General features: G+C 39.4%; 3 protein-coding genes and 1 pseudogene across 4 annotated transcripts; 2 read left to right on the forward strand and 2 right to left on the reverse strand.

The window, feature by feature from the left end:
- Positions 1-952: 952 nt before the first annotated feature.
- ABHD17B (abhydrolase domain containing 17B, depalmitoylase) lies at positions 953-45489 on the reverse strand. Of its 2 annotated transcripts, none has more exons than XM_054727037.1 (5): positions 45420-45489; positions 8799-9268; positions 5386-5565; positions 2260-2467; positions 953-1458 (listed from the first exon to the last, which is right to left on the reverse strand). In XM_054727037.1, the coding sequence occupies exons 2-5, from the start codon at positions 9263-9265 to the stop codon at positions 1444-1446; spliced, it is 870 nt and encodes a 289-aa protein (XP_054583012.1). In that variant the 5' UTR covers positions 9266-9268; positions 45420-45489; the 3' UTR covers positions 953-1443. The 2 variants fall into 2 exon arrangements, with proteins under 2 accessions (XP_054583012.1, XP_054583013.1); XM_054727038.1 differs by lacking the exon at positions 45420-45489 and adding an exon at positions 44574-44593.
- LOC103286531 (PRELI domain-containing protein 1, mitochondrial-like) lies at positions 12097-12749 on the forward strand (annotated as a pseudogene).
- Positions 45490-46359: 870 nt separating the features above from the next.
- On the forward strand, positions 46360-91257 carry C15H9orf85 (chromosome 15 C9orf85 homolog). Its single transcript, XM_008142079.3, has 4 exons — positions 46360-46619; positions 74730-74836; positions 90052-90165; positions 90702-91257. The coding sequence occupies exons 1-4, from the start codon at positions 46518-46520 to the stop codon at positions 90853-90855; spliced, it is 477 nt and encodes a 158-aa protein (XP_008140301.1). The 5' UTR covers positions 46360-46517; the 3' UTR covers positions 90856-91257.
- A 38076-nt stretch (positions 91258-129333) lies between these two features.
- Positions 129334-136894, reverse strand: C15H9orf57 (chromosome 15 C9orf57 homolog). Its single transcript, XM_028146345.2, has 4 exons — positions 136858-136894; positions 135990-136048; positions 133990-134121; positions 129334-129773 (listed from the first exon to the last, which is right to left on the reverse strand). The coding sequence occupies exons 2-4, from the start codon at positions 136036-136038 to the stop codon at positions 129649-129651; spliced, it is 306 nt and encodes a 101-aa protein (XP_028002146.1). The 5' UTR covers positions 136039-136048; positions 136858-136894; the 3' UTR covers positions 129334-129648.
- Between the last annotated feature and the right edge of the window lie 7285 nt (positions 136895-144179).

Consider the following 144179-nt stretch of genomic DNA (forward strand, 5'->3'; position numbering starts at 1 on the left):
GATTGAGCCTGCAACCTGGGCATGTGCCCTGACCTGGAATTGAACCATGACCTCTTGATTCACAGGTCGACTCTCAACCACTGAGCCATACTGGCCAGGCCTATAATTATTTTTCATACTGAGCTCTAATCTGCCATTTTCACTTTGTTCTACTCTTGTCAAAAAGAATAAATCAGTTTCTGAAGTTGTCTTCCATATTATTTCTAGTTAAGCTAAAATCTCCAGATTCTGTCTGTGAACTTTTGACAAATGCAGTTTCATATTTCTATCAATGGCTTTCTATTGTTTCAAGGACAGTAATCAGGGTCCATGATACCACATATGACTGTGCCCCTAACTAGCTTGCCAGCCTCATGCCATCCTTTCCATTTGACCTCTGGCCAATCTTTAATTTCAAATACACCTTTCTTCTTCCAGGTTTCCACATACTATTCCCCTCAGCCAGTAATGTTTCACCTGGGCCATGTAGGTTCAGTCATTTTTTAAAGCTCAGTTGAAAAACTACTTCATGGGACTCTCCCTTGCCCTTCTCTACATCCTCCCCTTCCAAGAGTACCTTTTACCTATTATAATACCCTACTAATCTCCTTCAGCCTTTATCCAAATAGTAATACTTGTGTAATGAGGTATGGCTCCTCAGCTATACTGTGAAGTCTATGAGGACATGGCCAATGTCTATCTTTATCAGGCATAAAGTTTTGCAAGCTTTAAACATGCAATAAATATTCATTGCATGAATACGGAATTAACCAAAGAAAACACTCAGCTAAACTCTGGGGTGTATGTTGTACAAAGAAGGAATTGTATAGGCGCCAAGACAATCTTGAGAAAGAAAAACCTCTCCAAAGGAAAGAAGTAATAAAATTTAGAAAACTATAGATTAAATGAACAGTAACTTTTCTTCACCCTTTATAGGAGGTAGAGAATATGGAAAAAGGCAAACAAGCACAGCTGAGTGGTATATTTGTTGTTTTACTGTTAATTTGACACATCTGATCCAAAGCATTCACAATACTTGATATACTTTGAAGAGAATCATATACTATAGTCTTAGACATAACCGCAGAACAAGCAGAACAATTAAAACTACATAAGGCCTTAAAAATATCCACAGTGTGTATTATTTCAATATCATTCATTTACAAGTTAGACTACATACCATTAATTTATTTTTTATTTTTCTTTCATTTTTTAAATTCAGGAATGATTCATTCAAGGAAAGGCAACTTAGTTTTTGTTTGTGAGTTTTATTTTTTTACTACATAGGTTAATATAAAAGTTATGAATTAAATGTTTTCTGATCTCCTACGTCAGGAGTGAATCCATGAAATTCTCAGATAATAATCCAAACCAATAAATCCTTTTGTTAAAAATAGTCAAAGTGAAAAGGGACGAAAGCCAGTCTGTGGTCTTGAAGAACATCCAATAGACTTTCAGGTTGTCTTATAACGAAGAGTACTGCAAAATTTAAAACAACATTGCATACAAAAGTCATTCTTGAAGCTCTATATGCCTTTTAAATAACTAAAATAAAAATTTTAAGTAGTTGCCTCACAGTACCAAACTTATAAATCAAAACTAGTTAAAATTCAGTGCTACCATGACTTCTCATTTACAAGGTAACTAGTTGGTAAATTAACAGATGGCATAAAAATTAAGACTTAAATCATTTATTTTTTTATTTTTTAGAGGAGAAAATGTATGATAACCAGGGAATACAGAAAATCCAATGTACTTTACAATAGAATAACTGTTTACACCTCTATTCCTGTACAACAGGGTTTAGGTCATCTCTAGTGAATTTGTGTGTTTTTTTAGTACTTGAATTGTTTCAGATACACAGCTTTTTATTGAAAGAATATTACATTTGTATACCAGGATAAGATTTGGTACATTGAGATGTTTTAAAAATATTTATAAATTTGTTTCTCATATGCAAAAGCATTTGGCAATACTTTTACAGCATTTGATTTCATAGAATTAAAATTTCATACAGTACTTATATCTTGATGTTAAAAAAAATTCACAGAAAAAAATATAAATTACACAGCCTGACTGCATGATACTGTTATTTCCAGTTATAGTTCTGGTAATTAAAACCTTCATTAAGTCTGTTAACAAATCATTACCTGTACATTTATGAAGGCAACTGACATGATTTGCAAACAAAACCTTCAGGTTTTATGTTCTTTACCAAAGAGTGCAGTTCAGCAAAAGAAAACCCGGTATGCAAATTTACAGAATATTTTACAAATTTACCAATTCCTGTGACACAAACTGTTTCAACCTTTCAAGGTACTGTCCATAAAGTTCCACATCATTGTGACCTGCCCCTTCAACCCACAGAGGCTCCACAGGTCTTTGGCAACGTTCAAACAATGCAAGGCCATGTGAAAAGTCAATGACTTCATCTTCAGTCCCATGAATTATTAATACTGGAGAGGTTATTTTAGAGATTTTGTCAATACTGTAGAGAAAAAGGAGGGGGGAAAGTCAATGAATTAACTATGAAAAGGAATGTAAAACAAACTTTCTTGTGCTATATCAGAGAGATAACTCAAAAACCAGAATCTATCCAGAAGGAATTTAAAATATGATTCAAACCCTACAGCACCTTTACATACAATGTTAATGTCTTGCACAGAAAAACTAAGGTTGCAAGGAAACTAAGGACCATTTCAATATGTGTTAATTTCATACCTTTCTGCACTCATATACGGCAGGATTTTTGTTTGTTTTACGGTATTAACTCACAAAAATAGAGCAAATGTAATTAAACATAAAAAATGTTGGAGTTGAATAGTAGATAGGAGAAAACAATTTTTAAGAGGATAGAAGGTAAAGTGAAGAACCAACCCAATTTATGCCACGGAATACAGGAGAAAACTAGGAAATGACAGGGGGATGAAGGTGAGTGATTGAAATATTTACAATTTGTTCAAAGAAATAATTTAGGTCCCTCTCTGTCAGCATCTTTCCCCTACTTTTTGCAGCAGGGTAACTGCACTCCACCTAAAACTGTGGGGTTTGTAGACTAAGGGATTGCCAGACACAGTTTAGGTCAGAGGTATCAGAGGCCAAGCGAGCATATACATACTGGCTGCTGTGAACCCTTTCTCCCTACTGGGCTTCCAGAACTGGCATCCAGGACTTCATCCACCAAAGGGGAGTTTTAGAAAGTCTTCTTTGGAGACTATACCCACTTTAAAAGGAAAAATATATAAATATTGGTATGGGGGTTCAGGTGGGGATCCCCAATTAATTGGCTTGACCAGATCACTCTACAGTGAAGCTCACAGTCAATAAGTCTTAATCACCTGCTTCAGATCAGCACTTTAGTTCCTCTGCCTTACTATGAGCAGACAACCAAGAATTACCAGACATCAGAGGATTACACTAACATAAGACAGAGATCAAAACAATCAGAATTTAAAAGGCAATGCAAAGGAGACATAAATTACAGAGATTACACATAAAAACACACACCAACAACTTAAAAAATCTGGATAGAGAGGGAGAGGGAGGGAGACATGGGGGCACTGTAATCATAAAATGAGGATAGAATCATAAAAAGTAAAAACATTATCAATGAAATTATTCAAGGCTGCATTTGGTTAAGGAAAGAATGTTTGGGTATATTATTTGCTGTCAGATATTCAATACTAAAGGTCTTTTTATAACAGTTAACTGTTAGTGCTGTCCTCTCTGTTGATGCAATAATGAAAGAGGGAGGTAGACAAGAGATGTAAGTTTTATGGCAACAGCATTACCTCAAATACCTTCCTATCATCGCTATGATTCAGCTAAACAGAAGCAATGTAATGCACATACCTTCCAACCTACCAATATCTAAAACAAAAACCGAAAATAAAAATCAAATTTCCCTCCAATAGCTTGTTTTGGTGATAAGATCACATGTACCATAAGCATCCCTTCAAAAGTGACTCCTGACTTGCTAATGATGAAAAAAAAAAGTTTTTAAAATGACCCTTGATGTTCTTATAAAGAATCAAGTGATGCCCTAGCCCAGTGGTCGGCAAACCGCGGCTCGCGAGCCACATGCGGCTCTTTGGCCCCTTGAGTGTTCTAACACCACTTCTTCAAAATAGACTCGCCCAGGCCAAAAACCGACTTCTGCGCATGGGCCACGAAGTTTCAATCACACTGTATGTGCGCACCCGCACGTGGTATTTTGTGGAAGAGCCACACTCAAGGGGCCAAAGAGCCACATGTGGCTCGCGAGCCGTGGTTTGCTGACCACTGCCCTAGCCAGTTTGGCTCAGTGGATAGAGTGTCAGCCTGCGGACTGAAGGGTCCCAGGTTCGATTCCGGTCAAGGGCACATGCCCAGGTTGCAGGCTTGGTCCCCAGTAGGGGCCATGCAGGAGGCAGCCAATCAATGATTCTTATCACTTATGTGTTGTTGTTTTTTTTCTCTCTCTCCCTTCCTCTCTGAAATCAATAATAAATAAATAAAAATAAAAAAACTACCGTATTTTCCGGCGTATAAGACGACTTTTTAACCCAGGAAAATCTTCTATACGCCCAGTCATCTTATAGGCCGGAAAATACGGTAAGTGATGACTTGGTCTTTCATCATTGATGTTTCTCTCTCTCCCCCTCTCCCTCCCTCTCTAAAATCAATAAAAAACATTAAAAAAAAAAAAAAAAAGAACCAAGTGATGAGTTGGCCTTTGGTCCACCTATCATTCACAAATAATATCCTCTTTATTGTTGCCAATTAGGCAAAGAAAATAAAACTTAAATTTGCCAGCTTTTCACTTCTTGAGTTGGTAGGAACTACCCTCTTGTCTCAAGAAGCAGTAGAAGTAGCCCTTCTTTCAAGTTTGTCTAACACCTTTTGTTTGTAGACTTTGTGGCGGCAATACTTACCCTAGTTCATTTAAGACTCAACCTTTTTTGCAATTCACTACTTTTGTCAATTAGATACCAATACATATCATTCACTCATTTTTATGACATGTGTCTCATTTTCCCTCTACTTCCTTTCCTCCAATATTGTGTCTCTATGAATGGGACCACCACCCAGGGAATTATGTTCAAGTTCTTTTACTTATCCTATATCCAGCCTGACATTTAGTTCTATCAGTTTTGTTCTCAAAATCATTTTGTCTCTAATACTAATGCCATTGTCTGGTTAAAAGGCCCTCAGTACTTTGCACCTGGATCACTACTGCTCAAACATTTCAGTTTCCTGACTGGTGTCTATTACTACCTGCTTAAGTTAATTTTTCACAATTTCTGTAAGATATGAAAAATAGTAGCTCATGGATGAGTGATTTGTATCATGAATACCTTAAGTGATGGAATAAAATTCCCCTCAAAAGTTTCTTTGAATTCAAGTATTTTGAATATTGATACTTACTTTGGGAATGCATCAAAACAGTAGGTTTTCTTGGTATCAGGAAAAGCAACTCGCATTCCTGAGGTCAAAGGAGAATGAAGAATAACAGCAGCACTCTCGTACCGAGCAGCAAGATCCACAGATGGTACTGTCCCTATACTTTGGCCATATATAATCACATTTTCAGGGCGAATGCCATATCTACAAAGTTCAGAAATTGGAAGAAAAAAAAAAAAGAGTTGGACTGGTATGGAAATGTTCAATCATCCCTAACAACTTAACTTTGTAACCGAATGACTTAGACAATGTCAACAAAGTTATATCTAAACTTTAAGTTTCTTAGTCATCACTATTATATTTAATGCTATAGTAAAATCTATTGTCTTAGCTTATTTCATTTTTCAATTTCATCTTTTGGAAAAATTGCTGAGGTCTTTTTAAATTTTAATCTTAAAAATTTATTTATTAAACCATTTATATAATTCAACACATTATTGACTAAATTTGGGACATATTATTATCACTAATATTTTAATGATTGATATTTAATAGATAGTATTTATCTTCCATTAAATGTAAGAAACATTACTTCTCTAGACATCAAAAGTAGATCGTTTCCTTTTCTGAAGTTGGTCATATTGGTGAAAATGTGACATATAGTTACAGTATAGAATGAATGTACACATTATTTTAGCCAAGAGCAAATTACTATATTTCTTGAAATATGCCATTACTTACCATAGAAATGGATTAGTGATTGAAAAGATAAGATGAATGAAAATTCCAATGACATACAATTCAGTTAATTATGAATACACTTCATGCTAAAATCTCAAGAGTATTGCTTTACTCCCTTTAAAAAGGGTTTGGATTTAAATACGTAAACTCACTGAACTCAGTAATATTGGGCACACACTATGTTCCAGGCACTATTACCTGTCTACAATATAATTGTCCCAACTATAAACTACTGCAAGTGCAAGTGAGATGCTACAGGAGCTAATGAATGTGGGGTTAAGGGTTAAGTGACATCAAATATACCTTTCCACTTCAGTAATCACTTCTGGCTGCTAAGGGCCATTTGATCAACAGCTTCTAATCTTTTGAAAAGGTAATAGAGCTTTCCAAATTATCTGAGCATTCACCAGGAAAGAACAAGACAAGCCCTGTATGCTCCCTATGGCCCTTTCCAGGGGCACACACCTATTTGAACTATCCAGCTAATGACATCCCCTCCCATAGTTTCTTCCAATCAGTCCTACAACTCAAGCATTTGGATATTTCCAGAGTTTGGGTTCCATCTACTCCAGACTGACTCTAAATGTAAGTAAACGCAGAAAAGTTTTCTTTACAACAGACCTGGCTGTGCATACTTTATAGGAATGAAAATTGGGAAAATGAACATTTGCAGCATCAGCATAACTCTTAAGGCTGCACAGTTGCTGTTAGCTGAGTAGCAGCATTGTTGGTGGCAACTATGGGTTTTAGGCTAAAGTTAGTGATGGGCAAGGTTCCAGAGCAGCAGAGGCAGCTGCCAATGTCACATCAGAGGACTCCGAGCAATAACAGAATTTCAGAATAAAAGTTAGAAAAGACTTTAGAGACTATCTACTCTGGTTCAGCTGCTTACTGAGCAGATGTTCAAAGTCAGAGTAAGTTAGTGACAGACCTATAATTTGAACCCAGGAATCCTGACTCCCAGTCCAGTGTTTTTTCTATTACAACACAAAGATGATGATTTCAAAATTTGTAGGTGAAGGCTCCATAGTGAATATTAGTCCCTTATTTTCTCTTGATAGATCAGAAGTTCAGAAACTTAGGGTTATTATCAATTATCCTAAAAAGAAGACCAGACCATTCAAGTAATAACCACTTAAGTTCATTATTTACTTTTCCCTTCCTGATTACTTAAGAAGCACTAACAATAAAGGCTGTCTGCTTTAACTAAGCATATTTAAGAAACATACTAGTCCACTGGAGTTACCCTTTAAAATAGTGAATTATGGTATACAAATTATATCTCAAATCTGTTATTAAAGAATACATATTACTGCCCTGGCCGGTGTGGTTCAGTTGGTTGGGCATCATCCTGTGCAGTAGAGGTTACTGGTTCAATTCCCAGTCAGGGCACTCAATCCCTAGTGGGGGATATACAGAGGCAGCTGATCGATGTTGCCCTCTCACATCAATGTTTCTCTCTTCTCCCTTACACTCTCTCTAAAAAACAATTTTGTCATTTAAGGTGGTTTTTAACATTCTGTTCTTCTACCCAACCCTGAACTCCTTTCCTGCTACTTATATTACTTACCATCTATTTTTTTCTTATTCATCAAATACGTTTTCATATCATTTCAACTGATTTAAGAATCCCCTTTATATAGAACTTTGCTATGAGAGTTGAGTTTTATTATATATCTTGAAGGGGTAAATGGTTCTAAAGACATTTTCCAAAAAAGGCTATGCCTACTAACAAAATTGAAGTGGTTCTTAACTAACGGAAATCATTCCTATTTAAACATTAAATTAGAAACATTAAATTTTCTTTTTCTTTATATTCTGTTGATACTATTACAGATATCCCCATTAACCTCCTCCTCCCTACTGCCCTTGCCTACCTCTACTTAGTCCCCACCAGCTCCTTCCCTCTGGCCATCACCACACTGTTGGTCTGTGTCCATGGGTTATGCATATATGTTCTTTTTCTTTTCTTTATGTCCTTAGCTTCTAACTAAAATACTGTGGAAGTCAGGCAGCTTACCAATGTCTAATAGGAAGAATAACTTATACTAAGATATCTACTTACTGTATGCTAAATGATGAGATAATATACCGACGTTTTAAAAATTGCGTTATTTTTTAAAAAGATTTTTAAGTATCCTGGTGACTAGATAAGACTAACACAATTTCTAGTTTCCAAAAAAATGTAGTTATAAACAAAAAACTGACATAGTAACAGAAATTATGTAAATGATTTATCATAGCATTAACTTTTCTTCACTTGAGAGCCTCTCCAAATTTTGAGTCCAGAATGAAAGTAAAATCTGTTTTATAGAATGAAAACTTTAAAAATAGTTCCATTAAGATATCTTTAAGCCACATCTTCTAGGAAATAATTATATAAAATAATGCAAACCTGGGTTAAGGATTTTGACAAAAAACAATGCATCCTCTTATACTGTTAATGACAGGTCAAGTCAATGAGTAATTAGCTAAATCACATTTTCTCTCAATCTCGTGAAATGCTGCAATTTTGAAAATACATTTTTTATATTACACTTTAATAAGTTCAACTACAATCTAATTTTAACTCTTCATAGGTATATAATGATAAATATAGTCTCTATTTAGCACTTTAAAATGTGTTATAAAAAGTCTATATTCTAATACAAGACAATTTTCCCAAGTATGGAAAATAATTCTCAATCACCATTTACCTTGTCCTAAGAGCAAGCCAAGCAGCTTCTATGTCTGCATAGAGGTTCTTCTCCGATGGTTTCCCGGAACTTGCACCATATCCAGAATAATCATATGAGAATATATTACAGTTAATCCGTGATCCCAATCCTATGTAAAAGCTGCTCATCTGACCAAGATCAACAGCATTTCCATGTGAGAAGAGTAAGGTGTATTTGGCATTGGGTGAGCAACGCACAAACATGCAGGCAATTCTGTTGCCTTTACTGGTTCTAGTCATGAAACACTCCATAGCATCTTTTTCTCTAGAAGAGTACTGCCAGTCAGCTCGTTCTGATAGGTGTAAAGTCCAGCGGCTTCCACTTTCATCACACATTAGTGTGTAAGTTGGATCAGGTGGCAAAAATGCTAATTTTGAAGCAATTTTCCCTGGACAAGGTGGACAGCAGAAGAGGCAACATAGCTCACTAAATGAAAGATTATTCATCTTCTGAAAAAGAAAAGAAGATAGCAAATGTTTTAATTGCTGAACTGTGCATTCTGCATTCTCATACAATAGAAGGTTAAAACAAAGACACCAGAAGTCAGTGTCTACTACTATTATTTCAAGTATCTTCAACCAAAACAGATTTTGGGAATCTTTCTAGAAATACTGTAATTCCTGGATGAGGCAAATGTTCCTGATCAGGAGAGAGACTATATGTTTCAAATAGTAATGATTATATTTTAAAGTATTTACCCAAAATATGAAAAATACAAGAGTAGAAGTAATGTTTATTTCCCTACAAATATCAACTCAGTAAGTATAAAATCATATCTTTAGTATAGTTTGTAAGTTCTGTGAAAATTCTCAGAATCTCATGGAGAAGCTAGGGATTTAACATAATATAGTAAATATGTAATAGAGTTATGAAACATTTACTATTTGTTACTATTGTGCTAGGTGTTCTATGCATATTTCCATGTTTAATCCTCGAAACAACCTTGTATGTTGGTCTCTCACAACGTGAGGCAGTGGTGGAGTCAGGATTTGACACCTGGCTCAATCACTATATATCACTGGGCTACACTGTCAAGGGCTCTCGACACTATTATACCAGAATCTTATCATTTTAGCCGCAGTGCCAGAGGCCCAAATAATTTATAAAACTTTAAATGTATGCATGCACGTAATCACTGCCCATATTAAAAAGGCTGTAATATAAAGTCCATTATGGAAAAAGGTAAAATCCTGTAAGAGTAAAATTTCTTAAATGGTTAGGTGGGAAAGAACAAAAATATTTGTAGCCAGAGATGGGGGTGGAATCCCAACTCTACCACTTACTAGCTGTGGGTCTTTGGGCAAATTATTTACCTTTTTCACTCTCCTTGTTTTTATACGTGAGGCCAATACCTACACTGAACAGAGTGGTTGTGAAGAACAAGTACAATAATATAGTTTAGGCACACAATAGAATAATGGCCAGATAGTTGGCTCACTTAGGAATATTCTACTTTCTTCTGTCTTTTTTATTAATATTTTAAAAATATCCACCTCATATTAACTCAGGAACAAAAACAAATGCTTGTTTGCCCTACCAGCATTTCCTTCTATGTTGTCTTTTCTCAAATTCCTATGTTATTTTATCAATAAAAGACCTTTGCTTAGTTCCTGGTACCTGATTTTCACCAAAAAAATCTAAATACAAGGATAGGAAAAAATGTACATTATACCAAAAATGAGAAATTACCTCAGGAGTGACTAAAGAGGTGAAAATATTTGGAAAGAAAAGAATGCCCTTTTCACTTACTACTGAATTAAAATCTAGTTTGTATTGCTCAATACAAGTGTGTTTATTTCCTACTTTGAGCTAATTAGATGGAAAGAAGCAAAAACAGCACAGACAGAAACAAGAGTTGGAGCGACATAAAGGGCTTTAAAAGAAAGTGTATCTTGGATACTGGGAAACAATTTTACTTGTTATTTTACCTTTATTCCTCTTCAGCCTTCAAAGCGAATATAGCCTGAATATGTTAATGTTTTAGTCTGATTGGAACAAGAGCTAGAACAAAAATGACAACTGGGTATTGTCTCTAGTGGCAAACTCCCTGAAGTGTTATGTGCTAAATAGGATTCTGAGGGCATATCCAGGGCTTGGCAGGCAAAGAATGTGTGATAAATTAGCAATGTTTATGACAGAATTTGGCTACAAATTTATTATTCTGGTCAGGAGGATAAAAGACCTGGTGAAGAAAATGGAAGTAAAGGGAGGGGAGTTCAAAGGGTCAGTTCCAGAGAAAGGGATGACCTGGAAAAAAGTTGAGGTGGAAGGTACAATATAGCAATGCTGTGTTATTTCTTGCCCCTCCCCCCCGTCTTACCAGTATATGCCATCAACTGCTGACCCACAATAGCTTATTAAAAGCTTGATTAATAAGTAAAATGTACATAGCTAGACTATGTTTCTATAATTTACCTCTTGAACATGAATACTTTTATATACTCTAAGAAAGTAATTTTGAATTAAACATGGCTGGCTGAACATATACAATGCTTCAGAGATGCCTCTGGGGATGAACACCAAAGGTGAGCAGCACACAGGAAAGCTGCAGTGCTAGGGCCTGGTTTAATGAAGTCAACCTGACCTTCTTCAGGGTGGCAGAAGAAAGGATTCCCATCACCACTGCCTCAAATCCAGATAACTGATGTCCACTCAGTAACAAAAACTTGCAAATTAGCACCTTCCTAATAATAAGCCTGATATAGAACAGCAACATGGATTTGCTTAACCTTTTGCACTCAGATGTCGAGTGTGACTCGACGCGGTTAGCATTAGAATAAAGGAATCGAGAAAAAAGCAAGCGAGTGCAAAGGGTTAAAAGTTATTTTCTCCTTTTCTGTGTGAAAAATTTCACAACAGAAGTATAAATAAATCAAATAATCAGAGTTGAGTAGTTACTGAGGAAAAACATTTTATTCTTAATAAAAAAATTTAAGAATCATTAAAATATCTTGTCAAATTTAGATTATTTTAAGTCTTGTTTGTTTTATATAAAACACATTTGAATAAAAATGCCATTTACTAGTCATTTCATGGCAACAAAATCTTGAAGAGATATGGCAGTGAATAATCATAGGGGGAAAGTATTAGACAACTCAGAGTACACAAAAGCCATAAAGGGGGGCGGCCTGACAACTTCTCATGGTGGTTGTTGCTGGTGGGGTGCAGTGGGGCAGTGACTGGTGCCTGGCGGGTGTGCGCCCAGCCCCGGCCTGGCCTCCACGTGCCCCCCCCCCCCCCCCCCCGCCCAGGGCTCTGCACCCCTGATGCTGCTCAGGTGCCGACCCCACCCGGCCGGGACAATGGTGAAGTATTTCCTGGGCCACAGCGTGCTCCGGAGTTCCTGGGACCAGGTGTTCGCTGCCTTCTGGCAGCAGTACCCGAATCCCTATAGCAAACGACATAGTGCATCGGGAGGCGACCCCTGACCAGAAGCTCCGGTCCCGGAGACTCCTGACCAAGACCAACAGGATGCCCCCTGGGCCGAGCGACTATTTCCTGCCAATGTTGCTCACTCGGTGTACATCCTGGAGGTTTCTATTGTGGACCCACAGAACCAGACCATGACCATCTTCACTTGGAACATCAACCACACCTGGTTGATGGTGATGGAGTTACTGTGTGAACTCTGATAACAGCAGCTGGAGTGAAATCCACCGGGAAACTTGGGTCTCCTCTAGCTTATTTGGGGTCTCCAGAGCTGTCCAGGAATTTGGTCTCGCCCGGTTCAAAAGCAATGTGACCAAGTCCGTGAAGGGTTTTGAATGCACCTTGGCCAAGCTGCAAGGTGAGGCCCCTTCCAAAACCCTTGTTGAGACAGCCAAGGAAGCCGAGGAGAAGGCAAAGGAGACGGCACTGGCAGCTACAGAGAAGGCCAAGGACCTTGCCAGCCAGGCAGCCACCAAGAAGCAGCAGCAGCAGTTTGTGTAGCCAGCGCAGACCCTGGTGCAGCAGCACACCACACCGCCGGCTGCACTCCCTCTGCCCTCCCCCCTGGATTTTATTATTAAAGGTCAACTTCCAGCCTGATCTACTCCTTGGGTAGTGGGTTGGAGATATCTGTTTGGCATCTACAGTGCATCAGACATGTTATCCATGTCTGGGCCAGGCCTGCTTCTTTCTGCATTGGATAGCTGAGGAGAGATTTGCCCAGGGTCATGGACAGCATTCAGGCAAAGTGGTCATAAACACTAGACTGTAAGCTCCATGAGGGCAGGGACCTTTGTTTTCTTTCTCTGCTGTGTTCCAAGTATCTGGAACAATACCTAGCTCATAATAGACACTCAATAAATATTTGTTGAATTAAAAAAAAAAAGCCATAAAGGACAGACAATAAATTGAATGACTTATAGAATTTGGGAGCCAGACAAACAAGGATTTAAAATAAGCTATAACAAAGTTGTGTGTGTGTGTGTGTGTGTGTGTGTGTGAGAGAGAGAGAGAGAGAGAGAGAGAGAGAGAGAGAGAGAACGAAGTAAAAAAGTGTGCCAGAAAAATCCATCCAGCTGGAATCCCTGATATAACAAAACAAAAAAAATCAGTATCTGAAATTTAACAGATTGTTTGGGTATGAGAATTGATAATACTTGAACATATTAGTAGGTTATAAGATCAGGTTGAGGAATTCCCAAATATGCTATTTTTCAGGGGGAGAGGGATGAAAAGATAGAAAATATAAAAGAAAATTTAAGGAGGATAGAAATAGAAATAGCATTATCAATACTATAGAAGTTTCAGGAAAATAGGAGAAAAATAGAGATAAGCTAAGCTAAGAATTTCTCAGAATTGAAGTAAATTCAGATTGAAATAGCTCAGTGCCAAACAGATACTTAAGAACAGACAAACTACAAAGGAATAAGAATCAGATGAACACCTGACTTTTCAATAGTAACATCAGAAACCAGAAGACAGTGGAGGGAGAGTATTAAAGAAAAAAAAATGTCAAACTTAGAATTTGACCACTTTAGTGAGGATAAAATAAAAATATCTGCAGACATGTAGAAGCTTAGAAGGTTTACCAAACCAAGACACTCTTTAAAAATTCCAGCAAGGAGGAAAATAAATCTAAGAGACTCTATTTATTGTATATAAATGCTAACATATATAAATGCTCACAGCACTATAATTCATAATAGCCAAAATAACCATAAAATGTCCATGAACCAATGAATAAATATACAATGAAGTATTATTCAGCCATAAAAAGAGCAAGTATTGATGCATGCTCCAAACTGGATGAATCTTGAAAAAATTATGCTAAGTGAAAGAAGCTAGTCACAAAAGATAGTTTATTATATTATTTATTTGTATGCAATGTCTAGAATATGCAAATCTATGGCTATGGGAGATAGGAAAGTTGGAGAATAATGGCCAAAGAGTATGAGGTTTCTTCTGGGGATAAGAAAAATGTTCTAAAATTAATTTGGGTAGTGGTTGCACAACTCTATTAATAGTATATTAAAAACCAACCAACTGTGCATTTTAAATGAACAGATTGTAGAGTATCTGAATTATATCTTAATACAGCTGTTAGAAAAAAAGAAAAGGTGTTTGGAAAGCTAAGGTTACTTGCAAAGAAAGAGCAAAAATACCCATGCATTTGTTGGGTGGCTGGGAATTTTTCCTTTTATGTATTAAGGAAAAATGTTTTATTGTTTGTGGTATTTTTATTAAGACAGACTACACAAAAATAAAGTAATAAAGACAAATTGGTGCTGGCACAGAAACAAATAGACTTAATGATAACATTGTAATTAACTAGTTATTATTGGAAAGGAGCAAAGGGAAGGCCAGATATTGTAGGCATGTCATTTGGGCAGCTTCACCTGGAGGCTACAACTTTACACTCCCAGGGGCCCAGAGCAAAGAGAAGATAGACACATTTCCAGTAAAGTTGGTGGTGGGGACACACACACACACACACACACACACACACACACACACACACACACACACCTGGGGACAGGGACAGGTGAAGAATGGGTGAGGCCGTTGCATGGGCATGAAGAAGATTTGGGATACAAAACTCCATAAACAAAGTTCACTCTCTTGGGACCTGAGTGACTCTGGGCGTGTGGGGCTCTTTTGCTCCAGCTTCCCTGCATTTGCCCACATGGCACATGGCCATGTGAAACCCATACACAATGGACTAATGGACTGTAACTGACCCAGTTCCAACATGGAAAGGAAACTCTGGATACTGGCTTTGCTTTTAGCTTTACTGAAACCCCAGCTTATACTTCTTTTGGAAATGGGACTTGTAAACCCAGGGATGTAACTCCACGGAAATAAAGCTTTCTACCAATATCTCATCCTCCTGTGGGGTTCTCCAGAAATGCTTCTTCCAGCGGTTCCCCAAGAACCCCACTCCCATTAGCAATGGGGAAGACCAGGCATGGTTTTCTCCAATAACACCAGTAACAGAAGACATAGCTTATAAACAGAGCTGTGCATAAATGAGAATCTTCTATGACACAGCTGGTTTCTCAAAGGAATAGGAAAGGATGGATCCTGGAGATAGTTCTGGAAAAATTTACCAGATAGGCAAAAGTAGTAGTTGGATCCCTACCTCTCAGTATGTAGAACATAAACCACAGAGAGATTACAGGCCTAAAAGGAAAAACTAATATAACTTAAAAAAAAAAATTCCACAAACAATAAAACATTGGTTGATTCAGTTCCATTTAAATAAAGGCTTTTCATGCAGTGAAAAATGCTTTGGGAAAGATGATTTCTTCATCCCAAACTGTCAGAGGGTTAATATTAAAATATAAGGAACTTCATAATCAGACACTCATAAATGGAATCACTATTTGGCTCAGCGACTTAACCTGGAGTGGAGGCTCCCGCCTATCCCACGAGCCCAGAGCCTTCCAACATGGCAGCCTGGCTTCCAACATGGCAGCCTGGCCCTGGTTTCCCCCCTCCATTTGGGGAATCTCTAAACTTCTCTGGTGTTCTGGTCTTTCTCCCATCTCAGGCCTTTTCCACTTCTGTGTCAGTCACCCTTATCACTTCCGGTCATTCTTCTGGCACAAACCCTGGCCCCCAGAAACCCTCACTCAGGCCAGCCCCAGGCCCTGAGAAAGGGAGCAAAGGGATTCAAATCTGCTCTCCACCTTTCACTTTCATCTTAGAAGGCACTTCAAGGTCATGGCATCTCTGAGGTCTGATCCTTAAAATGAGGTCTAAGGAAAAGCTCATGACAATGGTCTTGGCAATAATTTCATGGATATGACACCAAAAGCACAGGTAATAAAAGCAAAAATAAACAAGTGGGACTACATCAAACTAAAAAGCTTCTGCAGCCCTGGCCGTGTGGCTCAGTTGGTTGGAGCATCATCCTGTACACCAAAAGGATGCAGGTTCGATCCTCAGTCAGGACACATACAGAAGAAAATAAAAAAAGGAACTTCTGCAAAAACTAGGGGAAAAAAACCCCACAAGTAACTCAAGAGAACAAATGGACAAAATATATGAATAGCGAATTTTCAGAGGGATAAACAAGGCTAACAAGTATATGAAGAAAGGTCACTCTCACCCAACTGTCAAAGAAATGTAAGAAATTTTGACACTATAAGAAAGATGAAAATTTAAAAACTAAGTAATATCAAGTACTGGTGAGAATGGGAAAAAAGAGGAACCTTTGTGAACTTCTTGGTAAGCCATTTTGTTTGCCTATGACCCAGAAACCCACTTTTAGGTTAAGTACTCCAAAGAAATACTTGCACAGGCCTTAAGGTAACATGTACAAAGGTGCTCACGGCAGCATTACTTGTATCAGGTGTAGGAAGCAACACAGATTCCATTACGGGGGAAATGAATATAAAAACGTTGGATACAGATTATGGAATATTTTGCAGAATAAGAAATACAGTATTTTGTTTTGATGGGTAGAAATTAAAAATATAGTACTAGGTGAAAAAAAGGAATGAACAGATCTATGCTATCATTAATGTAAATTAAAAATACTTAAATGTTATATATCTTCAAGGACAAATTATCTAAAGACATGCATACTTGAATGGATATTTATGGAGGGAGAAAGGAGGAGGTTGAAGGGGAAAAAATAAAAATTAAGTAAAACAAGAGCAGGACCCATGTTCATTGATGATGATAATGTGCCACACAGGGGGCAAAATCATATCTGCTTGTGTATCACTGGGCACCTAGTGCCAAGCAGAGTACCTGACAAATAATAGGGTTTCTAAAATTTTTTGAGCGAATGAGTTAGTAAATGAGTAAGATTAATTCAACACTCTGCATCTAAGAAACCCCCACAAAAGGAAAAAGTTTACCAAATCACATTAACAAAGAAAGCAAATATGTTTTGTGATAACTACTTACGTTTCTTGTATGGGGATAAAATAGAAGCAGTCAAATAAAAACTATGAACAGAAGTCTGGAGGGTGGGTGTATGTGGTGAAAAAATTGGTAGGCACTAAAATCATTCAGTGGGTTATGAAGCTCAGAATAGGATAGTCTTCCAGGGAGAAGGAAATGTTGCCTCTCTCAAAATCAATTCACAAAACGAAAGGTCAACTCAATGTTAAACAGATGGCCCATTGTGAAAATTAAAGTTTTTCTTTTGGCAGGGGACTCAGAGTTACTTCACTTACAGCAGGAAGAATTTCCTAAAACTGTGAATTAATTTAACTCCTGTTAACTTTTTCTGCTCAATGACACACACACACAAAGACAAACATCTGAATTCTTTCTCAGCAAAACAGGAAGACTAGCGCTAAAAAAAAAAGTCCCCAAATAGAATGACCTACTATATCTCCTTCCTCTCTTCTGATAGAAAAAATTACTGAAATGACTTCTGTCAATTCTTAAGGTAATAACAATTTACTGAAAAAAAAAAAAAAAATCTCCCATCAATCTCCTTTTGAAAAGTTTCTTGGTAATGTAGGTAGACTCAAATTACTACATCTACAAAGGACAACTGATTCTTTTAAGGTTCGAGATGTTGTTGTAATGACCTAGTACTCAATAGACTCTTAAAGAGGTTTCAGAGAAAACATTTTAAAATGCTTATATCTTTTCTTCATTTTGGTGATATTTTGACAACTAATGCTCTATCCAATCTGAAGTGTAGATAGTATGTGATAAGCCATTTAAATTGTAATATACTAAATTTCATGCTAAGAACTACATTCTAGCATATGAGCCTAACCAGTGGTTAAGGACAACAGGGGGGTGGGAGCATGTGTGGGGAGGGGTGTGGGCTGGGAATGGAGGGATGAGGACAAATATGTGATACCTTAATCAATAAAAAAATTAAAAAGAAAAGAAAAAAAGAAAGAACTACATTCTAAAGTCCAATGGAATTATTTTGAATTTGACTTCATTCATGAATAAATCTGGAAAAATAATTTTATATATTCTATTCTGTAGAATATCAGAGTTTATCATGTCACCTAGAGAATCTGCAACTACTTCCAGTTAGTTATAGGCCCATTTATTTAGAAATCAGACTTCTAGAGGTCCCAAATGATTCAGCAACATTTCCCGGACATTATCTTCTAAAGTTATAAATAAACAAGTCTCTGAGCATTTAAACACAAAAAATAATTGAAAATGGAAAGAGTGAATAAAAATGTGAAGACTGGTCCATTTGCTACCATGTTTCTCTCCTACATCGATCTTTCTCTCCTTCCTCTTTCTCTGGAAGCAATGAAAAATATGTCCTCGGGTGAGGATTAAAAATAAATAGATAGATAGACAGATAGATAGATAGATGGATAGATAGATAGATAGATAGATTTATAGCAGAGCCTCACACCAGAAATAGAAAAATGAGGTGGATGTTTGATTATTAACAGCAAGAGATAGCAAAGATCAGAATGGACTAAAGTCAGAAGTGACAGTAGAGAAGATACATATTCAACTATGAAAATGAAACAGATTTTAGGTGAGTTCTGCACAAGGGGGCCAGGAGCCTAACACATCCAATAGACTGACTCAAAGAAATCACCATAATATATTATATAAAGGTGGTCAATTATATAACAGCTCAGTAGCTTAAAGCAAGTACCAAAATGAATAAAATTAAACTAACTTCAGTATTTTTTGAGAGTTCCAAGCAAGTTAGACACTGCTGCCCTAAGATTCAGTATGTAATCTGTAGCAACATTTACCAAAGTATAGTGATTAAGTAGAAACCATGTTATAACATTAGAGCTTAGTGTATTCAGAGAAGCTGAATATTCACCTCATAATAAGTTTAATAATATGCTTTTTCAGTCAAGATGGAGCATCCAAAAGATTTAAAATGATCAAGTGTAACTTAGAAACTAGGTGTTTAGTACAATGGTTTTGTTTTTTTAACACATTTTCTATCTTATTTGTATATGCATTATATAGAAATACTAGAGGCCTAATGCATGAAATTCGTGCAAGGGGCTTGGCCCTCACAGCCCCAGCTTTGTCTGGAAGGTCATCCTGAAGGTCGTTTGACTGTCCGGTCTAATTAGCACATTATGCTTTTATTATTATAGATTATTATAGATAGCTTGTAAAACACTTAGGTCTCTTTGAGGTAGGCTGTATTTCTTTCCTTTTCTAGAATATTATAGGAATCAGCAGCAGAGGCACTCTGCTGTCTGAGAGATCAGAGGACATGACTGAGTGACTTTGCTAGAATTAAAATTCTAAAGACACACACCGCATTATCTGTGCTACATGGGAATTCCAACTTAAAAACTTAAGTTTTACATAGGTCAATGTAGCCATTTCTATACTTCTGTTTTCCCTCAGTTTCTTTTTTAAAATATGCTCTTGTTGATTTTTTAGAGATAGAGGAAGTGAGACGGAGAGAGAGACAAAAACATTGGTGAGAGAGAAACATTGATCAGCTGCCTCCTGCATGCCCCCTACTGGTGATAGCCCAAAACCTGGGCATGTGCTCTGACAGGGAATCGAATTGGCAAACCTCTTGGTGCATTGGATGACACTCAACCAACTGAACCACACTAGCTGGGCACCCTCAGTTTCTTTCTTTTTTTATTTTATTAATCCTCACCAGAGGATATTTGTTCCATCGATTTTTTTTTTAGAGTGGACGGGAGTGGGAGAGACAGAGAGAAACATTGATGTGAGAGACACATCATTCTGCAGGAACCCCAACCTGAGCTGGGGATGGAGCCTACAACTTGACGCGAATCGAACCCATGACCCTTCAGTCCATGACCGACAGTCTAATCACAGAGCCAAACCAGCTAGGGCCTACCTCAGTTTATTTATTCTCACTGCACTGTCCAATACAGGAGCCACTAACTATATAATGATATTTAAATTTAATGAATATTACATATTCCTCAGTCACCTAGCCACGTATGACTAGTGGATACCAAATTGCACAGTGCAGAATGAACATTTCCATCATTGTAGAAAGTCCTATTAGGCAGTGTTGAACTAGACCATTAAAACAGAGGCAACCCAGGACCAGAGCTTACATGTTTCAGATCCATACTACCTTGAAATGTTGGAGCTTTACTGATCTTCCCATCAAAATTCATGTAGGCAATTTTTATAGATCCTATTGAACATTGTAAACCACATAAAATGAAACGAGATACCCACACTATACTGTTTTAGAAGAATGTTACCTTGACAAAAATATTACAACAGTTAACCCAAATCTATCGTAAAAGCCATTTTTTTTTAAATGAGCAATTCAAATTAATTAGGCTATCTATACATTTTAATGCATAGTCATAGGATCCACATTCTTGAAAGGTCCCCTGTAAGCTAGAGTTGTAAGTAAACCATAAGAAAATATAAAAACATTTGAGACTATTAGCCAACTAATTTCTGAACATAGCCCATACAGTATTCTAAACACTTAACAATCCTGATGATCCACTTAACCAATGCTCTAACAAGTGAATCAAGTATTCCATATTAAGCAGGACAAGTTGTCAACTTTTGCATATGCTAATACCACAGATTCCTGTCAAGCTTTTGGTGCCTGGAAAGTGCAATTAGCTCATCATTCAAAGTCACACCTCTATATATGCCAAGCATAGCTAAACCATGGACACACATCCCACCCTCTTTCATCAGTTTTTGGCACCTCTATGGAAAGGCTTTCCAACACATGCTTATCCTCAAAGTTCACAGAAGAGCTACCACAGTACATTGGTAGAGACATTCCACAAATACACATTATTCCCTCCTCATCTATACTATATATATAAAAGGCTAAGTGACTGTCCAACCATCAGGTAGGTATGATGCGCACTGACCACCAGGGGGCAGACGCTCAACGCAGAAGCTGCCTGAGCTGGTGTGCTTTGGCAGTGGCAGTTCTTGGGTGACGCATCCCAGAACCAGAGAGGAGGGAGTTCTCGCACTCTGGCACCCCTCAGGGGATATTGGAGAGCTGGTTTCAGCCGGATCCCCGCAGGCCAGGCCGAGGGCCCCCATCTGCCAGAGGGACCCTGCTCACTCTGCAGACATCCTTTGAGCCACAGTGCCACCCCAGGTGTGGCTGGCCAGGAAGGGACCACAGGAGGTTGGCTCCAGGGTGTGCCCAGCCTGTCTCGCCCAGTCCCGCTCCTCTGGTCACCTTTTAATTAATTCCCTTTCAATGTGCATGAATCCATGCACTGGGTCACTAGTTTATAAGTAAATCTGTTTCTGGGAAGCTTTTCAGGTGAATACTTATTCAATACAGTCATCTCTTCATATCTGAGGGGGGATTGGTTCCAGTACCCCCAAGGACACCAAAATCTGCACACTCTCAAGTCTCTTATATAAAACTAGAGGCCAGGTCATTAAATTCGTGCACTGGGGGGTGAGGGGGAGGTCCTTCAGCCCAGCCTGCACTCTCTCCAATCTGGGACCCCTCGAACATCCCTCTCACAATCTGGGACTACTGGCTCCCAACCACTCGCCTGACTGCCTGCCTGCCTGCCTGCCTGATTGCCCCTAACCACCTCTGCCTGCCAGCCTGATCACCCCTTAACCACTCCCCTGCCAGCCTGATTGACGCCTAACTGCTCCCTGCCGGCCCGATTACCCCCAACTGCCCTCCCCTGCTGGCCTGATCGCCCCCAACTACCCTCCCCTGCAGGCCTGGTTGCCCCCAACTGCCCTCCCCTCAGGCCCGGTCCCCCCAACTGCCCTCCCCTCAGGCCCGGTCCCCCCAACTGCCCTCCCCTGCCGGCCTGGTCACTCCCAAATGCCCTCCCCTGCAGGCCTAGTCCCCTCAACTGCCCTCCCCTGCTGGCCTGATCACCCACAACTGCTCTCCCCTGCCAGCCATCTTGTGACCACATGGGGGCAGCCATCTTGTGTGACGGTATGATGGTCAATTTGCATATTACCACCTCATTATATAGGATAGCACCATATTTGCATACAACATGCATATCCTTTTGTATACTTTAAATTATCTCTACTTACTATATAGTACCAGATACAATATGAATGCCATCTAAATAGTTGTTATATTGTATTGTTAAGGAAATAATGACAGGGAAAACAAACTGTTCCATGTTCAGTACAGATGTAACCATTGTAGGCATAACTACATAGTGCACCTCAGCAACAATGTAACATTTCTGTGAATATTTTCAATTCCTGGTTGGTTGACTCCATGGACACAGAACCGGTCTATAGCACACTATAATTCAGTGATTTTAAATGATGTGCAGTGGCAATGGTGTGCCACAGGAATTTTAACCTTTTGCACTTGGATGTCCAGTGTGACTTGACACGGTTAGCATTAGAATAAAGGAATCGAGAAAAAAGCAAGCAAGTGCAAAGGGTTAAAAACATGCAATACCTGACTATTAGAGGGGCACTGACCTCTTTCCCCTTAGACTGTCAAATAAAAAAATATCAATAGCCAACACAACAACAGTCTGGAGTGAATGAATCAAAATGATACCTTTTTTTTTTTGTTTTGTTATATTGGCAAAATTTTTTTTTGGTGTGCTGCAGAATTTTAGTAATTATTTTATGTGTGCCATGAGATGAAAAAAGCTGGGGAAAGAAGTCACTGATATAATCTAATCAAAGTAGCCATAACTTTTTAAAGATTTAAGGATTATTATAAACTAGAGGCCCCAGGCACGAATTTCATGCGCAGGTATGGTTCCTAGGCCTGGCCTGTGTTCAGGGCCATCTTCCCCGGCTGCCTGCAGCTGGCCCCGCTCCCCGTCACCACCAACCCCCAGTTCCCCATTTGCCATTGGGTGATCAGTGCCCAATGGACAGGGGAAGGGACCGAGAGGTTGGCTGTTCCCGCCCACTCACTGGTCCTACCCCCGCCGCGGGTGACCATCAGGCTATCAGAGCCTGCCGGCTGGGGAAAAGGACCAAGAGGTGGTCAGTTCACCTCATAGTGACTGGTCCAGCGGTCATTCTGCCATTAGGGTCAATTTGCATATTACCCTTTTATTACATAGGATGATGATTTTTAAAAATAGGGCTCATATTTCTGGTATCCTGCTTTGACTTTCTATGAGTTATAAACAAGATTATAAAACCATGTACAGTCAACACTGCATATGAACAATTTTCCAATCAGCCATTCCTTAACAAGTAGTAAATAAAATAATCTGTTCCAATAAAATAAAAACTATCGAACAAAAGCTGCTTTTGTTCTCAGGCAATAAAAATTGCTGTAAGATAAACTGGAGCCAGTCAAAAGACAAATGTAAATGGTGATAACACTACTACATTCAAATAATTATTAAACAAGCTGCATTTTTAAGATTTTATATATATTAACTAGTGCCCCGGTGCACGGATTCATGCACATTGAAAGGCAATTAATTAGAAGAAATATTTTAATATCGCTATTCGCCCTTTATCTATATAGAAGTGTCAGAGATGAAAGAAAATTATTAAAATGTATATGAAAATAATATATAAATTGAATAATAAACAATAGCATGATATAACAACAAAGACATGATATAAAACAACAAAAACATGATATAAAAACAGCATTGATAAAAACAATGACTGATAAATTGATTAAACTTATTCTACTATCTCCCTGTATACCACATTAAGAGTAAAAGAATTTTCAGAGTGCTTCACTAATTTCTTTTGTGATGAAGTATTTACAACTTTAACGTCACATGCTCTTCGAACTCGAGAGAAAGCAACATATAACTGACCCCCGAAAACGGGTTCAGGTAGGAATATTCCTACTCTGTCTAGAGTTTGTCCTTGTGATTTATTAATAGTCATTGCATATTACCTGCAATGGCATCACGGGAAACTGTCTTCGAATTAATTTAAATGGGAGCATTAACTTTTGATACTGAAGAATCTATATTTGCAAGTTCGAAATTTTCCTTGGTTATGAAAACCAGGGTAATGTTTATTTATCAAAATATACTTTTTATATAGCTAGGTATTATTGTAAAAACTCCATAAATATTAACCTTTTAAAATCCTCATTACAACGCTATTATATACCATTACCCCACGGCCCCCCCCCCCCCCCAATTTACAGGTAAGGAAACAGAATTTAAATTCCCTAAGAATACAATGAAGCCAGGCTTCAGTTTGGGTTCAGAGCCCATGCGTTTACTCACTGAGTTAGATTAGTATGGGGCAATGAAAACGAATGTTTTGCTACAGTTTGAACAATAGAGAATGTAATGAGTCCAGTGGAGAAAGAAAAATGAAGATAAAAGAACTTCCCATTCCACACCAAAACAAATGTAACCAAAAAATAAATAAAAAATTTTAAAAATCAAAGATTTGATGAAAAACAGAAAGGTGAGGTAGTTGTTCAGAATGTGAAAATATCTATCTGGGGAAAGAGGAAGGAAATGGTCTTGGCTACCAGATGGCAAAAGAAAAAAAACCAACAGTAAAACCTGGACTGGTATCTATACTAATAAATTCACAACTTTGTTGTTTTCTTCTGAATTCTGAAGTTACTTTAAAAAAAGGCAAATTTTACTAATTAAATATTAGAAAGTGATATATTTCAGTGGTCTTTCAATATTGTAAAAATTCTATTCCATAAAATGTACCTTTGAGAGCAGGCAGCATCAGTTTGCAGTAACACCTACAAAACCACCCCAGGTGGATTTGTCATTTGGATTAACTGACATCTTAATACTTTTAAGTGACACTCTGTTGGGATGTTGATGAGTGGCACTGAATCTAGAAATCAATTTGGGAAGAACTAAAATCTTTGAGTGTTAGTATTCCTGACAATGTATCTCTATTTTTTACATCTTTTAAAATATCCCATTTTCTAATTGTTTGCTGATGTACAGAAATGCAATACATTTTTGTGTGCTGATTTAATATACAACAAGTTTGCAAATTGTTATTCTCTCATTACTGCTTTTTGCTTTACTGCACTGGCTGGGATTCCAGTACACTGTCGAGTAAGCTCCTGGTCTTCAATGGTGAAACAATGATGGTAGTATAACGTTTCCTGTAGAATTTTTATAGCTATCCTTCAGAGATTAAGAAAGTTTCCTTGGCTTGGAGATGTGGCTTAGTGTCGACTTATGAACCAGGAGATCATGGTTTGATTCTCAGACATGGCATATGTGCGGGTTGCAGGCTTGATCCCTAGTAGGGGGCATGCAGGAGGCAGCCAGCCAATCAATGATTCTCTCTCATCATTGATGTTTCTCTCTCTCTTTCCTTTTCCCTTCCTCTCTGAAATTAATTTTAAAAAACTTCTTTTTAAGTTTCCTTTTTAAAAAAGTTTTAATGGGATAAATTCCACAAAAACCACTTGGCATTCTTGGAATAATCCTAATTTGATGATAATGTATACTTTTATATACATTGGTAGATTCACTTTGCTAATATTTTGCACAGAATATTTTATGTTCAACAGTGAGAATGGTCTTTAATTGTCCTCTTTCATATGTCTCAGGTTTTTGTATTAAGGTTATACTAACCTAATACAATTTAGTTGAGGAGTGTTCTCTCTGCGCTTAAGAAAAATAAGTTACATCTTTTTATAGCCAATAATTAGTTTACTATGACATTTTTTCCCTAATGATTTTCTGTGTTCTCTATTGTTTCTTGCTATTCTTTCCCTCAATGTTACATTAACTCTTATTAAAAACACTTCTCTAGTAATAATTGTTCCAATGAGTAAATGGTATCTCACAAAACAACAGTGCTGACTGCACAGAAACTAATATAAGTCTTTTTTAAAAAAAATATTTTTATTGATTTCAGAGAGGAAGGGAGAGGGAGAGAGAAAGAAACACCAATGATGAGAGAGAATCATTGATTGGCTGCCTCCTGTACACTACACTCCCTACTGGGGATCAAGCCCGCAACCCGGGCATGTGCCCTTCACTGGAATTGAACCTGGGATCTGTCAGTCCACAGGCAGATGCTCTATCCACTGAGCCAAACCAGCTAGGGCAATATAATGAATATTAACTGAACAATGCCTGATATACAGTGACTTTTAGAGTTTATAGATTTAACATTGTCAACTACTGGAAGACAAATGAAGAGGCCTGTCCCTGCAATCAAGTATAAATGGACTACTACCCTCCTCTCAGAGCAGCTCTGAAAAATCAGTGAAATAAAAAGACCTAACACAAATCTAAAATTCAAACTGAGGTTGTTTGTTGCAAAAATGAGTAAGAGGTACCACTATTAGTAACAGAATTCTACCTTCAAGCTTTAAATCTGGCTTTGAATTAGTTTCTGTGAAAACTTGGCAGGCTCCCTGTTAGCATGAACAAGGATATGGGAGTGGTGTTGGTGGTACAGAAACCACTTGGAATATGAGCAGCTTAGAGCTCTTGAACAGCCCCTTCCCCACCTGGGGACATAAAGGACCTTATGGTTAATGTGGCTGCATCTCAGGATTTTACATTTCACCCTTCTTTTTGAATGCTCTTATTCAAGCCTGATTTTTCTGTGTCTTGTTCTATTACCTCTTATCTGAATTTTTAGTTTCTGTCCATCTACCTGATATATAGGTTCTCCCTTCAATCTTGAGGGGTTTGGTTAAGCTTTATTTCACTTTCAAATCACCCTCAGCCCAGTGCTTAGAAGCACATAAATCAGCCACCTGATCTCCTATATTAAAGCTTCTACTTGGGTAGAGGAAAAAAGAGTGATACAATGAGGGCACTGAATAGAGCCAGGCAAACTGGTTACTGTGTACCTTGTTAGAGGGGAGATTAGTTACTAGACTGAGAGCCACCGGGTCCATTGCCCTAGGTGGCCTATAATTGAAAAAAAATTGAAGTCAAATAAATATATGCTTATTGGGTTTACTGGAAGTAAGAAAAATCATAATTCTGCTTCAGGGAGACAGGCTATTTAAACAAGAACAGGCCATCTAAAATACCTCTTTTCTGTAAGAAACATGCCTCTGATTCATCTTCATAGAAAAGAAACAACATGTGGCCAGACAGTTACTGAATTTCCCCAGAGCAAACAGGATGTGTGTGTGTGGGGGGGGGGGGGGAGGGGGGGGGGGGGGGAGGAGAAGGTATGAGAGCTGTGCAAGTGGCTGACAGCACATTTTCTAGGAAGATTCCCCTAAACAAAGGGAGGTGGAGACAGCTTGGAAGGTTTCAGCCCAATATCTTAAACTAGATACCCGGTGCACGAAATTCATGCACGGGGGTGTGTGTTCCTCAGCCCAGTCTGCACCCTCTCTAATCTGGGACATCCCTCTTACAATCCAGGACTGCTGGCTCCCAATCGCTCACTGGCCTGCCTGCCTGATTGCCCCTAACCCCTTCTGCCTGCCAGCCTGATCACCCCCTAACCACTCCCCTGCCAGCCTGATTGATGCCTAACTGCTCCCCTGCGAGCCCAATTGCCACTAACTGCCCTCCCCTGCCAGCCTGGTCATCCCTAACTGCCCTCCCCTGCTGACCTGATCACCCCTAACTGTCCTCCCCTGCAGGCCTGGTCTCCCTCAACTGCCCTCCCCTGATGGCCAAGTCACCCCTTACTGCCCTCCCTTGCCAGCCTGGTTGCCTCTAACTGCCCTCCCCTGCCGGCCTAATTGCCACCAACTACCCTCCCCTGCAGGCCTGGTCCCCCCTAGCTGTCCTTCCCTGCAGGCCTGGTCACCCCTAACTGCCCTCCCCTGCTGGCCTGGTCGCCCCCAACTCCCCTCCCCTGCCGGCCATCTTGTGGTGGCCATCTTGTATCCACATGGGGTCAGCCATCTTTGACCACATGGGGGTGGCCATCTTGTGTGTTGGAGTGATGGTCAATTTGCATATTACTCTTTTATTAGATAGGATAGCCCAATGGGAGACAGCAAGACCTAGGCAATGTATTAGGAAACAGGTGACCAAATAGTACTCAGCCAATGAGGAACTGGAGGAGGGACTAAATAGGCTATGTTCTCTGCCCCAGGTGTGTGCTGTACAATGGATACCACCTCTGGAGAGTGTTATTAAAAGTCTCATTTTCGCCATGTTCCTGTTTCCTAGTCCATCATTTGATATTTGGACAGGTGAGCCATTTCTCACAATTCTAACCAGGAAATAAGCCAGGATGGCTGGTTCCAAGTCCATCCCACTTTTTCTGTTTCATTTTAGGCTTTTCACATCCCTAAGAAGTTTCCCTTTGAATTATTAGGAGGCATTGACATGATAAATTCCAGAGCACTGGGAAGCTCTGTAGAGCTTGTAATGCAGTGGTTCTCAACCTTTCTAATGTCGCGATGCTTTAATACAGTTCCTCATGTTGTGGTGTCCCCCAACCATAAAATTATTTTCGTCGCGACCCACAGGTTGAGAACTGCTAGCAGGGTCGCCTAAGACCATTGGAAAACACAGATATTTACATTACGATTCATAACAGTAGCAAAATTACAGTTATGAAGTAGCAACGAAAATAATTTTATGGTTAGGGGTCACCACAACATGAGGAACTGTCTTAAAGGGTCGCGGCATTAGAAAGGTTGAGAACCACTGTTGTAATGGAAACTAAAACTTACCACTATCCAAAAAGCTACTATTACTGATGGGTAGTCAGTAGATAAGTGCATAAGGTTGTTACAAAGACTATCTGCCCGAGAGGTCTGAGAGGTACTTTGAGCAGCATCATGTATTTATGCTACTTCCTTACTCTCTTTCAGTGCTGGGGCTCAGTAGAAATAATCAATCCCATTGATTGGAATTTCTATCCTCCATCTCCCCACCATGTCAACAGTGTATTTTTATTTATGAGTTTCAGGGGTTTCCATCAGTGAGATGTTCTTAGATCTGGAAGCCAAGAAGTACTAACCCTTCAAGAATTGACTAGACCAAGTACTTAATGTCTAAGGCCTATATCCTGGCCAAATGGGTATATATACTATCTCTCAGAATCAAATGACCCTATATAATAAAAGGGTAATATGCAAATTAACCCTAATGGCAGAATGACTGGGAATGACTGGTTGCTATGACGCACACTGACCACCAGGGGCCAGACGCTCAATGCAGGAGCTGACCCTTAGTGGTCTGTGAGCTTCCACAGGGGGAGCACCGCTCAGCCAGAAGCCAGCTCATGGCTGGCCAGTATAGTGGTGGTGGCAGGAGCCTCTCCCGCCTCCGTGGCAGCGCTAAGGATGTCTGACTAACGGCTCAAGCCCGCTCCCCACAGGGCTCCTGGGCTGCCAGAGGGATGTCTGACTGCCAGCTTAGGCCTGATTCCCTGGGGAGCAGGCCTAAGCCGGCAGGTGGACATCCCCTGAGGGTTCCTGGACTGCAAAAGGGCACAGACCAGGCTGAGGGACCCCCCTGAGTACACAAATTTTTGTGCACTGGGCCTCTAGTGTTTTTATATCCTTCTCTCAAGATTCTTCTTACTTTTCTAGCATTCTCAGTGTGGAGAATCTGAGCTCCGCCAACCTTAATCAGTGACAAATTAGAAATTATGCTTGTTGCTGTCCCTAAACCTAGGGAAGGGTGAAGGTCATAAACTAATAAAGATCTGTGAGGTAGAGAAGTGCTACATCACCTTCCTTTGCAAAGTCTAAGCAATTTGAAGAATGTATCACGCCCTTCAGCCTTATGAGTTGTTTCTTACTAACATCCTTTACCCCCAAAAATAATGTATCAAAATAACAATGCAGTATTATTGCTCTCAGACTTGACAGGATGGTTCTGAGGTAGGTACTATTTAATAAATTCCATGTAAAATCAGTTAATGTGATACCAGCTTGTGGTCAAACCTGGAAATTACCTTATTTAGACAGCAACAGCACTACTAAGGGGATATGTGGTTCTATGACCCCTGAAACCAAATGCAAAGGACCTAAAATAGCCAATATTAATGACCTGAAAACTCTCACATATATAAAAGAGGTTATGATTTAAGATTTGTTACATATTCATTTTATGTTTCTCAAATGTTACCACATAAACAATCTAGAATAGCAGCAGTATTTTAATTTCTTCAGAGGTATTTAGAAAGATAAAAGAATGCTTCCATTTTGCACTTCATTTGTGGTTAAGATGAATGTCTCCAATGTTGCACTGAAGCATTTCTGTCACAAAAGGAATGAATCTGAATCTTAACCTACTTACACTCGATTCTGTAATTCTTGTTCTGTTCCTAACTTCTATATAATTAATATTCTAGACTCTAGACAGGAATTTCCACTTTGTTCTCCAAATTTCAATTTATTTGTTTTCCTTTGGGCACAATTCAGATTACAATTCTGGTAGCAGACTTATTACTGGCCTGGGGATATGCCTTGACTGGGCATTAAGGATTATTCCTAGCTTTGTTACCTACCCAGTGGAGGTTTCAGAGAACTCAGTCAAGACACATCATAAATTTAAAAAAATACCTTAAATTTTTATTGAAGGAAGACTTACAGATACTGGGGAATTTTCATCTGTGAATATAATGAGATATTGGATTTTTGGTAAGTCTGCCAGCTTTTCCTAGTAGAAGACCTGTAAAACAGGTACTAATCTATCTATCCTAACATATAAAAACCCAGGGTCCGGAACGACTGACCGAAGGCTTGACTGAACACTGGCGATCAGTCCTGCAGTCAGTGCTGGGTTGCCATGGCGACCCAGTACTGACTGCCACCGGTGCGGGCGCAGTGACCCAGCACTGACTACCGAGAGAGAGGCAGGGTCTGATCCACAGCCTCCATGGCAGCTGTTGGATCAGCCGTTGCCTCTCTCTTTCTCTCTGTGCTTTGCCAGCAGCCACACCTCTGTTTCTCTCTGGGCCTCCGCGGGCCTGCTGATCAGCCCTGCCTCTCTGATCAGGCCTGGAGATGCTGACTGGCATAGGAACTGACAATCAGAACCAAATCTGGGTGAACTGTGAGGAGCCAATGGATGCCTAGGAGATGGAGCTTTTGACACTGACTGGCATAGAAACCAACCAATCAGAACCAAATTGGCCAGCAGGGGAGGGCAGTTGGGGGTGAGATCAGACCTACAGGGGAGGGCAGTTGGGGGCCGAGATCAGGCCGGCAGGGGAGAGCAGTTAGGGGTGAGATCAGGCTGGCAGACAGAGGCAGTTAGGGGCAATCAGGCAGGCAGGCAGGCAGGTGAGCGGTTAGGAGCCAGCGGTCCCAGATTGCAAGATGGATGTCCGACTGCTGGTTTAGGCCCAATCCCACTGGCAGTCGGACATCCCCCAAGGGGTCCCTGATTGGAGAGGGTGCAGGCTGGGCTGAGGGAATCCCCCCCCTTCATGCACAAATTTTGTGCACCAGGCCACTAGTGTGTGTGTGTGTGTGTGTGTGTGTGTGTGTGTATGTGTGTATGTATATGTATATATATATATATATATATATATATATATAAGCTTAAGCGACCGAAGAACTGTAATGACCAGAACAACCAGACAACTGGCCGGTAGTTAAGATGCGCACTGACCCAGACCTTGCTGCTGGGGCCCTGACAGCCCCAAATCTGGTTCACCTGCACCCCGGACCCAGACAGGAGGGAGGAGGGAGGTTGATTCCTCGAGGAATCAGCCATTGGTTAGCTTGCTGCTGGGGCCCTGACAGCCCTGAATCTGGTTCACCCACACCCCAGACCCAGACAGGAGGGAGGAGGGAGCCCAATTTCTCGTGGGTTCAGCCGTTGATTAGCTCGCTGCTGGGCCAACCTCCTGCAGTCCCTCCCCCCAGCCAGCCTGTCCCCCGATTGGCCCCAATTGCCAGCCAGGCTGAGGGACACCACCGGTGCACGAATTCGTGCACCGGGCCTCTAGTCCTATATAATAAAAGCCTTATATGCAAACTGTCTCCTTGGGCAGTCGTTTGACCAGGAGTTTGACCGCTCACTATGACATGCATTGACCACCAGGGGGCAGCATGGAACATGGTGGCATCAGCGACGTGGTGCTAGCAGAGGGCGGCAGTGGAGGTGCTGCCAGTCCCAATGGACCCCAGAGCGAGACTGTGGCGGGATGGTGGAGCAGGTGAGCGGGTGGCGCCAGACAAGGCAGGTGTGAGTGGCAGACAGCGACCAGCGGCGGCAGCAGGGGGAGGGGCCACCATCCGGCTCCCAGGTGCTGAGGGAGCTGGGGGTGGGTGGCGGTGACCAACCTCCCGAGGCACCTGGGCAGGGGGCTGCGACCTCTCGCCGGCTACCTGGGGGCAGGATGATAGGGAACTGAGGTGCAGTGAGAATGTGGGGTGTCCACTGAGCTTGCTCTCACTCCCCCAGCTACCCTCCCCCAGGACACCAGGGCTCGCGCGCTGGAGAAGCCCCCACACTCAGGTACTGGGTGCCCGGGAGGAGCCTGTCCTACACCTGTGCAGCCTCTTCCGGGTGAGCCAGGCCACAGCTGCCGGGACTGCAGGGGCCTGTCAGGCTCCCTGTGGGTCTATGCAGGAGCCAGTCTGCAACGTCAGCCGGGAGCAAGCGCGCTGCCTGCCCGGCTTCTATGCAGCGCTGCTGGGCGGCCCAGAGGCCCACGCTGTGCCCGGGCCTGCGGTATCCGATCACGCTCATCACATCTCTGCATGGGGACTCTAACGCTGTGACTTAGGCGGAGGGGGGTGCGCGGGGTCCTGGGGGCCCAGGTGCTGCCCAGGGCCCAGAGGTCAGCTCGGACCTGTCCTTCCATGCCAGACGCTCGCGCTTCAATCACTGGCCAGGCCTACGGACCACACCCGTGAACGAATTTCGTGCACTGGGCCTCTAGTAAATTAATAATAGTTGGTTTAGAGGGGCTTCAACCACTCTATTTTATTATCTTCTTGCAACCCTGTTATACATGAGATATGAAGTCACCCAGAAAGGAATAAATTATTTCCTAAGCTATAAAACCAAGGATGTAACAATATCAAGGACTGGAGAAAACCAGGTGCCCCTTGTCACAAGTGAGGAAGAAATGTCAACTATCATTTATTTTAAAAATCAGAAGAACTACTGTCTAAATTTAACAATGTATAAGGTCTGTTCCTCCCTACTACCCCCTCCCCCAATTTTAATAATTAGCCTGTGGTATAGTATGAAGAACCCCAGTCCATGAATCAGGAAGGCTGGATTTTAGTCCACACTCTAACACTAACTAGCTCTGAGGCATTAGGGAAGTCACTTTCCTTCCTTCCTTGAACTTGTTTCTTTACTTCTTATATAAAGGTTTGAGTTCAACTTAAATTACACTCTAGCATATAGGCTTCTTAATTTTGAATATAAGTATAAAGTAGTAAATAACTAAGAGAGTGTCTAAATAGAATGAAACGAAGTAATAATTTATTCCTTTTAAAATGTTCTTTGGGCCGAAACCGGTTTGGCTCAGTGGATAGAGCGTCGGCCTGCGGACTGAAGGGTCCCAGGTTCGATTCCGGTCAAGGGCATGTACCTTGGTTGCGGGCACATCCCCAGTGGGGGGTGTGCAAGAGGCAGCTGATCGATGTTTCTCTCTCATCGATGTTTCTAACTCTCTATCCCTCTCTCTTCCTCTCTGTAAAAAGTCAATAAAATATATATTAAGAAAAAAAAAAATGTTCTTTGGATTCTTAGGCTTTCTTCTCTTGTTACCAGAAAGGGGACCTGGCCCTGAAAGGGTCTGGAAGGGCTGGGGAAATGAGCTTAGGCTTGCTGCTTTGGCTCACTAAGAAGTCAGAGAAAAGGGGGCCTTGGAGACAAGTTCAGGGGGGTTGCCACAGGTGAACTGCAGCTGCCCTGGTTGCAAGCCCCATGGGGTTCCTTACAGTGATGGGCAACCTTTTGAGCTTGGTGTGTCAAACTTCGCCAAAAAACTAAGCATAACTCGGGTAGTGTGTCACTTTGAGGAAAAAACTAACTCCAAGACTCTAGTCGCAAATGTTTCATCCTCAGGAGCAGCAAATGTTTCATCCTCGGCATGCGGCCGCATGTCATCAGAAATGGCTACGCGTGTCAGTGCTGACACGCATGTCATAGGTTCGCCATCACTGGTAGGAGATGCATGTCTGTGGGGAAAGAAGTGAAGGGAGAGGGCACACTGGACCTTCATTTTAGTAGGGATGCAGGAGTTGTGACATTCATGTAACATCAGTATAACAAGGATCATTACCTTTCTTTACATAGATTGTACTATGACTAGTTTATCTATCAACAGTGTAACTATCTACATAAACTGCCACCTCTACCACTTCCTTTTCCTCAGATTGCCAGTTGCCTCCCTTTAGTTATTTATACTCATCTGCAAGTCAAGGTTTGAAGAAATACCAGTATGCACTCTTAAAAAATGTGTAACAAACACTAGTTACTCTAAGTTGTGCTTAATTCCTTTCCTGGACTCAACATACCAATATTTGCCAAGGTTTCTTAGAATACTGAAATTTTACCTTTTGCATGGTACATAACAAAAATAGAATAATTATTTCAAAGAATGTGTAAATACCTAAGAAAATAAAAACAACATATTTAACAGAGCTGAGTCAATTTTAATTCTTTAGACTTGGGGTAAATCACTTATTTAACTGCCGAGTCTCTGTTTCTTCAATTGAAAACATAAGGTAACTGACCTAATGTTTGTTAAAGTCTCTTTTAATTCTAAATTCATGAGCTTTTTGTAAATTGGTACTCAATATTTTTTAAATGCATTATAATGAATGAATATATAATTTATTATTAGTAAGTTAATGCTCTAAGAGGGTTTTTTCAACTTATAAAAAATTAAGTGTTATGTAATGTGGAGTAAATTTTAAGCTTCAGATTATCAGACAAAAGTGGGTATCAATAATTAGGAAAGACTTTGGGAAGGATTTAGAATTTTAGAGTTAGATATGATTTCCAGGGCAGAAGGAAAACCCTCCAGGTTAGGTGAATAATATGTGTAAAGTGTGACTGGTCTGGCCAGTGGAGCTCAGTGTTTGAGCTGCACTGGCCTATGCTATGAGCCAGGAGGTCACGGTTTGATTCCCAGTCAGGCACATGCTGGGTTGCAGGCTCAATCCCCATTAGGGGGTGTGCAGGAGGCATCTGATCAATGATTCTCTCTCATCATTGATGTTTCTATCTTTCTCTCCCTCTCCCTTCCTCTCTGAAAGCAACAAAAATATAGTTTTTTAAGAAAAGGATGACAGTGAGAAAAAAACAAAACAAAGAGTACATGGTGGAGAGGGAAAAATTAAGAAACGAATACTGATGGTTTATATTGCAAAATGTGTAAACCACATCCTTTAGTTAAATATCAATACTTGACTACACTTAAAAGTAATTTTCTACAATTTGGTAACATACTTAACTTTCTACTATGCAAAATAAAGTTATTATTGATTTACTGGGTATTTCAGTTAATAAAAATGTTGCCTTATAGTTTAAAGACACAAGTAGCAAACAAGTAAATATTGTAGACTCTTATTTTTTGGGTAGACTTTTGTTCTCTTTTAGAGACAATTTCTAGAGTAGATCTGAAAAGGAAGTATTTTAGGTGAAACTGACAGAATAATACACTGACACTATATGCTAAGTAATGCACCAGAAGGATGGAAGGAAAGCTAACAGAGATTGCAAATACAAAAACAAAAAACAACGGTTGAGGCAAATCCTTAATACCAGATTTGAGAAGAATGTCACAGCTAGTTTTTGGTAGTCTACATGTCTAGTGTATCTCTGGGGTAAATATTTGTTTGGGATGAGGAAGAAAGCAAGCATTAAAGATCATCCTTCCATATGTCATCAACTGGGTTACTAAATATCATGCTACATAGCATGTTATGCATGAAATAGTAAACTCATCAAATGTTTTTGCATATAATTTTCAACTTTTGAAGCCCTGTTTCACATTATACATATCTCATTTTAATAAAATAAAGGAATAGTAGAAACAGCACCAGCCTAGGAAACTCAAGTTCTGGTTATAATTTTATTTAAAGTGCTCTTAAACCCTGAACTGCGTCCATTATAATGTGAGAAGACTGAACTATAGCATCTAGAGCTTTCTCCAGCAAGAATATTTTATTACTAGGGTCCAATGCACAAAATTCATGCAAGAGTAGGCCTTCCTTCCCCTGGCTGCCAGCACCGGCTTCCCTCTGGCACCCGGGACCCGGGCTTCCCTCACAGCCCCGGCTTCATCGGGTCTAATTAGCATATTATGTTTTTATTATTATAGATACTAAATCCTCCCTCTCCTCTCTAACTTGCCTTGATTTTTTGGACCTCTTATACCCTCTATTCATACATTTATTTATACAACTAGATATGGTTCTCTTGCTCTCCTTGTCTCTGCAGAAAGAGAAATCTTATTGTACATTCTATTAAAAACATAATCTAAAAGAGATATTTCTAAAGAAAAAATTAAAACCTGTGGGAGCATTACTAAGAACAAGTCAAAACAGTATAAAATAGTTTTCATTGACCTCAACTTCTTAAAGTCTAAATACAAAAAGAGAGAGAGTTCAATTGGGAAATCATTCAATTTCTGTCATCTTTAATTGTAAATGAACACATATAATTCTCTTGATTTACTGTGGTTACATTTTCTACCATTTTATAGTAGTTTCCAGCTTTTACAAACAAAAGGGTTATGTAGAATAAGACAACAGAAGGAACAACTCAAAATGTGTGAGTAGGATAATAAATTACAGTTGATGTATGATATTATATTAGTTTATTCTTTTACTTGGAACAGTCAGACATACATTTGGTAATCTCTTTTTGGACCCTATAAATCAATTAGTATTAATCAAATCTTGATTACCTTTACTTCCTGAGAAGTGTCACTCTCTTCACACATATTCTGGAGGGTTCCAATGACTCTATCTAGCATCTTCCAAGACCAATGCATTTTTAGCCTCTTCTGCTCTACTGGTTCATCTCTTCTGTTTATTCAAGACTCAAAAATTAAAAATTTATAAAAAGTGTGTATACCTACACTCTAACCACTATCTCTGAGTATCCTCCAGAATCAAACTTCTCACTATTCCCCAATGGGCCCCAAATGAATTGTGATCTAATACCTATCATCAAATTGTTAACCCATTTAGGATCACTGATGAATGACTTCTTATTATTTCAAAGTGCACTGGGTATTTCTCAGTCTTAATTTACAAGATTATTCTGTGGTATTAAACACTATTTGTCCTTTCCTTCCTTCTTTTTAAAAAAATATATTTTATTGATTTTTTACAGAGAAGATGGGAGAGATATAGAGAGTTAGAAACATCGATCAGCTGCCGCCTGCACACCCCCTACTGGGGATGTGCCCGAAACCAAGGTATATGCCCTTGACCAGAATTGAACCTGGGATTCTTCAGTCTGCAGGCCGATGCTCTATCCACTGAGCCAAACCAGTTAGGGCCTTTCCTTCCTTCTTGTAGTGAAGGAAATCTTTCATTTTCTGGTGACCTCCTTCAGAGGTTTTATTTGCTTATTTAATTAATTTAAAAACACACACACACACACACACACACACACACAAAGACTGGGCATCTTTTGTCTTCTTATCTTTTGTCTAACCCAAGACTTGAACTATTACTTTGGTCATCTTTTGTTTTCCTGTCTTTTTATCTCAACCACACCTATGGCTTTAACTACTACTTATACAATAATAATGACTAAATCTAAAAACTTGTATCTCTAGCACAGATCTTTAAGGTTATAGACCCTGAAAATCTCAGTATTTCCCTCTCTCTCTCTCTTCTTATTTAATCCTATGTACCCCTCCTTTCCTCCCAGTCACATCTTATTAGCTCAGCCACTTTTCATTCACTGTTATAAAATCACTCACTAATATGTCATACCCCTCTAAATCCACATAACACTGTTGCCAGGTAATGTCATTTTCCTATTTTAATTTAAATCTTTCAAATGAAATGTATAAGCCCTCTTGAATAAATCTAACTTCTTTAGCATGCCATACATGATTTCCTCACCCTCTCTGCTTCCTGGACTCTGTTTTTTGAGCATTTCCCCATTCATTCATTCTACTAAACATACTGTTCTTCATTAAGAAAAATTATTTCTTGCTTCTACGCCTTTGTACACTGTTCCCATCTCTGTAGGTAAAATCCTCCCAATGTAAAATTCTCCCCAACTTACACTCCTTTCTATAAATAAATAAAACAACTTTTGCTGTTTTTTTTTTTTTTTTTTTTTTTAAATAAAAGATTCTGTTTAAGTTTTACTTCTTTCTCCAGGGGTAAAAAAATCTCCTGAACCATGCTCACACTGACCATATAGATAATCTCTTCTGTTTTCGTATGCATGTATTAGCTCATGAACCAAAATGTTCTTACCTGGATTCTAACCAAAAAATTGAAAGCCATTTTACCCTTGGGGATTGTATCAGAATATCCTTAATGTATAATTTTAAAAAGTCCTCACACCTATTAACTTTACTGCCCTAAATCTTTATTAATAAAAGGGACACTGAGGTCTGTTAAAAACAAAACAAAAAAACCCACAAAAATGTAACCTGTTGTGTTTCAGATATAAGCTTGCCAAATCAAGTTACTGATCAGCATTCTTTTCCTGCTGATAATTGATGTGCAGAGAAGAATTTTTACATTTGGGAGTGGGAATGGTCAAGCAAGGGAGTAAAAAATTATCAGTATACCAAGCAGGATACTAATCAGAAACAAAATATCTAGGTCACAGGTCTATGGATGGCATTTTTGGGAAAAGTATTATAGGAATTATTTCAATGGATTTTAATTTTTAAAATGCATTTAAAGATCAATCTTCTAAATTCAGAAATCAAACAAGTTTATTGAATTTTTAAAAAATATATTTTTATTGATTTCAGAGAGGAAGGGAGAGGGAGAGAGAGATAGAAACATCAATGATGAGAGAGAAACATGGATCAGCTGCCTCCTACATGCCCCCCACTTGGATTGAGCTCGCAACCCTGGCATGTGCCCTTGACCAGAATTGAATCCGTGACCCCTCAGTCCTCAGGCGGATGCTCTATCCACTAAGCCAAACCTGCTAGGGCAAGTTTATTGAAATTGATAAACTGATGATGTCTTCTACTTTTATTCTTGGAGACAATGGTTTGTTGGGACTGGAACGGAGAATTGCCTACACCAAGCTAATGAGGTTATTTCAATCCCTTTCTTATTCATCCTGACCTACATTAAGCATGTATTTATTTTCTTAACCCTGTGTGACTACATCCTAAAAATAAATCTTAAATACTCCAAGACAGCCATAATGAAAAGAATTTCTTTAGCACTATGTATTTTCAAGGGTAAAGACCTCTAACTATTGCCAATCCTAATGTCACCTCCTGAGAAAATGTGAGAAACTTATAGAAGGAAAACTGAAAAGAAAGTCATAACTTAAATATTGTTTTGTGTCTTAATGATTTTCCAAAGGCCATGATCTAATATAACATAAGCCACATAATTTCGCTTTTATAATTTAGTCAATTTTAGCAATACTGCAGAAAGAAAAAAGGGGAAACAGAGTGAAAATATAGCCAAATGTAATCAGATTTTATCCAAATTCTACTTGACTTTCTGTGTCACCTTTATGTTATTTTTTAGCTTCAATTTCTTCAAGTGCAAGATGATACATATCCACTGGCCCCATCACAAAAATGATGTGTGGTGATTAATGAGTTAATGCCTAAAATAATACAATGTGGAGCTCTAGCATAATGATTCTGTAAATAAAAAACCTTTTCTCAACATATCTGCATGAGATGATTCTCAAATAAAAACAGGTGGGAAGGTTGTTTATAAATTACTGTGTTAATGAAATATTACCACACTGACTGGTTCTTCTCATTAATATTTGTGAATGGGTGGGATAAAATTTACAACCAGACACAGATTATTATACAGGATGATAAATGCTATGAAAATATAGAGTGCTACATGAGAACTAGGTGGGGGTGGGAGGTAGATGCTTTCACTTATCATCTCCTTTATCTTAATAATACTTTTCTGAGCTTATCATCCTTTTACACATGAGGAAATCAAGGCTTCAGGTTGTTAAGTCAATTAATTTGTCTAAGTTCACACAACTTAAGTGGGAGAGCCAGGAACACAGGTTTAACTTAAAGACTACATTCTCTCCACTCTTCCAAATTTTGCTGTCTTCTTCATGTATAGCTAATGCCCTCAATGCACATCTCAGTTCATTCTCCCTTTCTCAATGAGACCTACCCTAATCATCCTATTTAATAATTCCCTGTACCCTTCTCTCCTTTTTCTTTAGAAGTGTTTATCACTTTCTAATATATATATTTTAATCTAATATATATTATTTTATTTATTGTGCATATTCCCTGTGGTCCTCTGCTAGGTAATAAGTTCTAGGAAGTTAGGGACCTTTGCTTCTTTTGTTTATATATCTATCTTCCCAAACCTAGAATAGTGATCAATTCACAGTAGTCTGGCCCATTATTTCCTTTCCACTTTTCATCTTTACCTGTATGCAAGAACTTGTTAACCATCCTTGCTTTTAATTCTTGGGGGGAAATCAGGGCCTATATCTGAGCCAAATTAACATTAAAATATTATTTATATTTACTCTAAAATTATGTTTTAAAAAAGTAGGGTCATAAGAATCATTTAAAAAAATTCTAGCCAGAATAAAAAAGTGATGAAAAGACATGTAAAATAAAACTGTGGAATGTGGAGGATACAAATGATAGATCAGTACTTAAGAGTGCCTGCTCACTTTCTATGATGTTTTAGAGACTGAATGTGAGTCATAGATGAAACACAGGAATCAGAGTACTTTGAAGCAGTGGTTCTCAAACCTTAAAGATTTCAAATACCAGTTAAATTAAAAAGAAAAGTTGGAATGACAGAGATAGAAACATCGATGAGAGAGAAACATTAATTGGCTGCCTCCTGCACATCCTTTACCAGGAACCAAGCCCTAAACCAGGGCATGTGCCCTGACCAGGAATCTAATCATGACCTCCTGGTTCATAGGTCAATGCTCAACCACTGCGCCACACCTGCTGGGCTAAAGGTTAGTCATTTTTATTAAGCAAATTTAGATTCATAAATACATCATTACATAAAAATAGTTCTATGTAAATTTAAGATCTAAATGTGAAAAAGTAAAACTTTTAAAATAAGCTATAACAGAACCCATAACCTCAGGATTAAGAAAACCTTTAAAGAGAAAAAGCACAATCATAAAAGAATAAACTTGACATTAACATTAACAATATATTAAAGTGAAAAGGCATGCTAAAAACTAGACAGATATTTGTAAAGTCTACCAAGTATTTTTACCAGAGTATATAAAAAGCATTTACAAATCATTTAAAATGATCAATCTCATAAAAAAAAAAAAACACAAGTAAGTAATGTATAGAAAAGGAATGTGAATGGCTAATAAAAGAGTTCTCAATTACAGGTCATCTAATTGGGGAGATGCAAATGAAAACTACAATGAGGTACTATTTCATACTCAGAATGAAGAAACTTAAGAAATCTAAAGTATTTGGAAGGTGGGAAAATAGACTTTCTCATCCATTATGGAAACACTCACTTTGGAGAGAAAACTGGTAGTTTAAAGTTGAAGAAGTAGCATCTATCCTGTGTTCTAGAATCTACTACTAGATTTGTATCCCAGGGCAATCTTGCTCAATGTTGGCTTTTAGTTGTTATAATGAATGGTGGGGCACTACTGAACAGATGCCGTGGTGCCAAGCATTCTTGGTGCGTGGAGATAATGCTGCCCCATCCTATATCTCTGGAACATTCTGCTGGACACTAAGGTCAGATATTTATAAACAGGACTTAACACAAAATATAGTTTTGTTTTAATATAGATGTAGATTATAAAGAATGCAACCACTATTTAAAGATAAGACTGCACTTCTATTTTTGTTCAAACTTTACTGAAAATAGTTTGTTATTTCAGAAACTTATTTTTCATCATTAGTACCACCACTGGTGTTTGAATGGCCAATTCAACACCTGTTTTAATCTGCATTAGTAGCTGTCCTATTTATTCATGGTGATACTACCCATTGGTGCAAAGTAGCTGACAACTACATTTCTTCTAGGAGTGCTTCTTATACTTTAATGTGCACACAAATCACCTGGGAATCTTGTTCAAATTCAGCATCTGAGTTGGTAGAGTAGGGCCTGAACTTCTGATTTCTAACAAGCTCCCAGAATTCTGATGGTACTGGTCTACTATCACACTTGGTAGAAAGATTTAGTGTGGTTGAGCCCCAGCAATCACAGAACAAAATGTATTACTTTGTTATAAGTTACTTTTTATATTTTAGTAAGGGCATTACTTTCCTTAAAATATGAATGTAAGTTTATTACTATCAATTTCTTTTTAGGACAGTATTGGGAAAGTTGCAAAACATGTCTATAAAAATGAGATATAGGGTCAAGAACCACTGCCCTAAGTAAACATATAAAAGAATATTCCCCACAAGACTGTTTAATAAGCAAACAAGTGGAAAAACTAAAATAAACAACAAAAACTTGGTATAGTCACATAATGGAACACATACCATATTGCAGAAAAATAAAGAAACTTGAACTACCTGACTAAACACAAATAAATTTTAGCAAATTGAGTGAAGAAAGCTACAGATAAAATCATCATATTTAAATAGTCTTAAAACAAAGAAAAATTATATAATGTTCATGGATGTAAAGGTAGGAAGTAAAGCATAAACATGGAGAGGATGGATGCGTATCAATTTTGGGCAGTGGTGAGGAATGAGGAAAAGGGTATAGAGGGGTATGTAAAGTGCTATGAGAAAGCTTCATTTTGTTTTGTAGTTTTATTTCTTTAAATTGGTAATGGATGCATGGATATTCGTTATATTGTGTGTTGCCAATACTTAATATTGCTATATTATTTGTCATTTCACCTGAATTGGCAAAATCTGTTGGGCCCAGTCAAGTGTTTGAAACACACTTGCTCCCGAGGAAAGGAATTAGGAATAGATGTCAGAAAACTCAGCTTCAAGTCTCAATTCTGCATATTACAAATTGTGTAGCTTTAGGCAATTTGAATAATTAAGTACTCTGGGCTTTATTCCACCTGTACATGACATCACTTTTCCCCTCTAACTCACAAAGCTGGTTGAGAGGCATGTAGAGCAATGTATGTGAAACATTTTTAACAGGGTAGGGAAGGCAGGCATAATTTTTGAGCAGTAAGAGCAAATCTTTGGATATATTACAAATAAAATCTATCAGTCAATAAATCAACCAAGTTAATTTGTCACTCTCTTTTCTTGTCATCACTGATTTTAAAGATATAACCAATCTTAACATGGAAGAAACTTTATGTCTACTAGTATAAATTCCTAAATGCATATAGATAGGCATTCTCCCTATTATAACTACTTTATGCTAATTCTTCACCAAGAAATTGAAATTCATAACATCAAAACAAAATAAGAGAACTGCACTAAAAAGTACTCTTATTTAACTGAAACAATCTATGTCACACACCAGAGTAACTGTTGATTCTTATTGCCCTTACTATAAAGTGAGCAGGTGGCACGTTTTATTAGCCCTATATTACAAATGAAGAAACTGACTCAGATGTGGGATAGCTGGCCTGTAGACCAATTCAGTGACAGAACTTGGAACAGACACTAATTGCCTAGTTCTTCTGTGTCCATTAAGCAACCAAAACATTATTTTGTCACAGGGATACAGAAAATTCTTTGTCAGATGTCATTTCACACACATTTCAAAATGGGCAAAAATACTCAAGAAAACAATCCACTTACCTACAGTACCATACAGTGAGGGACAAAATTAAAACTGCCTTGCCTGGTAAAAATCTAATCCCATCCTTGCCAATTAACCTTGTTAATACTATGGTAAGACAAAAGAGGTGTCAAAATATGGATGAGGGTGCTATTCATTTACCCCTGGATCTCAAAAAAAACATAGCGATTATTACACAACAGGGATTTTATATTTTTTATTAGTGGAAACGTGGCTATCTCCACTGTTCAAGTAACCCACTACCCCTGCTCCAAAAACAGAAATTTACCAACAGGCAAAGAGTTGGCAGTACCCAATTAGAACACTGCAATTATGATAACTATCAAAACACTGGTAATTATTAGATATTAGACAGATCACCCAAGTGAGTTTATGCTATACATACATAAAGAGACAAACTCTTTATGGAGTTAAGTCTTCCTGTTAATGTACTAGTAAACAGATGAATACTCTTACAACAGGTACCTGACTTTTACTCAAGACCCACCTAGGTAGTTTCAAATGCTGGCAGTCGATATCCAAAATTCACTTTATTAATTGGAGCCTACACAAATCAATGACTCATCTTGTGGACCAAGTATTGAACAGCAATATCTTTTCATAAACACCCAAAATCTAAACATCATCCTCTCTGGATTCCGTTATTCATCCCTTTGCTTAACCAAACCCACCTCACAGCGACTTAAAACAAAGCATCGTTGAAGACAAATTATGCTCTGGCATTGCCGGGCATTTCGCCACAGATCATCATGAACATTTTTGTTTTAAACAAGAAGCTGGGTTACATTCTCTTTACAAAAGCCCTTCACAACAAATACAACCTAACTGGAAAGAACTTTCGTTTCAGGGTTAAAAAACACACACACACACACACACAAAACACCCAAACCTAAAACTCCAATTTTCCGATTCAAAATTCCTCACCACTCTACCCTAGAGTTGGAGAATAGGTACGATTCCAGTTCATCCATCCAGAGAAAAGGAACCCTCCGGCCCGACCGGAATTCGCAAATCACTAAGGACCCGGCAGATTCGATCTCACCTCGAGGCGGACACACGAGGGCAATTCGGGAGGAAGCGTTCAGGCACCGCGAATCTCACCGTGAACCTGACCTCCTCTCTCCGTCCACGGTTCGAAAAGCGAAGGAAGTGAAAGGAGACCTTCTCGGCCAGGAGGACCTAAGTAAGACCTCTCCCTCCCGCCGGCCAGTCTCTCCCAGGCCCCCAGATTCCCGCCGCCTCGCCCACCCCACGGTCCCTCCTCTCCCTCTCCCTTTCCCGACCCCCCTGGAGAACCCGCTCCAAAATCGGGAGGGGCTCCCCCCGCCTCTCCCCGCGCTGAGTGGGATCCCGGTCTCCCAACAACAAAGACGCATCTCGCTCCCCTCCCCCTGCCGGGCCACGGCTCGCCTCGACCCGCCCGCGCTGCGGCTCCGGGCCTAGCGCCCCCTCCCCACGCCCGGCCGGAGCGGCCCAGGCCTCCCCCCGCCCCCCCCCCCCCCCGCCGCCTCACGCACCTGCACCGGAGGGGCCGCAGTCAAGGTGTCGGGCTCAAAGGGCTGGGAGAGAACCTCTGCCGACGCGCTGTCCTCCTCGGGGCGCGCTCCGCGACGCCGCCGCCGCCGCCGCCGGACTCCCCCGGCCTGCGGGCGGGACCGGCCGAGCAGAAGGGACGAGGGCTGCGGTGCCGGCGACGGGACGCAGAAAGGCGGCAGCGCCCGAGAGGGCCCACTCGCGCTCCCTCCTCGCCTCCTCGCGCCGGCCCTGCTCCTCCACACGGGCTCGCGTTCTGCTGACTAACGGCCCCGGCGCGAGGCGCTGGAGCTGCCGCCGCCGCCGGTGGCTCTCGGTCGGCCCTCAGGTCCCGAGCAGCCGTGATCGCAGCTGCTGCCGCCGCCGCCGCCGCCGCCGCCGCCACCACCGCCCTTTATGGCACTGCAGACACCACCCAGACCCAGCCAGGTGTTTCTTCTCTTTAACCCTCCCTTCTGGCTCCGGTTCTGCCTGCCAGTCGCTGGGCTCGCCCTCGTGGCGGGAGGGAGGCTGGAGGGGAACCGAGGGGGGACCAGCAGAAGTCTCGCTGAGCCAGGACTTGGTCACTGACTGGAGGGAGATGCCAAAACTGACCCGGGCTCCAGCCTCCGAGCAGGCAGGGGGCGGGACGCAGTCCAGTTTAACCCGATTTCCACCAATCACAAGCCGTCCAGTGGAGTCGGGCGCCAGGAGAGGCTGAGCTGATGTCGGCAGGAGGCGGGGACTGCGGAAAAGAAGGGCCAATGGAAGTGAAGGTTCCCCGCCCCTTCGCCTTGATGGACATCCACGTTCGGACCAATGGGGGGAATTGTCGCTTCGAAGAAAGCGGGATTTGTCTGCGGAGTTTGGAGTGCGGGTGAGCGGAGGGATCGAGTCCTGTCCTCGAGGAAGAGCCTTCAAGTAGCTGAGGGACCGAGGATGTCCTTTGACCTCCGCGCGGCGTCACGTGGACTGGCGGGGGCGGGGCGAGAAAGCTAGATCAGTTTCTTCCGGGTCAGTGACAGGCGTCTGCTCCAGGAGGTAGCTTCTGGCTTCTTGAATCTTCCTAGTCCCAGCGTTTGGTGATTTTTGTGATTTCGGCGATGAGCTCCCAGAGAGGGAACGTGACCCGTTCCAGGCCTCAGAGACATCAAAATACGTTTAGCTTCAAAAATGACAAGTTTGATAAGACTGTTCAGACCAAGGTAGGAACCTGCCTGTAGCGTTAAATCTGACTCCAGGAAGGAATGGTTCAGTGGAGGGGAAAGAGGAAATGAGAGGAGCTGGCGAGGGCGAGTGTGGACCGCAGCCCAGAGTTAGTTTTGGCTGCCGTGCAACCCTTTCTGAAATGATATTCCCACACCCTTTCTTTGACCTGGATGTGTTGTCTCCTCCTGAATGTATTTGGCAGTCAACCCCTTAAACTAATTGCACCAAGAGTGAATGGGTCCCTCATCAAACTTAAAATGCAAATGGGTAAATTGAGTTGTTGAACGCTCCCATCTGGATCCCACAATTTACAGTAGGAAAAGGAGGATTATGTGGCACGAGTGTCTCTAAAATTTTGTGCCAACTTTATGCAGCAACTGTTTGTTTTTGGAAAACCCCACGTCCATATGTTTGTAGGGGGAATGTGAAGGATTAAACTTTCTTAGGCCCAGTGCTTTCACTCACGTAATGGGTCTCTTGTAAAGGTATGTTGAGGATCGAATTGTTTGATTAATGTGAAAATGCTTGTTTTGCTCTTTATAACTCATTTACTTCTTTAGCAGGATTTCTGCAACCTGAAAGAAAATTAAGACTGTCTACATAGCCACAGGTCTTGGGTTTTATAAAGCTACTAATTTGCTGAAGGTGTCTCCCCCTCCAACTTCTCCATAGCTGTATGGAGAGGAGATAATTGGAGACAAGGGCATCTTGGGGGCCATCAGATAAACCTGATATTCACATCGGATAAACCTGATATTCACATAATCTGGAATTCAGATTTCCTAGTTGTGCAGCTTAAGTAAATTATTTTAATATTTAGTTTCTCTGAGCTTTACTTTAGTTTCAAACGAGAAACCTGGCAGGATTGTTGTGAGGCTAAATTAAATGATGTATATAAAAGGTCTAGATCGTAATAAGTGTCCAACAAGTGATTAATTTCTCAACATTGAAATTAATGTTGGAAGCAAACTGATTATAGTAACTTGGGGTCCCCTTTTCTTTTTCTCTTTCTGCCTTCACTAACTACAAATATTTAATGAGTACATTCCATGCACAAGGCCCTGTGCTTCAGTGCATACAATGTTAAAAAGAGTTGATTTTGCTTATAGTTTCCTGGGTCATTGGACAATAAGCAAGCACAAAGATATATAGTTATGAATTATAATGCATACTGATGAGGGGGAAGACAGTTCAGTAAAGAAGAATAAAGAGGGATATTTTCAATTTAGGTGCTCAAGGGACCTCTTCTTTTCCTTAGGTTCAGATTCAGAAAAAAAAAAAAAAGCTGAAGCAACATTTGGGAAGATTTTCTCAAGTGTGTGTCTTATCATTGGGTAAACCTAAATAAAAGGCTGTGTTATTCCTAATAAGTGACTGTCTGGTCCTGTATTCTTACTGTAAGTTTTGGCACAAGCAATTCTGATTGTTTTTCATCGGATGATAATGCAGTTTTAGTAAGCATTTAGCCACAGTGTACCATACTGTGCTTCTTGTTCTTATAAGTACAAGACTTCTTGAACTTGTACTTCTTATGCTATCAGTTCTTTGTAGACTTCTCATTGTCCGTTTTCTTGGTGTTATCTACCAGCTGTGGCATTATGGTCTTAAACCTTTTCATGAGTCTCAAGTTTAATCACTAAGTTTTATTTTTGTTTATCACTTTTATTATTCATTCCTTTACTTCTTTTAAATTGTGAGGAAGTGCCCTGGCTCGTGTGGCTCAGTTTATTGGGCGTCTACCTGTGCACCAAAAGGTTGCTGGTTTGATTCCTGGTTAGGGCACATGCCCAAGTTTCGGGTTCAATCCCAGTAGGGGGTGTGCAGGAGGCAATCTGTCGATGTTTCTCTCCCTCTCACTCCCTCTCTAAAAAATCAATGAAAATATTGATTAAAAACATTTTTTTTTTTTTTTTTTTACTGTGAGGAAGCCTCATTTGTCATTGGTAGAAACACCAGGTGTTTTGTTATTGGAGATACTGGCAAAAACAGCAAGAAATATTTTACTGAGGCAAAATCATTAGGCTGATTGTTCATCTATCTAATGAAGGACTAATAATTGGCTGCATTTATAGCAAATTCTTGAGCCAGTTAGATGCCGCGCTCTAAAGCCAAAATTTTGTCAGAAGCATCTGACCCTGTCTTCATTTGTATGCTTTATTTCAGAAAGCTATTGGATTCAGTGACATCTAACAAAGAAAGAGTAATAACTACATGATCATCTGTAACTCTCCTTAAAGGATTATAGTTACAATTGATTACTTGTGCCTCATTATTTTGTAGGAGATCTACATTAGTTCCCCTTTTCTTTCTCTGCTAAGCAGTTTGTCAGGAATTGACTGAAATTAGAAGATGGATAATGACAGATGTTTTATTGGGAAATTTATATAGGTAAAGCACCCATTCCCAAAAGGACAGACTGATAGCGGTCTTCGTATACTTGAATATTTTCTAGAAGAATAGAGAAACTTGTTCTGTGGCATTCTATGTAAGTAAACATAGACCAATGGGTCAAACTAACAGAGGTAGGTTTTAGCTTAGTGTAAGGGAGTTGTCTAATAATGAGGAGCATGCATAGGATTTTTAAACTTCCCCTTGACTGGGATTATTTAAAAGAAGTCTCTTGCCATTGGCTGGTAGTGCTGTCTTGGGACTTGAAGAGGTGGGATTGAGGTGGAAATAGGATTAAATCTCTTCTAGTCATTTGGTACTAAAATATAGATATCATTAAGACAGACTTGTGAGCCCTAGCCGGTTTGGCTCAACAGATGGAGTGTCAGTCTGTGGGCTGAAGAATCCTGGGTTCTATTCGGGTCAAGGGCACATGCCCAGGTTGCCAGCTTGATCCCCAGTAGGGGGCATACAGGAGGCAGCCAGTCAATCTCTCATCATTGATGTTTCTATCTTTCTCTCCCTCTCCCTTCCTCTCTGAAATCAATAATATATATATATATATATATATATATATATATATATATATATAGGCAATATGCAAATTGTCCGGGATGCCGTAACATCACGACGCTCAGGAGGAGGCTGCACGTGCAGGTGGGCGGGAGGGGACTGTGTGCGTGGTATGGCAAGCCATGGATGGCGCAGGCCCGGAGAGAAGAGGGCCTGCCAGCTGCGGCATGCCGGCAGTCCTGCCTCTGTGCGTGAGCTGCAGAGGAAACACCTTTTCTGACCGCTCATTGGCTAAGCTCCCGGTACGCCTCTCGCAGTGTTTTTGGTAACTTGGGTTATAAGAATCCAAGAAGGTGATCTAGGGTTTTTCCACCTCACTCCTGGAGGAAAAAACAAAGGTCCGCTGCTGGAGGGGCTAAGAAATGTCATATCCTGCCCTAGCTGGTTTGGCTCAGTGGATAGGGCATTTACCCAAGTTGCAAGTTCAATCCTTAGTTGAGGTGCACGCAAGAGGTTACCAGGCTACTAATCAATGTTTCTCTCTCACATCAGTCTTTTCTCTAAGTAGATGCAGTGTGTTTTATTTTGGTTTTGGTCAGGTTACTTTAAAGAGTAAAAATATTTTAAAGTGTATACATTGGTTAGGAAAATTCCTTGCCACTTGTCAGATTTCAGATGTTTTTTGGATTTTTGGCTAAAGGTAACAAGCTCTTGTTTAAAACAGTGGCAGCATGGCGTGGTACAAAGAAACTGATCTTGGAATAAAAAGATTTAGGTCAAATTCTCTGTTATATATTGGCTGTATGATCTTCAACAAGTCCCTTAACTTGTCAGGGTCTCAGTGGGTTTAGCAGTATTGTGAGAGTTTAATAAGGTTTATGAAAATGCTTACATAGTACCTGGTATTAAGTATTCTATAAATGCTAGCCCATTCCTTCATCCTAAGATGTTCATCATGCTCACATGCTACTCCCTCAGGTAGTGATTACCTGATGAATCCTGTTGGAATGTCTCTCCTTCCCAATGGCATTTATTGCCCTCCCCGCATATATGGTACATGTGATATTAGTTTGTAGTTTATGTGTCTTGGCTTTTTTTCTCTCACATATACATACACAAATATCATCTATCTCTTAGAGGACAGGGACTCAAGCAATTTTGAACTACTCATGGAGTATAATATGCACCTGCAGCAGCAGTTCTGTCCTGTGGGATGAAGAAATGGAAATCAAGTAGTTCTTATTGCCATTGTACAATAGATTACTGATCTATGTTAATTCTCCTGCCTTTATTGGGTCCCAAGCACTGAAATGATACAAATCCTTTATTCAGGAATCTTAGACTAGTAACTACTTCAAAAAGTGGAAAAAAGATAAATATGAAATGTTTTCATTTAATAAACTTTTGTTGAGGTATAACATAAACATAGAAAAGTGCCAAAGTCATGATAGGAGTTCAGTGAATTTTCACAAAGTGGACACAGTCATGTAACCAATACCTAGATCAAGAGACTATCACTGGCCTCTCCTAGTCACTGCCACTCTCCTCCTCATATGTAACCATCGTCTTGATGAATATGAAGTATTTTAAAATAACCTCAAAGTCACAGCTTTTGAGGGCAAAGAGGAGAGAGATAGAGGTACCCAGGTGACCTGTTGTTTCTCTCTTCAGAAATGGTATTAGTGGGTGTAGATAAGCATCCTAATGCTTCATGTAATACTTCTTTGGCTGAAAGAAATTGTTATGATTTGATTCCCCAACAGTGATTAATTTGGTACCTGTAGGATTTTTGGCTTCTAAAAGTATCAAGAGTAAATTTGAATTTCCCCATAGCTTTGGAGCTGATTATTTCAACCTCGGTCTTAATTGTTTTCCACTTTATCTGCTTATTCATAAGGTTGAGTGACATTTTTTTAGAACTTTATGGTAGACATTTTCTTGGATATCTTATCAAGTTTATTTCTAGTTGGAATAGTTGGCTTTACATTCTAAAGTTAATATAATTATTCAAATTGGGTTTTATTTTTGGAACTAAGTTATATATATTTTTCTTTTTTGGTTTTTGTTTTGTTTTCATTTTTTTTTTTTGCTTTGGCAGATGCAAATTCAAACATATACCATTAACAAGGAAGTATTCTTGTAGGTGATGGAGCTATATATGTATAATAATTTCCAGTAAATTTATACTGTTAGTAGTAAGAATTCTGTGGTAACTTTATATTAATCAGATCTGGTTTTGAAGGTCATTTGGTGATGTAGGCCATTTACAACATCATGGATATGAAATGCCAAACTAAGCTAGGGATTATTTTAAATGCTTTTTTGTTCTGTGAAGAATTATATGTTACTAAATCTCAGCCTTCTATTACCAGGTGGCTGACTTGTTTGTTTTGAAATTACTCATGTCACTGAAGTCATCAATTTGAGTAATATATTTGACATCATAGTATATACTTATATATGTCAATGTTCTATATTCCATCATTAGCCTTTATCAGAAGACATTATAGTAATTTGATTCTTTTGTTTCCTGTAAACTTGAAAGCTTATAGAACATGATGCTGGATCTAGTTTTTTTAAAATATGTTTTTATTAATTTCAGAGAGGAAGGTAAAGGGAGAAATAGAAACATCAATGATGAGAGAAAGTCATCGATCTGCTGCCTCCTACTGGGGATCAAGCCCGCAATTCGGGCACGTGTTCTGACCAGTATCCAACTGTGACCTTCTGGTTCATAGGTTGATGCTCAACCACTGAGCCACACTGGCGGGTTTAGATCTAGTTTTTAATAAAGTTAAAATAGTAATGTGGGATAAGTTATTATCATCTATATTAAAATATTGTTGTTGCTTTTACACATGTGATGCTGTTGCTTTAATTTAAACTCTTTATTACTGAACCATGGACAGTTCTTTGACCCTCATATAATGACTGCAAGGTCAGCTATTCTCTAGTAAATTTAAATTAAAAACTCCCTGGTTTACAGAGGCAATTAACTCTAATCTTAAGGCTTCTCTAGGGACACCTTTATTAAGGCCTTCTTTGAGCTACCTAGTAAGAAAAGTAAGTCCAATGTTACTAAGGCTTCTAATTCAAAATGGCTGACTAAAAACGTACTTATCTTTCAGTTTTCCCCAAATTTCAATGAAATGACAGAAGAAAAAATAAAACTGCAATATTAAAAAATTGAAAAAATCAGAAAAGAAAATTAAGTAAATTTAAGATATAAAATAGGATGCAGCTAAAAAATAAATGCAGCTAAACAGCTTAAGAATCTGTTATACAATACTAGAGGCCCAGTGCATGAAATTTGTGTACTGGGCGGTGGGGGGCTCAGCCTGGCCTGCGCCCTCTTGCAGTCCAGGACCCCTTGCTCCTTACTGCCTGCCTGCTCACTGCTCCTTACTGCTTGGCTTGCTGCTTCTTAGGCGGCAGAAGAGGCTCCCGCCACCGCCACTGTGCTCGCCAGCCTTGAGCCCGGCTTCTGGCTCAGCGGTGCTCCCCCTGTGGGAGCTCACTGACCACCAGGGGGCAGCTCCTGCATTGAGCGTCTGCCCCCTGGTGGTCAGTGCACATCATAGTGACCGGTTGTTCTGGTCGTTCCACCGTAACAGTTGCTTAGGCTTTTATTATATAGATTGTTGGAAGTTAAGATTTTTTCAGTAAAACTCTAAAATGCCAAAATCAGAATTAACAAGCTCTGTATCACTCCAATGGTTATCTAACAGTTGCCCTCAAGATAAAGTCATAAGAACAGCTCTCTAAAGTGGGGAAATGCCATGAATGGCAAATGCAGAGCAATATTCCTGATCATTGTTGGTCTCAGAGCTCAACAAGGAATCTTTTATACATGGAAGTGTTCAACATGCTTCCTATGCCTGCTAAAGCAAAAGCTATCAAACTATTATTTTTTATCCTTTCAACCAGAGATAAGGATTATATAATTAGTATCGGAATTCACTTCCAAAGCAGTAGTGATTCTCAATTCTGCTTTAGTAATTCATTCTATATTGAATATGGCTTATTTTATACCAGTACTATCCAGAGTAATTTTCTATGATGATGGAAATATGTCATATCATTTCTATCCAGTATGGTAGCCACTAGCCACATGTACCAGCTGAGTATTTGAAATATGGCTTATGAAACTAAAGAACTGAATTTTAATTTAATTTATTTCAACTTAAATAGGCACATGTGGCTACCATGAGACCTAGGCTCTCATTTATAAATATTAGCAGACTAAGAAGCACTACACTTTTTAGGAAAACCAAAACCATGAGATGTGAGACTGACTGGAAACCCTACCTCCTACGCCCATTTAACAGAGGTAATATAAGATGAAGAAAAGAACTTTTAAAAGGTATAATTGGTATCTATCAGTAATTCAAAAAACTTTCAATATCCATAAAACAAGGATAGGCTGCTGTTTTTTAAAAAAAAAAAGAAATCTATGACATTTCTTAAAAACTGCAACTGTGGCTGTAGAAATGTAAAGTAAACATCTTAGTAGGATGAATAGCAGGATGGAAAAGAATAGACTGAATTTGTAATTTGGAAGATCAAGCCAATGGGTTGGTCTAAAAGGCCAAAGTTATAAAAATGATGAAGTGAAATTTGAGATATGGAAGATTGAGTTAGGAAATTCCAGAAGGCTAGGAGAGTTCAGAAGAAATGATGAAAAGTAAAGAAGAAAAAAGCCCAATTTCATAAAGTTTAAGAAAATCTTAGGCTTTCAGATAGAAGGATATTAGACATATGGTGATATTTTTTAGCTCCAATGATAGAAATTCCTATTAACTTTCAGAGAAAGGGAAAAAAGAGGTTAGCCATAAAGCAACTATCATGCTGTAGATATCTGACTTCTCATCTGCTACTTGTAAAAAATAGAGCAAGTTCTTTAATGTGCTGTGAGGGAAGTACTTTTAATTTAGAGTTCTTGATAGGGCAAAAGAATCATCCTTACTAAGAGTTTATTTAAAAAATACAGGGGTGGGCAAAGGTAGGGAAAAAGACATGCAAGTTTTGATTATTACAATAACTTTATTAACTCTTTCACATACTCACAACTGTAAACCTATTTTTGCTTATCCCTGTATTTAGGGATATACTCCCAAATATAAGAAGATAAGTGGTAGAAGAAACAGTGGTGAATGAAGAACCTAGTTAATCTGAGTTAACTTTAAACAATCACTGATAATATGGTGGTAAAAGGTAATGCTGTTGTCTTATGCCAATTATCAAATAGAAGAGGTAAACTTTTTGGAAGGTAAAATCTATACCCACAGTTCCAGATTTTAGCCAAACCTGGAAATTGAAACTAAAAGCAAGATCTTTTTTTTTTGTTTGTTATCAGATGAGACAGTAAAAGTGAAGCTGGAACATTAAAAAACACACACGAAAAATAAGAGCAAGCTAAAGATCCTGTCTTGTTTGGGTGCTGGAGAAGCCATAGGGAAGGAAAATCAGTGTCATTGTCAGTTTTAAAGTCTTTGAGTTCCTAGTGGTATCTGTGGTAGGCAATACTGAGATGAAAATAAGACCTTGATCTAGCCTCCATGCTGTTGATAGTCTAGCTGGGGAGATAAGGCCAGTATACAAGAAGCAACAGTGAGTCCTGGCCGGTTTGGCTCAGAGGATAGAGCGTCGGCCTGTGGACTCAAGGGTCCCAGGTTCGATTCCGGTCAAGGGCATATGCCTGGGCTGTGGGCTCGATCCCCAATGTCGGGCGTGCAGGAGGCAGCGGATCAATGATTCTCATCATTGATGTTTCTATCTCTCTCTCTCCCTCTCCCTTCCTCTCTGAAATCAATAAAAATATATTTTAAAAAAAGAAGAAGAAAAAAGAAGCAACAGTGAGCAAATTAGTACTTATATCAAGACCTTATAATATAAAAAGGCTTTTGATTTAAAATAGCTGAATTAAAGCTTTGAAATATAGTTTTAGTTCAGTTAGTAAAGTTAAAAGTTGAATTACATACAATACTACTCATACAATCTAACATTAAAAACATGGAATTTCTCCTCTCTGTAGAAGTGGTTATCTAAGTCATCTTGTTCTCTGTTCATTATCAAGTTATAGACATTTCAAGAAAGGCTGAAACACAGTGGCCTGTGTGAATAGCGAACATAATCTCTCCTGCTTCTGTGGGTGAACCCAGTTTCTAGTTTTAATATGTGACCGGAAGAGGTACAAGAAATGTATGAAGGAAGATGAGTTGCTGATGTTCTAAATTAAACTTGTGTATCACTTTAGGCTTTGACCTTTTGAGGACCTGCTTGCTTAAGATTTAGCAATGGTCTTTGAAGACATAAAATGCCTTTCCCATTCTGAGACACCTTTGCAAATTTGCCATAAGTAGTAGAGATACGTGACTCCCTCACTTTGTCCCATTGGATTGGGGCTGAATGAAAAGACAGTTTTTAAATCTGTAAGGCTGCCAATCAGCCTTGGATCTCTGGTGACTCCCTTTCAATCCAAATACTTCTGCAAGCCCCGTTTGAAAAAGCCAGCCAGTTAATCTCTTATTTTAAACACCATTTAAATTCCAGCAAATATTGCTTGCTCTCCAATTTTACTTCATGACAATTACTTTCATCTCTTCAACTAAAGCACATAAATCTTTTGAATTCTTGAGATGCCTAGGATAGTGCTGAGTACATGCTAACTCATACTTTTTCAGATTGTTCCTATAGACAGCAGAGAGATAGCCATGCTATGTGCTGTATTTAAGTCTAACCTATGACACATTGTATAATTTGACATGTTGGAAGGAGCCCTAAGCTTGGGGTCAGGGCAGCATCAGGAGTAGACTCTTCAGACTCCTGGTGTGGCTCCTGACTCACTCTCTCTATAACCATGGGTAAGTTATATCAACTTTACAAGTTAGAATAAAAATAAATAACAATAACACTTTCTTTCTTCCACACAGGGATGATGTAAGAATAAAGTGAGAAGCATTATAGGACAAAATAATATTTTAAAAAAACTATAAAAATAAAATGTAGTAATATTTTGTTATACGTGACTTGCATTTGTCATTCAAAATATACCTTAATTTTATCCCTTAGCTCTTTGTATTCTTGTCATCAAAAACATCTTTGTTTTCCTTTGAAGAATGAGGAAATGCTGTCAACTGAAGTTAAGGAAGTCACATGTGAATACTGAGCTTTAGACTAAATGAATCATGGCACAGCCTAATTTTTTCCTGATGTGACTGGACTCCTGAATTAGTTGTCAGCATGCATAGGTTATTCGTATGACATATTAATACGACCAAAACAAGGCAACTATCTTTGAAGAAGTTAACTAGCTTCAGTATGGTAATTATTCTATATGGCTGCCCCAAGCAAATGACTTACAATATAGATTTATTTTAAAAGGTAAAATCACCCCAATAGATTCAATAAAAAATAAAGGGTTAAAATCATTTGGTTTGTGGACATTACCAGTTATTCTGCTTGAAAGAGTTAAATCCATAAATTCCTCATATGCTATTAGCAGGAAATTAATATTATTATTCTTTTTTGTTTAACATTGTGAAACAATGGCCAGTCAGTATTTTTGTCTCTTTTAAGATCAATAACTTGGGGCATACCATTCTGGTTGGACAAGACCTCTCAATGTGACTAACTTTTAATGAGTGCTAATAAAAACATGTGTGTTGCCTCATGACACTACACAATTGCTGCTTGAGCTTTTTGCATTCCAGTTGAATGGTACATAGTTAGCATATGTGGCTTACCACTTAGTTACCCTATATTGTTTAGGTCTCTGTATTGAAAAATCTGTGCGGAACATGATTAAAAAGTAAATCCTCCTCTTTTAGAACATTGCTTAGCAAACATAATTTTTCTTTCCTAAGTGAATTTTTCTAACTTTGGAATTTTGTCTTGTGCTTTTAAAACTACTGGATAATCCTGCAACGTTTCCTTTGGAACAAGCTAGCAGCTTTGGCCCTCTGTGCAAAACAATATACCAGTGTCAGAATTTAAGTTAAAAACACAGTACAAATTGAAATGTGTACTCTGCAAAAATTTCAGCTGTTTTTTCTTTTACTGTTTAGAAAACCTTGAAAGCTGTGGGGAAACACTTTCTACTTGTCACTTTAACAGAATGCCCTAAACTAAAAGGCATCTTTTTATGGGTCCTGCCTCTGCTGCTCCTGATTAATTGTGTGACCTCAAGCAAATCTCTTAATTCTCTGAGCCCCAGGTTTCTCATCTGGAAAATGAAGATAATTATGCCTGCCCCTAGCCACAGGAATGTTCTAAGAATAGCAGCAGAGAGAATTTTTATAAAGGATTAGGCATGTGGTTTATAGATTTATGATAGTAGTATTTTGTGTAAAAATTATTTGGTTTGTTTTAGTTTTATAATTAAAACCAAAAAGATCTGTTTTTTAAATAAACCATTTAAACAAATCTTTCCTATGCATGCTTTTGTCTAGACACCTGGCCAAAGTATAGACATGTCCCATGTATGTGAAATCACTCAAGGACATGAGTAAGCAAAAGAACATTGACCAGAAACTGTAAACAACCAAGCAGGGAGTTAAATGATAAGGATAGTAGAAGATCTCTTGACTTGAGAAGACTGAAGCACACACATTATTTACCTCTGTCTCCCTTAGTTTTGATAGAGGCATTCTCTGTTGGGAGAGAATGTGTTAGGATCGCTCTTCCCTGTCCTTCCCCAAAATACTTATTACTCTCCTGTTAATTCAGATATACTATTTTCTATATTTGATAAGAGTAACATGGGAATGTGAACAGTGGAAGCAATAACAAAGGTTGGGAATTACTGATCTAGAAACTACCCAGATTTCTGAGCATGTTTCTAATTTTAGGTTGCCTAGGTAATTGAGATTTGGTCTGACACTTTTTTTCCCATTTTTTTTTTTTTATTGATTAAGGTATTACATATGTGTCCATATCTCCCCATTGCCCTCCCCCACTCTCATACATGCCCTCACCCCCCGGCTGTCTCTGTCCATTGGTTATGCTTATATGCATGCATACAAGTCTTTTGGTTGTGGTCTGACATTTGATCTTATAACTAAGGCAGGTTTAAAACATAGGAAAGAGCAAAGAAGAAATAACTTTTCAGCTTTCCCATGTGTTTAGATTTGGCTTAAATTCCAGGAAAAGGAATAAAGACCAGAAACTGACCATGAGGAAGTGAGAGTAGAAAGCAGATGGTTTCTATACTGTGTCTACCATGTCTGAATTAAGGGACTTGGGAAGTACAGAGTAAGAAATTAGGGGAAGTTACATTTTGGGGTGATGTCTCTTGATATAAAAATTTGGAAAAGTTTCTTAAATTAGCATGCAAATAGTCTAATTTTCCTGAAGAAATGATGCTCTGAATGGTGAAACTAGAAATCAGACTGAGATTCGTTTCTAAAATTGAGGCAATATGGAATAGTGGGGCAGAATAGTGGAATTTGGAGTCAGAGGGCATGATCTTGAGCCCTGGTTGTATTTCTTTGTAAATATGTAATCATAGGGAGATTATTAAAACTGTCTGGATTTGTTTTTTCATCTGTGAAAAAGGAATAATATTATCTCCCAAGGTAGTTGTGAGGAACTGATATAATTAACTGTGAATATTAATTTTTAAACAGAAAACTAATTTTTATTTTATAATTACAGTTGATGTACAAACCCTTTCTGTCTTCTTCTGGTACCCCTATGACGCAGATGCTGTTATGCTTGATGTTGTTCCAAAAGTCCCTTAGACTTTCCTCATTTTTTTAAAATTCTTTTTTTTTTATGCTGCTCTGATTGGGTATTTTCTGCTACCATGTTTTCCAAATCATTGATTTGATCCTCTGCTTCATGTAATCTGTTGATTCCTTCTAGTGTATTCTTCATTTCAGTTATTGTATTCTTCACTTCTAACTGGTTATTTGTTGTAGTTTCTATGTCATTTTTTTATGCTATTGAAGTTCTCACTAAGTTCCTAGAGCATGTTTCAAGGATTTTCTTTAGGGGGAAAATGGGTATCCCACATGCTTTCCAGAGAGACGTTAGGACTGGGGACATAGTTTTGGATGTAATCCTCATTGAGCTCATTACTGAGGCTATACTTACAGGTTCATTTGACCAAGAGTAAAAGTAGTCTAAATAGAAAGGAGTACTGAGACGGAGACAAAGAGTGAGTGAGTGAAGTGAATTGATGATTAAATACATATTAGGAAATGGCCCAGCTGGTGTGGCTCAGGGGTTGAGCACTGATCCAGGAACCAGGAGGTCACCAGTTCTATTCCTGGTTGGCATATGCCCAGGTTGCGGGCTCCCTCCCCAGTAGGGGGTGTGCCAGAGGCAGCTGATTGATGATGTTTCTCTCTCATCGATCTTTCTATTATCTCTATCCCTCTCCCTTCTTCCATTCCCCACCCAAAAATCATTTACGAAACATAAAAATATTGGGAAATGGATATTTTTAAGGGGTAAACAGAGGAAGAAGTATTAGCAAAGACTCTTGAAAAGGATTAAATTGAGTTGGGGTTACAATCCTACTTTGTAATGTCAGTCTTTTTTGAGGAAAGAAAAAAATATTCCTTGATAAAACCATTAACATTTTGATCATTTACAGCAGAATTCTGGGGAAGAAAAGGCTTACTTCCCATAGAACTGCTCTGATGATAAAACTGTTTATGTCCATTTAGGGAAGTTGTTCTTGAGTTATTCATTTACTAAAAATATAGTGCCTGCTGGTATGGCTAAGTTGGTTGAGCATTGTCCCATGCACAGAGAGGTCTTCAGTTGGATTCCCCGTCATGGGCACATGATTGGGTTGTGGGCTTGATCCCCAGTAGGGGGCATGCAGGAGGCAGCCGATTAGTGTTTTTCTCACTCTCCCCTCCTCTCTCTCTAAAATCAATAAAAAGATTTTTAAAAATAAATAAGTTAAAATGTCCTATAGGTAATAATGAAGATGGTTCAAAAGTAATTGAAGGCACATTATCTTAAAATACTAAGTACCCATGTTTTAATTGTTGAAAGGCAAAATTTCCTTGTCAGATTACTCCTTCCATATTCCACTTATAATATGTTTTAAGCATTTCATTGTGGGTCCTTCCATAAAAATATTCTTGAACATTCATAATATATCTTTTGAATTGTACCTTGTAGAACAAAATGAGGAGAATTAAAAATCTTTATACCAGAATACTCTTTGTTTCAACTGCCCACAGTTTTTATATATATACTAGAGGCCTGGTGCACGATATTCATGCATTGGGGAGCAGGGACTCCCTCAGCCCAGCTTGCACCCTCTTGTAATCCAGGACATCCCTCTTGCAGTCTGGGGCTCTAGCAGTCTGGGATCCCTCACTCCTTACTGCCTGCCTGCAATGGCAGGTGTTGCTCCCCCTATGGGATCACACTGACCACCATGGGGCAGCTCCTGCGTTGAGCGTCTGCCCCCTGTGGTCAGTGCACGTCATAGCAACCTGTCATAACGATGGTCGTTCCATTTGGTCGATTTGCACATTAGGGTTTTATTATATAGGATTCATTCATTCATTCATTCATTCATTCCTTCATTGAGAGAGAAACATCAATGTGTGAATGCCCTAGTCGAACCTGCAACCTAGGTATGTGCCCTGACTGGAAATCAAACCTGCGACCTTCCAGTGCACTGGATGATGCTCCAACCAACTGAATCACACCGGCCAGGGCTGTCCATACCTTTTAAAGTTATGATTAGTTTATCAAAGCATTGTTTCAATTATTAGAATACTACAGAATATTTGCTTGTTAAAACACAGCACCAACTTATTTTAACTTTTCCTTAAAAATAAATGAGAGAAATAGAATATTAGGGAAAAGAATTTACTTTCTTAATAGGTTTCTCTACTGCCAGAAGCAGATATTGCAGCATTGTCCGTTTTGCATTATTTGCCAGTGAAAATCTGAGTAGTTTGCTTGGCTGCTGAAATAAATCAGTAGGTACTTTGGGTAGATTCTACATAAACCCTCTCTGTATAATTGCAACTAACAATAGCTCTACCCTCTTATTGAAAGAATAGTCCTCTGTTTGGGATGATCAGAACTCATTTTATATTCAGTCTTTAGATAAAAATGCAATTGTTTATTTTTGCAGATGTTGCTTATTAAGGATTCCAGCAATAACAAAAAAAGTGGGAGAGGGAACCAAATATTATTTCTTGACTAGAAAAAAGCTTACGTTGCATGTATATTGAACAAGAAGAACATTTTGAGTATTTCTAGTATATATTTTCCCTTCTCTCAGTTTGATATTGGTGTTTTATGGACTTATGAATATAGAGTGAATGGGAGGAAGAGAGACTAGACTTCAAGGAAGAAAACTAATTATTTTAGCTTATAGTAGAAATATATCTCATTCTTAATGCCTTGGGTATCTTTTAATTAAACTTTTACATAGCAAAAATAAAATATTGATAAAATGTATGTAATATATATATATATATATATATATATATATATATATATATATATATCAAGCATTTTAGAAAACTAGGATAATATTTTACTTAAAGGAGAATGGGCTGAAATTTTTTATAAAAGAAAATCTTATAATCTCTAATTAGCTACACTGAACAGATTTACTTTCCTAAAAAGAAATAAGCCTATATTAACTTTAGCTTTGTATTTTTCCTTAAATGACAATAAAACCAACTTTACTCCTAGAACTCACTCCAAAAGTATTTCTGAGCTATTAATATTACTAGCTCTTTTTGTGAAATAATAAAATACATAAAAATAGTCAGACCCAGTAACTTATCCAAATAAGGTATTTCTTATATGAGTAACTAGTAGATATTCAAGCTATTACTTTTTATCATAGTAAAAAAAAAAAAAGAGTTTGTAGGTTTGAAAGTTTTAAGTGAATAGAACTCAGTATTGATATTCTGAATTATGTAATAGTAGTATTCTATCTGTAGTAAATGTGATATTAAGTTGATTATAGCAATAATTTTTTTGAATTCCATTTTTAAAAAAGGAAATGGCAATGTCTTTTATTTTTAATATTTTAACTGCCTGGATAAAAAAGCAAATTTTTATAAACAATATTAGGAAACATGTGCTTTTTCAATATCCAAATAATTGATTAAAGAATGGGACAATTAGCCCTAGCTGGTTTGGCCCAGTGGATAGAATGTTGGTCTGCAGACTGAAGGGTCCTGGGTTTGATTCCGGTCAAGGGCACAAGCCTGGGTTGTGGGCTTGATCCCCGATAGCGGGTGTGCAGGAGGCAGCCAATCAATGATTCTTTCTCATCATTGATGTTCCTATCTCTCCTTCTCCCTTCCTCTCTGAAATCAATAAAAATATATTTTAAAAAAGGAATGGGACAATTATTCTTTGCCTCTGATAAATTCCTATTATTTTTACTATCTTGTTGAAATAGGATCAGAACTTTTTATGTGCAAATATAATGTGATGAAAATTTGCAGGTTCATTAGAAGTTTTCTGATGCTTATAACATAATAAGTTTTAAAAATATATTCAGCTGGAAATTGGAAACCGCAAAACTGACCAGTACTAGGGAATAGGTTAAGTAAATTACAGTGTTACTCTTGGAGAATATAATGCAGCCAATAAAAACATAATGTAAAAGTGTATGTATTAGTATGAAAAAAATTAAGAACAAAAGTTATAAAATCACATGTACAGAAAAAATGCAAGTTTCTGTTATATATGTGCTTGAAATGCTAGAAAGTATAGAATCTCAGTGATGAAATGTAATTTTTATAAAATTTCTATAATATAAACATTTATATGTAAACACTCATATTTTAAAAAAAATATGGATTTGAGCTTACTCTACAAGATTTTTAATATTCTGGTGTTCTTCTAAGATATATAAAAATTTTATTTCTGTTTTAAGTCCTTTTAATGCATGCACGTGAACTTCTTTATTTTTAAAATATGGTTTTATTGATTTCAGAGAAGAAGGGAGAGGGAGAGAAAGATAGAAATATCAATGATGAGAGAGAATCATTGATTGGCCGCCTCCTGTACACCCCCTACTGGGGATCATGCCTACAACCCTTCTTGTGCCCTGATCAGGAATTGAAACATAACCTCCTGGTAAACAGGTCGATGTCAGTTGCTAAAGAAATTCACCCAACGGGAGAGGCTCAGTGATCACTGAGCCTCTCCCGTTGGGTGAATTTCTTTAGCAACTGAGCTAGACACCAAAACCAGATGAAGACATCATGAGAAAAAAAGCCAATACAACTATAGAACAATATTCCTCATTGGACTTAGACACAAAAATCATCAACATTATATTCACTAATAAATAGAAAGGACAATACATAACAGACAAGTGGAGTTTATCACAGGAATGCAGTGTTCATGGATTGGAATACTCAATATTGTTAAGATGTCAGTTCTCCCCCAAACTTACTTACAGTTTCAATATAATCCGAATCACAATCATAGTAGGCTTTTTGTTGTTGAAATCAACAAACTGATTCCAAAATGTGTATGGAAAAGCAAAGGAATTAGAATAGCTAAAATTTTTAAAAAGAACAGAGTTGCAAGATGCACGGTACTGATTTCAAAACATTAAAGCTACAATCATCTAGACGAGGTGGTACTAGTAAAAGAATAGATGCATAGATTAATGTGATAGAATATTGCAGTAAGCCCAGGCCGGGTGGTTCAGTTGGTTGTATTGTCATCCCATACACCGAAAAGGTTGTGGGTTTGATTCCCCATCAGGGCACATACCTATGTTGCAGATTCAGTCTCTAGTTGGGGCACATATGGGAGGTAGCTGATCAGTGATGTTTCTCTTTCACATTGATGTTTCTCTCTCTACCTCCCTCCCTCCTTCTATCTCTCTAAAATCAATAAAAAGCATATCCTCAAGTGAGGATTAAAATATACATATATACAAATGCAACTCAGTGGCACTAGAACTTTGACATACATATATAATTTTAAAAGAACCTCTATTAGTATTTGCACCATGTACAAAAATTAACTCAAAGTGTATTATAGACTAAATGTAAAATCTAAAATTATGGAACTTCCAGAAGAAAACATAGGTGATAATTTTCATGATTCTTTAAAGACTCCTTAGATTTGAAACAAAAAACATGGTGCATTAAAGAATTAATTGAAAAATTGTTTTTCATTGAAACTAAAAGTTCTTCTCTTAGAAAAACACTGTTAAGATAATGAAAACAAAAGTACAGGTTGAGGGAATATATTTGCAAAGCACTTATCAATAAAGGTTTGGTATCCAGAATATATACTTAGCCCTCACATGTCAATAATAAGAAAAGGGATAACCCAATTGAAAAATGGGCAAAATATTTTAATGGCAAGTAAGCACATGAAAAGATGTTCAACATTATTAGTTATCAAGGAGATTCAAATTAAAACTACACTACACACATTTGAATGACTAAAATAAAATTTTTACAATTTCAAGCACTGGAAAGGATGCAGAAAAATGATCCTCATACATTGTTAGTGGGAATACAAAATGGTACAGCCATGTTGAAAATATGTTTCTTATAAAATTAACCCTACCAGACCTGAGGCCCTGAACCTAACTGTCCCCTATACCTAGGCTCCTGAGCATTAAAGAGAAAAAATCAACATGATATAGAAAAATGTTAGTTACATGCAAACAAGTGGTTAGAATAAGATGGAACTTGGAGACATTGTAGAAAATAGGTCTACTTTTCATCTAGCGCCAATATTCCACCTTAGATTCTGAAATTACCGAAAAATCGGTACAGCGGTCTGGTAGGCTTAAGCATAATCTGTATATGTAAAAGGCTAAGCGACTGGCTGACAGGCCGACTGGCTGGTAGGTATGACGTCCACTGACCACCAAGGAGCAGATGCTCAACACAGGAGCTGACAAGCTGCAGTGACCTGGCAGTGGTGGTTCTCTGGTGACGCACCCCAGAACCAGAGAGGAAGGAGCCCGATTCCTTGCACACCGGGACCCCTCGGGGGATGTCAGAGAGCTGGTTTCGGCTAAATTCCCACAGGCCAGGTGGAGGGACCCCACCAGCCAGAGGGACCCCGCTCACTCCACAGATGCCCTTCAAGCTGTGGCGCCACCCCAGGTTCGGCTGGCCGACCGGCTGGGGAGGGACCAAGGGAGGTTGGCTCCAGGGCGTGACTGGCCCTTCTTACCCTGCCGGCCACTTTCTAATTAATTTCCTTTCAATGTGCATGAATCTATGTACTGGGTCACTAGTATAATCATATAACCCCAAATACCATTTTTTTAGATATTAGTTCAAGAGAAACATCTTTGCATATAATATTGTTAAGATAACAGTTATTGTATGCAAATATTTATTAGCATTCCAAACTAGAAACAACTCAGAATGTCCTTCAGATGGTGAATGAATAAACATTATAGCACATCCATACAGTTGAATACCATTCACCAATAAAAAGGAATGATCTCCTGATCAATGATTTTCTCTCATCATTGATGTTTCTATCTCTCTCTCCCTCTCCCTCTCCCTTCCTCTCTAAAATCAGTTAAAAAAAATATATATATATAAAAGGAATGAGCTCCTCAGATAGTTATATACTTTATCGTTCCATTTTTATGACATTTGAGAAAGGCAAAACTATAGGCACATATTAAAAAATCAGTGTTGCCTGGGGAGTGGTAGCGGGGATTGGCCACGAGGGGCATAAAGGAACTTTTTAGAGTGATGGAAGTGTTCTGTATTTTGGTTGTCAGATTCATAGAATCATAGTTTTACTGTATAGAGATTATACCTCAAAACTGACATTAGCTGTGACCTTTTTAAGAAATTAATTAATTTAGAAAGAATGATAAAGTTAACATTTAAAATGATTTATTCAGGCAAAGGATATTGAATGGATGTTAAAATCATGAAATGAAATACTATTATGGAACAGTGCATTGAAATGACCCCCGTAGATTATTGCTAATCTTTATACTTTGAAGAGATCAATGCTGTCACCAGTTTAACCAAGTGATCCGTCAAATTTTTCATTGCTGACTAGGCAAGAATGGGACACTTTGTGCTTCGTGACTTAGAGTAATATGAAGTTCATAGTAGCAGGCTATATGAACTATTATAAACAGTATTAAACCCGGATCCAATCAAGACTTTAAACTGAACTTCCACTTTATAGAAATATAGGAGAGAAAGCAGTGAGTTAAATTACACCATTAGAAAACAATCAGATAAAACCATAATGTGGTATATTCTTGAAGACAACTTGCCTAGTATTTTCAAAAACAGTGTAATAGAGGAAACCCTTCTAGATCAAAAGAGAGATAAACAACTCAGGGTAGTTGAGGAAATGTCAGTGTAGACGGCTACATTCAATAACATGGAATTATTTTTCATTTTTCTGAAGTATGGGTAATGGTATTGTGGTTAAGCAGGAGAAAATATTTCTAGGATATATATGATTAACAGGTGAAGTGAGTTGATATCTGCACCTTATTTTAAATGTACACACACATAAGCAAATAGGTAAAATGCCAATAGTTGTCTCTATACAGTGTATATATGGCTATGTATCAGTATTACTTTTTTAACTTTTTTGCATGTTTGGAAATTTTCATAATAGAGAAAATGTTTTTAGACTCAATTGAGTACTATTCATGATGTCATTATGCTATGCAGTGCCTTGCTATAGATCCTATGAATATCAGGCAGCTATACCTGCATCGCACCCCTGAGAAATTTTTTTTTTTTTTTTTTTTTACCATACTGTGCTTAGCATTATATAACGTGCACTTTGAGAACTGGAGTAGAAAGCAGCTCTGTGAAATGCTTTGTATTGTAAGGATGTTTTAGAGACCATTGCTTACTATATTGTATGGTGGGTGTTCTCTTTGGGAAAGCTGAAACTTTGGGTTTGAATAACAAGATTAGTTATGCTGTTTTGAGAATTTTGGCATGTTACAGACATTGAGTTAGGTAGAAGCAGAGCTTATGTCTTACTGGCTGCTAGAAAGTTTAAATCCCCCTTGTAGTTCATCGCTAGCAGGTGCACTTCCCAGCAGCACTCCTGACTGCTTCCTAATTTTCCCTACCTACCCTCATTTTCCCCCCAATCTGACTCCCTCATCTATTTTTTTTGCTTGTATTTATTTTAGAAGATACTTGATACCCCACAATGTGCTAGCCATATTAAAAAGATTTAAAATGTAGCTTATGATTTGAAAGCCACAGCCTAAAAGACAGTCATATACTAGTACTAGTAAGTTATTGCTCCCAAATCCAGAGATCTTTTATTCTCTAATCAAATTTAGACTATGGGACTGTTACCAGAAAACTTAAAAAATTATATATTTAAATATGATTAAGTAAGATATAAAATGCCCTATTTTGTGGGGAGGTTTAATGCAGGAGATTCCATGGAAATGGATTTTCAACAGCAATTAGAACTGGAATTTTCCTTAAAATTTCATTTTTTAAAGCCTATCTTTCCCCAATTAATGAAGGAAGTGAAATATGCCATTGTCACATTAGCTGTGACCTTTTAAAGAAATTAATTAATTTAGAAAGAATGATAAAGTTAACATTTAAAAGCATTTCTGAATTATGATATACAAAAAAATTATAATGAAAGATTATATTATTCTTGAATGGTATTCAAATCTCGTCCCCCCCCCCCCACACACACACACACATAGTTTCATCCTTCTGTTAAAGAATACTTTATATTTTGTAAAATATTTTTCATCATCAGCATGTTGATACAGATGTTATATTTACAATTTATTCTTGCTATCTTCTTGGGTTTTGAAGTCCTCACCCAATTTCATTTTGGGGTTGCTGTGTTATATTAACAAAGTGCATTGTCTGACAGCAGAATATTTAGAGCAGGGATAACATTTACTATAAAATATGCTATATGAATTAGTGGTGGCTAAGACTTTATGTATATGTTAAGTAGTAGTGTCTTTTGATACACCTTAAGTTTATTCTAACCTTTTTAAAAAAGTATTCACTTGATAAATAAGGTTTCTTCTTTAACTAAGATTCCTAAATTCAGTGGAATCTCCCACAGATCTTTTTCCTTTAAAGATCTTGAAAGTAGCCTTGTTAAATTAAATGATCTTTCAAGGCTTTTGCACTTAGAAAACTAAGTTTTGATTTTATATTTCGATTTTATAGATATACTAGAGGCCTGGTGCACGAAAATTTGTGCACTGGGGTTGGGGGGGGGGGTGTTCCTCAGCTCGGCTTGCCCCATCTCACAGTCCCGGAGCCCTCAGGGGATGTCCTACTGGTGGCTTAGGCCCGCTCCCCCTGGGGAGCCTCCCTCTGCAGGAGGCAACTGGGCTGATCAGGGGAAAGCGCCACCCCCATCACCCCAATGCTGCTGCCATTGCTGGCCACGGCGGCTGCGAGGCCTGAGCCCCATGCCTCGCAGCCATTGGGGCTCACGGCTGCTGTGGCTTTGTCCGGATGAACATCCAGATGGACGCCTGGAAGACGTCCACCCTAATTAGCATATTACCCTTTAATTAGTACAGATGCTTAAATATTAACCTTAATAACCTTAATATAAAGTGTCCTTTGGAGAGAAACCAAGATGGCGGCATAGGTAAACACCTGAACTTGCTGCCTCGCACAACAACTTCAAAACTACAACTAAAAGACAAAACGGACATCATTCAGAACCACAGGAAGGCTGGCTAAGTGGAAATTCTAAAACTAGAAGGAAAGAGAAAAGCACACTGAGACTCAGAGGAGGTGTGGAAGGCAGAGGTACGGAGGCGCGCATGCGGAGAGGGCTGGCAACTGAGTACGCGGCTAGATTTTTCAATCTGCAGGGAGACACAAGCTCCCGAGTGCTCTGAACTCCAGTTCCGGGCGAGACTCTGGGGACCCAGACTCATACGGGGAGAAACTGGACTGACTGGCAGTGGGCGGAACTCGAGGACGGCTTTCTCTCAGAGGTGCTTGCAGCGATTACCAAGGGACACTGAGACCCAGGGGGCCTCTTAGGGCAGGCCATTTTGTTTGTTCCGCCCTGAGACCCTGCCACACCCAAGCTGTGCGCAGAGGCTTTTGCATATGAATGGCCTGGTCCTTTGAAATCTAAAATTACCTAACAAACTGCAGCTGAGTCAAAGAGACCCAGAACATCTAAAATTACCTAACAAACTGCAGCTGAGTCAAAGAGACTCAAAAGAAGGCCCAAGGCCCCACAGCAGCCTGCATTGCTTCACAGCTGGGCCTCATCTGGGCACCTCCAAACCCCAAACAAAGAAGAGGAATCTGCAGATCTCTCTGTAGCTCCTACTGGGTGACCTCAGGCAGAGGTTAAATTAGCACCGCCTTGGAGATCCAAGAGCCAGTGTACCCAGTGGTAAGAGTGGGACCATCCAGATTACAACTCCTCGGATCCATAAAGGACACACTCAGGGGGCAGACTCAGTAAGCACCAAAGCCCCACTGAAGCAAGTCTTGCCTCATAAGGGTGTCTCCAGCACAGAAGTTCTCCCATTGTAGACACAGCTGATCCTCACAGCCAGCTGGCCTGGAGGACAATTCCTCCCAGTGATACTAACAACAATCAAGGCTTAACTACAACAAGACTGTGCACAGAGCCCAAAAAGGGGTGCACCAAGAGTGTCCACCTCAGGTAACTGGGGAGGCTGAGCCACTGGGTCCTATAGGACACCTAACACACAAAGCCACTCTATCAACTCAGGGAAACAGCCAAAATGCAGAGACAAAGAAACAGGTCACAAATTAAAGAAATGGAGGAAAGCAAACTACTGGATATAAAGTTCAAAACCACAGTTATAAGGTTTTTCAAGAATTTTCTAGGTAAGGCCGATAAATTTAGCAAGACCCTCGAGGATATGAAAAAGGACCAACTAGAAATTAAGCATACACTGACTGAAATAAAAAATAATATACAGATATCCAACAGCAGACTAGAGAGGATCCCAAGAATCAAGTCAAAGATTTGAAATACAAAGAAGCAAAAAACACCCAACAGGAAAAGCAAAAAGAAAAAAGAATCCAAAAATATGAAGATAGTATAAGGAGCCTCTGGAACAACTTCAAGCGTACTAACATCCGAATTATGGGGGTGCCAGAAGAAGAGAGAGAGCAAGATACTGAAAAGCTATTTGAAGAAATAATGACAGAAAACTTCCCCTACCTGATGAAAGAAATAGACTTACAAGTCCAGGAAGCGCACACAACCCCAAACAAAAGGAATCCAAAGAGTACCACACCAAGACACATCATAATTAAAATGCCAAAAGCAAAAGACAAAGAGAGAATATTAAAAGCAGCAAGAGAAAAACAGTTAGTTACCTACAAGGGAGTACCCATACGATTGTCAGCTGATTTCTCAACAGAAACTATGCAGGCCAGATGGGAATGGCAAGAAATATTCAAAGTGATGAATAGCAAGAACCTACAAACAAGATTACTCTACCCAGCAAAGCTATCATTCAGAATTGAAGGTCAGATAAAGAGCTTCACAGATAAGAAAAAGCTAAAGGAGTTCATCACTGCCAAACCAGTATTATATGAAATGCTGAAAGGTATTCTTTAAGAAGAGGTAGAAGAAGAAAAAGGTAAAGATAAAATTTATGAACAACAAATACTTACCTATCAACAAGTGAATCTAAAAATCAAGTGAATAAAAAATCTGATGAATATAATAATCTGGTGAATATAATAGAATCAGGAGCATAGAAAGGGAGTGGACTGACAATCCTCGGGGGGAAAGGGGTGTGAGGGGTGCGGGACGAGACTGGACAAAAATCATACACCTATGGATGAGGACAGTGGGGGGATAAGGGCATGGGGTGGGGTGGGAACCGGGTGGAGGGGAGCTATGGGGGGAAAAAAAAGGAACAACTGTAATAATCTGAACAATAAAGATTTTTAAAAAAAATAAAGTGTCCTTTAACAGAAAGATGATACTATTGTGGGGGGAAAAGAATTTGAATATCATTCAAAAGTAACTAATATAATCGTTCATTAAGATTTTTTTTTTGTACACCATAATTCTTTCAGGAATGCTAAAACAGTGGCATATTATACCTCCCTTCATTAATTAAAAATATAGGGTTAAAAATGAAATTCTCAAGAAAAATTCCGATTCTAATTGCTGTTGAAAATCCATTTCCAGTGAATCTTCTACCATGAGGGATATGCTAAAAATTAATCGCCCTAACAGGGTTAGCTGTAAACATCACAGGTGTGAGTACGATTTGCCCCAGGCAGAATGATTCCTAAAGCTAAGACTTAGCTTTCATTGCTCACATCTCTGGAATTAACTTTCTCTAGTTTGCCAAAATTCAGGAAACAAGGTGTTCAGTTCTCTCTCTTTCTGCAGCTATTTTTAAGTGAAAGTACTATTCTCATTCTTACTTCCATTCATTTCTTAACCCATGGAAATCAAGTTTAATTTTGTAGCAGTGCCTGTTAGCTATGTGAGCTTTGTGCAGCATCTCCATTTATACTGCTTCACACATCGCTCACAGGACAAGTTCCCACAAAGACCTGTTTTGTTCTACTGTCAATCCACCTAAAGAAACCAGTTTAAAACTATGCGCAGCTTTGTAAATCAAGATGAACTAGTCAGAAATTGGATACAGAAACAAACAAGAAACCAAGTAATGCTTCCTACTTAACAAGCAGAGTGTTATATATAATCAAATTTCAGGTAATGAAACACCCTGCATTCTAAGCATATTCTAATTAGAAAGTTTATACTTTATTCATATTGTAATCATAGTCAAGTCATTATCCTGTTCCCATTGCTAGAGTTATGAAAATATAATTAATGTTTTTAGTAGGATACTGTAGGCAACAGAAGGCAGGGAGAATAAATGATGAAATGTGAACTTTGGTTCTGGGGATTTCTTAGCAAGCCTTGTAGGCGATAACTAAGTATCAAGGTTGCTCAGAAGAGGAGTTTGATATCAAGCACAGATTTCCTTCTTTTGGGCAATAATTAGCAGACCACAGTAAGAAGAAATGTAATGGCATGCAGAATTTATTTTCTCAGGGACTCTCCATCTAGGTCAGGAAGAAAGGAATTGCACAGTTCATAAGTAACAGAATTATGTTTTTCACCACAGAGTTAAATTGAAACAATATATTCATACCTTAATTTATGGTGTTTGAAAATATCCCATGAAATATTTTCCTCTTTGGGTAAATGTTTTGTAAAATTATTTTGCCTTCTTGTTTAGAACTTTGAAGAATAGCAAGCCCTGTTCAGAAGTTTTGTTTCAGATGATCACTAAACGTACTTTTAACTCAATATCAAATAAAAATAACCTTCCAGCCCTGAATGGTTTGGCTCAGTGGATATGAGAAGGCTAAAAAGGGCTAATTCCAATGTAACCCTTATATTTGGGGCTAGTGATCTGAATTCAAGCCAGCAAGCTCAGGGTACATTCCTGATAACCTATAATTAAGTCCCTCTCTCCTTCCCAGATACTGGTCTTGCAGAACCTGTTACTGTGAACAGTGCACTGCCCCGGAGGGAGGGTTATTAATGCTGGCGCCAGTCCAGACCACCAGATATGGCCTGGAGATCCCCAACACCTGGGGGCCTTCTTGCAAGGCCCTCGAAAAGGACCGGAAGCATAATCCATGTTTGTGGGACAAAGACCACAGGGAGGGAGATATAAAGGAAAGCCCCATGCGTGTTCCTTCACTCAGATTTGGAAGGCTGTTCCCTGAGTCCGCCGGTGTATTAAACAGTGTCCCTCCTTTTTCTTAGAAGCGTCTTTGGTTTTCTTTGGTCTTCTGCAACAGATAGAGCGTCAGATTGCGGACTGAAGGGCTCCAGGTTCGATTCTGGTCAAGGGCATGTGCCTTGGTTGTGGGCACATCCCCAGTGGGGGGTGTGCAGGAGGCAGCTGATCGATGTTTCTCTCTCATCGATGTTTCTGGCTCTCTATCACTCTCCCTTCCTCTCTGTAAAAAATCAATAAAATATATTTTAAAAAAATAACCTTCCAGAAATCGGCTTTTTTTGTGTGTGTGTGATGCTTTGCTTTTTCCTCTTGAGAAACACAAAAAGGAAATAAAAGCAAAGAAAACATAAAATGTTCTCCACTCATTATTCCAACAATAAGCAAAAACCAGGCTTTCACCACAAGTAAGTTAGAGAATTCTCAGAGTACTTAGTGAAAATATATAATCTAGGTTCTGAATCAGATGAACATGTTATCAAATATAAAACTATTATGGAGAACACAACACATTTAAAAAATTTCCATTCTCCTTAATTCCCAACACACTTTGAAAAGAAAATTATAATAAAAATGGGGTTTTCCCCCTCCTAAAGCCCTTTTCCCACCACTGATATTTACTGCATATGAGTATTTATTTTCTGTCTTGAAGAAACAAGGTTAGCAAGGTAACTTTTCTTTTTTAAAAAGAAATATATTTTATTGATTTTTTTACAGAGAGGAAGGGAGAGGGATAGAGTTAGAAACATTGATGAGAGAGAAATATCAGTCAGCTGCCTCCTGCACACTTCCTACCGGGTATGTGCCTGTAACCAAGGTACATGCCCTTGACCGGAATCGAACCTGGGACCTCTGAGTCCGCAGGCCGACACTCTATCCACTGAGCCAAACCGGTCAGGACAAGCAAGGTAACTTTTCTAAAACATTTTCCTTTACATGAGAATACAAAAGGATTCAATTGAGTAATTAAATGTCTTCTTGCTTGCAACTGCTTCTCCCTGGCACTCCTTTCTCAAGTTTCATAGTCTCCACTATAGACTGACAATTTAGAACGATCTCATTTCTAAATCTAATTTCTCATTTTTCAATGGTAAAGTGTGAATTGTCAAATCTTAAAATGTGAATTAGGTTTTCTTTATTATTACATTTTTATTGAGGTATAACTTACATACAGTAAAATGCACATAACTGTACAGTTTGAGTTTTAACATATGCACACATCAGAATCAATGGTGAGGACTTTCTCAAAATACTCCTGCAGGTTAAAAAGTTTCTTAGATGTTTCTGAGGAACACCAGTTAAGAATCTTTGCTTTTGTAAAGAAGCAAATTGAGGAATGTACATAAAAATACATATAAGGCATTAACACAGATTACAGTTAGGTTGCTGTTTTTAAAAAACTTAACTTTCTTGTGTGCCTTGTTCATGGGGTTTGCAATGCTAGCTCACAGATGAAATTCTCAATTTGCTTTTCTCTTTGTTTTTTTAGAAAATTAATACCAAACTTCATGATGGAGTATGTCAGCGCTGTAAAGAAGTTCTTGAATGGCGTGTAAAATACAGCAAATACAAACCATTGTCAAAGCCTAAAAAATGGTGAGTTAAGTTTATTAATTACCTTGCCAGTATCATATAGTTAATTATTTCATTCCCCAATTTTCAAAATTGTATTCAAATAAATATTAAGGTATATAGAAAAAAAAAATTCCATTGTCCCATGTACAATTTTATCTTATATGCTGAATCCTGCTTTGTGAAGGCAAATAGATTGAAAAACTGGATTGATCATTCCCTGACCCATTCTTCCATAAGTAATAATGCACCATTTTTATAGACTCTTGTGCATAAAAGGTGGGTTAGGGCAGAGAGGGGAATATTTGTTTTGCAAGTCTACTTCTCACTGATGAGGTAACAATATTTACTATGGATCATCTCTACCAAGGGGGCCTTAAAACAGCTCTGACTTTTTAATGCAACCCATGAAGATTACTGAAATGGCTGAGCTGGAGTATCATAAATAAACTGCTAAATTGATAACTTATAATTTAATTCCTTTGAATAGTTGGGTTTAAATGAAAAGATATTGGACTTTGTTTCTCATTCTTCTATCCCTCAGCCTTTTTCTTTAATTCTTGGGATTTTGTTTTATCAGCCTTATGTGCATCCTAATGTTGTTCCCTTATATCCTTTAGCTCAGCTGAATGAATAAGGGCCACACTGGAGGGTAATTTCTGCCTAAAAGAGAAAAGTGATCATTTGAAATATAAAAGTTAGCATTAATGTATGTGATAGTGTTTTTACATTCTGAGTTTTAGTTTGGTAGTCTAGGTAGAAGCTATTTAGAACACAGTTATGCATTGTTGCTTTATTTTCCTTTTAGTTTTTGAGTAGTAGTGGCAACTTCCTTAAATGTATTTTCTCTTCCTTCATGGGAGGAAGTTTTACTTAAAGTTTGGAAGGTTAGTCTAAAAAATAAACATGATATAACCTTTGCTGTTTATTTTTATTGAAAAATTATGTCAGACGTTTTGTGAATCTATAACTTGGAGTCAGGGAAGTTCATGGTGATGTTGCCACTGCCTAGGCAGTATAGTGTAACCCAGAGGCGTTGAGAGACCTCAGTTAGGTCCAGGAGATGAAGACCTCAGGAGCTGCTTCACCCTGAGGCAGATGAGGTTAGCCATAAAATAGCTGGTGGTGAGTGTAAAATGAGGGAAATAAAATATATTGTATAAGTACCAAAATGCAGATAACATGACATTAAGGCCTAAAGGAAGATCTCTAGAAATAAAGAAGCCTTAGGTATTGCAAAACAAATGATGGGTAATGAGAGACTAAGAAACTACTAGTCCAAACATGGTCCAAACGTGTTACTTAAGAGGTCACCTGTCTGGCCTAGAACATTATGAATTTCAGATTACACTGAATATGTGACACAGGAGGCATTTCAGAAAGCACAGCTTTCAAACTCTAATCTAGCATTGAGAGACTTGTAGAAAGGATAACTCATCTATATCCACCTTGCTTTCTCTGCATATTAAGACTTGACCAACATTGTAAGGGATTTAAATGCAGTGATGAAAGATGCTTGATGGGATGTGAAGGCGTCAAAATTCTGCCACCCTGAAGCTGCTTTTTGGGATGTTGATTTTTAAGCTGTTTATTAAGAAACAAAAGACCCAGAAAGAACCTTTGACCCTCCCCCCTTCCCTGCCCAAGAGTTTCAGACAAAGAACCCAGCTTCTGGAAGGAGATCTTATGATATTCCCCTTAGCCCAATTTGAATTAAGTAGGGTAAACAAGAGAACGTCAGGCAGGTGCCTGTTAGCTAGGTACCCACTGTGCCCCATTGTGTCTGAGTCACCTCGCACGGATTTTCCTGCCAGGGATGTTTTGTCTTCCTCAACTACCTGTAAATTGCCCATTCTCACTTCTGAAATCTATTATCCCCCCTTTTCTCCTTATCCAGAAATGTCTTACATACCCAATGTTGCCTCACTGTCTTTGGAATTTTTATGGATTTATCATGTCTATGTGAATTCCCCATGTGCATGTATTAAACTTTATTTTCTCCTGTTAATCTCTATCTTTTTAATTTGGTTATTAGCCAAACCAGAAGAATTTAGAAAAAGTGGGAGGAAAAGTATTTGTATGTATTTTAGACCCCCACTGAAGCTTTGATCAAGTATAATCACTTACAAATTAAATTTTTCTTTTGTTAGGATTTATACTTATTAAATCCTACCTCTAAAAAAACAAACATGTATTTAGAGAAACAAATTTTACATTCAGATACTGGTTCTGCTGTTTGGCTGTTTGGTCGATTTGCATATTACGCTTTTATTATTATAGATACCTCCATTGGTCTGGAGTTTGAGTAAATGAATGTTTTTAAAAGGCTTGTTGCACATAAATGTTTTAAGGCCTTCTATGGGGAAGAGTTGGGTTTCTAGCAGCAGGAGGGGAGCTTTGTTCCCAGAGAAGTCCTGCTTTTATATGTCTACTATAGAGTATGGGATAGTTGAGCCTGGGAAAACAAAAAATAATTCTATTGGGGAGAAAATGAGATAGAGGGGGATGAGATGTTGCTAACAAGTCATGCCATTCCGTGATTTACCTCTCTAACAATATGCTGGCTCCCTCTTTACTACAAAAGTTTTTCAATCAAATTAGCCAAACTCTGACCTTCAAGATAATCTTTTTTAGATCAGCCCTGTTTTTTTTTAAAGTTAACATTTATCTACTTTTCTGGTGGTAGTAAAAAACATACAACATAATATTTACCATCTTAAGCATTTTTAAGTGTAGATAGTTCAGTAATGTTAAGAATATTCACGTTGCTGTGCAACACATCTCCAGGACTTTTTCATCTTGCAAGTTTGAAACTATTCACATTAAACCACAACTCCCTGGTCTGCTCCTTCCATCTCCTGGTAACCACCATTCTACTTTGTATTGCTATGAATTTAACTACTTTAAAGACCTCATATAAATGAAATTTATACAGTATTTGTCCTTCTGTGACCGGTGTATTTCACTAAGCATAATGTCTTAAAGGCTCTTCTGGGTTGTAGCACGTGATAGAATTCCCTTACTTTTTAAGGATGAATAATATTGCTGTGTGTGTGTGTGTGTGTGTGTGTGTGTGTGTACAGCACAGTTTATTCATCCCCTGATGGACATTTGTGTTGCTTTCACAATTGTGTTTTGGGAGGACACTCTAACCAACTCAGCTGCCTAGACAGGGCGTAAATTATAACTTTTTTTTACTAAATCTGTCTCTCTGTTTTCACTTTATCATTCGTCTGTTGCCTATTGTGAATATTGCTATGAACATTGTGTAAATATCTCTTTAAGACTCTTGCTGAATCATACAGTAGTTCTATTTTTAAGTTTTTGAGGACTCTCCATACTTTTTCCATAGTGATTGCACCATTTTACAATCCCACCCACAGTGCACAAGGATTCCAATTTCTCCACACCCTTGCCAGCATTCTTTAACCCTTTATTTTTAAAGGAAAGAAGCTTGTACTCCTAAATTTCTGCTTAATAAAGAGGACCACTGCACTCATTTATCAAAGAAAGCAAATTAATACACCGAGAGCACCAGATATACTCACCAGCTTGAGGTCATATTTATGGCAGTACCTTGCACTCATTCTTTGGCACTAGAGTCTTTGTCCATCTATTGGCATTAATTACTTGTTTTTAGGGCATAAGGTAAAATTGCAGACTAATGATGGAGTGAAAACAGGAGAGATAGATTTAGAAAAGTTATAAATTAGGCCCTGGCTGGGCAACTGAGTTGATTAGAATGACCTCAAGATACAACAAGGTTATGGGTTCAGGGCACATACAAGAATCAAACAAAGAATGCATAAATAAATGGGACAACAAAAATCAATGTTTCTCTCTGTGTGTTTCTCTCTCTTTCTCTCTCTCCCTTCCTCTCTCTCTCCCTTTCTCTTTCTAAAATCAATTTTTTTAAGTTATAAATTAAAAGTAGAAGAGCACTTCCTATAAACAATGTTTATAGAAAACATTTTGAGGAAGGCACCAGAGAATGGAGGGAAAGATAATCAAGAACCCTGTTTTCTTTAATAGACAATGCAGTTAATCTCGAGCTGTCCCTGTATATCTTTTGGGGGTTCCACATAAATTGTCATTTATTCATTTATATTTCCTCTTATTATATAACTAGAGGCTCGGTGCACGAAATTCATCCCTCAGCCCGGCGTGCGCCCTCTTGCAGTCTGGGAGCCCTCAGGGGATGTCTGATTGCTGGCTTAGGCCCGCTCCCCAGGGGACATGCGTAGCGCTACCATGGAAGCAGGAGAGGCTCCCGCCACCACTGCTGTGCTTGCCAGGGCTTCTTGCTGAGCGGCGCTCCCCCTGTGGGAGCACACTGACCACCAGGGGGTAGCTCCTGCATTGAGCATCTGTCCTCTGGTGGTCAGTGCACGTCATAGCGACCAGTCGTTCCGCCGTTGGGCCAAAACCAGCTCTCTGACATCCCCCAGGGGGTCCCGGATTGTGAGAGGGCGCAGGCCAGGCCAAGGGACCCCACCGGTGCACGATTGGGGCCGGGGGGGTGGGTGTGGGGATCATGGGAGGTTGGCCAGACCTGATCTGCCAGACCACAGCAGCAAGCTAACCTACCAGTCGGAGCATCTCTCCGTGGTGGTCAGTGTACGTGATAGCTACTGGTCGACCAGTCGACTGTCTGCCCCCTGATTGTCAGTGCACGTCATAGCGAGCGGTTGAGCAGTCTTAGCATATCATTAGCATATTATGCTTTGAGTGGTTGAACAGCCGACCGGATGACCAGACACTTAGCATATTAGGCTTTTATTATATAGGATGTTGATCCATGAACATTAATCAGTGCTGTCTGTCACAAAGAAGATTTTCTATCTGCTTTGAACATACTAATTAAAGGTAAAAGTGTTTTCATTAGTGTCATCAATCGCTCACCTGTGTATGAAGCCTACTTTTTGACATTAATATTGATACAGCAAGGTTTGATTTAAAATTGCCTGACCTAAAGTGTAATGATTTTGATTTTCTCTTTTTTCCTAAACTACTCTTGGTCAGAGGTGAATTATTATATACTCTTAAGAATTATTCTAATCAAATCTACTGCAACAAGAAAAGTTCGTCCAGCCCTGGCCAGTGTGGCTCAGTTGGTTGAGTGGCCTGTGCACCAAAAGGTCACCAGTTCCATTCCCGGTCAGAGCACATGCCCAGGTTGTGGGTTTGGTCTCCAGTAGTTGTGTACAGGAGACAACTGATTAATGTTTCTCTCTCTCTCTGTGTCTCTCTCTCCCTCCCTCCCTTTGTCTCTCAAATCAATTAAAAAGAAACAGAGAGAGAGAGAGAGAGAGAGAGAGAGAGAGAGAGAGAGAGAGAGAGAGAGAGAGAAAAGGAAGGAAGGAAGGAAGGAAGGAAGGAAGGAAGGAAGGAAGGAAGGAAGGAAGGAAGGGGAAAGTTGGTTTGATCTTTCTACTTATTTTCAAACACCTCATTTAGGGACACAGGAAAGTGAATTATAACTTTCAAAGTTCTTGGAATTTGGGGATATTGTTTTCTTAAAAACATTTTCTAAGTAGCATATGATGTAATTCCTTAGTATAGTTTCAGAATCTTTCTCTGTTAGCACAGATTACTTAGAGCCCTTGCAGGAAATGTGTTGTGGATTTCTGTCAATGTTAGGTTTCTATTATTTGCACAGTAAGGGTGGAGTAGCACAGCTCACTGTTTACAAAAGCACTTAGTCATCGAATATGTGAGAGTATACAAGTGGAGCTTAATTATGATAAAGGTTAAAGTGCAATAATATAACCAAGAACTGGAGGCAGTGCCAGAAGAGTTGTGGCAGAGTAAAGTAAGCCTTTTATTTCTAGTAAGTACTAGAAATATAAGATCAATTCTTTTCCCCATTGATATTTATTGTATACCAGAGACCCAGTACATGAAATTCGTGCATGGGTAGGGTCCCTAGCAGCTGCCGGCTGCCAGCCGGGGCCTCCCTTCCTGGCTGCCGATGCCGGCCAGGGCCTTCCTTTGTTCCGCACTGCACCCTGGTGGTCAGCACACATCATAGTGAGCTCAGTTGGTCTAACTCCCGCCCAGAGGGAAACTTTGCATATTAGGCTTTTGTATATATAGATATCACTGGTTCTCATGCTTGTGTTCTCAGGACCATTTTATATTCTTTTTTTTTAATATATTTTATTGATTTTTTATAGAGAGGAAGGGAGAGGGATAGAGAGTTAGAAACATTGATGAAAGAGAAACATCGATCCGCTGCCTCCTGCACAACCCCTACTGGGGATGTGTCCACAACCAACGTACATGCCCTTGACCGGAATCGAACCTGGGACCTTTCAGTCCACAGGCCAACGCTCTATCCACTGAGCCAAACCGGTTAGGGCCCATTTTATATTCTTAAAAATGACTGAGGACCACAGAGAACTTGGTTTATATATGTATATGGGTTTTATGTATATTGATATTTATATTAGATATGAATAAGACATATTTAAAAATAATTATTTAATTATTTAATAAATAATATGAATATAAATAACATATGCCCATAAAGTGTTAATATCAATAACTTTCCAATGAAAAATAACTTTTAAAATAAAAATATTAGTGAGACAAGTGGTCCATTGAAAACTTCAAATTTTGTCTCTGATTTTCATCCTTAAATATGTAATGAACATTTTTTAACTTTTAATTACTTTTTTGTGTTTTTCATTATAAAAAGGTAAATGTCTTTTTACTTTTAAAATAACATTCTAAAAAAGGGTATTACTATCTCCTTTGTTAGTAAACATGGTTTATAGGAATGACCTGTGTTTTTTATTTGAACACAGTTTTCATTAAAATAATTACTTGTGGTATATGAATGGTCAAGATTGTTTGATTTTCCTAGGAATTATATGCTATGGAGAAATGAAAAAAAGGCAAAACCATCATTATTTTAATATCTGAAGTTCTCTTTGCAATGTACTCACAAAATTTTCTAAATATAGTTATTTTTTAAGGAAAATTAGGTAAAACTTATATTAGGTGATTTTAAAGTCTCTCCTTACTATGTATTTTATATGAAAAACACATTCTCAGGAGTGGTTCAATAATTTGCAGTTATTTTAAAGATGTTTCAGTGTGTTTCATGAGTTTTATGACAATTTGGAATTCATATAATGTATCATTAAAATAACATCTAAACCATTTAATTATTAAGATCAAGATTCAAAGGCTAGGCAGATATACTATTGTGGTAAAAAAAAAAAAAAAAAAATCCAGAAACTCAATTACTTTCAGACCTTCTCTCATTCTACTTCCAGTGAGGATGTCAAGCATGGATTAAGAGTTTTGAAAGAGAAGGCACATCAAGGTCCCACTTCTGTGACAGAAACTGGGAAGATGGTACACATCTAAAAATGTATATAATTTACATTTTCACAAACATGAGGAAACATGCCAGTTATAAAATACGTGTGTATCTCCTTACAAATAGGTATATTTATAGTCATAGAAGTACTAGCTTAATATAACCTAACCGGTTTTCAGAATGAATTTAAATTTGAAAAGAGAATAATCTGTTTCAGCAATAGAATTCCTTCTCTTCTCCAAATTGGCCTTTACAGTCTCAGCCAGCAGTGGGAACACTGGAAAGAAAGCCCCCACATCAAGGAAGTATTTCTTTGATCCAGTCAGGGGTTTACAAGTGGCAGTGTGCATAAGAATGTCTTAAAGAGTTTAACTGACAGATTGGGACCCATTCCCAAAATTCTGATTATGTAAATAATGGGTGTAGCCATTAATCTGCATTCGAATAAGCTATGCAGGTGATTGAGCCAGTGTTTGAGGCACTGTTTTGGGGATTAGTTGGGCTAGAATGTAGAATCTGTGATCTTTTGACTTCAGATTTCAAAACAGGAGATCCCATTTTTATGCCTAGTTTACATGTAAATTTTAACTTTGACAATTCAGTAAATAGTTTTATCCCTGAATTAGCTATTTAGATAATTAAGGATTGGTTTACCCCTGAAGTCCCTGGTGTGAAACAACATAGAGAAATGAAAACATTGTAATTTTCTTAAATCCTGAAATGAACCTAGCCAAAATAGGTTTTCTTTAAAATTATTTTAAAACTTTAAAAAAAATTAAAGCAAAAAAAACAATACAACACTGAAAATTTTCCTAATCCAAACTTATTTTTCCACTGATTCGACCACCAATTGTTCATCCATTCTACCAGTTGATGGACATTTAGGTTTTGCTAGTTTTTGGTGGTTATGAATTACACTGCCATAAACATTTATGTACAGGTTTTGTGTGAACATATGTTTTCATTTTTGGCGGGGCAAATACGTAGCAGTGAGATTGCTGGATTGTATGGTAAGGTTGTTTTTATATTGAACTGTCTAACTTTTCCAGAGTGGCTATACCATTTACATTCCCATCAATAGTTTGAGAGTTCCAGATATTTTAGCCGTAAGCTGAATCTCAGTGTGATTAAAATTTGCATATCTCTGATGACCACTGGTGCTAAGCACCTTTTCATGTGCTCATTTGGCATCACTATTTCTTCCTTGGGGTAGTTCTTTCTGTTCATTAGCTAATTTTTTATTGAGTTGTTTTGTTTACTTATTACTGAGTTTTAAAAGTTTTCTTATATCCTGAGTATAACTATTTTATCAGATATGTGTTTTGCAAATATTTTCTGCTTTTATATTTGGGTTTATAACTCATTTCCTGTTGATTTTATGGCTCTTCAATTATTCCAGCATCATTTGTTGATAAAGCTACCCTTTCTTCCTTGAATTCCCGTTGTCCTATGTTGGAAATTAGTTGACATATGTATGGGTTTATTTTTGGATTCCATTCTATCTCATTAATCTGTGTGTCTGTCACCAACCACACTATCTTGATTACTGGGGCTTTATGGTAAGTCTTGAAATCCAGTCAGGAGAATCTTCCAACCTTTTTTTTCTTTTTGAAAGTGGTTTTGACTATTATAGTTTCTTAGCTTTTTTAAAAAAAATAACTTTTAGAATCAGCTTGTCAATTTTTACAGAAAATCACTGGTCATTGCTACAATGTAGAAATACAGTTTATTTTTGTTTACTGACTATATATTGTGACTTTAATAAACTCACATTTTATTTCTAATACTTTTAAAAATAGATTCTTTGGGATTTTCTATATGAACACAGTTTTATTTCTTGCTTTCCAATCTGTATGGCTTTTATTTCATTTGATCTTGTGCTGTCTGGGAGTGATGAGGGCAGATATACTTGCCTTGCTCCTGATTTTATGGGGAAGGTATTCAGTCTTTTATCATTAAGTATGATATTGGTTGTAGATTCTTTGTAGATGCTCTTTATGAGGTTGAAGAATTTTCCTCCAATTCATAGTTTACTGAGGCTTTTTATTCTGAATGGTTATTAAATTTTGTCAAATGCTTTTTCTGCATCTATTGAGATTATCATATGGTTTGTCTTCCTTAGGACACTGATTTGGTGAATTACATTTATTGATATTAATATTGAATTAGTATTGCATGCCCTTGGGTAAACCCCACTTAGTCATTATATATATCCTTTTTATATTTTGCTAGATTTGATTTGCAAACATTTTGTCATAGATTTTTATATCTATGTTAATCTGTAATTTTATGTTTGTTTTGTTTTGCTATAGGGCCTCATCAAATAAGTTGGGAACTGTTTCTTCCTGTTTTGTTTTTTTGAAGGTTTTTGTATAAAATCAGTATTATTTCTTAAACTAGTGGCCCGGTGCATGAAATTCGTGCACGGTGGGGTGGGGGGGTGTCCCTCAGCCCGGCCTACACCCTCTCCAATCTGGGACCCCTCGAAGGATGTCCTACTGCCGGTTTACAGGGAATGGGCCTAAACCGGCAGTCAGACATCCCTCTCGCAATCTGGGACTGCTGGCTCCTAACTGCTTACCTGCCTGCCTGCCTGATTGCCCCTAACCACTCTGCTTGCTGGCCTGCTCACCCCCAACTGCCCCTACTGCCCGCCTGCTCGCCCTCAAATGCCCCCCCCCACCAGCCTGATCACCCCCAACTGCCCCCCGTGCCAGTGTGCTCGCCCCAAACTGCCCTCCCTGCCGGCCTGCTCGCCCCCAACTGCCCCTCTGCTGGCCTGCTCACCTCCAACTGCCCCCTGCTGGCCTGCTCACTCCAAACTGCCCCCCCCTCCGCTGTCCTGATCACCCCCAACTGACCCCCACTGATGGCCTGCTTGCCCCCAACTGGCCCCCCTGCTGGTCTGCTCACCCTAACTGCCCCCCCCCCCGCCAGCCTGATCACCCACAACTGCCATCCCATCCTGGCCTGATCACCCACAACTGCTCTCCCGCCTCTACCTCAGCCCCGCCACCATGGCTTTGTCCGGAAGAACGTCTGGAAGGTCTCCTGGAAGGTCTCCCAGTCTAATTAACATATTACCCTTTTATTAGTATAGAGGCCTGGTGCACAGGTAGGGGCCGGCTGGTTTGCCCTGAAGGGTGTCCCAGATCAGGGTGGGGGTTCCCTTCAGGCATGGGGCAGCCTGGGCGAGGGGCCTGTGGTGGTTTGCAGGCCGGCCACGCCCCATGGGGTAAGGTTCCCTGCTGGGGGAGCATGGCCAGCATGGGTGAGGGGCTGAGGGCCATTTTCAGGCTGGCCATGCCCCCCGGTGACCCAGGCTCCCAGCCCCTCCTTTTTTTTTTTTTTGTTTCCTCCAGCCCCTCCTTGAAGGGAGGCCAGGGTGGGCAGGAAGCTTCTCTTCCTCCATCGCGGGGGGCAACCCAAGCCTCCTGCTCGCTCCAGCTCCGTGGCCTCCACCATCTTTGTTGGGTTAATTTGCATACTCGCTCCTGATTGGCTGGTGGGCATAGCGGAGGGATGGTCAATTTGCATGTTTCTCTTTTATTAGTGTAGTTGTTTGGTAGAATTCATCAATGAAGCCATTTGGGTCTGGAGTTTTACCAGTTGGAGAGTTTTTAACTATGATTAAATTTTTCTTTAATGGATAGAGGAATTTTTAGATTAAGTATTACTTTTTAAGCAAGTTTTGATAATGTTTCTTTCCCAAATTTGTGCATTTCAATGATGTTGTTTGATTGATGGGCATAGAGTTGTCAGTAAAATTTTATTGTTATTCTTTCAATATCTGTTGGATCTGTAATGCTGTCCCTTCTTTGATTCCTGATATTGGTAATTTGTTTCTTCTCTTTTTTTGTCCTGATCAGTCTGGTTATGTGTTTGTGAATTATATTAATCTTTTCATTGAGCCTGGTTTTGGTGTTATTAATTTTCACTGTTTTCAATTTCATTATTTTCTGTTTATATCAATATTTCTTCCTTTTGTTTGCTTTTAGTTTAATTTATTTGTCTTTTTCTATTTTCTTAAGGTGGAAGTTTAGATTGTTTTTCTTGTTTAATATAAACATGTAATAATATATATTTCCTAAGAACTTTTTTAGCTTCTTTCTACAAATTTTGATTATGTGTTTTCATTGTCATTCAGTCAAAATATTTTCTAATTTTTCTGTGACTTCCTCTTTGACCTGAAGATTCTTCAGAAGTGTTCTAATTTATAGATATTTGGGCATTTTCCATATATTTTTCTGTTACTGATTTCCAGTCAATTTCACTTTGGTAAGAGAACATATTTCGTATAAGTTTACAGGTGTGTTTTGTTTTGTTTTGTTTTTTTAATTTATTGAGGTTGGTTTTATGGCTCAGATATGATCTATCTTGGAGAATATTTCATGTGTACTTGAAAAGGAAATATTGCTCTTGTTGGGTGGAGCGTTCTATAAATGTCAATTTGGTTCATAGTCTTCTGTCAACCAGGTGTTCTATATCTTTATTGAATTTTTTTTTTTTTTGTCTATTTATCCAGTTAGTTACAGAGAGAGGAGATGAAGTCCCTAGTTGTAATTATGAACTTGTCTATTTCTCTTTTTATTTCATAGTTTTCCCTCATTTATTTTAACAGCCTGTTGTTGGGTACATAAACATTCAGGAATATTGTGTGTTTTTGGAAAATTTATTCCTTCATTGTCATGGTACTATACTTTCTTTTTAACTATATATTTATGTTTAAAGTGGATTTTTAAAAATAGATTTTTATTGATTTCAGAAAGTGAGAGAGACAGAGAGAGACATCAGTGATGAGAGAGGATCATTGGTTGGCTTCCTACTGGGGATTGAGCCTGAGACCCAGGCATGTGCCCTGTCAGGAAATCGAACTATGACCTCCTGCTTCACAGGTCGATGTTAAACCATTTCTTGTCTTTTATACATAATGGTGCAATGAACATGGGCGTGTATATATCTTTTTGAGTTAGTGATTTCATTTTCTTCAGATAAATAGCCAGAAGTAGATTGCTGAATCATGTGGTAGTTCTATTTTTTAACTTTTTATGAACCTCCATACTTTTTCCATAGCACTAGCTATACCAATTTACATTTTCACCAACAGTGCACAAGGGTTCTCTTTTCTTTATGTCTTCACCAACACTTGTTATTTCTAGTCTTTTTGATAATAGCTTTTTAAAGGAATAATCTCATTGTGGTTTTGATTTTCATTTTCCTGAGAATTAGTGATGCTGAACATCTTTTCATATACATGTTGACCATCTGTTTATTGTTTTTGGAAAAATGTCTATTCAGATTCTCTGCCCAATTTTAAATCAGATTGTTTGTTTTTGCTATTGATTTGTATGAGTCCTTTATATATTTTGGATATTCACCCCTTATAGAAATATGTTTTACTTATATTTCCCCTATTCAGTAGGTTGCCTTTTTATTTTGTTGATGGTTTCCTTTGTTGTACAGAGCTTTTTAGTTTGATTTAGTCCCACTTGCTTATTTTGTTTGTTTGTTTTTTGTTAACTTTAATTTTGGTGTCAAATTTAAATAATCATTGCTTACAGCCCATGTTTTCTTTAAGTTTTATGGTTTCAGGTCTTACATTTAAGTCTTTAATCCATTTTTAGTTAGTTTTGGGGTATGATGTATAATTGTGATCCATTTTCTTTTCCTTTGTATGAGGCTGTCCAGTTTTCCCAGCAATTATTGAAGAGTCTGTTAATATATTTTTGACTTCTTTTTTGCAAATTAATTGACTATATATGAGTGAGTTTATTTCTGGGCTCTCTGTTCTCTTTGACCTGTATGTCTCTTTATGCCATTATCATACCATTTTGATCATTATAGCTTTGTAATGTAGTTTGAAATCAGGGAGCATGATGCCTCCAACTTTGTTCATTTTTCTCAATATTGCTTTGGCTATATGGGGTCTTTTGTGCATATAAATTTCAGGATTTTTTTTTTTTATTTCCGTGAAAAATGTTATCAAGATTTTGATAGGGATTGCATTGAATCTGTATATTGCTTTAAGTAGTATGGGCATTTTAACAATATTATACAGATACTAGAGGCCCTATGCACGAAATTCATGCAAGGGGCTCGGCCCTCGCAGCCATGGCAGCTTGCCTCGGGCCTCGGCCCTCGCAGCCCCAGTTTCATCGGGAAGGTCGTTCAGCTGTCCGGTCTAATTAGCATATTACGCTTTTATTATTATAGGTATGCAGAACATTCTATCCTAAAGCGATGGAATATACATTATTCTCAAGTGCACATCGAATATTGTTGAGGATAAATCATATGTTAGTCCTCAAAACAAGTGGTAAAAATTTAAGAAGATTAAAATTATATCAAGCATCTTTTGCAACCACAATAGTATGAAACTAGAAATCAGTTTACAAGAAGAAAACCATAAAATTTGCTAATTTGTGGAGAAGAAGCAACATGCTATTAAACAATCAATGGGTCAAAGAAGATATCCGAGAGAAATTTTTAAAAAATACCCTGAGATAAGTGAAAATGGAAATAGAACATACCAAAACATTGGGATGCAACAGTAACTGTTCTAAGAGAGAAGTTCACACCAATAACTGCTTACAACAATAAACAAACAACCTAACTTTATACTTCAAGGACCTAGAGAAAGAAGAAAAAAGTACAAAGCAATTAGAAAGAAGGAATTAACATAGATCAGAGCTGAAATAAATGAAACAGAAACTGAAAAGACAATAGAAAATATTAATGAGTTGATTAGTTAAAAACATAAACAAAATTGACAAATCTTTAGCTAGAAAGAGAAGACTCAAATAAATAAAATCCAGAATGAAAGAGATGTTACAACTGATACCACAAAAAATACAAAGATTCACAACAGACTACTATTGTACACCAATAAATTTGACAACCTAGAAAAAACAGATAAATTCCTAGACATACAATCTGCCAAGACTGAATCATTAAGGAAGAGAAAATCTGAATGGATTACTAGTAAAGAAATTGAATCAATAATCAAAAATTCCCAACAAACAAAAGTGCAAGATCAGACAGCTTCACTGCTGATTTCTACCAAACATTCTAAGAAAATTAATACCAACTCTTCTTAACTCTTCCAAAAAATAGAAGAGGAGGGAACACTTCCAAACCCATTTTATAAGGCCTGCATCACTGATATTAAAACTAGACAAGGATACCACAAGAAAATTGCAGGCCAATATTCCTGACTAATATATAAGCAAAAATCCTTAACAGAATATTAGCAAATCAAATTCAACAGTACATTAAAAGGATCATATACCATAATCAAGTGGGATTTGTTCCAGGAATGCAAGGATACTAGTAGTTTATCATCTACAAATCAATGAATGTGATACACCACATTAACAGAATGAAAGATAAAAATCATATGATCATCTTAATAGATGTCAGCCCACAGCTGACATCATATTCATCAGTAGAAAGCTGAAAGCTTTTCCTGTAAGATCAGAACAAGACAGAATGCCCACTCTTACCACTTTTATTCAACATAGTATTGTAAGTCCTGGCCAGAGTAATTAGGTAAGAAAAAGTAATAAGGGCATCCAAGTTGGAAAGGGAAAAGTAAAACTGTCACTGTTTGCAGATGACATTTTTTAGGCATTATGAAAGCAGATAAATCTCAAGTACATCTGTAACCTGTTACCTAGAAATGCTTTATTTAATGTAAAGTTATATAAGATAAATACCTGAGATTGGAATTTCTTTTTTTATTATCGTCTAAAGTTTTATATATGCCTCCTTTTTCTGAGATTGGAATTTAGGAGTTTTGATTTTTGGGCTTTTTATCTAGTCATTTAGCTTTACTTCCTCATTTTATCAAATACCATACATCTTAGGTAATTAGTAAAAATTAATGTTTGATTTCATTTTCTACTTTTAGTGTTAAATGTTTACAAAAGACAGTGAAAGATTCTTATCACATAATGTGTAGACCATGTGCCTGTGAACTTGAAGTTTGCGCAAAATGTGGAAAGAAAGAAGACATTGTTACTCCGTGAGTATTTCTTTTATGTTTGGGTTTTACTGTTTTAGTAATTGGTAAGCGAATTTTATTTAAGGAAATGTTCATTAGCTCTGAGGGTCTTAGTAAGTTTCAGTGTATCACACTAATGTAGACTTTTTCTGCCTAATAGAAAAAAGTCTTAATTTATCATTACAGATTGAAGTGAAACTTTGTAAGTGAAACTTTATATTTTTAGGAAATTAAAATATTTATCTGTGATGTTCATATTCATTACTCATTATTTAAAAGTTCCTTATTATGTAACTACTTTTCTTTATTGGACATCATGCATTAATTTCTTTGAGCCTACTTTTTTGACAACAGTCAATAATTATATATTGAAAAAGACATTAAAGAATTATAATAATATAATTCGTTGAGTTTTAACTTAGTCTTCAAGGATTTTTTTCTCTTTACTTATTTCATTAGGCTTCTGTTAATCAGGAAATGTAGTGTAAAGTTATTTTCACTACACAAGTAAATAGTGAAAGCCTGGGAAATAACGAGGTTTTTCCTTCCATCTTTAGGTTTAATAAAGAACCAGAAAAGACAGAAAACATTGAAAATAATCCGCATTCCAATTGTAGAAGAAGCTGCAGAAGAAATAAAAAAGAAAGTGATGATTTAGATTTTAATATTGATTTAGATGACTCAGAAGAAGATGACAGTCAAATAGATTAATATATTAAAAATCAGTGTGAAAACATGAAATTTTGAACAATTTTAGACTTTGAGGGTTTTACAGAAAAATACTGTGAAATCCTAATAAAGAATTTAGAATGACCTATAGAAAATGATAACATTTATACCTGGACAATATAAATTGTGTATAATATTTGAACAATTATAAAACTTATGCAGAGTTTTCTTACAATAAATTTCCAAGTAGCGTATGCTAAAAGATCTGCCAAGTGAACATTGGGGTATCATAATGCAGTTCATGGGAATTATGTAGAAGAATATCAAAGTAATAAGATTCAGAATTGATGGTTCTGTAAGAACTATCTCATAGAAAAAATCAGATGACATTATTGTTAGCCTCAAAAATTGGTCCTCAGGTATGTACCTTTTGATAAATTTATCTCAAGTAAATTATTCATTAAAAAAGCCTCCTTAATGTTTGGTTGCTTTATAAAGCAAAAAGTTAATTTTTAAAATAATAATGTGTAACAAGTATGTAGCAGTTTTTTAAAATATATTTTTATCATCACATTTTTAACCTTTTTTCTTTTATAAAATATACATACAGAAAATTGCATAAAATAATATGTATAGTTTAGTAAATACCTATAAAGAAAATTCATACATCTATCACACAGATGAAGAAACTACTCCTAAACAATGTAAATTAGCTTTATCTGATTTTTGAAGTTTTTCTTTTTATTATGAAAAATCTCAAACCTAAAGAAAAGTAGCAAAATAATGCAATGAACCTTTGTATAATCCTACCTAGATTCATATTTGTTAACAGTTTGCCCATTTTGTTTGTATCTGAATAGGTGGATATGGATATATATTTTGTTTGCTGAACCATTTAAAAATAAGTGGCAAGCATTAGTTTTGAATACACTTATGCACGTTATTTTGTACCTCTTCTTTATTTTATTAATATGAAATTTGTGAGATTGATTCAGGTTGTTGCAAAAGCTGTTACTAGTTCATTGAGATGTCTCTGTTTTATTCTATTGTATTTATGCACCACGATTTATTTTATATTCTATAATGTTGACGGACATTTGAGTTATCTCACTTTTCCCCTATTATAAACAATACTGCTTAGAGCATTGTTATACTTGTTTTTGGTACACGTCTTATTTCTTGGTACACATTTTTGTATATATGAATCTAGCAGTGGTCAAGGGCATCAGTAATGCTACAGTGCCAGCTGTCTTTCCAGAAGGACTGCCATCTCCCTTCCCCACAGCAGTGTATCAGAGTTCCAGTGCTCTGCATCGTTTCCAACATTTGGTATCAGATTGTTGAATTTCTGTCAGTTTGATATGTGTGCAGCATACATTTTGCCTTGTTAAGAGTGTAATGTCAATTTAAAATATTTCAACATAGTCCCTGCCTGGGTAGCTCAGTTAGTTAGAGTGTTGTCCCGATACACCAAGATTGTGAGTTCTATCCCCGGTCAGGGCACTTACAAAAAGTGACCAATGAATGCATCAATAAGTGGAACAACAAATCAGTGTTTCTCTCTCTGTGTCTCTGTCTCCTTCTCTGAAAATCAATCAGTAAAAAAAAGTTTTGAAAACTTTTGACATAAAAAAGTAAAGACAGCCCTGGCTGGTTTGGCTCAGTGGATAGAGCGTCGGCCTGCGGACTGAAGGGTCCCAGGTTCGATTCCGGTCAGGGGCATGTGCCTTGGTTGCGGGCACATCCCCAGTGGGGGGTGTGCAGGAGGCAGCTGATCAATGTTTCTCTCTCATCGATGTTTCTACCTCTCTATCCCTCTCCCTTCCTCTCTGTAAAAAATCAATAAATATATTAAAAAAAAGTAAAGACAGATAACATTACAGTAGCATCAAAGATATGTTAACCAGAAATAAATTTTAAAAATACTCAAGAACTCTGTTGACAAAATCTTATCAAAATATTAAAGAAAGTGGAGACAAAAATAGAGAAAGATAAAATAAGTAAAGAGAGATACCATGTTCATTATCTGGAAGTCTCAATACTCTAAGCTTACAGTCTTACTAAAATTTTCTTTGTGTGACTTACCTGTTTGCATATAAATTTATTTTCTGGACTGTATAACTTTTGTGGCTAAAGAGACGACTAAATTTTTATTAGGCCTAGAGTAAGTTCTTTCCCATCGGAGTAACTAATAATTTCTTAGATTACCAGGAGGGAAATTTAACAAACAGCATCACCTAGTGACATCTACTAATATCTGCATTTCGTTCTTTAGTGCTAACAAATGTTTTGTTTTCTTATAACAGACTTCAATTTAATTGTTATATGTAGATCATTTAAAAAATATATTTTTATTGATTTTTAGAGAGAGAGAAAGGGAGAAAGAATAAACATCAATGTGAGAGTGGCTGGCTGCCTCCTGAATGCCCTCTACCAGGGATTGACCCCACAACCTGTGCCCTGACCGGGAATCGAACTGGCAACCCCTCTGTTCATGGGATGACACCCAATCAACTGAGCCACACCAGCTAGGGCTATTTAGTTCATTTTTATTTATTTAGGAATTATCCTTTCTAATCTAAAAAGGTGTGTGTGTGTGTGTGTGTGTGTGTGTGTGTGTGTGTGTGTGTGTGTGTGTTTGTGTGTGTGTGTGTTTAATTGAAGCCCAACATGGATCTAAATCTTGGCTCAGTCAATAGCTATAGGACTTGATACAAATTAATGTTTCTGTGCCTTGGTTTCTAAGAGGTTGTTAGAAGGATTAAATGCATTAATATGTAAAATACTTAGAACCTATAAAACCACTACACAAGTGCTATTATTGCTACTATGAGTGTGTGTGTATAAATTAATTAGTAATGAGCATCAATTTGGTTGTTTGCCTATATTCTACGAAAGAAGACATATGTATCTGAATGCAGAGTGTGTGTGTATATATATATATATATATAATCCTGTTGATGCCAGAGGAATTCAGGGCCTGACTTGGTTTTTGGGGCGCCTCTGAAAGAAGCATTTTCAGAAGCCCCCACTGGAGGATGGGATGTGGAAACAGGCTTTATTGGCATGGAGTTACATTTCTTGGGTTCCAAAGTCCCCTGTTCCTTAACCAGTCCTGGAAAAGGTGTAGCTGGGAGTCCAGCAAAGTCAGAAACAAGGTCAGTGTCCAGAGCTCCTGTTCCATGTTGTAGCCGGGTGTGGTTCAGCATTCAGGCTAATTAAAGCTCATTAGTCCATGAATGGAGCCCAACATGGCTATGTGCCATGCAGGTGCCCGAGACATAGCCCCCTGCAGCAGGAGTTCCAGGAGCCAGAGACCTAGAGCCTTCTTTGTCTAGAAATATGTATATTTAGATTTCATGCACATGTAATGGCCATGTCCATGCTGGCCAATTTCCTGTTTCTAGGTGTGATTGACAGGCAAATGTTTTCTCATGTTACGCAGGCCTTGTTGGGCATGCATCTGATCAGCAGAGAATAGACTTGGAGAGTGCTAAATGCAGATTTTTCACAAAACTATAAATGGCCTGTCTATATCTAGTCTTCCCGTTTACTCCTTTCCTGCTAAATAACAATCTGGTTTCAGAGTCTGTGTTTTTTTACTTAATTACTACCCCATAGTACCAATGTGTCACATGTCAAAAGCATTTCTAAAGGTAAATAGAGAAAGCTATATTATAGGGAGGACATGACACAAGCAAGTTATTTGGTGGCTAAGAAGGCTTGGATTAATAATGGTAACAATATAAAGGTTAACATTCATTCATTCAACAAATAATCTTTGAGCACCTATGTATGCAAAACACTGTTCAAGATACTTGGGGTACAACAATCAACAAAACAAATGTCCTTTCAGAGATAACCTTTCAGTGGGTAAAGACAGACAATAAGCAGTAAACATAATAAATAAATTATATATTAGAAGGTGAAAGGTTCTGTGAGGAAAAATAAGGCATAGTGGTATGATTGGAAGTCTAAGGGCATGGATGGGGTGGAGAGGAGGGTGCACAGGTGGGTGGGAAGTAGGCTATGATCTCTATATATAAAAGCCAAGCAACCAGAACGACTGGGATGACTGGTTGCTATGACGCACACTGCAGCAGCCAACCAGCCCGATTGGGGCCCCAATTGGCCCCCCCAATTGCCCATGGTCCCTCCCCCTGGCCGGCCCCACTCCCAATCGGCCCCCCAACCCCAATCGCGGGTGGGACCAGCCCCAGCCCCAATTGGCCCTCCCCTCAGGGGTGGGGTCAGCCAACCTCCCACATTCCCTCCCCTCTACCGGCCCAGCCCAATGGCCCCCATTGGGGTGGGCTGGCCAGACCCCACCTATACACGAATTCGTGCACCAGGCCTCTAGTTTTTAAATAAGGTGTCTGGAGAGACATTTTTGGAGAGAGTGTTCCAGGCCAAGGAAACAGCCACTACAAGGCCTCTAACGCAAGATTTGCCAAGCATGTTTAAGGAACAGCAAGGAAGAGAGTCATTAAGGAAGAGAGTCCTAAGAGGTAAGATCACATGCTTTTAATATGTTTTTTATCTTTGATTTTCATGCATTTGACTATAATTTCTAAGTTGTGAATTTCTTATTTATGCCACCTAAGGTTTTCTGACCTCTAATCTATTGGTCAATGTCCTTACACAGACTTGGAAAATGGTTGGTCATTATTTCTTCAAATACTACTTTTTCTTATTCTTGCCTCTGCTTCCAGCACTCCAGTTAGATTTACTGTTGGAACTTTTTTATTCCTGTCTTTCTCATGCTCTGTTTTCTTTTTTTACATTTTTTTCCTGTGCTTCAATTTATATGTTTTCTATTGGTCTGTCTTTGCACTTATTAATTCTATAATAGGATTAATGTCTTCAGTCTGCTTTTAAACCCATCTAATAAATTCTTAACTTCAGATATTAATGTCTTCAGTCTGCTTTTAAACCCATCTAATAAATTCTTAACTTCAGATACTGAATTTTGCAGTTCTAAAATGTCCATCTGAATCTTTTTATAGATTTTAACTGTGTTAAAATATTGCATGTTACCTTTCTTGTCCATATTTTTCTCTATTTTCTTGACATTAATTATAAATTTATTGAAGTCCTTGTTCACTTTTGTTTTATTTTTAATAGATTATTTTATCTCTTGATTTTCGGTCACTATCCCCAGCTTTGCATGTCTAATTATTTTTATTGTATGCTAGAAATTATAGATGATACATTATAGAGGCTCCCTCTAAAAATAAATTACTGTAGATCACCTTGCTCCTGTCAGAACTTGAGCTTAAAATTTGTTAGGGGTGGTCTATTTCAGTTTCACACTTCTTTCTAGACGTCTTCATTTCTGTCTCTTACTCCTCGAGTGTTGTCTTTATTCCTAAGCATGTATTCTCTGGGGTCTTAATGCCCAATATGTTCATCAAGGTCTCACCACCTGGGTAAGCCCGGACTCTAGCGCTGGGACCTCGGAAGTCTCTGCCTAGCTCCGAGCCTCTGGCAGCTGTTCTCTGCCAGGACTGCTGGAGTTGTGCCTGGCTAGTATGCAGCTTAGGAGGCTGCGGAGTGACCAGAGTAGAAGGAAAATCAAGAAAGATGTCCTAGAAGGCAAGGGGCACATGCATTGAGTGCTTAATATATCCTGGCACTGCACTAAACTACGCCCTTTACATGAGAAGCTCATTGAATATTCATTATGGCCTTGCGTAGCGATAACTAACATGATTTACCAGTACATTTATAGATAGGAAACTGAGGTTAAGTGATTTGGCATACAGCTAAACACTGTATAGGTTTTGAACTTATACGATCATCTGATCCCAGAACCTGTTTTGCACATTAGTGCTAGTGTGCATATGAATATGTGAGTTGCTGACTGGATAACTCCACTATTTTCTTTTTTTTTCTTCTTTTTTTTTTTTTAACATATTTTATTGATTTTTTTACTGAGAGGAAGGGAGAGGGACAGAGAGCCAGAAACATCGATCAACTGCCTCATGCGGTGTGCCCGCAACCAAGGTACATGCCCCTAACCAGAATCGAACCTGGAACCCTTCAGTCCACAGGCCGACGCTCTATCCACTGAGCCAAACCGGATTCGGCTCCACTATTTTCTTCTTCTTCTTTTAAAAAAAATATATATTTTATTGATTTTTTACAGAGAGGAAGGGAGAGAGATAGAGAGAAACATCGATCAGCTGCCTCCTGCACACCCCCTACTGGGGATGTGCCCAGCAACCAAGGTACATGCCTTTGACCTGAATTGAACCTGGGACCCTTCAGTCCGTAGGCCGACTGAGCCAAACTGGTTAGGGCTCTACTGTTTTCAATACCGCTATTTCAGGACTCTGCAGACAGGCCCTCTGTCACGATCTCATTTCTATTATTTTAGACAATTTAGAGCTTTCTCTCTCTTTTTTTTTTTTTTGTCTGAAGAACTGTTGGTTCCCAGGCATCATTGGAGAGTGCTTAGGTTTTTAGCTGTTGCTGATACAACTGAATTCACTCTTTTTTATTCTTCCCTAATGACTATTGATTTCCACATATGAATCATAACACCTGTAATCTTTCTAATTAGGTGATGTCACTTTATTGTGAGACCTACTTGTGTAACAGAAGGAATATAGGTGTTTATAACAATTCTGGATATGTCTGTAGCTGTACTGGGTACTTAAGTTGTAGTGATTGTCTCCTAACACAGCAATAATTATCAGGAGAGGAAAAACAAAGTTGTTACATGTACTTGGCACATATATATATATATATATATTTTTTTTTTTTTCATGTAAGTTCTGAATAAGTATTCTCCATCTTTCAGGTGACTAAACTAAGGCTCAGAGGTTTAATAATTTGCCAAAGTAAAAAAGATAATACTAAGATTCACACCAAGTCTTTGTGGCTCCAAAGCCTATATTATTTCAACTACAAATAATATTTTATGTTCCTAAACATTTTGGGGGTTTTCTTAAGCGAAAATTTTAATATCATTAATTCAAACACACTTCTGTCCCTTCCTTACATCCTTTCTAAGTCTTTTCCTTCCCTGGTAACATTAGTCCTCTACTGAATGGTTGTCCAGTTAAGAAGTTACATTAAAAAAGACACACAAAAAACTATAGCCATCCTCTATATAACTGTGGCATAGATTTTTGTCACTCATTTTGTTCAGATTTGTTAGTAATATTGAATGTTGCAAGGCTCCTTTCCACAATTTTTACTGACAACCCTTATGAAGTCAGGGGAATATGTTGGGATGACTTACTCAGTTCTATATATAAGGAATCCCACACTTTTGTCAGTAATTATACATATGGAAAAATTATGATTTCCCAAGATCTCATCTGCAAGACTTTTTAAGGAATTGAAGCACCAGGCTTTCAAAAGATAGTGCTACATAAAATTACACATGAATTTTCACCTTTTATTTCTATATTATCTTTTAATATTTTTTATAATCTTAAAAATGTGTTTTATTTTAAAGAAAATAATTTGCATTATCATGAAATATAAAGTTGGTACTTGGTATTAATGTGGAAGGTTTTAAAAAATATATTAGATATGAAAATACAAATTGTACTTAAGTGTTAAGTTGACTAAGCTATTTATTTCACCAAAATCCGGTTTAGAAGTTTCTGAAACCTCTAACAACATTAATTTGAAGTATATAAATGAACTTTTCCATTTTGAGGCAAGGGAAAATTAACTTTTCCATTTTTATACATTGTATACATTGATGAACCTCGCAAATATGATGAGCAAAAGAATCCACATACAATCCGGCTGAGGCTGGGTCCCGGGTCCGGGTGAGGCCGCGCGCACCTAGGTCCGGGTGAGGCCAGGTGCCCCTGGGTCTGGGAGAGGCCATGCGCCCCTGGTTCCGGGTGAGGCCTTGCGCCCCTGGGTACGGGTGAAGCTGGATCCCGGGTCCGGGTGAGGCCGTGTGCCCCTGGATCCAGGTGAGGCTGGGTCCCGGGTCTGGGTGAGGCCACGCGCCCCCTGGGTCCGGGTGAGGCCACATGCCCCTGAGTCCGGGTGAAGCCATACCCCTGGGTCCGGCCGAGACCAAACCAGAGGGAGTCGGACCTCCGTTACCACCATTTGTCCACCATCCAGAGCTGAAAAGTCAGTGCCGACATGTACACATAAGGAACGGGTGGACATTGAAATTGGGTCTCAAAAGAACTGTTGGTCCAGAAAGAAACTCACTACAGACTGATTCATTTGCCTGTCAGCATAACTATTATTGCTCGTCTCACATTCAGTTCTTATAAGTATATCTCTAGTGACACATGATCTCGCACATCTAGGGGAAATGATGAACAACATAGACTGATGAACAAGAACAGAACCAGAAACAAGGAGGCATCGATCGGAGTATCGGGCCTCAGAGGGAGGATAGGGGAGGGTGGGGGAAGGGGGGAGAGATCAACCAAAGGACTTGTGTGCATGCATATGAGCCTAACCAATGGTTAAGTTCAACAGGGGGTTGGGGCATCCGTGGGACGGGAATGGGGGGATGAGGACAAATATGTAACACCTTAATCAATAAAGAAATTAAAAAAAAAATACCTTCACAGAAAAAAAAAAAAAGAATCCACATACAAGAGATTATACACTTTATGATCTCATACGAAGTTCAAAAATAATCAAAACTAATTTATGGGATAGACATCAGAATAGTGGTTTCCTTTGGGGGTGTGGACTGACCAGGAAGGGGCATGAGGGAACCTCTGGAGTGCTGGAATCACCCGTATCTTTATCATAGATTTAGAGTCTAGGTGATGGTTACACAAGTGCCTAGAAATATAAAGTGTAACACTTAGGATTTGTTCACTTTGTTGTATGTAAATTTCACCTGAATTCAAAAGTAATTATAAGCCCTATCCAGTTTGGCTCAGTGGCTAAAGTATCAGTCCTCGGAATAAAGGGTCCTGGGTCCGATTCCAGTCAAGGGCATGTATCTCGGTTGCAGGCTCCATCCCCCAGCCCTAGTTGGGACACGTGCAAGAGGCAACCAATCGATGTTTCTCTCTCTGTGTCTCTTCTTCTCCTTCCACTCTTTCTAAAAATTAATAAGAAAATATCCTCAGGTAAGGATAAAGGGTAAATAAATAAATAATAGTGTGGTTTTTTTTCAGTAATTATAATATTTAATTTTAAAAATTAATAGTACACCTCTGTCAAATTCATGCCTTGAGATAAAGCCATGTAAATCTTGACTTCAGGAAGAGTAGGAGATAGAGGCACTCTAGGAGGGTAGGAGGCACATTTGTTTGAATCCTAACCCTGCTTCTTACTGGTCAGGTGACCCTGGCTCAATGCACTTACCCATGTGAGGTTACCTATGTGTAACTTATGTATCTGCAAAATAAGGACAATGATTTCTACAGTAGAAGATTGCTGTGACTATTAAATATAGTATCCATACAGCTCCTGGCCCATAGTAGGCGCTCCATTTATGGTGTTTATTATCTTTCATCTGTAAGAGGTTTTTTCTTTTACCATTATGAAAAAAGAAAAAAAATGATGGTAACATGGGGAACAGCAACCTGAATGACTGATAGAGGAAATGAATGGGCCCTGGGGAAATTGCCAGGACCAGCTGCAGTCAGGAAAGATGGTCTCCTACCGCACAGAGCTGACGTCCCTCAGCAGAGGATATTACAGCATGTCCGCAAAAGGCAGGAAACAGCCGGTAACCTGACTTTGAAACGATTCACACTGTTCAGTAGTATCCACAGTATGTTTTCTGGTGAAGTGCTCTAGACGAAAAGCTATAGGTGTCCAATTGTTGTTCTGAGAAAATATTTAATTAATATACTAAGAATGTCTAGAACCGTGGTCGGCAAACTGCGGCTCGCGAGCCACATGCGGCTCTTTGCCCCCTTGAGTGTGGCTCTTCCACAAAATACCACGGCCTGGGCGAGTCTATTTTGAAGAAGTGGCGTTAGAAGAAGTTTAAGTTTAAAAAAATGTGGCTCTCAAAAGAAATTTCAATTGTTGCACTGTTGATATTTGGCTCTGTTGACTAATGAGTTTGCCGACCACTGGCCTAGAACATCTGGAAACACTGGGAGAATAGTGTATTTATTACACTTTACCCCAAAGCATACTGAACATACTATTTGGAAATGCATTGAACAGTTACACACCGTTTTAAAATAGATTTCCTCTATGTTTCTCACCTTCGCAACACTAATGGCCAGTGACAAAAACAAGACTTACTGAAAGAAGCAAGTATTTCTTATAAATCATTTGGAAACAGTTTTGGAATCCATTTCTTGGCAATGGAAATAGTACATTTCAGATCCTATTAAGTGATTGATTTACATGTGGGAAGTACTCAGCTGGTCGTTCTGGAAATACTTAGTGAATGCCGCGCCACTGTTCGTAAAGTTGAGCGGATATCCTACGGAAAATGAAAATCCCAGAGGGAGGAAGCCACGTGGGGGCATGTTGTCTCTGCCTGGCACGATCACTTAATACACATTTGAACTGTAGAATTGTGGAGACCCAACTGGTTTTAACTGAAATGGGCTCCCTGGGATGGATGGGAGCCAAAACAGGAATCCACAAAACAACTCCGTTGTATGTTTGGACAAGCATGTCCACCAGTCAACCTTTCTGTCGTTTTTCAGTCATACAACTTCCTCCTTCTCCAGAACCCACTCCTCAAGTACATTTTCCCCAGCCATGGGACATGACTATAGTCCCACAATCAACTGTGTTTCCCCAGCTGAAAACTGACTGCAGAGTTGACGAAAATCACCATGGAATTGAACATAAAGGAGTAATTTTCCTTTTGTTGTTCAGTGTTGCATTAGGAGGCGAAAGAGTTTGTGGGAGTTTCCACTCAGGGACTGCTGACCCCACCAGGTTGCAAGAAGCCCATGAATCCACATCGCACTAGGCCTTGTCAGCAGCTTGAATAAGGACTATGTCTTGCATATCTATCAACTATTTTTATATGCAGTAGACATGATTAATTAAATGCAAATCAATTAAAATTATTACAGAGTTCAAAGTATTCTCGAAATGATGTATTTCCTCAATTTATATTAAAGGTTTGATTCAAATATGCAGGATTGTCACTTTTTTGCTGTTAGAAAGGGGTCTTGGCCTGGGAATGGTTGGGAACCACTGATAAGCATATCAGTCTTGTCCTGGCCGGTGTGGCTCAGTTAGTTGAGCATGATCCAGTCCTGTGTACCAAAAGGTTACAGGTTTGGTCCATACTGAGGCAACCAATCAATGTTTCTCACATCAATATCTCTCCCTCTCTCTCTAAAAATAAATAAAAACATATTTTTTTAAAAGTCAGCCCAACCAGTGTGGTTCAGTTATTAAGCGTCAGCCCATGAACCAGCAAGCCATGGTTCAATTCCTGGTCAGGGCATATGCCTAGGTTGTGGGCTCTATCCCCAGTAGGGGTCGTGCAGGAGGCAGCCAACTGATGTTTTTCTCTCATTGATATTTCTATCTCTCTATACCTCTCCCTTCCTCTCTCTAAAATTAATTTTAAAAAAAGAATCAGCCTTCATTGTGCTGTAAATTCTGTAAAATTCTATAAAAACTATTTCCACAATGTAATAATTCTGTCTCTGTACTTTTTAAATGCTGAGGTGTAATTTATAGACAATAAAATTCACCCATTTTAATTGTATACTTTTATGAGTTGTGCAATTATCACCACAATCCAGTTTTAGTACATTCCCATCACATAAGAAAGATCTATCATCATCGGTTTTAGTCACTCTCCATTCCCACCCCCCAGCCCCTAAGCAACTATCTTTCTTTGTCTATAAAATTTTTTATGAACCTTTTATATAAATGAAATCATACAATATATGGTTGTTAAGTCTGGCTTCTTTCACCTACCATAACATTTTTGAGATATATCCATGTTGTAACATGTATCAGCAGTTCATTATTCTTTTTTTTGTTTTCTTCTTTTTTAAAATTGCTAAATAGTATTTCATTGTATGGATATACTAATACTGTTTACCCACTCAAATTTTAATTGTTTCTACTTTGTGGCTATTATTAATAATGCTGTTGTGATCAATTGCATATGAAGTCTTTGTGTAGACATGTTTTCTTTTTTCTTGGGTATATACCTAGGAGAAAGATTGCTGAATTGGCCCAGCCATCTGGCTCAGTAGTTGAGCATCAACCTATGAACCAGGAGGTAATGGTTCAGTTCCTGGTCAGGGCACATGCCTGGGTTGCAGGCTTGATTCCCCAATAGGGTTTGTGCAGGTGGCAGCTGATCAATGATTCTTTGTCATCATTGATGTTTCTATCTCTTTCTCCCTCTCCCTTCCTCTCTGAAATTAATAAAAATATCTTTTTTTAAAAAAGAAAACAATTTTTATATCTTAAATGCAAATGTCCTGCACCTGCAGTCTGTGGCCAATGCAGTTTCTTTTCTATCTTCTCTCTTCCCATTTGGTAGAATGAGAATCTTGAGCTAAAAATAATTTTTCTGCTTCCCAAAAGTGTGGACACTGGAAATCACTGTGTAATGCCATTAAACTGAACCTCTCCCCAAAACTCACACAAAACTGAGACTAATGATTACTAAGTATATATCTGATATGATATTGGCAGTGGTCCCCAGATCTGGGTTCCATCAGAATCACTTGTATTGTGTATTTACAATACAGATCCTCTGGCCCCACAGGCAAAGCTCCTCAACCATGTTGGTACCAGATAATTAGGGTGCCACTAAAGCAGGTCAAAATGGCTCAGCAGCCCAAGGTCCAAGTGCACTGTCACAGCAGAGTGCTTAGCACAGCTAGGAGGATGAGCTCACAGGTACTAGAGAAGCTTAGGCACAGAGCTGTCTAAACCTCAGGTTGCGCCAAGCTAGCCATATTTGGAAAAATTCTATTGTAGGGTAAATGTGAGTGAGATTTAGAAGTCACAGGGAAATACAGCAAAACAGACTGAATCTTGTGCTATGAGAGATGTGGAAGAAACAAACAATTGGCATCCTGAATGGGTGACTTATGACCTTGTGGCCCATTTGGTTGGCAGCAGCTCAGCCTTTGGGAGGTAGCTGAAGGAGAGGAGGACCGAGAGGGGTGCTGGAAGGCTGATGCACCCTTTCCTGAGTGGGGGGTCTGAGTTCAAGTTGCCCAAAGGAATGTCATCGCCTCCCTCTCCCATCCCTCTCAAATCCTGGTCCTAGTGTATATGATCTTCTTACTTCCTCAGGATGCTTAAGTTTTTGCAGATAGGTTTATATAAAAGAGTTAACCCTCCTCTGCTGGTGGCAAATTCCAGCAGGTCGTAATTATGCAAGAAGTTCATTAGAAGGCTTGATGGACACCTTCAGCAGGGCTGAAGATCTGCATATTATTGCCTGCTGCCCGACAGCTGAGGGCAGTTCCCCCAACCTGATGGTCCTTTATTGTTTACCAAACCTTACCTTTGATATGTATATCTGCTTTGCTAAAGGGAAAAATGTGGAAATAAAAAGCCATGGATCTGGACATTCAGACATTCGGGGAGCCTAGTTTACTAGAAAGTGGAGCCTCCCCTGGCTCCCCCATGCCTCCCAAATTTATATTTCTTGTCTAGTCTCTCAATCCATCTATGTGCAGTCCTTCTCCAGATTCCTGAATCCTTGCATCTGCAGAAAGACCCTAGCACTCATCTACTCTTTACATATCTTTGTGTATGTGTGTGAAGGGAAGTGGTCTCTCTTTTAGCAAAGCTTCAGATGACATAATAATCAGAGATATCCAGTTTTGTTTCAGATGAAAGGGAAAGTGATGGTGAGGCTTCGTTGTAATTATAACTTTGTCACCACCTGCGTCTATGACTCCAGCAAATCACTCCAGCCTGCCGGGCCAGCAGGTTCTCCTTGCTTAAAATAACAGAGTTGGTATAGATCAGTGGTTCTTGTCATGTGGTCCCTGGACTATCAGCATCAGCATTAGCATTTCCTGGGAACTTATCAGAAATGCAAATTCTCGCCCTGGCCAGATAGGTCAGTTGGTTAGAGTGTAGTACCCAAGCACCAAGATTGCAGGTTCATCCCAGTCAGTGCACATACAAGAAACAACCAGTGAATTCATAAATAAGTGGAACAAGTCTCTCTCTCTCTCTCTCTCTATCTCTCTCTCCCCCCCCCTCTCATCAGTCAAAGAAATTGAAATTCTTGGGCCCCACCCCAGACCTACTGAAACACACTCCATGGTGGGGCCCAACAATCTGTGTTTACACAAGCCCTCGAGGGAGTCTGATATTTGGCAAAAATTGGAGAACCATTAGTCTAGATTAGTTCTCAGCTTTAGCTGGAAGTTAAAACCATGTAGGCAGCTTTTATAGCCTACCAGTCTTGTGCTCTGCCTGCCAAAGATTCTGATTTAAATGATTTCTGGTGGAGCCCAGATGTCACTTAGTTCTAATGGACATCTAGACACTGTCTGAGGTCTCTTACAACTAAAACCCCCTGTTTCCAAATGCAAATGCTCCCATCCAGACCTGCAGGCTTGTTAAGCCACTAGGTGTTGCTATAACAGAGAAGGAAGAGCATTTTCAAAACTTTGCCACTGGATATGCAGAGGAGGAAAATGTGTTTCTTGACTTCTGATATGTTATTCTGTGATTCATACCTGAGTACAATTTGTTAGATTTCACTTGCAATTTGTTCAATTTTATTAAAAGGAATTAAATAGCCCTCATTAATAGAATGAATAAATTGTGGTAAATACATACAATAGAATACTCCTCAGCAATAACAATAAACTAGTGAGATACTCAGCAACAATACCAAATCTCACAATTTAATAATGAAAAAACAAACAAACACAACTGGATGGAAAATAGAAATACTGTATGATTCCATTTAAATGAAAAGAAAAAACAGGCAAAAGTAGACCTGACCAGTGTGGCTCTGTTGGTTGGAGCATTGTCCTTTAAACCAAAGTGAGGTGGGTTCGATTCCCACTCAGGGCACATACCCAGGTCAGGGTGCATGCTGGAGGCAACTGATTGATGTTTCTTTCTCACATCAATGTTTCTCCCTCTGTCTCTCTCCCTTCCTCTCTCTAAAATCACTAAAAATATATGCATATATATATATATTAAAAACATTACTTTAAAAAAACAGGCAAAATTAATCTATGCTGATAGAGGTCAGAATAGTGGTTGCCCTTTGGAGAGGTTGGTAATAAGTAAGAGTGAGCATGGAGGATACTTCTCAAGGGCTGGACATGTCCTGCTTCTCCATCTAGTGATAGTTACATGCCTATCTACACATGAACATATATATATATACACAATATACTGTACATATCTATATATTGAGCTGTATTTTTAAAATTTGTGCACTTTTCATTTGTATGTTATTTCTCAATATTAAAAACTTAAAAAATGGAAATGTAATCCTCCCGGGGAGTAATTGGCACCCCAGCCCATTATCACTCAGTGGATTATTTTATGTGTACCATCTCTGGTCACCAGAGATGAATGTAGCACTTTGATTTTATGTTGTTATTAAATTAAAATGTATGTATCAATCTATGTGGCCCCAAGCTGCGAAGGTAAGGGCATAGTCTGTATTCATATAAAACCCTTGTTGGTCTTGAATGTTTATATGTGCAGCAGCACACTTGAGTGATTGATTCTCTTACAGCAACCCTCTGCTATCTCTTTCGTATTCTCCAAATCCTATAATAGAATCTAAGAAATAAAGCTGCCTGCTTTTTTATGATCTTACTACCCCTCTTGACAGTGATAGGTTAAATGCATCCTCATAAGTCAAGGCAAGATAGGAATCGATCTGCAGCAGAGAGAAACAAATCCTTGCAAATTGTACTAAGCCATTGATTGTCAAAAACAAGGCATATTGGAAGGGCATTCAGGGAAGAAAAATCTGTTGAGGACATGAAAATCAGAGTCACTTAGCAGAATGCACAAAAACCCCTTGGAAAGGGAGCCTTATAATATAGACGGGAAATTACCATCCACTAGTCAGCTATCACTTTAAAGCCACATGGTGATGATCTGATTTCATCGTAAGCCCTGCTAATCAAAATCAGAGGCTGGACTGGCTCACGCCTACCTAAGGAATCACTCAAGAAGAGTCGAAATCGTTCTGCTGGGACTATATTAAATGCTCTCAGAGTTTTACCTGACTCAGTCAATTTTGAATTAATTTGCTCTTTCCCATTATGTTCCAATCACTGTGATGTTCTTCTATTAGAACTGAGTAGAACACATAGGGCAGATTATTTCTTTAGATCATTTTACAAGTTTTATTATTTTTAAAAATATATACTTTTATTGATTTCAGAAAGGAAGAGAGAAATAGAAACATCAATGATGAGAGAAAATCATTGATCAGCTGCCTCCTGCAAGACCCACACAGGGGATCGAGCCCATAACCCGGGCATGTGCCCTGACTGGGAATCGAACCGTGACCTCCTGGTTCATAGGTTGACACTCAACCATGGAGCCACACTGCCTGGGCCAATCATTTTTCAAGTCATGCTTTGTAACTTGGTCTATGGACATGTAATGGCATAGCTCTGAACATTGAAGTAGTTTCATTCCTTTGCTCATGACAAACTATCCCAAGTGCTAGGGAAGTTTCCACGGAAGGGTAAGGCAGTCTCTGCCCCAGGGGTTTGTAATCTACTTGAGGGAACGGAATGTAAACATGTGTGATGTTTTGAGGGGGTGCAGCAGTTGGACGCATGTCTTTCTAAAGTGAGAGGTGAGTTGCTGCACCTTGCATTGACCACCGTAAAAAGGCACAGCGAATGTTGGGCCTCTTTGGATTTTGGAGGCCACATAGGCCACATAGGCCACATTGGAGCGTGCAGTTCCAACCCATTTACCTGGTAAGCTGTGAAGCTGGCAGTCTTGAGTGGGATCCAGAGCAAGAAAGTGTCCTGAAGCAGGTGCAGGCTGTGGTGCAAGTTGCCCTGCCACTTGAGCCTCACAAACGAGCATATCCAATGATACCCAAATGTCCGTGACCAGCAGACTGACTTATGGAACCTCTAGCAATCTCCAGTAGGAGACTCGACCTGCTGACAACCATGACTATATGAAAGCAACTCTGGCTTGCTCTTGTGGCCTGGGAGAGCCTGAAAGCCTTACCATGGGCCATCATCTATCCGTGCGACCCAAACTCCCTGACATGAATGGGTGTCTCCGCTGAACCATGGAAGGCAGTGTGTGCAGCAGCGTTTCATCACAAATGGAAATGGGATATGTGCGATCAGTCCCATGCAGATCCACGAGTCAAGTGAACTGCCAAGCAGGTGCCTCAGCCTCTTACATTACCTGGTCCCCTGTTTCACTGCCCTCCTCGTCTCATCCACATGTCTTCATGGGAAGATTTCTATGACCTCTTGGAGGAGGTGTATGGGCCTGGTTTACTGAAGGACTTCTAATATGCTGGCATCTGTAATATACCTTTACTCAGGGGTGGTCCTGAAAGACCACGGTGAAAGGAAGGCCTTCCTATGGGAAGAACATGGGCTTATAACAGTGAGCAGCAGTCAGATTTATGGAGGCCCTGAACCCCAGGATAGAGAGTTAAGGTTTGGTCCCATAGACTGTGGATCTCAGTGACTAGCAGGACTGACTGACCCATTAGGCAGGAGGCACAGTGCCGAGGATCTATGATACTTTCAGGAGCCCACAAAGATGTTTGAATTTTAATTTATCACAAAATGAAAAAAATAATGAACATATAAAGTAAGTTTTGTGTGTATAATAGTCACCTGTATGACCATGCAGTTGTGATAGATAGATAGATAGACAGACAGACAGATAGATAGATAGATACTTTTTTTAATGGAGGAAGGGGCCCATGAAGCCAAAAGTACTTGGGGATCTACAAAAATCATAATGGACAGGAGAGTAGGGAGGATTCAGGAACGACTTCAAAATTTGGAAACTGAAAAGGTTAATCCAAAAGCCTAAGTATGTCATTGACTGAGATGGTGAAATCAGGAAAAGCTGGTTTAGGGAAAATACTGACGCTTTGCTGAGTTGGAGGCTGTTACAGAAACTCTGGTATGAAGTGATAAGGATTTTGATCAGGGTGGTGGCTTTTGGAAGAGGAGAGTGTCTTTGAGTTGGTGTCCAATTGGACTGGGAAGAGAGGGTTGAGTATGGGAAACCACCTCAGGAATTTCCCATTTCACCACCTGCTCGATGATCCAGCCTTCCTCTTAGTGCGATGACAGGAAGGAAGAGATTGAGAAGTGGCTGTACTGGGTCACAACCTCCCCTACCATTAGCTCTAGCCTCTCTCATGTTTATTTATTTATAATTTGACTTTTGTTTTCGTCTGTTTTGAAATTTACATACTCATTTCTTTTTCTTTAGTGACTAGCCTTAAATATTTTTTCAAATAATCAGATATGTCAATAAAATATTATATCTTGCTACTCAAAATGTGGTTTACGAAGGAGTAGCATGAGGCACCACTGGAGAGCTTGTTAGAAAGGAAGACTCCCAGGCCCTACCCCAGACCTACTGAGTCCGAATCTGCGTTTTAACAAGATCCCCAGTTGATCTGTGTGCACATTAAAGTGTGAGAAGCACTAGTTTAATAAATGCACATCTCCTGTATTTCACAAATGTTAATATTTTGCCATAATTGCTTTATATCCATATATTTAGTTTTGTTTATGTTTTTAAAAGTAAATTGGAGAAACTATGACATTTATATTTAAAATAGTTTAATAGGGATCGCTTAGAAATGTGTTTTTAAAATATTTTTAATTGATTTTAGAGGGAGAGAGAGAGAGAGAGAAACATCAATTCATTGTTCCAGTTATTTATGAATTCATTGGTTGCTTCTTGTATGTGCCCTTACTGGGAATTGAACCTGCAATCTTGGTGTATTAGGATGACTCTCTAACTAACTGAGTTATCAGGTCAAGGCTGTGTGTTTTTTTGTCTCTTACACTTCTTTAAATCTAGGCTACTCCCCTCCCTTCTCCCACACACACAGCGTTTCTTTTCCTGACATAGTGTAGTTAAAAAGACCAGGTCAGTTGTCTTAGGAATGTTCCCATTTCTGGATCTGTCTGATTGCTTCCTTGTAGTACTTTATAACTGGTTTTTGTTTTTGTTTTTGTTTATTTTGTTTGTTTTGTTTTAGTCTCTGCATTTTCTGTGAACTCGAAGTGAGAGCTAAAGGCTTGATTAGGTTCAGGTTAAATATTTTTGGCAAGAATGCATCGCAGACAATGTTGTTTATTTCCCATTACATCAGCCAGGAAGCACATCATGCCTCACTCCATTTAATAGTGATGTGGGTGTTCATCACTGGGTTCAGACGGGGTAAAGCTAATGCCTTCATTGTTTAGTTTTTCCTCTGTGATTCACAAGTAACCTGTGGAGTGACACCTTGCTACTTTGCAAATATTCTGTTCCCCATCAGCTTTTCACATGTTCGCTTTGGCATTTATTGGTAAACCCTTTTTTCTGTTAGCAGCTACAAAATGGTGACTTTCTAATTCTTTGTTCCTTTTACATGTATTAACTGGAATTCTTTGATAAGGAAGAGCTTTCTTTTTGACTAGGACTGTAGGGTTCCTCTTAATTGCAGTTCTTACTTCAAAGATAGTATGAAGGTTTAATTATTTCCTTTTAACCCTTAAAATCTTAATATGCTTACTTGTTAAAGTTAATCAATATCTCTACTCACTTACTCCCAAATTCATGACTTTGGAATTTGTCTTACACACTATTTTTGTCAGTCAGGGTTTTAATTCTACCTGCTTTCGTCTTTCCCCCCAAACTAGACTTCATTATTACTGATTTATACAGTTGGCCTCTATTTATTTATATTTACCAGCATGTTAGTCAATTTCTTTATCCCCCCTCCCTTTTTTCTCTATCTCCTGTGATCATTTTCCAACTTCAGGAATATCTTTAACATTTCTCTTGTGAGAGTTTTTAGTGGTAAACAATCTGAGTCTTTGTTTTTCCAAGAAGGAAAGGAATTTTACTGAGTACACAGTTGATGGCTATTGTCCTTCGTCCTCCTGGTCTATTGTGAAGTGCTGGTCTCAGCCGGCCACTCAGTTCCGTGACTTCCTTTTGTAGTCCCCATTTTCTGCCTCCTGTTGTTGTCTTGTTTCCATCATTTGAAGCAGAATCTATAGTGGCTTCTTTAAGAAAGGGCATGTGAGGTAAATTTTTGGAGCTCTTGCTTGTCTACAAATGTCTGTATTCTACCTTTACACGTGATCTGTAATTTGATACAGAATTTGGCAGGCATGGTTCCTTAAACATTTTGAAGTAATTGTCCTAACACCTTTCAGTGTGGCTGTTGAGAATTAAATGTCTTTATGATTCCCCATCCTTTTATCCTTTCCTCTCTGAAAGTGGTTAGTATCCTTTGTTTGTTCCTCCAAAATTTTATTCTGATATGCTGAGGTATAGGCCTTTTGTATTTATTTAAATCAGGCAGCTGGTGAGCTCTTTCAAATTGGAGACATGTCCTTGTATTCTACATTTTTAAAATACTAGTTCTTTGATAATTTTAATCTTTCCATTTTATTGGTTTATTTTTTCTGGAACTACTATTAGTCATTAGTAGGTATCTTTTAAAAATATTTTTATTGATTTTTAGAGAAAGAGGAAGGGAGAGGGAGAGAAAGACACATCCGTTTGAGAGTGAAACAGTACCTCAATCGGCTGCCTCCTGCACTCCCCCTACTGGAGATCAAGACCGAAATCTGGGTATATGCCCTGACCAGGAATCGAACTGGCAAACTTTTCCGTGTATGGAACTATGCCCAAGCAACTGAGCCACACTGGCCAGGGCTTGATAGGTATCTTTGATTTCTCCTCTTAATCTATTGTCATTTGTTTCTTATTTTCATCTCTTTGTCTTGCATAGTTCTACATTCGGAAAGATTTATTTAATTTTTACACTCCAACACTTTTGTTAAATTTTTAAAAAAATATTTTTATTTATTTTTTACAGAGAGGAAGAGAGAGATAGAGAGTTAGAAACATCGATGAGAGAGAAACATTGATCAGCTGCCTCTTGCACACCTCCAACTGGGGATGTGCCCGCAACCAAGGTACATTGCCCTTGACCAGAATCGAACCTGGGACTTTTCAGTCCGCAGGCCGACGCTCTATCCACTGAGCCAAACCGGTTTTGGCTACTTTTGTTAACTTTATTTTGTCGGTCATACTCTGAGTTTGCAAGAACTTAAAAACTTTTTTTTTTTATTGATTGATGTTAGAGAGAGGAAGGGGAGCGAGAGAGACAGAGAGAAACATTGGTTTATTGTTCCACTTAGTTATGTATTCATTGGTTGATTCTTTATGTGCCCTGAGCAGGGATCAAAACTGCAACCTTTTCAAAAAAAATTTTGATGTCTTTTTCATAACACCCTGTTTGGTTTTTTATGGATGAGATATCTTCTCTTATCTCACTGAAAATAGTGATAGTTTCATAAAATGTATTATTCTGCTTCGTACAATACACTTGTGTCTTCTGGGTTCCTTTTAGTGTATTTGTGTTGGGCCTCTATTTTTCCTACTTGATGCTTTCAACAAGAGTCTGGCTATTCTTGTTGTATAACAAAACATTCTATGAATGGAGGTTGAGGGAAAATTAAAGGATAAAGAGGATGCCTTGGCTGCTATTATTTTTTAACTAAGCATCTAATTCTTAACTGTCATTTTTCTCTCAACTTTACATATTATTGTCTTTGTAGGGAAAAAATTCCAAATAACCTTGAACTTTTCTTTTTAAATAATAAGACTATGTTTTCTTATGAGTAATAGTAAATTTAGGCATAACCTTGTATGGGATTTATTTTTTAAGGCAAACTATTTAATTGATTTTTTTCAGAGAGAGATGAAGAGAGAGAGAGAGAGAGAGAGAGAGAGAGAGAGAGAGAGAAACATCAATTTGTTGTTCCACTTATTTATGCATTCATTGGTTACTTCTGTGCCCTGATGGAAGATCAAATCCGAAACATTGGCATATTGGGATGATTCTCTAACCAACTAAATACCTGGCCAGGGCTTATGGGATTTTTAATAGTATTGACTATAAGATATATGTTTCTTTGTTTTAAGTGTTGAGTGTCAATATTTTGCCTATGCATATTTTTTAAAAAAAATATATATATTATTGATTTTTTACAGAGAGGAAGGGAGAGGGATAGAAAGTTAGAAACTTCGATGAGAGAGAAACATTGATCAGCTGCCTCCTGCACACTCCCTACTGGGTATGTGCCCGAAACCAATGTACATGCCCTTGACCAGAATCGAACCTGGGACCCTTGAGTCCGCAGGCGGACACTCTATCCACTGAGCCAAACTGGTTAGAGCTTGCCTACGCATTCTTTTAAGAACACTAGACCATTAGTTAGGAGGACTGGGTGTTACTGCCTGGTTCTTGTTGTGTGATCATTGTTATATCACTTTCCTTCTGTGAACCTCAGCTTCCTCATGTGCAAAATGAAGTCTATTTCCCTCCCTGGACCATTATGGGGGTCCAATGTGACAAACCATTTGGCTTTACCCATAAAGCATCAGTTTAAAGGTTCTTAAATCCCTCAAAGACCTGCAGGCAGGACACTTGCCCACTGTGGTGTTATTCTTTCAGAAAAAGATTAACTTTTGGCTGAGGGTTGGCCAACAGCTGCCACATTTTCATTTCTTTGCTTTTGTTTTTCCTAACCTGGTCTTGTTTCCATCATTTGAATCTGGATGAGAATCCTGAGGCCATGTTGTATTTTATTCTCAGCCTCTGAATGGTTTTCTAAACACATGGCTCTATGAAGTTGATGCCACTAATTTAATGACAGAAAAATGACTTTTGTCCATTAATCACCATCAGTGGATAAGACAGGTGCCACTGAAAGTATAAAGGACTAATCCATTAGTGACTAAGGCTAAAAGCAGTCCTCCTCAGAACTAGGTCAAGTAGCTTATTTAGGGCTTGGGTGGTGACTCAGCCTGTGGAGGTTTGGACTTCCAGGTTGAGGGACTTGTGAGGTGGTTTTGGGAGTGTGTGTAGCTTGGTAGGGAGAGTGATTCATTCTTCTAGAAGAGTCTCTCTGCATCTGTCTCTGTGTCTTTATTTTTTTTAATCTGTGGCTTTGTTTTTAATTATCGTAAGCCTATGATCACATAATTTACAATTTTGTGCTAAGAGTCGATTCTCCTATAACTTTAATCCTTCTAGAGAGTTGGCAAAAGCACCGTAACCAATTATATATATATATATATATATATATATATATATATATATATATATACACTAATTCTACAGTTGTGTTTTTAGTAGTTGTTCAAGCCGACTTAAAGAATTCACAAGCAAAGTTTGCTACTATATCTTCTCAGGCGGATTTTTAAAAGCATCTGATCTTGTGGATCATCTATAAAATGTGAGAAGTGTTAAATATTCTTTATTTGATATTCTAGGTAAACCACGTTAAAATGCCTTCCCTTAAGGAAAAGGCTACCGTTTAGATACAGGGGATTTTAATTAAATTGGCATAGTTAGAGCCCAAAAGATAACATGGAGACTGCAGGCTTATCTTCAGCCTTGCCTGTCAACAGGCTAATGAACACAAATTGAAACACAAGCGAGTCCTGCTGTTCCGATCGACGGGGAAGGGATTTCCTGAGTATCTGAGCGTATTAATATAACCAGTTACATAAATCTAAATATGAAAGCAGTCTCCTACAGGGGTTGAGATGGCATTCACCATCTCTGTGAAAAGTGGAGCATTACCAATCCAGTCCAATCCTGTTTTTATAAGGGGGAAACTGATAGCGTTTGCTGAACTGAAATTACCATCATAGTGTTAACCGTCATAAATGACTAGCTATTAATATTAATGATAGGAAAGAATCAAAGGGAAAGCCAGGCGTTATAAGCATGGTCATCTGGGCAGCTTCACCAAGTTGCAACTTTATGCTCCCCAGGGAACTACCAGTCCATTCCCTGCAAATCACTGGGGAGGGGAACCAGCAAAGGGGAAATGGGTGCATGGGCAGGGAAGTCGGGATGATGGAGGGGAGGTGCTCGTCTGTCAGTCTAACCTGGGAACAAAGATCATTGACTAGGAGGGTGGACCCCAGTGCAAACCCGGGAAACTTTGGGAATACATAATCCCCAGAGACGGAGAATTCTCTTATTTCTCTTGCTTCGCGCCTGCTTCCTTGCACTCACTTGTTTTGTGACCCACGCTAGCCCGCCGTGTGGACCGCACACGCAAAGGTCTACAGCTGGGAACACTAGCTAACCTGGCGAGATACCGGGCTGGGCCGTGATGGAATATGGAGCGGGAACGCTGGCTTTGATCTTAGCCCTGCTAATGACAAAATGGGAATTTTTCCCCGGCGGAATGGAGGGAGATGGGACCAAGGGGGAGGGGAACTCTCTTAACGTTACCTCATCAATAACGCTTTCCACAACACCTAATGCTCCCGTGGGAGCCTCAGGAAACTCTTGTTCCCGCGGCACCCCAGAAGCCCACAGGTGGGGACCCAGAGAACTCACTCTCCACGGATAACAAAAGTTCAAAAAGCTGCCCGGCCGGTGTGGCTCAGTGGTTGAGCCTCCACCTCTGAGTGGGCTGTTCAATTCCCGCTCAGGGCACATTCCCGGTTGCAGTTTGATCCCCAGCAGGAGTAGGGGTGGGGGTGGCGGATGGGGGATGGGCGGGTGGATGGGGGTGGGGGAGAGTTCAAGAGGCAGCCGATCTGATGTTTCTCTCTCATTGTTGTTTCTATCTCCCTCTCCTTTCCTCTTTCTCTAAAATCAATAATAAAATAAAATTTAAAAAGTGTGTACAAAAACATTTTTAAAATGTTTTATTTTTGTTGTTGTTTCTTAAAGACACTATTCTGCTAAGGAAATGAAGACTTCTTGCTATTTCACATGTATTCACTTGTTCAGATTGTGCAGTTCTGCTGTTGTATTCTGTGAAATGCTCTTATTGGTTTTGTTCTTGCTTAGGTCACGGGGTAAAAGTTCTTGCTTTTTCCCTTTCCGAGTTGAGAATGACTTTATTTATATACAAATTTGCATTATGTGACACTGGGCAAGTCATATCCATCTTCTTTTTTTTTTTTTAATCTTTATTGTGTAAAGTATTACATATAGTATTACATATGTCTCCTTCTTCCCCCTTTGACCTCTCCACTGCGACCTCCCCCCCCCCCACTCCCTCACCCTCCTACTGTCTGTGTCCATTGGTTATGCTTATATGTATACCTACAAGTCGTTGGGTTGATCTCTTCCCCCGCCCGCCCCGCCCCTCCCCTTCCCTCTGAAAAAACTTCTTACTCTTTCTCGGGGGCATGTGCATCGGCCCTGAAGAAAGGGGCTGGGAAGAGGAGCAGAGGAAGCCAGAACTCAGAGGGCTCTCTGAACTCAGAGCCGCAGATAGAAACCACATCACCTGCTTGGGCCTAGCTCTGTCTTTGGTTGGTTGGTTGATTGTGTGTTTTCCTCCTGAACCCTTAGTAAGGTCTCCTTCCAAGGTTCTAGGCTTGCTTCACCTGTGCTTTTGAAGGACACAAAGAAGGGCCTTAGGTCCTTCTGACCAGCAGTTCTTAAAGTGTGGTCTCCGGGACCAGCAGCGTCAGCATCTACCTGGGGACTCATTAGTCATGCAAATAATTAGGCCCCACCTCAGGAACTCTGCGGGTGGGGCCCAGCGCTGTGTTTACAAGCCTTCCAGGAAATGCCAGGGCTGGCTCACTGTTGAGAACTACTTGATCCTGAGAACTGAAGGTGAACAGCGCCCTCTGGAGGCCATGTGGTCACAGACCCCCCCATGGAAAAGGAGCTAAATCCAGGAGGCCTTTGTCCCTTCCCATCCAGGAGGCCCTGGATTGATATAATGAAGGGACATTGCTGTTGTTCTCTTTCTAGTAGTCCAGGCTCTCAAGATGAGTGAGTATGGGTGAATTCTAAAACAAGTACTCTGTTTCCCTTTCCCTTTCTGGTCATCACGCTCGTATTCTAAACCCTCCAGTGTTTCTCCATTAAACAGCGCTCTGTCTTCAGTGCCTCTGCGGTGGGCTCCATTTCTGTTCTCCGGTTCTCCCTCACTTCTTCCCCACCTGGGAAAGTGTTTCTTTTTTCTGTGCTCCTGTAACTCACGTGGCAACAGCAGCTCTCACAAGGCGTTAGCTGACAGTGGCGTCCCCTCTCTAAACTGAGCTCCTTGAGGACAGAGTCCCATTTATTCCTTTTCATCCCCAGCATTATTCTAGTGCCTGGTTAGCAATAGGTGATTGGAGAATGGTTTCAAAGGGAGTAGATGATGAATCTAACTTGTGGTCTCGTTATGTAAAACTAGTTGGGGTCCATGAAACTCCCTAACTCTGTCTTCCTTCATGCAGTTCCTCTCAGTGAAAAATGTCCTTCCACATCCATCTCTAGCCTCTCAAAATCCCACCCATCCTTTAAGATTCACTCAGCGTGGCCCCTCAGTGAACATGAGGGAGTGAGCTGCAGGGTAGGGAATGGGCACTTGATCAGTCAGAGTCATCAGCAGGCAAGTTTATTACTGTCACGCTGTTCCCAGGACAGAGTGCATGCATGATAAAAATAGCACAAATAATGACAATAACATCTTACCTAATAATAGACAAATATGTAAATTGACCATACCTCCACAACACCCACAGCCAATCAGAGTGAGTATGCAAATTAACCCAACACAGATGGCGGTTTAATTTGCATATGCAGGCGCGAAGCGGCGGGGAGGGTCAGGACGCCTGCTATGAGGAGGAGGAGGGGGCGGTGGAGGGAGCTTCAGGAGTGGTGATCTGGACAGAAGCGGGGACTTGCCGGCTCCCAGGCTGCTGGGAGTGAAGCCAGGTGAAGGAGGGCCTATTCTTGCACAAATATCATGCAACGGGCCTCTAGTTAATCTATAATATTAATGGCTTATGTCAATTGAGTTATCATGCACTAAGCCCTTTACATATATTATTTTAATACTTAAATTAGCCTAGGAGAAAAGTATTATTTGTAAAATAATAAATGAGGAAATAGAGGCACAGAGGGGTTAAAGAATTTGCTGAAGGTCGTATAGATATAGTCAAAGCCAAGATTGAAGCCCAGGTCTGGTCAACTCCAAAGTCAATGCTCTCAACTTGAAGCTAAATAGATCACTGAGAAAGTATATAGACAATAGAGACCTTGGTGATGGAGAATCATGAATTTAAGCAGACCAGCAGAAATGGAACCAGCAACCACAAGCTGCTGAGGGGAACTGACCCTGGGCCAAGTTTTTCCAGGCATAGATTCTGTAAGAGTAGGAACCACAACCAGGTTGTGACTAGCCCAGAACTTGAAGGCAAGCACAGAGTCAGTTACCTTACATAAGAAGGACTGAGTTGAGAGCAGATTCTGTTACTGCTTTCAATCATTACACTATTCTCAGCCCCTGAAAAGGAATCAAACTTGTAGAAGACTTCGGGGCATAAGCAAGCATCTCATTAAATAACGTCATCAACACCAATTTAAAAAGTGTGTAACCCAGTGTGGGAAGGACCTTCTTTCCAAAGGCATCATACTGACTGGGTTCTGCATGCCAGTCACTGCAATACACCCTCCAGGACACCTGGATCCTTACACTTTTGCAGAGCATGTCCATATCCATTTATGCACGAATATTGAAGGAGCATCTCTCATAGGCCAGGTGCTGTATAGACACTGAGGGGAGAGCAGTCTACCAAACAGAGACATAGTCCTTGCCCTCAGAGCAAATTGTTAAAGGAATAAGTGGACCAACTAATTCCAGGTGATGATAAGTGCAATGAGGAACATATGTGATAGAGAGCAACTGGGGGCTGTGCCATTTAGATAGGTGGTGGTGGGGGTTTGGTGCCCCTGGAGAGAGGATGAACATTTGGACAAAGAGACAGACCAGTCATTAAAAGATCTGGAGGGAGAACATGACAGGCAGGTGAAATCAAGGGCAAAATTGCTGCGCTATGAGTACACACGGTGTGTTTGACTCACAGAAAGAAGCCAATATAGTTTGAGCAGAGAGAGGGGAAGGGAGGGCTGAGGTTTGTCAGGCAAAGGTGGAGTTTAGATTTTCATTCTAGGACAAAGGAGAGCTAGCGAACAGGTGAATGACCCGATATGATTCACTTGTATACAGCTTCTATTACTTATTTAATCCTCTCAGCAGAGAGTGAGGAAGTTACTGCTTCAAGGCAGAGAAAGGGAGATACAGAAAAGTTATCTGGTGGATCCAAAGTTCATCCAGCAAGGGCTGAGCAGAGTCTGAAACGTGGATCCTCACACTCCCAAGTCCAGCATTGTTTTCTGGGCACTAGCTGGGTTCAAAGTAAGGTGAATGGCAGGGCTGAGAGCATGGATGTGGTATTTAATTTGCACATATTCTAAGTACGTGATTAAAGAATCTGGGAATGGGGGTGTCCAGGAGAAAAACATTTGTTAAAGAATTAGTATGTGTAGCAGGTGTTCAGCAAGCTTTGGGACAGGTTAAAGGCTTCTGGGGACAGAAGAACTGGAAGAGTCTGACCTCAAGATGTTAAGAGTTCTACAGGGTGAAGGGATAATAGTTATATTGCCACAGCTCAATCTTACAGAGCACTTACTATGTGCCAGGCACTGTTCTCAATGCTTTACACACACACACACACACACACACACACACACACACACAGAAGCATTTTTAAAAGAGCATTATAGGCAGGGAAAAAGGCAAGGACAAAGTTCCTAAGATACTAATAAGCTTGGCATGTTTGATGATTAGAAAGAGGTCAATGTGCTAAGAGCAGTAATGCTTTTTAGCCCCACAAGCCACTGAGGAAGGGATTGTCGTTATTCCAATGTTGCAGATGAGGAAACTGAGGCATGGAGAGGCAATAATTAGCCTAAGATCACACAACAAATAAATATCAAGAACTCTCAGAACCATGCTTTTCAACCCCTATTTATTGAGTGGTCAATACGTATAGGAACTCTACACAAATTATTTATGACCCACCCCTTAAAGGTGACCCTTATTGGCTTCTTCATTTGTTTTAATGATTTCCTCAGGTTTCTCCGTGAGCTGGGATTCAGTCGTAGATGTGCCTGATGCCTAAATCCATGCTCTTTGCTTTACATTCTGCTGCCTCTTAGGGCCGCTGCCTCCCTTAAACTAGACTGAACAGCAGGCCTTTGCCAATCTGATCTGTGATGCTGAAACCTGGGGTCAACAGCATTTCAGGGGTTCTTGTTATTAATCCACTGAGATGCTCAAATTGAAAACAAGTAGCCCCAGAGTCTTGCTGAGAGGAGGGTTATAGGACTGAAGGGGCAGGACCCCAATCAAATGTCATGACCAAGAATGTGGCCTCACAGACTAAAGCCACAACTTTTCCCACAAGGAAGAGCTGGATAAATGGCAATTACTAGGGGACTGGGAAATGCATGAAAGACTGCAGGGGAACCTCCGCCTATACCCATTGCAGCAGACCTGCTAGCCAATCTTTTATTTTTTCCTCTTGGTTTTTATGTTTTATTTTTAAATTTATTTTTTAAAATTTTTTATTGATTAAAGTATTACATGTGTCCATATCTCCCCATTGCTCCCCCCCACCAACCTGGTTTTTAAATTTTTATTGATTTTTTTTTTAAGAGAGATATTTGTTGTTCCACTTATTTATGCATTCATTGGTATGTGCCCTGACTGGGAATCCACAGGCAATGTTGGTTATTGGTCTGGGGAAGGCTTTTTTTTTTCTTCTTTCAATTCTGTAAGTAAAGATAATCAAGGGCTCACATTAATGTGAAGAGGACAAAAAAACAAACACCAACAATGCACATTTACTGACTAGGATCAATGTTGACTCTTTTGATCTTCGAAATAAAGTAGTCTCCAAGGACCATGATCATCTTGACATTTTGGAGCATTTCTATGGCCCACTTGTATCAGTGATATTGTGTTAGTGAACAGAAAGTAGCCAATAGTATGGCTGCTTTAGATATATTTGGTCCAAAGGATTAAACATAAAGTGAAAAAGATTCAGGGGCTGTCATATTGGTGAAGTTATTTGGGGTCCAATTGTCTGGGGTGAACTTAAGAAGAAAACCAAATTATAGCATCTTGTACCCTTGACCACTAAGAAAGCGGCTCAGTGCTTGTTGGGCCTCGGATTTTGGACACAGTCAGTTTTGGGGGGAGACCAGAGCAGGAAGGGACCTCACAGCAGGTTTGGGTTACACTGCAATCTGCCCTGAAGTTTGTGCTGAAGGGCTCAGCAGACCCAGTGATGCTGGAGGTATCCATGGTGGAGAAGATGCTGTTTCGTGTTTGATAAGCTTCAGTGGGAGAATCGCAGCAGACTCTTAGGGTTCTGGGCATCGTCATGCCTTCTGTAGCAGAAAAGCACTCACCATGGGAAGAGAAGCTCTGTGAAGGCTACTGTGCCATTTGTCGCCACTGAGCACCTGACCATAGGATACCAAGTGACTGTGAGAATGGAGTTGCTCACTATGGACTGGGCATCGTCATTGTCACTGAATCATAAGGAGCTGCCACAATCCATTGTGTGATGAAAAATGGTTCCTAAGAATCAGACCCAAGAAAGTCCAGAAGGTGGCACTAGAGCTTCTTCCTCAATTCATGCACATGGCCTCACAGCAGCTTCCAGGTGATCTGCTGGTGGAATTTTGGGTCTGGTTCATGGGCAGGATTGATCAGTACACTGTGGGAAAAGAAATTGGACAGCCCTGGCAGTGTGGCCAAGTGGTCAGAGTGTCAGCCCACACTCTGAAGGGTCACAGGTTTGATTCTGGTCAAGGGCTCCTACCTGGGTTGTAGGTTCGATCCCCAGCCCCGGGTTCTCTATCTCTATCTCTATCTCTATCTCTGTCTCTATCTCTATCTCTATCTCTATCTCTATCTCTATCTCTATCTCTATCTCTATCTCTGTCTCTCATTCCCTCCCTCCTTCCTTCCTTCCCTTCCCCAGTCTCTTTAAAAATCAATGGGAAAAATATCCTGAGGTGAGGATTAACGAAAGAAAGGAAGAAAAATAAAGAAATAAAGAGAGGAAGGGGGGAAGGAAGGAGGGAAAGGAGGAAGGAAGGAAGGAAGGAAGGAAGGAAGGAAGGAAGGAAGGAAAGAAAGAAGGAAGGAAAGGCTGGACAGTTGCCATATCATAGACCCTCAAGGACAGAGTGAGGGGAAATCCTTTCAGTGGACAAAACTGCAACTGGTACACTTGATAGTTCACTTCGTATGAGAGGAGAAGTAGCCAGAAACACAGGCTCAGGGCAGGGGAAATGGTGTGCTTAGTTGGTCAGGGGCATGAAACCAGCAAGACTGGAGGATTAGAGACGTGTGCATGGAAGTAGGCATAGAGTGAGAGAGCATCCATTCCAGAGGAGATGCCCAGTAACCAGGTGAACAGGATGATTTACCCAGTGAATATCAGCCAGTGTCTCCTCTTGGCCACCGAATGCTTAAGCAATGGACCTGTAAGTGGAGTAGCTATTCTGGTAGGGATGGGGTCTGTGCATTTGACCAGCGGAGCGAGCAGCCTCTCACCAAGGATGACCTACTGGCTACTGCTGCTGCTCCATGTCCAACACGTTAGTATCAGGGAATTGAGGACACTGAGCCCTCAGTGGAGGGCATCGGCCAGCTGCTTGGTGGCAGGTTGGTCACACAGACCTCTTCCACCTTGGAGGTGGCCATTCAGATCGTATGTCAATTCATATCTGGGATTTATTGTTTGAGGGCAGATATGCTTTTGAGATTAAAACATAAAGAGGATATATAAACTCCTTTAAGGTATTTCAGGTTTAAACCTAATTACTGGTGAACCATTTGGACTCATTCCCTCTGGCCCTTTTTTAAAAATTATATTTTATTTTTATTGTTGACATTGTTACAGGTGCCCCTGCCACCCCCCTTTCACCCCCTCCACCCAGACCTCCCTCTGGTTCTCCCTTAGAGAATATGAGACAGGACAGTGTGACGTTTTACTCTCCATGGGAGAGCTTTTAAAAAGCTTAAAAAGATTTTAAAGGGCTTCTTCATAAATAAAAAGTACCGGTCCCCACTTTCCCCTCAGGCTCTCTGGCATATCTACACCCCCCCCCCCTAAACACCTAGCATTGCTCTCTTCCCACTAGCACACGGTGAAATGGAGTTTGCCTGGTCTTGTAAAGGATTCTGACCTTTTGAACCAGCTCTATAGTAACATGAATTAAAGCAACCAATGACTGAGGACGCCCTACTTGTTAGTCACTGGCACAGGTGTTTTCCATAAGTTCTTCTGTTTGCTGGCCAGAACAACTGTACAGGGTAAGTACTATAATCATGATGTTGTTGGTGAGAACACCAGGATCAGAGAAAGTAAGTAACTTGCCCACAGCTGGTCAGTTGTGCATCTAGGATAGAATCCAGCTGTGGTTATCAACAACGCATTCGAGAGTCTCACTGGTTTTTGAACTTCAGAGCTACATACTCCACTGGGTCCATTGCATTTACTATGCCCCAAGGATTACTTTCCCTCCTTTGTTTTTCATCCTGCGTTCTTTACATTGTTCCCCTCTATCAGACTTCAAACCACCTCCACAGGCACAGATTTTGATTCACTTACTCGCCACAGAGACCACTTGGCATACGTTTTGATAACTCGAGGCTGTTGCTTCTGCCTAACTTGGTGCAGGACGCTGTGACCTAAAGAGATAATAGACAAGTAGAGCATCTTGCCTCAATGGGTCCAGGAAAGAGCAGTGCAGGTCAGCCATTAGGCTAGACCGCAAGGTGCAGTTACCACTCCTGGCCACCAGATGGCAGAGGCACTCAGGGCAGCGCAGCAAGGAGGTTGAGGGTTTCAGGCGAGGCTTCCCATAGACCTGAGGGCCAAAGACAAAGGGTTTGGTAACAGCGTTCTCAGCAGGCAGGACCAGTGGTTTGGGCGAATATAATTTTAAAAGGTAGAAAATAGGATTCACTGGTGAGTTGCAAACAGGCTCACTTTGGTTTTGACAGAGATTTATGCCAGGAAAATGAAATCTAGAAGAGTACGTGTCTGTGTGTGTGTGTGTGTTGTGTGTGTGTGTGTGTGTGTGTGTGTGTTGGAGGTGGGGGCCCTTGAAAAGGATAATTTCAAAGAAGCAAGGTCAAAACAAAAGATGAACAAGTAAACTAGAGAACAGGCTGGATATGATCACAAGGTAAGATACAGAAGAAGTGATTAGTATTTCAGGGTGAGGTTTGTAATGTGAGTGAACTTCAGGTATGACGAGGTTCCTGAAGGGGTTCTTTCTTTATTTTTTTTTTTAGCACTGAAGACCCATTTGACAGGCTGGTGAAATTTATGAACCCTGTGGTAGATTCTAGTTTATAAAAAATGTCCTCAACTACATTTTGGGTCTCATCTTTCTCCAGAGACTTAGTACTTCCCCATCAAGAGGTGGTGTCTGGCCCTGCCTGCTGTGACTCATTTGGAGTGTCATCAGGTACACCGAAAGGTCATGGGTTCGAATCCTGGTCAGGGCACATGCCCAGGTTGCAGGTTTGATACCCTGTTGGGGTGCCTACGGGAGGCAACCAATCAATGTTTCTCTCTCATATTGATGTTTTTCTCTCTTTCTCTCTCTCTCTCTCTCTCCCTCTCCCCTTTCTCTCTAAAATCAATTAAAAAAAAAAAAGAAAAGAAGTGGTGTCTCTACACTCTCCCCACCAACCTGTGTAGGCCTTTGTGACAGCCTCAGCTGATAGTGCAGTGGGAGTGACATATGTGACTTTTGAAGGTAAATAATAGAAGTCAGTAGAGCTTCTCTCTGGCCTTCTCTCTGCTTTCTCTGTCTTGGGACCTTGAGCTGGCATGGAAGAAGTCAGGCTACCTTGTAGCTGCCAAGTTAGAGATGCCACATGGAAAGATCATGCAGAGATAGAGATGCTGGGTGAGTCCCCCCGTTCCAGCCTCCTTCCCTCCACCCCCCAGACATGTCAATGGGTGGTTTCAGCCCCAGCTCTCCTCTGACTCTAATTCCATGAGAGATCCCAAGCAAGAATTGCCTAATGGAGCCTTAGTCAGCCCCAGAACCGAGAGAGGTAATAATAAAATGATGGTTGTTTAGGCTTCCCTTGCACCATAAATTATTCACTATTGTATCCTCATCATCTCCATTATACCTGACATGTGAGAATTGCTCAATAAATATTTGAATTAATGGGTCCAACGTGCTTCCAATGTCCACTGTCATTGGCTACTTCTTTCTCTCGTGGTCCTCTCCAGAATCAGAGCTGCATCTCGGCCTGGCCATTACACTGTGGCCCCAAGTCTCTGAGACTTAGTGTGCCAGTTTTTTCAATAATTGCGCAATTGATTCAACAGCACATGCACACAGTATCACTGAGCTTAATGCCTCGTTAGCAAGAATAATTAGTTAAAATAAGAAGCCACCAGATGGTAAGTATTATCAATAACACCCATATGTGAGCCAAGACATGAATTACAAAGTTAATCTGAGGGCATGTTGTATGCTTGCCCTGGCACCAAAATTGCTAGTTACTGCTCTGCCTGGAAGTTCCATTCTACACAATAATTTCTGATGGCAGATCTATGAACTTTATGCAGCATGTGGGGGGATGAGAAGGTAGAAGAAAAACTCACACTAGTTAGTTATGGGAAGGATAGATTGGAGCGTTATGATTTGAGGTTCAGCCAAAGGAGGGTACAGTATTACTTTTCAGTGGTGATCTACAGAGATCAAAGAAATATGCAAGGTAGGAGAAATGTGTCCACCAGCAGGTACAGCCACCTCTAAGGCCTTCACTTGTAGGATCTGCAGCCATAGGGGTCAGCTACTGGGAGAGAAAATGTGAACTCTCTGGACAGACAGTGCTGAGATGCCCCCAGATCTCCCCAAAGATGCGGGTGTTTTATCATGTCTCCAACATTGTACACCGGCCTGCAGTTCTAGCCATAAAGATATGAAATTCTTCAGTGCAAAAAATACAAAACTTAAAGGTGGCTCCCTGTTTATGTAGTCCACCATATTCAGGGCTCCAGACTTTTCTCCATCATTCTCTAACTGAATATTTATTTTTTTCCAAAGTTCTTGGCCAGACTCAGAGTCGCTTATGAAGCTCAGGGGTCAGTCATCAACCATCCCGTTTCCTTCTCTTTGGCTCCTTGCTTCTTTCAAGGACCTCCTGTCTCATTTCTCAGAGATTTGAAACATCTTAAGGAGTCAGGGTCACATCATCCCACAGCTTCTTGCCCACCCACATGGTTCTCCTAAGGGCTGGCATTGGTGGTGGAGTGAAGATCTCATGGTATGTCACCACGAGTTCCCTGTCTACCACCTATCAGCTACAGGGGCTCCCCATCAGTAGAGTGGGGAAAGCAGCAAGGGCCATATCAATGATAAAAAGTGTGCCTTCAGCAACTTCAGAAAACCTTGTCGCTGGGTGCTAGCAGGCAAAATGCTCCAGCCCTCCTTTGCTAATAGAATCATGTTAGTCTCTGCCCTGCCACATCATCCAGATGCCTCTATTTGTTGATTGTAAAGACTTGTCTTTAAAAAAAATGTTTGTATTGATTTCAAAGAGGAAGGGAGAGGGGGAGAGAGAGAGATAGAAACATCAATGATGAGAGAGAATCAATGATCAGCTGCCTCCTGCATGCCCCACACTGGGGATCAAGCCCACAACCAGGGTACATGCCCTGACTAGGAATCAAACCATGACCTCCCAGCTCATAGTCGATGCTCAACCATTAAGCCACACCAGCCAGGCTAAAGACTTGGATTTTAAATGAATTAAGGGGCATGAACCACTGAGGTTTCTGTTTCCGTTGCTGGGGGAAAAATGATAGTCAACAAGGAAGTCGACCTGGTATTCAGAAGCTCAAGGCTGGTCCCCAGATCCACTAGCCCTTCAGCCTGATGTCTTACAGACATAAATGAGGTATCATTTTGTCTTCAGGTGTGAGGGACAGAAAGAGAATATGCTTGTTAGCCAAAGAAATCTTGAATGGATAGGGCCTTGAGTGGGCGGTGTAAACTAATAAGATGTGAATGCATGTCTGTAGACATCTGTGTGTGTTTCCTAGGGAAACTATGACTGAGAAATTGTACAATGAAAGGAAGACACTATGACACCGAGACACTGAAGTGCCTCTCTTGAAAGCAGATCCCATGAAAACCAAGTGTTGGATGTATCAACCTTGAGGGGAGAGGCAACGCCTCACCATCCCCTCCCTTGCATGATCAAGCGTGTTGTTTCCCATGGCTGCAATAGCAAATCGCCATGTTAAAGGAAGCAGGTTTTTTTTGTAACTATATATAGTGATGGATGTTGACTAGACTTTTTGTGGTAATCATCTCATAATGTATACAAATATCAAATAATCATTTCAGACATGTGAAACTAATATGTTATATGCCAATTATATCTAAACACACACACACACACACACACACACACACACACACACACACACACACACCAATCTATCATGTCACCATGCTGGATGTCACAAGTCTAAAATGTGTCTGCAGGACTGTATTTTTTCTAGAAGCTCTAGGGGAGACCCTGTTTCATAGACTCTCCCGGCTTCTAGAGGTTTCCCATATTTCTTGGCTTGTGCACCCTTTCCCCATCTTCAAAGCCAATCACTTAGCATCTTCTAGTCTCCTTTTGACCCTCCTGCTTCCCTCTCATAAAGACTCTGGCGCTTACATTGGGCCCACTGGGGTAATTCAGGAGAATCTCATCTCAAGATCCTTCATTTAAGCACCTCTGCAAAATCCCTTGGAAAGTAACGTGTGTACGGGGATTCAAACATGAACATCTTTGGGGGACCATCATTCAGCCTACCACATCCAGGATGCGAAAGTTATATTTTGTTCCCATGGTGACTTGTGTGTGACGCAGGCATGCACATAAACTGCCTCAGTGCTGGTTCGGGCTGGCATGGCTTGCGCTTCTTTTATTTTCCTACATGACACAGAGCTAGGTGAGCATTAATCACAACAACCAGGGCCTATTTTATGGGCTGTATTCAGCACCAAGTCTTGTTTTTAAATCTAAGAAAAAACAGCAAAGAAGTGTTAGTCAGTGTCGAGTCATAAAAACATTAGGATTTGAAGGGATCTGTGAGATCATGTGATCCAATTCTTTTCATCTTATATGTGAGGAGAATGAGGTGAGGAGAGACCAAAGGGACTTGCCAAGCTCAGCAACTAATGACACAAAAAAATTAGCGCCCGCTTCCTAATTCTCTTGTTACATCCCCAGGATCGAAAATTAAATTTGGGAAGCTTTATGGAGTCAGTCACTGATTATCTGATCTTGCTATATTTCCCCCCTTAGTACTGGTTTTAAAAACAAGAAAAAGAAAAGTAAACCCTTCGTGAAGTTCCCTGATTTGGTATAACAACTGTTTACCAATGTGGCTGATGCATAAAGTGACCGAATAATGGCAAGTGGATTTAAATTTCAGGATGAGGAAACTGTGTGTGTGTGTGTGTGTGTGTGTGATGTGTGTGTATGTGTGTGTTTTCAGAAAAATGATCTAAGAAATATAGTTGAGCTCTAGCTGGTTTTGCTCAGTGGGTAGAGCGTTGGCCTGTGAACCGAAGGGTCCCAAGTTTGATTCTGGTCAAGGGCACATACCTCGGTTGCAGGCTCCTGGCAACTAATCGATGCATCTCTTTCATGTCAATGTTTCTCTCTATCTCTCCCTCTCCCTTACACTCTCTCTAAAAATCAATGGAAAAATATCCTCAGCTGAGGATTAACAACAACAACAAAAAAGAAACATACTTGAAATAAGTGTGGAGGAAAATGTCTAGTTTCCTTGGACTTTTTTTAATGCTTGTTTTTCTTTGAAATTTATAGAAAAATATTTGTTGAGGGCCCACTGTGTGTGAGAACCCTAGATTCTGAGAAAAAGACAATGGAAAAAGGTTGAGATTTATTATTTATGACTTGAATTTCTCAAGCTTCTAAAAATACAGAGGACAACAAGTTTAAATGTTAAAATACAATAATCTCGAAGTTACATAAGTAGGGCATTGAATGAGAATAATTGATTATGTGGCATGTTAAAAAATGTGAAGTGCAGTTAAGTTTTTTTTTGTTTTTTAAATTTCTTGTGGATGGGAACCTGTCGCCCTGCTCAAGCTGAATTGCTTGATTTGCCAAAATTAGACAAGCCAACATACTTAGGCGTGGTTAGGGTATAGAAATGCAGAATATGGGCAAATCCTGATGCAAATGGGAGAAATAAGTGTCAACATTTGCACCTGTTTGAGCCCTTTGCCATTTTGGTTCATAGTTCTGTCAGGTCTGGTTTGCTGATATCTGACTTATTTTTCCTATGGAATTTGTTAAATCAGTTTTTCCATACCGTAAATTACCCCAAAAGAGCAAAGCAGTTCCCTTTGGAAATCAAATGAACACTTGCAGGTCATTGGGTGTCTTGCGATACAGTGCACTCGTCACTGTATTATGGACTATGGGAATATTTAGAAAAATTAGTAAACTAGAGACGATGTACATAATTCGACTCCGGGAATCACTCCCATTTTTACTTCTTTGTAGCCATGAAATCATCGGAAGGGGAGTTAAGCAGAAAGAGGAGAGGCGAGAGATGGTGTTGAAAGGATGTTTCTGAGATGAGTTGAAGTTGGTGGGGGAGAAGTTGGGCACCTTGAAAGCCCAAATCGGTTTCAGACCATAACTCTTTACAACCTGCAAAGGTCTGAGGTTTCTGCAGAGGGCGGATGGATGGTGGCTGTCATCCTGTGCTGACCAGGTCAGGCATTGAGACTGACTGATGAGTCAAGCAATCTGGATAAGGACTTCTGGGTCAGAAATTGCACAAAGGACGATGGCAGCAGTGAGAAGTCTGGATCATATCACGGATTATCCTTCTCCTGAAGCAATCAGCTTGGGCCTCTGTGCAGCCTTTAGTAGAAAACCATTGAATTCCACCTGAGGGCAACAAAGAGGTAGAGAGGCAGAGACAGTCTTTGGCGAGGTGCAACCCACCTGGCCTCAGATAACAGGTTAAAAAATAAACAGCGCCCTCGCTGGTTTGGCTCAGTGGATAGAGCATTGGAAGGGTCACAGGTTCAATTCCGGGCAAGGGCACATGCTCAGGTTGCGGGCTCGATCCCTAGTATTGGGCGTGCAGGAGGCAGTTTATTCTCTCTCATCATTGATGTTTCTCTCGCTCTCTCTCTCCCTTTCTCTCTAAACTCAATAAAAATATATATTTTTTAAAAAATAGTCCTAGCCGATTTGGCTCAGTGGATAGAGCATCGGCCTGCGGGCTGAAGGGTCCCAGGTTCGATTCCGGTCAAGGGCACATGCCCGGGTTGTGGGCTCGATCCCCAGTGTGGGGCATGCGGGAGGCAGCCAATCAATGATTCTCTGTCATCATTGGTGTTTCTATTTCTCTGTCTCCCTCTCCCTTCCTCTCTGAAACCAATAAAGAAATGTATTTTAAAAAAATAAAAAATAAAATAAACAGCAACAACAAACACTAAGCCAACGTCTACGTTTATCTTGATACAATCAGCTTGCCTTTAAGAACTCCCGCCTAAAGTATTCTGACTGAGTACATTGCAATACAAGAGCCCCGAAATTGTAAAACAAAAAAGCTTTCAAACTCCAGGTAAAAGCCATGCGATGGCCATTGACTGTGTAAAATTGCTGAATGGTTTAGCGGGTTGGAAGCTTCCTAATGTCCCCCTGTCTAACCCAGGCCACGAATTATTCAAAGGGCTGAATCCTCAGAAGGACCATTTAGATGTATGTCTCTCAAAAAATGAGTTGTGCCCTTGACTTCACTTAAGTAATGCACGTTCACTGTAGAAACTGAGAAAAATACACAAGAGTGCCAAGTCAGTGACAGCAGTGTCCTGTACCTAGCGTCCCAGCTTCGGCTGGGAGAACACAGACGAGTAATCCCCCAAAGGCAGCCATGGGCAGAGGCCAGGATGTGCTAAGTAAACATCCTACCATACACAAGATAGCCCTGCACAACCAACAGTTATCCTGCCAGTGTCCACGGTATCCAAGCTGAGAAACCCTGCTGATAAAACTGTCAACACGGTGAATTCCAGTTCTATTTGCTTCACATCCTTGTGATATGGCCACGTCTCCCAGCGAGGAAACTGCTCTTCACAGCATCGCAGGCGTCAGGTCCTTGGCCCACCAGGAACTGTTGTCAGTGTTGTGCTATGTGAGTCTCCAGGATCTTTCTTCTGTGCAAAGCCCTCTAACACTTGTTTTCTTGAACGGACTGTCAAACCTCAGAGGGAAGGCAGGGGAGGGGGTTGGGGGAGGAAACCAACCAATAAACTCATATGCATACGTGCATAACCCATGGACACAGACAACAGGGTGGTGAAGGCCTGGGGTGGGGGGCAGGGATGGGGTGGGAGAGGTCAATGGGGGGAAAGGGGGACATATGTAATACTTTCAACAATAAAGGTTAAAAAGCAACAACTTGTTTTGATGTCGAGCTGATTAAGGAAGGGAGGGGGACTCCAGGGAGCCTTGGCACATTCCTCCTTCAAAAGGAAGGGGCCCTGACGGGCAAAGGTGCAAGCCACAGGGAACTCCAGGTGCAGAGAGGGCACCTGGACTGGACAGGTGGAACAAAGATCAAGAAATCTTTCTGAACCAATAACCCCAGCAGATATGACCCCCAAATTCTATCCCTTTTCCCCAACTCACTTTGATCTCCTCTGATTGTTATTCTCCTCTTCCACTTCCATAGGGAAATTTAGAGTTTTCCTTTGTGGAGATTTCTGTTCATAAGTGGTACACTATACATACTGTTTTGCACCTTTTTTTCTACTCAACAATGTTTTAGAGATTTTCCTATGTTAACAAAGGGATCTAGTTTATTCTAAGTGTTGCCTTAGAATTTCATGGTGTGAATGTATCATAGTTTTAATAATATCCATAGACAAACCTTTAGGTTATTTCCATTACTTTACTATTAAACATGAAGTTGCAATGAGTCCAGCCAGAGTGGCTTAGTGGTTGAGCTTCAACCTATGAACAAGGAGGTGGAGGTTCAATTCTCGGCCAGGGCATATGCCCTGGTTGTGGGCTCGATCCCCAGTGTGGGGAATGCAGGAAGCAGCCGATCAATGATTCACTCTCATCATTGTTTTTTCCATATCTCTTTCTCTCTCTCTTCCTCTCTGATATCAATAAAAATATATTTAAAGTTGCAATGATAACCTTAATACATGCCTTTTTGTGTTTCATGTAACTTTATTTCTCTGCAGTAGATACCAAGAAATAGAATTGCTATCTACAAGGCATTGCTCATTTAAAATTTTAATGATGTTTTCTAAAATGCTAAACCAATTTAAACTGTCACATTTCCCCATACTGTCACTACACCTTGATATTATAAAACCTTTATAATTTTTACCAATAAGGTGGGTTAAAAATATATTATTTCTGTGACTTGCATTTCTTTGATATTCACTGATGAGTTGTGCAGATTTTTATGTTTTCAGGTCAGGTCATTTCTATTTTCTCCTTTACATTTCCTTTAACAAGTCCTCCTCCTCTCCCCCCCCCCCCCCCCAATTGCTGGTCTTTTTAAAAATTGTTTTTCAGGAAAATCTTTATTCTGGATAGATAGTACTATTTTTTCTGTTATTTATATCTCAAGTAGTTTCATTCAGTTTATTACTTATCTTTTAAATTTTGGGGTTGTCATTCATTTAAACATTTTAAAATATTGATATATTCAAATTTACCTACCATCTTGTTTACGTTTGCCTTTTGGATGTTAAGGAGGCTTCCTCTTTCAAGCTTAAAATATGTTCTCCGGTATTTTCTTCTAATGGTTCCTTCATTTGGATTTTTACACTTAGACCTATAATTTATGCAGACAAGGCTGGTTTCCTGGGCATGCAACCTGTGCAGCTGCACCGAGCTCTGTGCTTAGAAGGGCCAGCAAATTATGTATTAATTATTTGTGATTGATGTGAATGAGGCAGTACATAGATTCATTAGGAATATGTGCCCAGAAGTCAGAGTACTTGCATTTGAATGTTGGCTCTGACATACATTAGCTGTGTCCTTAGGGGGGGGAAAAGATTCCCCCTAAGGACACAGACGACTTTATTTTGCACACAAAACCACTGGGGATCTTGCCTGTGGACACCTCGGAGATTACAATGCAGATGCACTTGGCTCCAGACACTTGAGCAGCTAGGTGAGAAGAACAATGATTTGGACCAGTCACATGACTACAGACAGGGCTAGGGTTTCCACCAGGGTTCCCATGTCAGGCTTGGCTTTGTGGCCATTCTAGGAAGCAGTGAGAAGACCGCGGGCAGCCTGCCCAGAGCTTTTTGGCCAGGGGGTTTCTGAAGTTCCTGCCGGCAAACTTGGCCTTGCTGCCCAGCTCCTCCTCGACTCTGAGGATCTGGTTGCACTTGGCCAAGCGCTCAGATCGGCCAGGAGCACCAGTCTTGATCTGCCCAGGGCAGAGCCCCACCAGCAGGTCGGCAATGAAGGTGTCTTCGGACGGCCAGGGACACTCCCAGGATGGCGTTGGCACCGACTTTAGGCTTATATTCCGTCCCGTCGGTCTCTATCATCAGCTTGTCGACCTTCCCCTGCTCCACGACGCTCAGCTTCCTGCTAACCAGGGCAGGCGCAATGGTTGTGTTGATGTGCTCAACAGCCTCGGAGACACCCTTCCCCAGAGAGCGCGTCTTGTCATTGTCCCGAAGCTCTAGCCTCGTAGATACCAGTGGAGGCACCACTGGGCACAGCAGCTCTGAAGAGACCTTGTGAGGTGTAGGGATCCACCTCAACAGTGGGGTTCCCACGAGAGTCGAAGATCTCTCTGGCGTGCACCTTCAGAATAGACATGGTGAAATTCTGGCCGCCCGATGTCGGCCGAGAAGGAAGGGAGCTGCAGACACGCAGGGAGAGCGCTTAGTCACAATGTGCGGTGCTGCTGCGAGGACTCACATCATGCAAATTTTTTAACCTTTCTATTTCTTAGATTTCTCATGTTTAAAACATGGGGATAGTGACCAGATCCAGCTCATATCATGGTTTTGTTTTGTGGGTATAATGTAATTCAGGTAAGTGCTCAAAGAATATTCACATTTTAAATGTGTTTTTTTTTTTCTGTTCTTTTTTAGGTGTTAAGACTTACCTTTAATGTGGACCTCTTTAAAACAGTACTGACCAGGTTTTGTTCTGCAGGTTCCAAAGTCTAAAAGACATCCATGGAAGGGGATTGAAAGGTTGCATAACCTACAAATCACACCTCCAACATCTCCAAGGACTGGAGAGAAAATATAAGGGGAAAATAGAGATGAAGACCAGAGAGAGGAAAAACAGGGGAAGAAAAGAGAGATCCAAAAATAAAGCAGTGATTTTCAACTTTAAAAAGTAAGCAATATTTTAAAAATTTGGCTTCACATATGCTACATTTCATGAATTGGAAGTACTCTGAACTGATACTAATTAGAAATTAGGCCAGGTGGTCTAAATAACTTACTTGGTTAAAATGTATTTAGTTCCTCAGTGCCTAATTAAATCAATTCAAAGTTATGTACAGTAGCCAGAAAAATTCATTTGAGCCATGTAGCCACTATTAGGTCTTCTTTTCAATGTCTAAAGCAGCACATTATCCTCTATGATTATTTATTGCTTGATTCATGTTTATAGATTGGTTATCTTCAATACTCAGATTCAGTGGCTCAAAAATGTTATTCATTCTGGTTATGTGGAAATAGCCCAGAAATTCTTAAAACGTGGTCAAAATACATAAGAATAGAAGATACCATCTAGAAGATCTGTTTCCAAAATTGATTTTAAATTCGATTTACTTAAGCAGTTAGAATAAGCAGATTCCCAGAGGGAACCCTCTGCCCCGAGTGAGAATCTACAGGGTTTGGGGCCCAGGAATCTGTATTTCAGACATGCAGAAACAGCAGAAGTCATGTGACTGAGATATAGATATCAAGACCAGTTTTTGAGAACCACTGGTTCTACCGAATTCAGGAATCTGCATTTTGATAACTCCTCAGGGAGCCTTGGCAAGTGATGGGGAGCTCATCACTACTAAAACCAGCTCTGATTATGAAAGATTCTTCTGAAATTCAGCTACAATTTATCTTCCTGTTCATGGTCCCTTTATAATATATGAAGAGCATTGCTGTGTCACTCCTATTCATTGATAACTCAAAGAAGCGTTTACTAGACATTGTGTGCAATGTAGTTTATATCTCCCTCTGTCATGTTGGGGTTAGAAGAGATCACTTTTAATAGAAAATAGTCTGGCTGATGAGGCTAATTAACCTCTCCTGACTATTCTTCCCAGTGTCAACCTCCTCTGAAGACACTCTGGTCATTTCACATTGGTTTTCCCATTAAGCAAGACAGACTTTCAGTCCATAATCACGTATCAATCCACAAATATCTTTTAGGAACTAAACTTATGCCAATTGATGAGCCACTTACCTGTATTAGTCCAATTATTTCCCGTAATAAACCTTTCCAGCAGGTGTTGTAGTTGCCCACATTTCACATAAGAGAAAACTGATTTTAAGTCGTTTGCTCAGCTGGCAGAGACAGGCTTGAACGGGTCTGTTGGAATTCCGAACCCTTGTTCTTAGTAACCGCACCAGGTCACTGGAGCTCCAACCTTCTGCTGTCACGGTCTTCTTTCTCTCCCTCTCGGATGGTCCCTCCTCTCTCGGTTCCACACCCAATATCCATGATCTTCTTCAAACCTTGTTTCCAACATTCTTTATTATGACTGAAGAAGATGCCTTCACTCTTAGGCCTTTGTGCTGATTGTACATTTTCAGTTGCCTGAATACTTATACACATGTTCTCAGATCCCTTTTAGTCTTTTTCTGTCTTAAAATGTATTGCTGGTTTTTAACACATGATGCATTTTGATTTGACAATTAAATTTCAAGCTTCAGATTATATGTAAAATAAATAGTTTCTTTACATGGTTAATTCTGAAGTATGCTATTCTATTTTTATAACTTTATTTGTTAGCTCATATTATGTTATATAATAGCTTATTCAGGCCTTGTTGTAAGCACCTTAATTAGAGCACACACCACCTATATTATGCTTCTATAATTTCTTAGAAAAATTTCCCTCTTTTTGATTTATGTTTTTTTAATGACTTACCACCTAAGAGGCACAATAAGACAAAAACACGACTGCTGACAATCCTCATTCTTAGGTTTCTAGACAAAAAAGATGGAAGGAGAAATACATCCCACTGTTAAATCTTTCCTGGGGAAGTAATCAGTTACACATTTATGTTAGCTATTACGAAAAAGGGAAATGACTGGCTAAGTTTTATTTATTTCATTAATAAAGTATAAATAAATTTATTCTGTGATGAAGGAAAAATAAGGTACCTGTCTTTATCAAAAATTCACCATAAAACTTCTCCTCACTCCAACAAACATTTTAAGTTGAGATGTCTTCTCATTATCAAATACCACCCCCTCCCTTGTTTCCCCGAATAGTAATTATTTAATGCAAAAATATAAAGTGAGATAGATGATGTTTCTAGATTGATATTGTGTTAAAAATCCTCTTTTTAAAAAATATATATTTTTTATTGATTTCTTACAGAGAGAAAGGGAGAGAGATAGTCAGAAACATCGATGAGAGAGAAACATCCATCAGCTGCCTCCTGCACACCCCCCACTGGGGATGTGCCCGCAACCAAGGTACGTGCCCCTGACCGGAATTGAACCCGGGACCCTTCAGTCCGCAGGCTGACACTGAGCCAAACCAGTTTTGGCTAAAAATCCCCTTAACTATTAGCCAAGAAGTAAGTATTTATTAATTTTTCTTTATAAGCTAATGCTTTCATGCAAATGATCATATTTATAAGGCAAAGTATTATATATAATAGATGTATTTAATAGTAATTAGTACTTATTAAAATGTAGTTAATAGTAATTAGTACTTATTAAAATTAAGAGAAAGACATTTCCAGATTGGCTAAAATGTAACATTTAGTTTTTCATGACTTACCTACTTGAGGTATTGTGGGAATTTCTTAGATCTGAAGTTGTTTAAAGGAGAGCAACAAGTAAACTTTGTGATGTAATGAAGTCCGTTATAACTGAAACCAACAAGGCAAGTCTCTGATCCACCAGATTCCAAACAGTTTAAACAGTAAAAATTGCCCAAGTAAAAACAGGTGATTTTTTTGTTTGAGCACTCTGATCTATATGAAATTTAAATGCCTTAGTCATGAAATTAACATAAAAAGACTAATTCAATCAACAGTTAAATTGATAAACTGTAAATTTGGCTATAGGTTTCTATATTCACTATGGTATAGATTAATTAGTTCACATGCGCATAGCCTTGTGGGTACACTATCTGTTATTGTATAAAATACTTGGTCTTGATTATTAGAAATATATGTATACAGCAGAACTAGGTACATTCAGAAAGCAATTTGATTTTTTAAAATGTTTATTTCTAGGGTGAAAAAGGAGGCATATGTAAAACTTTCAACAATAGAGAGTTTAGCCGAAACCGGTTTGGCTCAGTGGATAGAGCGTCAGCCTGCGGACTGAAAGGCCCCAGGTTCGATTCCAGTCAAGGGCATGTACCTTGGTTGCGGGCACATCCCTGGTAGGGGGGGTGTGCAGGAGGCAGCTGGTCAATGTTTCTCTCTCATCGATGTTTCTAGCTCTCTATTCCTCTCCCTTCCTCTCTGTAAAAAATCAATAAAATATATTAAAAAAAATAAAGAGTTTAAAAAATGTTTATTTCTAAATTAATATATAGTTCCAAATTAATACATTCTTCTTAAGCTGAATTAGAGTACTAAGAATATTAAAATCATTGACCATACTCCCTACCAAATCCAGTGTCTTTCCAAATGTAACCACATTGTTAAAATGACGAGTATCCTTTTTTATTCTGTGCATTTTTACAATATATTTTCAATTTGGAAATATGAATAATATTGCTTTTTGTTTAATTTTTGCAAAAATAATGTTACATATTATTTCCCTCTTGCTTAAAATTATGTTGAAAATCTTTATGTCAGTCTTTAATAGTAATTCATTATTTTTATTGCTATATAACATTTTTGGTATGGATTATACCATTGTGGTTTTGATTTGCATTTCTTTGATGATTAATAATGTAGAGCACCTTTTCATGTACCAGTTGGCCATGTATATGTGTTCTTTGGAAAAACATCTATTAAAATCTTTTGCCTATTTTTTAATCAGACTTTTGTTGTTTTGCTATTGAGTTGTCTGAGTTTTTGTGGATATTAAGTCTTTATTAAATATACTAGAGGCCTTGTGCACAAAGTTGTGCATGGGTGGGGTCCGTCTGGCCTGCCCCGATGGGGGCTGATTGGGACCAGGCTGGTGGGGGGGGAGGGGACATGGGTGGGTTCACCACTGGCCCTGGCCCCGATCAGGGTCAGGCTGTGTGGGGGGTGGAGCTGCGGGAGGTCTGTCAGCTCACCCAAGGGGGGGCTTATTGGGGGCAGGGCCAGCCAGGGGGTTGTGGGAGGTCGGCCAGCTGGCCCCACCCCTGATCAGGGTGGGAGGGACCGATCGGGGGCTGGGCCAGCCAGGGGGAGGGGCTGTGGGAGGTTGGGCCGGGCCAATTGGGGCCCAATCGGGCTGGTTGGCCACCACAGTGCATTGTCATAGTGACTGGTCATTCTGGTCGTCTGGTCGTTCCATCATTCGGGTCACTTGGCTTTTATATATATAGACTAGAGGCCCAATGCATGAATTTGTGCACAGTTGGGGTCCCGAGGGTGTGTGGGGGGGCCGGGACATGATGGGGACCCTCTGGGTGGGCGGTGGGATGCCCTGGCCGGCCCAGGATCCAGATCCATCCTGCTGACATTCACGCTGGTTGTCAGGAGCCACCTGGCAGGTGCTTTTATATTGTTTCTTCCTTGGGGAGCATCTAGAGAAGGGAAGCGGCTACAGTGCCCGAGGCTGACTTCCAGGAGGCCGACAGCATTGTCAGGATCATGCTGGCAGCACTGGTCCATTGGTGCCTGGCCTGTTCTCTGGAGATTGGACCTGCAGGACTACTTAGGGAGTGAGTGGCTGCCGCATGGCTGGTGGGCCGCCAGGATGGGTTGGTCAGCTGAGCGGCGCTCCCACTGTGGGAGCACACTGATCACCAGGGGGCAGCTCCTGTATTGAGCATCTGCCCCCTGGTGGTCAGTGCGCATCATAGCGACCAGTTGTTCTGGTCATTCTGGTCATTCGGTCATTCGGTCACTTAGGCTTTTATATATATAGATGATTTGTAAATATTTTCTCCCATTTGGTAGGTTGCCAATTTTTGTTGATAGTTTCTTTGTGCAGAAGCTTTTTATTTTATTTTATTTTATTTTATTTAAAACTTTAGTGTTGAAAGTGTTGCATTTGTCCCCGTTTTTTCCTCTATTGACCCCTCAGAATGCTCCCCCTCCCCTATCCTGTCTTGTTCCTGTTCTTAGGGGAAATTATTTTAGTTCTTGCCCATTGAGTATAATGTTGGCTGTAGGTTTGTCACATATGACCTTCATTATATTGAGATACGATCCCTCTATTCCTACTTTGCTGAGAGTTCCTATAAAAAATGAGTGTTGGATTTTGTCAAATGCTTTTTCCGCATCTATTGACATGATCGTGTGAGTTTTGTCTTTCAATGTGTTTATGTGATGTATCACATTTTTGATTTGTGAATACCGCACCAGTCTTGCACCCCTTGCATCATACTTGGTCATGGTGTATGATATTCTCAATATATTGTTGGATCCGATTTGCTAATATTTTGTTAAGGATTCTAGTATCTATGTTTATCAGGGATATTGGCCTGTAATTCTCTTTCTTTGTAATGTCTTTATCTGGTTCTGGAATTTGTGCAGAAGCTTTTTAGTTTGATGTAATCCCACTATTTATTTTTGCTTCTGTTGCTTTTGGTGTCAGATTCAAAAAAATTATTGCCAAATCTTATGTCAAGGAGCTTACAGTTTCAGGTTCTACATTTATGTCTTTAATCTCTTTTGAGCTACTTTTTGGTCCAATTTCATTCTTTTGCATGTGGCTGTTCAATTTTCCCAGCACCATTGATTGAAAAGACTGTCCTTTCGCATTGTATGTTTTTGGCTTCTTTGTTGTAAATTAATTGGCCATATATGCATGGATATATTTCTGGGCTCTCTATTCTGTTCTAGTGATCTATATGTCTATTTTTATGCCAGTACCATACTGTTTTTAAGTGACATTTAAATAATATTCTGGAAAAGGCAAAACTATAGTGGTTGCTGGGGTTGAGCGGGAAAGGAGGGACTGACTACAAAAAGATAGCATGAGGAAAATATTGAGGATGGCCCAATGATTCTGTATCTTGTTTGTGGTAGTGGTTACAAGACTATGCCTTTGTGAATTTCAGTTAATATAAATTAAAAAATAAATTTAAAGTATTAATAGGAAAAAAATCTGTAAGTGCTGACAGGGAGAGATACTAGGAGTTAAAAGAAACAGTAAGAGGGGATTCTAATTTATTATTTATATTGAAGGATCAGGGAAGTCTCATGATAACAGCATTGGAAATTAAGCTGAACTGTGAAGAATGGTGAGGAGTTGGCCAGGAGAGAGATGGGGGAAAGAGGATTTCAGGCAGAGGAAATAGCTTTTAGAAAGTACTCGCTTGCCTTGATAAGACATGGAAGTACTTTGGTTCTCAAATGCTAAGAGAAAACCAATGTGATTGTAGCCCAGAGCACTAGTGTAAGAGTAATGAGAGAGGGGCAAGTCCTGCATGGCCTTATGGGCTACCCATTTAAGGATTTTGGCTTCTATCCAAAAACAATGGCATTTTTACTAGTGATTAGGACTAGCATAATTAAATTTATAATTGTACTTTAAAAATGGGACTACAGGTTGAGAAATGGGAGATGAGGGAGAGCAGAAGTTGGAATATTTGCATAAAAGAAAAAATGATCTGGGACACGTCCTTTTACAGGCTGTAATCCTCACCCTCCTTCTGGGGCAAATGAGAATTTCTAATAAATCCTTATGCCAGTTTCTAATGATGGAATAAAGACTTGTTCTGGATAGTGATATACACAGTTGACTATCAGCTGACTGCCAGTCAAGAATCTAGTGACCTTCAACTAGACTGTTTTTTCTATATTTGATCCATTCTCATTTTCTAAAAAATTTTTCTACCAAGAAGAAATATTTTAATTGACCTACAAAGAGCATTTTTTCTTACATGCATGCAAGATTGCAATAAGATGTTGATATACATTAATTTAAAAAAATTCTTTGAAAAAGTTTCTAGAAACAAGGTCAGTGTCCAAAAATTAACTGCCTTCCTGAATATCATTAATAAACCACTAACAAACATAAACTCTAAAAGATGCCATTTACAATAGCAATAAAAGTAAGGAATTTGAAAATAAATATAATAAATGATATGCAAGATCATTATGGTGTTCCCAGGTGTCCTTGGCTTGTGGCTGCATAGCTCTGATTTCTGACTCCACCTTTGCATGGCCTTCTCTCTGTCTTCTCTTCTGTCTCTCACGGCATTTGCCATTAGACATAACGTCCATCTGAATTATCCAGGGTGATAGCATCTTGAGATCCTTAATTACAACAAAGATTATTTTTTCAAATAAGGTCACATTCACAGGTTCCAGGGGTTAGAACATGGACATATCTTTGTGGGGGAGGGGAGCACCATTTAACCCTTTATCCACAGTAAAGAACCAAGTAAATGGAGGAATGGACCATGTTCAGATTAATGAAGACAAATATTTAAATGACGTGAATCCTTATCAAATTGATTCAATGTATATTAATTATATCCCCAAATAATTTTTCAATGGAACCTGACGAATTGGTTCTAAAAGGGACAAATAGCCAGGATATTCTTTAGAAAGAACTGGGCTAGGAGATGTGACCAACTAGATATCAAGATTTATTTGAAAACTATACTAAATAAGACCATGTTGTACTGGCACAAAGATAAGCATACTGACCAATGAAACAGAAATTAACCTGCACATGTATTGAAACTTGCTATATATGAAAGATGTGGCATTGAAGGTCAATGGGGAAAAAAAAAGTCTTTTTAGGAAATTTTTCTGAAGCAAGTGGCTATCCACATTTAAAAAAAACCTGAAATCAGATCCCTACTTCACATGATATCCAACATCAATTCCAGGTATATTAAAGCCCTACATGTGAAAGTCAAAACTTTAATACAATTTGAAGAAAATATAGAAAATTATCTTCATGACAACAGAATAGAAAATTATTATTTTTTCTTTTTTCTCCCTTTTTTTCTGCAAAAAGTTTTATTGTTTCATTTGGTTCAATCCATGGGAGAGAGCTTAAGGGTAGTTAAAGGAATGGCTAGTAGTTCAGGTAAAAGCCAGACACCAGGGGGATGCAGAGGGGCCTCAAAGGCCTCTGGGCTCCACAGGCTCCTAGTCCGTTTGAGGGGGAGCCTTTCGAAGAGATACCCGCCCAGCCCAGCCTGGGGGCCGCCAGCCTGCGGAGGTGAGCCAGGTGTGGCCCATCTTCTTGATGAGTTTCACCCCCTCACCCCGGAAGTGGTTCTCCAGGAGCCACAGAGCTGAGGGTCCGCGCGGGTAGAGCCAGGGCCTGCGGCTTCCATGGCGTCCTGCGTTCTGCCCACTGGTCTTGGGGAGGCTTCAGCGCATCCTGGAAGAGAAGGCGGCCACCGCGCTGGTTTTGCAACTTTAAGAGAAGCTCAGCGCCCTCGCGCTTCTTCTCCACCCACTCGCCCTCCAGAGCCACATCTTCCTGGTGGAAACAGAAGCCCAGAGAGAGGTAGGTGTTGGGCCCACAGATGCAGGCTGGCCAGGCGGTTGACCGCAGCCTCCACTGGGTGGAATAATTCTGACGAATTTGGGAGCTCATGGTTGTTCGGCAATAAGGAGTTCAGGTAGAAAAACACGGTGTGTTGGCTGGTCCCGGAGGTGGTTCTGAAGGTGGTGACTGGATGAGACGCAGGAGAGTGGCCTGAGGCTGGAAGAAGGGGCGTCCCTGGCTCCGTTCCGTCCAAACACTGCTGAAGCGAGACAGATCTGGGACCGCCGAGGGCACTGCCGGAAATTATTTCTTAAGCAAGAAACAAAAAGTACTAACAAAAAAGATAAAGATGATAGCCCTGGCTGGTGTGGCTCAGTTGTTTGGGTGCCAAAAGTTGCCGGTTTGATTCCTAGTCAGGGCACATGCCTGGGTTGTGGGATCCTTAGTAGGGGGCAGCCAATCAAAATTTCACTTTCACATCAATGTTTCTCTCTCGCCCTCTTCCTTTCTTCTCTCTCTAATAATAAAAATATTAAAAAATAAAGATGATAAATTTGACTACATTAAAATTAAGATTTTTTTTTTGTCTATGAAAAGGTATTGTAAAGAGAATAAAAAGACAGGTCAAAAACCTAGAGAAGACATTGGAATACATACAAAGAAGATTGATATTCAGAATATATAAAAAAATTTCTGAAAAAATTAAGAAAAAGGCCAACAAAATATATAAATTCTGTTATATCTATATATTCCTGTACCTACTAGTATGTTATATTTATTAGATTATATTATAACATAATATTAGGACAAATACATGAGCAAATATTTTAAAGAGGAAATCTGAATACTCAATAAGCATACCAAAACATGTTCAATCTCATTATTAACCATGGAAATACAAAAAATGAAAACATAAATAAGATATCATTTGACACCCACTAGATTAACAAAAATTAAAAAGTTGTAAAAAGTTTTATTCTATTGGGCCTGAGGAGCAACAGAAACTCTTGCTGGTGGTCATGAATACTGGTACAAGCATTTTGGACCACACTATGGCATTATCTAGTAAATTCCAACTTGCCCATACCCAGTAACTCAGTAGTTCTCTTCCCAGGAATAGACTGGGCCTATAGAACCTCTCAAACTGTGGATAGCAGACATGTACAAGGATGTTCCCTGAAGCAAGGTTTGTAATGACAAGTATCTGGAAACAACCTATGCATCTATCAGTAGGAAAATGGACAAGTAAATAAAGATGTTGTCATATGAAAGAACTGGGATAACCAAGAAGATGCGTGAACTACAGCTGCTCACATAAGCATGGAGGACTCATTGAGGCTTAATATCAAGTGAAGAAAAAACCATGGCTTAAAAGAATACTTTCAAGTTTTATCAAGTTTACATTGTAGTTTTTGTTAATCCTTACCCGAGGATATTGTTTTTTTCCATTGATTAACCACTGAGCCAAACTGGCTAGGGCTACAATTTAGTTTTATAAAGTTTGCCAGCTAGCAAAATCGAACATTTC

This window comes from Eptesicus fuscus, chromosome 15, assembly GCF_027574615.1.
Source record: "Eptesicus fuscus isolate TK198812 chromosome 15, DD_ASM_mEF_20220401, whole genome shotgun sequence".
NCBI lineage: Eukaryota > Metazoa > Chordata > Mammalia > Chiroptera > Vespertilionidae > Eptesicus > Eptesicus fuscus.

What these genes read in the sequence shown, in the direction of transcription:
- C15H9orf57 (XM_028146345.2), bottom strand. Translation starts at nt 136,038, where the DNA reads ATGAGGATTGTCAGCAGTCGTGTTTTTGTCTTATTGTGCCTCTTAGGT. An exon ending in CTTATTGTGCCTCTTAGGTG is followed by an intron (nt 134,122 to 135,989) that starts GTAAGTCATTAA and finishes TTTTCTCTCCAG; the next exon opens with TCCTTGGAGATGTTGGAGGT. An exon ending in TAAAGAGGTCCACATTAAAG is followed by an intron (nt 129,774 to 133,989) that starts GTAAGTCTTAAC and finishes TGTTGCCCTCAG; the next exon opens with GTGGAATTCAATGGTTTTCT.
- C15H9orf85 (XM_008142079.3), top strand. Translation starts at nt 46,518, where the DNA reads ATGAGCTCCCAGAGAGGGAACGTGACCCGTTCCAGGCCTCAGAGACAT. An exon ending in ATAAGACTGTTCAGACCAAG is followed by an intron (nt 46,620 to 74,729) that starts GTAGGAACCTGC and finishes TTGTTTTTTTAG; the next exon opens with AAAATTAATACCAAACTTCA. An exon ending in TTGTCAAAGCCTAAAAAATG is followed by an intron (nt 74,837 to 90,051) that starts GTGAGTTAAGTT and finishes TTCTACTTTTAG; the next exon opens with TGTTAAATGTTTACAAAAGA.
- ABHD17B (XM_054727037.1), bottom strand. Translation starts at nt 9,265, where the DNA reads ATGAATAATCTTTCATTTAGTGAGCTATGTTGCCTCTTCTGCTGTCCA. An exon ending in TGGCTTGCTCTTAGGACAAG is followed by an intron (nt 5,566 to 8,798) that starts GTAAATGGTGAT and finishes TGAACTTTGTAG; the next exon opens with ATATGGCATTCGCCCTGAAA. An exon ending in TGTTTTGATGCATTCCCAAA is followed by an intron (nt 2,468 to 5,385) that starts GTAAGTATCAAT and finishes TTTTCTCTACAG; the next exon opens with TATTGACAAAATCTCTAAAA.